This window comes from Oreochromis niloticus, linkage group LG11 (genome assembly GCF_001858045.2).
Source record: "Oreochromis niloticus isolate F11D_XX linkage group LG11, O_niloticus_UMD_NMBU, whole genome shotgun sequence".
NCBI lineage: Eukaryota > Metazoa > Chordata > Actinopteri > Cichliformes > Cichlidae > Oreochromis > Oreochromis niloticus.
Genome location: NC_031976.2, coordinates 31,697,527 through 31,830,846, shown reverse-complemented (window position 1 = coordinate 31,830,846; position 133,320 = coordinate 31,697,527). Strand labels below are relative to the sequence as shown.

The window sequence follows — 133,320 nt, the reverse complement described above, 5'->3', positions numbered from 1 at the left end:
ATTCGCACTCACATTCACCTATGGGCAATTTGGTTTATCCAATTAACCTATCCCCACAAGCTGCATGTCTTTGGACTGTGGGAGGAAGCCGGAGTACACGGAGAGAACCCACACAAACACGGGGAGAACATGCAAACTCCACACAGAAAGACCCCAACCTGATGGTGGAATTGAACTCAGGACCTTCTTGCTGTGTGGCAACAGTGCTAACCATCGTGCCACCGTGCTGTCTTATCTAATTAGGCTCAGCTGTATCTCCCTCCTGTGTGCCATTTCCTTGTTATCTTGTGTGTATAGTTAGTGTGTGGTTATCTCTGTTTTTCGTCGGAGCATCTGTGTATCATTCTGTGTACCTGGTCATCCTGTTGGTCATCCTGTTCATCTTCCCCAGTGTCTCTCCAGCTACATTTTCATGTTTCAGATAGTTTAGTTTTATGTTTCTACTTTCATGTTTAGCTGTCCCCAGTTTAGGTTTTTGTTAGGGGGTTTGTGTTAATTGTTTCAGCAACAATAAAGGCTCAATCTCAGTTTGAAACACTTTCTCCTGCACGATTGTCTGCGCCTGGGTCCACACCTCTCAATGTCCACCAAACCGTGACATTAATAGGCTGCTGAGGGCATAAAAAATCTCATGTCCAGTACATGTTTTTGTAAAAATTAAGGAACTACTGTATATAGATAGTGACTACATATCTTGAACTGAACAAAGTATTTGAAAGAGCTCATGCCACTAATGGATTTCAATGTGACTTTAGTCGATTGATCAAAAATTGGATCAAAACAAATGAATTCACCAACATCCACATTATCTAAATATGCTATTAGATCACAAAACATTCATGTTGGTATATTAGTAATTTCATATTTCTTTTTTTTTTTTGGTAGTTGGAAATGTCTCTTTTATGTTCACTAATGTTAATCACATCTACTCTGTTTGTCTGTAGGTTGTTTTTTGTTTGTTTGGTCTTTTAAGTTTGTTAGTATATTACAGTGTAGAGTCCAAAACAAACTTCCTTACTGGTAAAAAGGAGGTAGAGGAAAATATATCTTATCTTTCTCTAGTGCCGGTCTCTTTCTCTGCCAACAGGATAAGTGCTTCCACGTGAGGTAAAAACAGGTCAACCTACAATAAAATCTTTTGGTTTCATTTTTTAATGCATAAAGGCAGGTTGTATATTTTTTTTCTGCTATAAAACATTAAAATAAGGTAGGTCAGATGGCCAAAAGGTTATTTTATTATCTTACAAGCTCTGGTTGACTTATCTTGTGTCAGTTTAGTGCATGCTGAGAGGATGTTTAGCAACAACAGAAGTGCCAATCACAAGCAATGCTGGAGATAACCACTGCAAAAAGCACATGCTTTTCACCAGCTAGTGCATATGGCTTAAAGTAAGATTGCCTTTATTGACAGTGCAGGAAACTTCTATTACTGTTGTGTTTCTTGCACATGAGCACCTTTAGATTGGTTGCACATTAAGCATTTTTAAAGTTTTAAAACTCATGCGCTTGCTGCTAGACCTATTCTTGAACAGTTTTTTTCCCCAATCTTCCAATGATGTAAAGCTGCTCCACCTCCTGGTCTTTCAGGGATTGAGGCACAAACTATCTGGAAAGAGTTTTGTATTGGTTCACGAAAAGATCTGCATCTATTGTCCCGCTGTTCAACAAAAGTTCAGACATCAAACAGAGAAGCACAATGTAACCACAGGATGGCACTTCTCACTTACAGATGTTCAAATTTGTTTTTTACTTTTAAAGGTTTTGAATTACATTTACTCAATAGACAAATATATTCATACAGTGTGGGCCAATGTGCAAGTAAACACCAAGATATAGCAGTAAAATTAGATAGCAGTAACATTTAGACACAGCTTTTGGTTTGGGTACTAATGTGGCTCTTTAGATCTTGTTGTGAACAGAAACAATTACAGTTATCAAATGGCACTGTCATTGTAGAGGCTCAGATAAAATGCTGCATATTGGGTAACAAACCAAACAAAGTAGCTCCTGCATCATGAGCAGCTTGCCACCTGAGATATTTGTTCTCCATATTCATATTCCTTGCACACCAGTTTCATTATATCTGCCAGAATAGCTGAAGGCAGTTACTCATAAGCTATTCAGTTTGATTATCATGACATAAACATAGCAAGTTGAAATAAACGAGAAAAAGTAGGTTAATTGGTAATTATAAATTGTCTGTAGGTGTGAGTGTGAAGGGTTTTCCTTTGATTCAATGTGGACCTGCACTCTTGCCCTGTGACAGCTTAGATAGCCTCCAGCTTCCCCAAGACCCTAAAACTGATAAGTGGTTACGAAAATGGATTGTATGGATAGACTTATATTGTTCATTATATGCTAAATTACAAAAAAAAAATTACTGCAACAGAAAATAATGACCCCATTCCTTCAATAAAGCTTTTTCTCACAGTGTGATCCTATGTAGGCCAATATAGAAGGCACTTTTAACAATTCAATGCAACAAAGATAACAAAGTACAAGATGCAGTCTAGAATATCATATAATTAGCAGCTAATCCAATGTGTTAAATTTAATTTTTTTTTGTCTATATATTGCTTTTTTTCTCTATATAAATTACATGAATAACAAGTGGCTTATTCTAGACTCCGTAGTAAAATACTGTGATCAGAGACATTGCAAAATTTGTGATCTTTCAGGTTCTGGGCTTCCCAATAATTGACCCAAAGTCATTAAATTCTTTAGTGTCCTAGATATTTGTTTATTTTTTAGTGCAACCTAAAAAAAATATACAGTGTAATTTATATTATTTAAATGAATGTTGATAAAGTCAACAAATTGCACTAGCTGTATCATTGTTTATAATCTTATTGTCAGACCCATTTTCAAATTGCCTTTTCAATCCAATTTTTTGTCTATAAATCCCATACGTGTAAAAAGACAGAGGATCTAAACACCTAACACAGCAGCACATTGTCACCACAGGATGGCACTATCTTCACTGTCACGCATCATATATTTTGACTAGACAATATAGCTCACCAGCAGATTCCATAATAATAGCTGAGTTATTTTGCTCTACTATAATAATGCACAGTATTTTCCTGTTCATAGTCTAACTTTGGCTTTCAGAAAGTCCCATTTACATTCAACTGCCAACCAACTATGTTCATACAAGAACAGAAATCTGTCCAAGTAACTGATGAGTGTTTTGCGGGTACTTATAAAAATTAGGGCTACCTTTTTTTATATCTTTAAAAGAACAGGACAAACTTTCACACCTTACATAGGGGTAGCTGTAGCTCATGAGAAAGAGCTGGTCATCTACTGAGCAGAAGGTTTGTGGTTCCCCCAGTGTGCATGCCAAATATCCTTGGGCAAGATACTACTCCCAAGTTGCTTTCCAATGCATCCATCAGAGTATGAATGCATGTGAATGTTAGATAGAATGCACTTAAAGCCTAGAAGAAAGTGTTTGTGTGAATGGGTGTGAATGCAACATGTTGTATAAAGCGCTTTGAGTACTCTGGAAGAGTAGAAAGGAGCTATATAAGAATCAGTCCATAGTTACACTGGTTGTTTTTTATATAAACAATCACACTAAAACCTTACCATGTATTCTGATGATTGTTATTGTTTGTTATTGTTTTTGAGATGTTAACATGTTTTTTGTTTCCATCCAACCACCTTCTTCTGCTTATCCAGGGCCAGCAGCTCAAGCAGAGAAGCCCAGACCTCCTTCTCCCCAGCCACTTCCTCCAACTTGTCCGGGGGAACACCAAGGCATTCCCAGGCCACCCGAGAGATATAATCTCTCCAGTGTGTCCTGGGTCTGCCCCGGGTCCTCCTCCTGGTGGGACATGCCCGGAACACCTCACCTAGGAGGTGCCCAGGAGGCATCCTTGTCAGATGCCCGAACCACCTCAGCTGGCTCCTTTAGATGTGAAGGAGCAGCAGCTCTACTCTGAGCCCCACCCTATCTCTAAGGGAGAGGCCAGCCACCCTTCGGAGGAAGCTCATTTCCACTGCTTGTATCTGTGATCTCATTCTTTCGGTCACTACCCACAGCTCGTGACCATAGGTGAGGGTAGGGACGTAGATCGATCGGTAAATTGAGCACTTTGCTTTTACACTCAGCTCTCTCTTCACTACAATGGACTGGTACAGTGTCCACTATCCATCTATCAATCTCCCACTCTCTTCTCCCGTCACTCGTGAACAAGACCCCGAGATACTTAAACTCCTCCACTTGGGGCAAAAACTCGTCCCTGACCCGGAGTGGGCAATTCACCCTTTTCCGGCTGAGGACCATGGCCTCAGATTTGGAGGTGCTGATTCTCATTCCCACCGCTTCACACTCAGCTGTGAATCATTCCAGAGCGAGCTGGAGGCCGTCACCTGATGAAGCCAGCAGAACCAGTTTGTTTGTTCATTTGTTTTTGTTAGTAATATAAGCTTTACATCTAATCCAGGACAGAGCCATACACTTTCAATTCAATTCAATTTTATTTATACAGCGCCAAATCACAACAGCAGTCGTCTGAAGGCGCTTTATATTGTAAGGTAGACCCTACAATAATACATACAGAGAAAAAAATCAACAATCATATGACCCCCTATGAGCAAGCACTTTGGCGACAGTGGGAAGGAAAAACTCCCTTTTAACAGGAAGAAACCTCCGGCAGAACCAGGCTCAGGGAGGGGCGGGGCCATCTGCTGCGACCAGCTGGGGTAAGAGAAGGAAAACAGGATAAAGACATGCTGTGGAAGAGATACAGAGATTAATAACAAGTGTGATTCAGCAGAGAGGTCTATTAACACGTTTAGTGAGAAAGGTGACTGAAAAGGAAAAACTCAATGCATCAAGGGAATCCCCCAGCAGTCTACACCCATTGCAGCATAACTAAGGGAGGATTCATGGTCACCTGGTCCAGCCCTAACTATATGCTTTAGCAAAAATAGAATAGAATAGAATAGAATAGAATAGAATAGAATTCAACTTTATTGTCATTGCACATGTCACAAGTACAAGGCAACGAAATGCAGTTTGCATCCACCCAGAAGTGCTTTAGCTATGAAATAGATATATTACAAAATATATAAAAGGAATATAAAAGGAATCTTAAAAGTAGAGATAGTGTCTGTCTCCCGAATCCAAACAGGAAGTTGGTTCCACAGAAGAGGTCCTTGAAAACTGAAGGCTCTCCCTCCCATTCTACTTTTAAATACTCTAGGAACAACAAGTAAGCCTGCAGTGCGAGAGCGAAGTGCTCTAATGCGGTGATATGGTACTACAAGGTCAAGATAAGATGGGGCCTGATTATTTAAGACCTTGTATGTGAGGAGCAGGATTTTGAATTCAATTCTGGATTTAACAGGAAGCCAATGAAGGGAAGCCAATACAGGAGAAATATGCTCTCTCTTTCTGGTCCCTTTCTAGTCCCTTTCACCTCACACAGAGTCAGGTATTCATGTCTTCCAGGGACGACTGTTAACATAGTGACCATCCATTTCATGTCTCCCATTACTCTGGAATCCTTGAACTCAGTGTTGGGAAGGTTACTTTTAAAATGTATTCCACTACAGATTACAGAACACATTCCCCAAAATGTAGTTTGTAACTTATTCTGTTGAGTTACTCAATGTGAGTTGCTTGTTTCTTGTGTGACTGCAGAATGCCTCTCACAGATGTTGTTACGATTCCCATCTATGGCATTATAAGCGATGCCAAATTCATAGAGCGAAGACTGTGTGGTTTTTCCTTGAAGCGCAAGATTTTCTCCTGCAAAACCACGAATGTATAAAAATAATTACACCTGGATGTTTGCCAGTAAAATGTTTCAATTCCATTTTATTTATAGAAAAGCAATTGACAGCAGCAGCTGCTTTACGGTTCTTCAGATTGTAAGGTAAAAACCATGATAAAGAGAAAACTTCAACAATTAGATGATCCACAATTAGCATCCATTTAGTCCCATGCCAGGTGAAGAGCAGATGGAGGAGGTGGTCATTCGTTTTGTGGTGGGCCCACCAGCTGGAACGGCTGGAGGCAGCAATGACACTGGTGGAGGACCATTTAACAGCGTGACCGGCAACACCATGGGGACAGCAAACGATGGTGAGCCGACCTGTCCCACCTGAGGAGACGACTCATGACCACTGATGGGTTGGTGGAGCGGTTGAGTAAGAATTTAAAATCCATTCATTCACTGGGATTAACACAATTGGGATCACTGATTAGAGCCTCTTTTGTTTCCAGTATAGGAGGTTCCCCAGGCCTCCACTGGATTTCTTCCCTGTGAATTAAGCTCCTTTTCCATTAGTGCCTCCTCGGATTGACTCGCCACAGATCGCCTCGACTCGACTTTGACTGGTTTTTCATTACAATCTGGTACTGCGTGGCTGTCATAGCAACGCGTGGCAGGTGGACGTTGAAGCAAAAATATACCTACTGCTCGGTCTGTGGCTTTCGTTAGACTCAGGGAACACAGCCTTGTTTTTTGTAGTCATTTCCTTCATTGCTGAGTTTCAAAAATGGCGGTTTTAATTTTTCTGAATGAGATGCTCTCATTACTCCTTGAGTGACGCTACTGACCAGCCAATCGGTGACATGCAGTCTGATGACATCGCATTTTAGTACCTAATGGATCGCTTGGAACCCTGGGCGAGCAGGTACTAAAAAAGTACCTGGTACCAGGTACCATGACCTAATGGAAAACACTGAAAACTGTGGCGAACCATGCCGAGTCAATATGAGTAGGTACTAATGGAAAAGAGTCTTTAATGTCCCCCATTTATTTTGTAAAGTTTTCATTCACTATGTAATGCTATTCAGACACACATGGAATGTTTTTTTGAGTAAATTTAATTATTTACAAATAAATCTTTAAAGCAAAGGTTACACATTACAATTATCAGTTCAGAATTAATATACAGCCGAAACATTTTGACAATAAAATATGCATAAATATAAAAATATTGTATTTGTACAAGTATTGATTTTCACAAATCAAGTCTTAGTAATATTGTTTTTCCTCCAGCACAATTTATTCTAATAAATTACACTTTTGTTGCGATTTTGTTTTTTGTTTATTTGTTTTTGCATGTCCCTTTGAATTTGGGAAAACATTTTTGAGTTATTGTGTATCTAAAACTGTAAGAGAAACCTTGCACAGTTATTCTTCACAAGCTTTACAGCTAATCGAGGACCGAGCCATACACTTCCACCTCACACAGAGTCAGGTATTCATGTCTTCCAGGGATGACTATGTTAACATAGCGGCCATCCATCCCCATCCCATCACTTGCGTTACAGTGGAACTCTTGAATGGAACCTCCTGGGATGCTTGAGATCACAGCACACCTGGCAGAAGAAGCAGAGATTATTTGGTTAACCCAAGACGTTTAAGAGGGCGTTTCACATTGGATTCTTCACTTGGCAGTGTAGAGCTGCAAGATGTGACAACCCCGAAGGTGATATTGGGCAAATTAAGTCAGATAAGGTTCTTGCTTTCTATGAGTGGAATCACAGAAATTTTTGTTCATGCTCATTTTCTGTTTGGATTTTGGTATTTTCCTTTAAGAGGACTAATATTCTTTACCTCGTTTATTTGGACTCCCACATTAACCTGAACATGGTTCACATTTATGATTTGTATTTTATCAACACACTGCTGTACAATAAATTTGCTATCATCAGTTTTGGAAGATGCAAATGTCTCTAGTTCCAGTTTGTAATCAGTTCAATTTCTATTAAAGTTGCAGTTTTTAGTGTGCATTGTACCTGGGATTAAAGTTGCCATTGTTGTAAAGAGAATCTCCAATGCGGATCTCGGCTCCATTTAGTCTTTCTGGGAGAGAATCTATTACATTCAATACCTTAACAGAAAAAACTTTATGGGTTTTGCGCAGATCGAGTCGCCACCACGGACTGAAGTCTTGTTTTGTATGAGTGCATGATGCCCCACCCCATATGCTGTTTTTATTTCCATCTATGGCATTATAGGCAATACCAGTTGTATAGAGTGATGACTGTGAGGCTTTTCCTTGAAGTGCAAGATTTTCTCCTGCAAAAGAACAAATTCATGAAAAAATATTAAACATTGATGTCTTGTCAATAATTACGATTAGGTATCAAGAAATGCATTGCGTTTAATTAAATTTTTCAATTCAGTTTTATTTACCTTAAAATGCTTTTTATTATAAGGTAAAACTCTAAAATATCTGAGATAAAACCCCAACAATCAGGTGATCCAGCATAAGAAAGCACTTGTCAACAGTGGGAAGGAAGAACTCTCTCTTTGTACAAAGAGACTCTGCACAGAACCAGGCTCAGGGAGGTCATTCCATCTGCCTTCACTGGTTACACCTACCAGCCACCAAGGAGGCATCCAAGTCAGATGCCAAACCACCTTAACTGACTCCTTTTGATGTGGAGGAGTAGCGACTTTACGTTTAGCCCCTCTCAAATGAGCTCCACACTGTATAACTAAGGCTGACCCCAGGTACCCCACAGAGGAAGCTCAATTCCACTCTTCATATCTTCAGTGTGATTGTTCTGGTCACTACCCAAAGCTCGTGGCCATGGCTGAGGGTTTGGGCATATATTTACCAGTAAATCTAGAGCCTTCCTTTCAAGCTCATCTATGTTTTCATTAGAATCAAAGATTGCAGCGTTCACTTTATTGCTAGAGCCACGCCACTTCTCCAATAACTGGACAGTAGTGAAAATATATGCTCTGACTTCTGATAATATTCCCTAATGGAATAATTTTTCTGTGAGCGAAAAACTTGTTGTTTACGTGACCAGATTAGGATTTGTCAGATAACTATAATTTTCAACACATTTCTCTTCATGTCAGTGTTGTATTCTAGAAATGAGAAGTTACTTTTGTAAAATGTTTTGATCAGAGTTACCAAATGCAGTAACGTCCAACAACATACGAGTACAGAGATGAGTCCGCTCCCAGAGACAATAAAGAGATCATTAGTAACCTTTGCTAGTCCTGTTTCTATGCTTTTGAATTATGAATCCTATTTTTTCTTTTTAGGCTGGACAAGAAAGTTGGATCAAGTAAAGGCTTCTGAATTAATGATTTAAATACTTCCACCTTAAAAGCCTTTAGCTTCTTAAAAAAAGATGAACTGATCATATTTAAAATCAAAGTATTGATTAATGATAAAGAGTTCTTTATAGGAATGTGGGCTAACAGATGTATTGATAGTGTCACTGAAGGCCTTACTGAAGTTAGTTCATAGAAATCAATAGGAAATAGTGCTGTCAGCGTTAATCTCGTTTATACAATACAATAGTATTTCTTTTTTTTGTTTTAATTTAAATTAAAAAAATTCATGAAGCAAACTCTTTGTCATCATGGTTACAGTGATGAACAGTAATGATAATAAATATCTATTATTAAACTGCTTTAATATCAGCTTGAAAGTTTGGATACCAGAGTTTGGCGATAGAGCTGCATACCGTGCAGCTCATGTAGTAGTTCACATTCTCACCAGTTGGAGCGTGATATCCGTAGACTTCCACTTCACAGAGTGCGAGGATCCTTTGTGAACCAGGAAGACTCAAAGTTACATAACGCCCCTCCACACGACCAGCGAAATTCACAGTGTAGGATTTGCCTGCACCAACTTCTGAAATTTTTCCAACCCTAACAAAAAGTGTGTGAGAAAATACAAGTTACCATGGCAGCAAATATCAGAACATTTGATAGTCAGCGTGATCATTTTCAATTAGTGGAATTTGCTGACAAAATTTACAAAAACTGTAACCTGATATTCTCTATTTTAATATATAATAGGATGATTTAATATAGGAATCTATTATAGGGAGTGCCAATAAAAAGAATATGGGCAGCTAACAATGTCAGTCCTACAGCAACCTCTCCTGTTGCCGTTCAGGAAAAACAGAAAGAAACAAACACTGCAAAGGTAAAAATGAGTAAAATGCCAAATCACAACATTGTTGCTAATTCCTTATTGCTCTATATTTACTAACTTTGGGTTTATTAAGCCATCATTATTCAAAGAGTTGCCTATGTGGATCTCCAGCCCATTGAGCCTTTCATGACAGCAGTCTCCTCTGTTGGTGATGGTGAGGGAAGTGACAATGTAGGGCTCGAGCAAGTCCACTCTCCACCAGGGGTCGGTCTGTTGATTGGTGTGCGAACATGATCCATGGCGAAGGTCAGAATCACGGTTTCCATCAATTGCAGCGTAGGCAGCCGACAATACCTCATTGATACGGGTTGACTGGGTTGCTTTGCCACGCAGGGCCACATTTTCTGGAAATAGCAGAATGCAAATGAAAGATATCATGGAAGGACATGCATTCAAGCAAGCAGCTGAAAATGAGCAGCCATTCAAATGTACCTCATTTAGTCACTTCCTCATGTAGTTAGCTTGATAACTCTGTTTACAGTAATACAGTGACTGTAGTATATGAACATATTTGGATAGGCATATTTGGTAGAGCTGCACAATTATCAGCAAACACAACTGGTTAGTTTGCTTAGTCAGCAAAGACTACCTATGATTCAAAATGATTACATAAGATGCTGAATTTGGTGAGCCAAAAGAATGGTTCGAAAGAATGTTCTTACTGTAGAAACTGAAAAACTGACTCCTTAATGTGTTTTTTGGAAGGTTTTTTTTGACATCCACATCTCACGTAAGACAATGATGTTGCTTAAATGTCTCATTTAATAATTTGCATACTTGTGGTAAAGGAAAAATGTTTTTTCTTACTTACATGAAACATTCAGCTCTAAACTCTAGAAACTGCAGTGACTGCAAATAACTAAGCATATTATACTTTGTTAAGTTTCTGTTACTTCACTCTCTATCTCTACCTGGTGATAAACACGTTGCCTCTTATTATTACACTTCTTTTTTTTTACACATAACTACTTTTCCTTACAAAAAAAGAGTCCATATACATCCAGATCATACTTACGATAGGTGCGTGCTGAGGACATCCCCAGGAGAAGGAGCAAAACCAGTGCTGAAATGTGTTTCATTGTTCCTACTGTTCACACTGAGAAAATAGAAACTTACATATTTTTTAAAGCCTAAACTAAACTTAAACAAAAATAAAACGCATTTATTTAAAGTAAAAACAAAGAGTGACCCTCTTAACCCCCTTAGAGGATATTATACGTCTTTAAATGAAAACTACATACCTTATAATCAGACGCAGATGAGGAGCTGCTGTTAAGGATTGTTACTTATATTCACATCCAACCAGGGCACATGAGCTTTGTTTTTCAATAAGCCACCGAGGACTTTGTCCTTTTCCTTATAGAGATAAGGCTCATTTCAGCTACCAAACAAGATAGGGTATTGGCAGTTCCTGATGTTTTGGAAAAATGCATTGGTAAATGTATCTCTAAGGTTTATGGTACCATGCGTACTAAAACGTAAAAAGGAAAAATGATGTAAAAATAGAAAAAGTGGCAAGATTAATAAAAACAAGAACAAAACATTTCACAAAGACTTTAGAAAAAGTAAAATGGGTTTCATATACTCAAGCCTATCTCAAGTGGGTTAAATCGTAAAGTCAATCTGACCCCAACCTTAGTAATAAACTGACTCGCTTCTGGTATATTCAGTTTTCAACAAATATAAGCAAAATATGAAAATTTATGCTGAATATGCCACACTATTGCACTATTGTAATTTATTCTCATTTATAGGGCCGTGCTAATATTCTTGAAGCAAAAAAAGAGCTCCTGTTCCACTCCCTGTGCTTCGTGTACAGCTTTTTCTGTTGAATATAAAGGATTTTGCTCACTAATCTACCAGATATTTATCAGCTGGGGTTTGAAATTCCTAGTACTGGTATCATAAAGTGCCGTTATCAGCTCAGCTTGGATTTAAACAGTACACCCCTTTTACTGGGCACATGCCACATTTTTTATCTCTTGTGCTTGATTAAACTTGTGATGGGTTTTAACAAACTACTTTTTTTTTTAAATTAGTGGATTTAATTAGACTAACAGAAAGAGAGAAATGTAGAATGTAGTGCAATTTTACTGTTCAACCAAAAACAAATAAAGTAAATCAATAAAAAATAAAATAACCATTTCACCACTTTTTGGAAACACTTTCTTAACTTTTAGATGATATGTTAATGTACTTTATTTACAAGAAGTAAACCTATGTGAAGACAGCTTTATTCTCTTATTCTTGAACAGACATAGATAGATAGTTGCTGAAATCTACATGTTATTGAGGTTTTATTTACATCACGGTGTAGTCATGTAAACTTGCTCCACCTCCTGGCTCTGTACAGACACAGGCACAAACTAAGCTGAAAAGAGTCTTGTATTACCTGACAAAAAGTAATCTCTCTTGTTTGTGCAAGAGGTTAAATCTGACCAAAGCTGGTAGGCAAAAAAAGTGTCACCACAAGATGGCGCCATCCTGACTGCTGCTCGCAAACAGTCAAGTTTGTCTGTCAAATTACATGAAAATAGTTCATTTATACTGCACCAGTATAGACAATAGCTTTGAAAAGTAAGAGTGCTAATTTAGTACATATAACCCCCCCTCCAAAAAAGTAAGACTGAACTCTCATATAAGTCTCATATTATGTTTGAGTAGTTAAAGCAGGGAAAAAAATCTGTAAGCAACACCAAAAAAATTATGTGAATTAGTTTACATACAACTTTCTGTTTTGTTACTATAATGTGGCTACTTGGATCTTGCTGGCAAAAACACATTCACTGGATTATAAAAGTTCATACGAAGATTCAAATCTATATGTTGCAGGAAAAAGTATCAAACCACATGAGAACAACGGACAAGAGTAATATAATAATAATGATGATAATCAAATGAATGAATAAATTTTAGACTTTAATCTTAGATTTTTTTAAACAGTTTTTTTTCCTCTTAGTTTTGTGAATTTATAACCATAAAGAGTACAAGATTTTTCTTTAAAAATGTACTATTTTAATTTACGTTTTTTGAAATTTTTGACTTGAATTTTGGAAATTGATATTTTGTACTCCGCCAAATAACTTATAATGGCTATTATTAAGTTATTATATCAACCCGGTCCCCCCTTTTTTTTATTTTACATACCATGGCCCCAATACGCCGTCTTACTTTTAACACAAACTACCTAAAAAAAAACAGGAATAACCTTCTCAGGTGCCTACATATCCCATGGACCATCTGATATTCAGGCTCGCGAGACTTCAAAATGCTCAACACGTTTGCGGCTGCGCAATGTCATTCGAAAACTTGCACGCTGAGGGACGCCGTGGAGGAGAAAGACAACGCAGCGAACAAAACACACAATGGCGACGGCGGCGACAACGGCAGGCGGAACGGGCTCGGGCGGACCGACCACTGGCCCCGTCGGTGGTTTAACCGCAGTGGGACGAAAGAAAGATGGTGGTCCGTCTGCGAAATTTTGGGAAAGTTCAGACACGATATCCCAGCTGGAGACTGTGCGACTCTGGATCGGAAAGCACTACAAGAAGGTAAGCTAGCTGCCCGCTCCTCCATTGATTTCTATGAAGGCCCGCGTCTCGCTAGCACAAAGGGGCGCTCATGTTTTAGTTAGCTGCAGCCACCCAGAGCTAAGTAGAGTTAAGTTTTAAGAGTGCTTCTATATAATTTTGTTTGGGAGTTCACCGTCAGTATACTGCCCATTGTCCTAGACCGATAGAGTTATCAGTTCTTGTTTATCAAATAGCTATAGTTAGCTCGCTAACTGCCCATTCAATGTTGCTACTAATATGACGCTCAGGGGGGAAATGTTTACAAACGAGCGACACATAGCCGCGTATAATTTTTTAACCCGTATGTAATAACTTTCTCATTAAAAAGAAATAATAATAAACCAAACTTTCTTATTAGTTTTTCAAAAGGCCCGAGATGCTAACCTGTATGTAAGTCACGGGACATACCATGCAGAACTTATAATATTAGCTAAATAAACCCCAGCCTCCTTTTTATGCCATCTTAAAAGGTACTTTACTTAGAAGATAATTATCTACTTCACTGCGTGCTGTTTGCAGGCCCAGTCCTGTTCCATGCTGTCAGTGTGTTTAGTTTTGTCAACACAGCAGCATAGCACACCGTGCAGGTTGCACTTGCCTACTGAATTAGCCAAACAAAGAATGCTCCTCTTGTCACATCAGGCTCTCATTCAAAACCACTGACACGTTGTGCCCGCTCAAGTTATAGCAGAAACATTATTCAAATGAAATGGCATAGATAAGGGCTTGTGAGTACAGCGTTTACACGCAGATGTATATTACAATATTTAATATATAAACTTGGCTTTTTTTAAGCATATGCACTGTTCAATAAATTTGCCTTTAAGAATAATAAATACATCCTTTTGTTGTTTTTTGTTGTTGTTGTTGTTGTTTTTGCAAAGATATTTATGTGAGTTATTTGAGGCCATATAGCAGTGGAAGGTCTTCCAGCTTTAAATGTACTTTGTTGCTGTTGACTGTGATCTTTCTGGTCAGTGTTTAGTTGTTGTGTTGCATTAATTTTGCATAGACTAAATCTAAAATAAGCCATTGAAACCTTGTGTCATTATTTGGTGATGCAATAGTATATAAATGGGATTCACTAACATTGTCTCTTGGATTACATTGATTTTGCACTGGCTAAACCTTAAAGGATAAAGTCATGACTTGATTTTTAAATTTTTTTGGTCAAGATTGATTCTCTGGAGCAAAAAGATCAGGAAATAAATACCATCCAACTATCCCTCTTGTCCTGCTGGAAACAGGACTTGGATTTCAGGGACGGCAGTCTAAGCAGAAACCTGTTCCCATGCAAGGCAAAAGATATAACAAGTTTAAACAAAAATCATTAGTCTGTTGACTCTCTAGAGCTGCAACTAACAATTATTTTGATAGTCGACTAATCTGCCTAATTATTTCAGTAACTCTTATCTCTGCTTCCTGTAGCCAAACCTCCTGTTCTAGGCTGTAGTACCTCATCTGCTCAAGTCTGCCCACCTGTGAATATCACCCTGTTGTTTTGTCCCCCAGCAAATTAAAATAATGATCCAAGAAACGTTTGAATTTCAAAATAATCAAATGTTTTTTAACATTACTCAATAGTTTTTATATGATTTGGTTCATGAATTCACGATTGGACATGCTCTGGAGAGAGGCTTGCTCTTATCTTTGTGATGATGTTCCCAGCTGCTGATAACCATGCTAATGATGCTCTCCGTCATGACTTAAGCCATCTGAGATGTGCATGAGCCTCTTTACAGGACTAACTTATCTATACCCCACTGCTTAATAATAGTATAGCAAAACAAAACAGAATTGGAGCTCTAGTAAACAACTCTCGTGGCTGCTCATATCATGGTAACAGACTTCTTTTTATTATTTTCTTTTATTACTTAACACATCACAGTAACATAACTTGTGTCGTGTTGTGTTGTATGCAATGTCGTTGTGGGACAGTTTTCCAATTTCATTGTACTATGTATGACTGTGCAATGACAATAAAGAGTTATCTTATTATCAAATGAAGAAGCCCATTCTCAGACTTTTGAGCATTTCTTTGGAATTAATTCATTTAAAAAAAAAAAAATCTAAACCCTTGTAGGTTGTATTTTTCTGTCTTTTGGCCACCTTGATTTGCTTAAAAAAAAAAAAAAAAAAAAGACTGCTAGATGAGATGGGAATCTGTGCCATTGCTATCATGTTACTGATAACTTTTTTCTGTGCCTACTTCCAGTACGTCCAGAATGACTCCCCCTCCAGTAAATCCCTGGCAGGTCTCGTGGTCCAGCTGCTGCATTTCCAGGAAGACGCATTTGGGCGAAGAGTCAACAATCCTGCTCTTACAAAGCTACCTGTAAGCATACAAACATTACATTCTACGAAAATCACCATCACAGTTTAATCCCAAATGGTAAAATGTTCTGTTCTTATGGTTCCTCTCATATCTTCAGGCCAAGTGTTTCCTGGATTTCAAGGCAGGAGGTGCTCTCTGTCACATTCTGGGATCTGTCTACAAGTTTAAGAGTGAGCAAGGCTGGTAAGTTAACTTATGTAACTTAATATGAGCAGATGGGTCTGACATTGATCATTAACTTAAACCCTCCTTTTGAAGTCATTGGTCTTAGAAATATAATTTGAACTATCTCAGTTGTGCATTTTGAAGATAAGCAAAAATCTTAATGGTCTTGTATTTTAGGATGTTGGTTTATGGAGTTAAAAACAAAAAAAAAAAACATTTGCATCAGTTGATGCAAATGGTGTGTAAAAGCCAATACACATAATTTAAGTTATATTTCAGTGTATACTTGGTGATTCTACTACCTTGAATGACTTTATTTGTCCCCCAAGTTGAATATCTGAGCAGTCCATGGATGGCGTAGGTCATAGAAGTTGCACCTAAAGTCATAATAAATGCAGAGTTATTATTTGAATATTTATGTGGCTTTGTGTCATTCTCAGGCGAAGATTTGACCTACAGAATCCCTCCCGGATGGACAGGAACGTGGAAATGTTCTTAAATGTTGAAAAGAACCTGGTCCAGGTACAAGACAAAGTCCTTATGCTCGAGTTACTCCTTATGTTTAATAAATATAAGGTGTGATGTGATGAGGCGACACGTAAAAACTGCAATGAAGTCTGCTGAAGCGAGTGATTTGCATAGTCTTATTTTTTACAAATGTTGGGATTTATCCTGTGCTTGAAGATGTTCTTTGGATTCAAAGTTCTCTCCCAGTTTTATTGGTCAGATGAACTTGTTTAGTTGTTTCAAAGTGCTTATGTTTGATTAACAAACATAAGAACTTTGTTAATCAAAGTGCAGTCTTTAATAAAATTCAATTAGGCTTCGTATATTCTAGTTATGAAGTTCAGATATTGCAGTTGTGTTTAACTGGCATTCACATTTTCAAAATGCATACAGGGTGTTTATTGTTAAAGCTAGTGCAAGTTTCATAATTAAACGACAGTAACTCCAAGTCTTTTAACATTTTAAATGAATACGTTCAGATTCCATTTAGCCAGTGTGCAGGTAGCAGATTTGTAACTGTGTGCAGTTGTATGGAAATGAGGTAAGGGTGTGTTTTTTGTGTTGTCAAGTGTCCCTTAAAACTTCTACTGTAATCACTGCATTGAGAGACGAGTCAGTTTACTTTTCTTCAAGCTTTGTTATAAAGCAACTTTTTGCGTGACTCTAACTTAAACCTTCTTCATGTGTAGAATAACTGCTTGACTCGACCCACTGTTTACCTGTCGCCAGACATCGAGCAGAAACAGGCTAGTAAGCTCAAAGACATCATCAAAAGACACCAGGTGAGCACAGGAATGAAATGATTTCCAGAGTAGTAAAATTCTCGTGGGAAGCTCTGGTGTAGCACCCTTTTAAGCTGTTCATTTTGTTTTTCTCTGTTCTCTTCAGGGCTCCATTACTGATGACAAATCGAAGGCCACCCATATTATTTACCCATCACTATCCCAGCAAGAAGAAGGTCTGTTAGTTATCTCTGTAATTTACTGACTTAATTCTTAGTCAAGTAATGTTAACCACATATCTCCTTTCTTTCATTATCCTTCTGACCTAAAACCAACTTATTACTGCAGTTAAATAATGAAAGATTTTTAAAGTGACGTAAAATATAGTAAAGTGATAAAATACTGCTTGGTAATCTTATCACTTTTTTTTTTTTTTTGCTTATAAAATTGTAAATAATTGTGAATAATTAGAAAAATCCTGAATATTGGTATATGGTATATGTTTTGCAGAGGAGTGGCTGCGTCCTGTCATGAGGAAAGACAAGCAGGTGCTGGTCCATTGGGGTCTCTACCCAGACAGGTGAGCAGAGTGAGGCATTAAGCAGCTCACAAACAGATCTGTGCTTCAGCTGGTGGATGTAAATTATTTCCTTCTAATATTTGGGCATTTCAGGAAAATGTTGGAATTATATTAAAGAAAAGAAATAGTCACTCAAATCATCCTGAGAGAGAGATTTCTGTTCATGACTTCATGAAGTTACTGATAACTGTTTTTATTTTGTTAGCTACGACACCTGGGTGTCAGCCAGTGAGCTAGACGGTGACCCAGAGGACCCACCCAGCACTGACAGACCTTGGAAGGTGAGATGTCTTTAACCAATAGGTGTTGTTTTGATACTGAAAGACTTTTTTTGTGTCATTAGAGTTTCCAGTTTTGGCTTTTGTTACCTATGTGGTTATAAATTGTCCCAAGAATATAAATGGGTCACTATTGTATGCATCTGACATGTGTTTCTACCTGCATACCAAGCAAAGTTTTATTGTATTTATTTATTTATTTTTAAATGTAAAGTGAAGCGGCTTTCCCACCTCAGCTAACCAATTTCCTTGTTTTTGCACATTTATGTATTTCTGTCTTTTCTACTGTTCTCTAGTGTCTTCTACTGAGAAATAATGGAAAATTAGGCCAGCAGAGTAAATTGATGAGTTGATTCTACTTTATCTCCTTCCTTACTCTGATAAGGTCCATGCCAAGTGGGTTTTAGACACCGATGCCTTCAATGAGTGGATGAATGAGGAAGACTACGAAGTGGATGAGAACAAGAAGCCAGTCAGCTTCCGCCAGAGGATTTTCCCCAAAGAGGAAGAGGTATGTGTTTTTGCTGTGTGTGTGTGTGTGTGTCTCAGTGTCAGTGATCCAAACTTCAAATCCAAGAGAATCATGTGTGTGAAGGCAGGTTTTCCAGCCACGTTTCATCAGTACAGTGTGACGGCACAGGTCCTGCCATTGTTGTTAAAGGGCAGCAACCTGATCATTGTTACAAGTGACTTGTGTTGAAATTGGCTCTTTTGTAGAGGTATCAATCTAAAATTGGTCTTCAAATCTGTATTGTATGTAAGCCTGGCAATGGAAATTATTTGACTGAGACTAGGTGTGGATGGTGGTGTGAATTTGAATGTTTTTACTGTTAGTCTGTCCCGTTGCATGTTGCTTTGCTGTATGGATTGTGCACCTCACTCTTCTTCGTTCACAACTGGCTTCAGTCTGCATGCTGCCCATCCTTTCCAAGCCTTTCCTCACACTTTGTCTATTTCTAATGAGTTTCAGGGTTCCTGTTCATGTTAGGTAAATGAACTCCAAAAGCTATGATGCCAGAGACATTGAGTTTTCTTTTACACTGTTTTGGCCTTTTCACGGATCCCTCATGATCACTCATGTGAACATTAAGCAAACTGGCCACACAGATGTTTAAGTGCTCCAGTTTCCCATTAATTGTAGCTCTTTGGGTTACCCTTACGTTCTACTCTTGACCTCTGTCATACAGGGACTCACATAAAACATTGAGTGAACTGCATCTATGAGGTTAGTAAGCACATGCTTCCCTAGGCTTTTCAAAAAAAATAGTTTTTATATGAATTAGCTTTTTATTTATCCTCAACCCCAGAGTATGCCTGGAAGTAAACAGAAAAAAGACTGCTAAGAATGGCCATTGTAGTAAGTGCACTCAGGACAGCCTGCCAGCTGACCTAATCATCAGGAACTTCTATGCTGGCTAGCATATTCATCCTTGTTTACATGTGTGAAGCTGTAGATGAAGTTTTCACTAGAGTGTGAGTTTTGGCTGAATAGGCGGGCACTCACATGAAGCTTTTACTTAATGCATGAAAAGCTGACTGGTCAGGCTTAGTCTTTTCTACTAGTTGTTATAATTTGGTGGATGAAGCACCATCTGCAAGATAGAAATACTTATGAAAGCTCAAAATTCATTGACAACTGGATGAATTGTTTTGTAGGACTTGCATAAATCTCCAGAATGCAGTCATAGAGTTAACATCATCTATAGAGCCACAGCTAACACATTAAAAGCTTTTCATTTTATCTAATCTGGAGCCTTTTTTTGTTACTTTTTTATTAAATTTGAAAAGGGGAAAAAAAGAATCAAATACTGACAACTGGACAAAAAGAAGTTTGTCTGCTGCTGAAGAGAAATTCCTCAGATCCTGAAATGAGGGTCAGTGTGAAAGAGTGTCTGTTTGGAGAGGACAGTATACAGGAACCCTGGTTGTCTCCTCCACCTCCACGGCATCCCCACCCCACCCCACTCCACCCCTCCTGCCGTCGTTCTCCCACCGCTTCCCCTCCTTGTGTGTGCAACCGTTCCATCCTCTCATTCTGCCGCTCTTTCTCTCATCCTCCATCCCTCGCTCCCTGCGCTGCTCGGGGTTTGTCTGATCAGTCTTCCCGTACACCTGATCGCAAGGAGCGCAAGGCCAACTCTGCGGGAAAGAAGAGGAGGCGCTCACCCTCTCCGCCGAGCACTCCAGCCGAGTCCCGTAAGAAGGGAGGCAAGAAGGGGTAAGGATGCTTCTCTTTGTTTTTGTTTTTATTGGTAGTGTAAAATGGAGCAAGTACTGAGTAAACGCAGATTTGTGCAAGTGGTCTCCTAAAACTTCAGATTTGTCTCTAAAGGAAAAAACTTGGTGGTCCAATACATTTTTTCAAAAGACAAGAGGCCTAAATGTGACTGTGTCTCAGGAACAGGAGATGTATCATTAATTTTGTTTAAGCAGATCTTAATAAACTTTATGCTGTAAAAATTAAATATTCCAAGGCTTGGGGACTAATTGTATTTGGATATTTATACACACTGATTGTGCTAGGGAGCATTTATGGTAGCAGGACTGTGTATGTGTGATTGAGCCAATGTAGACTATAGTTTAATGAATGAACATGTCACTTTGTACAGCAGTGAGACTGATGTGAGTAGAATTAGGACGACAATGAAGCCCTGTGGTGCAGTATAATAAGATATCAGTTATTTATCCTGGTGTTTGATTTTTGTCATGTTTTAACAGTTAGAGAAAAGCAAATAAATCATTTCTCTCTCTCAGGAACCCGGGACCTCACTGGAAACGACGGGGCCACAGAGGAGAAGAGGAGGACACTGAAGAGGACATGACAAAAGACATGGACGATTCCTCAGCTGGTGCTAGCATGGAGGAGGGCAGTATCTCCAAGAATGGTATGTGCTGAAAATAGGGGCTAAGCTTGGCTGCATTTGTGTTTGTGTTGCAAACTACCATCTGTACGTAAGATACTTTTCCTGTGTATTAAAGCATTAATTTGGATTATCATTAGATTCATTAAATACACTTGTTCATTAAATGTTTTAGCCCTCTAAAATGAATTTAATTATTCTGTCTTAGCTGTCATAGAAAACATCAGACAGTTATTATGAAATGCCTAACTAATTGAATTTAAATTTAGGTGGTTACATGGACACAAAAACTGCTTGCATAGACCAAATAATTTTTACCACAGTAGGCATCCTAACTTGGCCATCAATACTTTGATATTTGTTAAATGTAGTTAAACATCACAGAATAGTCATATTAAAGAAATTTTACCTAAGCAGATAAAAAGGGTATTTAATATTCAGTTACAAATGTAAAGTTTTGCTCTAACATGTATAGCAAAGTACGCATAACTAAAATGACTTTACTGTCTTTACATTTAATTGATCCTCAATTGAGTCGTATTTAGATTTTATCTATAATTGTAACAAATCATATTTTAAATAGTTTTAAATGGTATTTGTCTGCAGTTGCCAGTAAGATCAGAGACAGAAATTAGGATATTTAAATGGTTCCTGTCATAAGTGCCCTCTTCAGTCTTGTTGTTATGTGTTGCAATGTTCAGCTAGAGCTTTATAAGCAGTGAAAAACCTGCACTGTGATTTTTGTCCTGTTTCTCTCTTTGTAAGGTTTGTCCTTTTCTAAACGGAGACAAATTTTATTTCATTCAATTTTAAATTCATTTTTTTGTGATTTTTCTCTATGTGGCTGCTGTGCACTGAATGATTATGTTATGATGACAGGAAAATCCCCTCAGCACCAGGGGGAAAAAAACATTCCCAGAGACGCACATAGTTTTCAAGTCAGAAAGTAGAAAAACAGCCTGAGGATGCTTCTTTTTCATGATCTGTATTCTGCTTAAAGATTCCCTTTAAAACCAACACACACAATTCTGTCTATAATGCTCTTTTTAGACCAAGTCCCATTCGTTATGTCCCACTTTTGTCCCAAAGAAATCTCCTTCTCTTCCTCCAGCACACAGACACACACACTCAGTCTATTTTAGTCTCCCCTTTTGCAAACCAGAAAGCTCGTTATTGCCTTCATGCTCATGGCTGAATTAGACCGTCTTTGAATAATTTTTCTTAAATATTTTAATTTTTCCCCTCTTCTGTACTTCACTTTGTTCACTTTTTTCTTTTATTCCATGCACAGCAAATTCAAAGAAAGACAGCGAGAATACACCGGTCAAAGGGGGGAATGTGGCCGACTTAGGTATGTATTTATAAATGAACTTGTATCCTTGTGTAGGAATTATATGAGTGAGATTAGCATCTTTTGTATGTGAGCATAAGCTGTCCCGCAGATTAAAAGCAAACCTGAGTTGAGATGTTTATTTTTTTTTTCTCCAGATGACATGGAAGATGAATCTGTGATGTCTGGTGGAAAGGTAAGACCACTGATGCCTATCTTTATCTCTCCACGTGTAGTTAGGAAGGACAGCATTACTGTGTTCTCCTGGGAGTGATATGTAATATAAACAGTGTATTTTGATTCAGTTAAACTAAATCTAATTGGAATATGAGGAAATGGTACGATTAAAATATCACTATAGTTATTATTCGAAGAACTAAAAACTAGCGTGCACCTGCTGTTTTTCTTCATTCTTTATACAGGCTTTGTTTTTTTTAAATAAATGTTTGTGAGCAAAGCCACTTTAATTCCAAAGTAGGGCTGTCTCATGAATTGTAATTACGCAGCACGATGACTTTTTTCAGACTGCTGTTACGTGACCTGTCTGCTTATCCTTCTGCAGGATGATGAGGAACAAGGCAAAAGTGAAATAAACCGACTGGATGCCAATGAGGACAATGTGACTGAACAGACGCATCACATCGTTATCCCCAGCTATGCTGCTTGGTTTGACTACAACAGGTAAGTGTTGTGAATCTGAAACTTAAGCTACATTACACAAATAACTTAGTTAATAAGTTATAACTAAGTTTTCAAAAGCTTATGTGGAGTGGAGATGATAGGAGGCTTTTTATTTTGGAGAGATAGTGAGGTGTTGCTGTTTTATTTTAGGAATAACATTGTTTCTTCCTACTTTGATATCTATCAATATTTTATCCTTTCCTTTCTTGTTAGCATCCATGAGATCGAGAGACGAGCCTTGCCAGAGTTCTTCAATGGAAAGAACAAGTCCAAAACTCCAGAAATGTGAGTACACACACACACACACACACACACACACACACACACACACACACACACACACACACACACACACACACAAACTCATCAGTCCCACATTTATAAAAATGCAGCTTTCATGTAATAAGTTTCCTATCATTCTAACACACTGCAACATTTCCAACACAGATACCTGGCCTATCGCAACTTCATGATCGACACGTATCGGCTGAATCCTCAGGAGTACCTCACTTCCACCTCCTGCCGCAGGAACCTGACTGGGGATGTTTGCGCCATCATGAGGTTCGACAGATCCACATGTTCTTAACTTTTCTGGGGTTTTTTGTTTTTTGTTTTTTTTGTGTTACATATTAATTTGGTTGGATTAATGGACAGTGGGTAACTCAATAAAAAATATTTATGAATATTAAAAACTTACCCTAAATGAATTGAATTGTTCTAATGGTAAAGCTGACCAAGCCACAACAAAGTTAGTCACTGTATTATGCAAGTTAACACCTACTGGGAGGCCTTCAGCCAAACACAGTCCTGAAGAAATGCCATGCATTTGACTGGTACCCTTGTAGGTACCACAAATGCTTTAAAGAGAAGATGATAAGTAGCTTTGCATTTTTTAAATTATTTTTTTAATTTAATTATTCCCCCTCCAGGGTACATGCATTCTTGGAGCAGTGGGGTTTGGTGAACTACCAGGTCGATGCAGAGTCTCGTCCATTGCCGATGGGCCCCCCTCCCACTCCTCATTTTACTGTGCTGGCTGACACACCCTCTGGCCTCATGCCTCTTAACCACAGACCCCAACCGGTAAGGACAACTTAAAGAGGGATGGAAGAAGTAGGTTTGAATCCACTCGTGTGGGCAAGGATTGTGTTATTTAAGGATAAATAGATTGATTCCAAAAAAAGAAATTTTTGAGTAATGACTATCACTCCAGAGCCGCTTTTAATAACATCCCTGAACGTTATCGCTAAACACCTAAAATAGTTTTTCTGGGGGGGGGGGTTGTTGTTTGTTATGGATCAAGTTCCTGAAGAATTTGGCCTTTTTGCTAGCAATTCACTTTAAAAGGGAAGCATGGCATCTGTGATTTGATTGATTGTTTGTTTTTTTCTGGCCAACACACTAACCTCAAAGGGTGTTTAATTTTGATCAAGATGTTAAAAAAAAAACGAACTGAAATAGTTGCAAAAAAATTCTCATTGAAATTATAATAATAAAATTCACAGTTGTGTTGTTTTCTCTGGATTCCCTCCATTATACCCTTGTACCATTTCATTGATGAGCTTCATTGCACGTCTCAGATGGTCCCATTGCAAAAAAAATACATCTTCATAAAGATGGTTTGCTAATGTGTGGGCATTTTATTTTTTCCAGATTCCTCCTCCACAGCCAATGCCCAATTTTGCAGACAAAGGCAAAGACAAGCCCATCGACCTGCAGAACTTTAGCCTTCGTTCTGACCTCTACAACAAGAAAAGCATCAAGGTTGGAACTTGTTCAACTTCCTAATGTGTTTTTCATGTTTAAAGTTCTAACAGTCTCTCTGAGCTGGTGTGTTAGAATTTAAAAACAAAGAAATGTCTATTGTGGACTTTGATTCCTCAGGGTAAAGCAGGCAGCACCACCAGAGAATGGACTGAGCAGGAGACTCTGCTGCTGCTGGAGGTGAGTCTTAAAGTACAGAAGATAGGAGTGTCCTGTTTTAACCTCCTTGGACCTGCCGTCCACATATGTGGACATCACATTTTTGGTTATTTTGACCAAAATACTCAATTTTGCTCTACATGGGCCTGATATCCACTTACAAGGACATTATACTGCTACTGTTCTATCAAAATTTTAAATGAATATCCTCATTTGTGGCTCTTATTTTTCTTAAAAACAAAAATAAGGTGGTAAAAAAAAAAAATCTGGAAATTCTTTGTTTTTACATTCATTGGGCCCCAATGTGACCAAATATCAAAGAGAAATTAAAAATGCATGTCGTGGAAGAGTTCGGGTCTTAGGAGGTTAAATAAGAAAAACTTTAGATGTTTTGCTGCTGATCACCAAGCTCAGCCTGTTCTTATGACCTGATTTTAAAAAAAGCACCATTTTTTTCTTGTCATTATATTTCTTTGTGTTTTTGTCTGTAACAAAAAAGAAGGTGGAGATAAACTCTTTATGCTTCGTGGAATTATAACTCTTGCTTTATTAAATGTTCTCTGGCTTTCTTTTTAAAATAAGACTTGTATCGTCACTCCTCTCACCTATGTCTAGGCCCTGGAGATGTATAAAGATGACTGGAACAAAGTTTCAGAGCATGTTGGTTCACGCACCCAAGATGAGTGCATCCTGCACTTCCTGCGATTGCCCATTGAAGATCCATACCTGGAGAGTACGGAGGCCACACTTGGTCCTCTTGCCTATCAGCCCATACCTTTCAGCCAGTCTGGGAACCCAGTCATGAGCACAGTAGCCTTCCTGGCATCTGTTGTGGATCCTAGAGTGGCATCTGCTGCAGCCAAGGCAGCACTAGGTGAGAGCTGGTGGGAAAAAGCCATAAACTGCAGGCTCTTAGTCTATAAGATATTTTAATGAGCTTCTGTATTTTAATTGCTAAATAGTTAGAAACAGAAACATTTACAACAAATATCAGTGCAGCACTTTCTTGACTTCAGAGGAGATACTAGGAATTTATCTGTATATTCAGTTTCAGTATCTTAAACAACATCATGCAGCCACAAATATACATAGGTTGGGTTTTGAATGGTTCTGATTTTTTAACGTTAAAGAGGAAATGTCTGCCTTTTGGTTACACATGTTACTTTTGTGTAACTAAAAGTGACCTGTTACACAAGTTAGCAGCTCTTATTAATATTAGTTAGTAATATTTTTCCTGGTCTTGTGCCAGTTACACTAAAAAGGAAAAGACCAGTAGAAGATAAATGTAACCACTGAATTGCTCAGATAACGTAACATGAGATTTAGTTGAGACAATAGACAAACATTGGCCACTGTAATTAATGAATATCAAATGATTTGATTGTTGTCAGCTAAGCTAGAATATGAGGCGATACTGATGTGTGGCTTTTATTTTTCTTTTTAAGTGGGAAGAATAAGAGGGGAAAATAGCTATGTACAGTTAAAAAAAAAAAATAGTTTAGCTCTGTGAGTAATTAACACTGTTACGAGAACACCAAGTGATTAATAAAATCACACACAATAGTGAAAGCAGCTCCAAAAACGGTCTGTGTATATGTGACTACTTTGTTTATTCACTTTATAATGACACAAGCTGCACAGTCCAGCTGGCATGCTTGGGAATACAATACTAGCTTCATGTCTGAGCACACCATGAACTAATGAATTGTCATATTACTATCAATGAGTCTGAAAGTAAAAAAACATCCGCTCTTTGTTTGCAGAGGAGTTCTCTCGCGTGCGCGAAGAGGTGCCAGCTGAGTTGGTGGAGGCTCACGTGAAGAAGGTGCAGGAGGCGGCCAGAACTACTGGGAAGGTGGATCCTGCCTTCGGCTTGGAGAGCAGCGGCATTGCTGGAACTGCCCCCGAGGAGCCAGAAAAGACTGGTGAGTGTCATTTGTACAGATAGTAATGAAAGATAGGCTGATGCCTCCAAGCCAACCTGGAAAGTCTTTAACATATTTATAGACATGTTAGAAGGTGTAATACCTCAAGCATTTCCTGTTGGGGAAAGGCAGGTATCATCTAAAATAATCGTCTGTCTTTGCTGAGGTTTGGTAGTTTTGTGACCAGCTCCAACATAATGGTGTTATTCAGAAATGAGGGATGTCCACTCTAAATTGCTGCTCTGTGCATATGTCCAGGCTAACGGATGTTTCTCATCATGTCATCATATTTGGGCTTGTATTTAAATTTTGCTACACATCAGTCCTTTTACCAGCAGGCTACTGAGGAGTAAAGACGTATTGTGAAATGTTGTGGTGTTTCTGTGTATATTGCTGTGGTAACCAGTGTATTAAAGCTGCGGTTGCAGATGGGGCAGCGCAGTGGGAGGAGGTGAAGGAGAAAACTGGGTCACCACACTCAAGCATGTTCTCACCGCTTTCTCTCTCTCTGCGCTGTCTTGAAAATTACCCACACCACCCCTGCACACAAACAAACACACACACACACAATACTTATCACGTGTTTAGGATTAATGCTCTCTTGAGCTACAGTTGTAATCAATAAGTTTAAATGTGTTCCATGCCTCCTTTAGCCTAAAGCACTCAACTGGCACAAAATCAATATTCAAACTCTTAACATACGCTCAAGTGCACCCGTGACATGGTTTAACACTCAGCCACACGCATGTATTCACCCGGTCACGTGTGGGTGTACACACAACACTTGTCATTTCCTGTGGGCCTATTCATTTAAAGTGCTTTCAACCTTAATACCTGCATGTCAGACGCTGCTTTTTGATGGTGTTTATATATCTTGGTGATATATCTTTGTTTGACTATTCAGCTACAGTCATATCACAAATGTTGGTAATATCCATGTAAATTTAGAATGTATTTAAAATAATCTCTGACCCTCTTTGTTAGTTTTATCTGTCTGACAGATGCTGATTTTTCAGTCTTCCTGTCAATTACAGAAACCACAGAGCCGGAAAAGATGGAAACAGACTCCGACTCCCAGCAGGCCGACAAGGTGAGACCACCTTTCATGCATCTTCAGATGTTCACGGTCTCATAGGAAAACTCTTTTTTTTTTTTTTTAAACATCTATTTATGAATGGATATTATAATAAATCCCCTACTAATTAAAAGGTCAGACTGATTAATAAATCAGATTAAAACATCCAACTTAGGCCATGCACATACCTGAATTCATTCATGGTTTAGGTTTTTCATTGAAAGTACACAATATAACCAGACTTGTAACATAACGGGAGGGGTGACAAGCGTTGGTAATGGAGATGCAACATAATCCCATCCAATGGTGAGGTAGATTATTTTGATCAAAACTATGGTTTGGATTATACCTCAGGTTCTATTAAGAGTGTATGAACTGCAAAATATTGCGAAATTTCTTACTACCGGCCAGATCAGTTCATCATGTTTTGCTCAAGAGTAAAAAAAACGAAACAAAAACAAAGACTAACTCCATTATTCTGATGTAATTACAAGATTACAGCTTCAGATAGTCTGGCATGTTGTGACAGGTTCATGAGTATTCCCGTGCAGACAGATGACCTGATCCATGCTTCATGTTAGGTTTGATAGTTGTCACTTATTACATTGATAGCCACTTCACTTATTTTTTGCACGATTTTGAACTTTCCAATTCATTTACTTTTAGCCCTTGTCTCGTGCTTTAAAAAGGGGTGAATGTAATGACACTAGTGGCTGTTGACTTATTCATTATCATACATTAGTGATTGGGGGGAAGAAAGTTAACAGGGTCGAGATTTGATCCACTATTGAGTGTACTCCCAGGCTTTTGTAGATGAATGTCCTTTATTCAACAATTTTAAGCAGCTAGCTACATTGAACCACACTTATTTCTCAAATCTAATGGCAAATCTTAAATTCAGACTTGCAGTACAGTTGTTTTCTTTTTTTCTTTTTCTTCTGTGGTGGCACGCCTACCATTTTTGGTTTTCCTCGACCTTCAGGGTGAGTTGAAGGATGAGGCTGAGAAGCCGAGCGAGTCTGCCGAGAAGAGCGACAAGACAGAAGCAACGGAAAAGGTGAAAAAAGAGGGAGTGGAGGCATCAGAGCGTGAAGAAGAGAATGAAGAGGGAGGGGAGGCTAAGACCGCTCAAGCAGGTAACAGTTTATGCCAAAGTGAAACTAAAGCTCTGTTTCACAGGCATGTAACTTTGTCTTTAAATTGCAATTTAAAGGGTCTAATTCTGGTTGATTATTCTGATGATTTGATCATGTATTTAATGTTTTATTGTTTAATTGATAGACATTAGTCTGTAATATCATATTATGTTTTTCAGCAGACAGTCTTTAAAAAGTCGACAAAAAGTGCTTGACCTTTTCTTTTTCTATTTTTTTTTCTTTTTAAAAAAAAAGAAATGTAGAAAAAAATTTCTTTTTTAAAACTGACAAAGTTTTTACTTTTTTTTTTTTCTTTTTCATCAGACAAAGACAAAGAGGAGTCTATGGAGACATCATCTTCAGACCAGGAGAAGGAGAAGGAGGAGAAAACCCCTACAGAGGAGGGAGAGGACAAGAGCAAGAAGCTGGAACATGATATCGGCGAAGGAAACATTGCCACTGCGGCCGCTGCTGCCTTGGCATCTGCTGCCACAAAGGCCAAGGTGAGACTGCAGGACTGCTGACTCTGCAACAACAAATGCATGGAACAACTTCAGCTTTTCTCAAATGACACTGTGTTGCTGCTGTAATTTTGTGTACCTGTTGTTCTGAGGGAATCCTGTACTTTTTCCTTAGTAAGTGTTAAAGTAGTAAAATGCTGGAAATGGTTATTTAGCATTGATTAGATATTGACCATCAGCCCATTGCCTTCCTTTTAGCATTTGGCAGCAGTGGAGGAGAGGAAGATCAAGTCCTTGGTGGCTCTGCTGGTCGAGACCCAGATGAAGAAACTGGAGATCAAGTTGAGGCACTTTGAGGAACTTGAGACCATCATGGACCGTGAGAAAGAGGCTGTAAGTCAGGAATACTTCAATACAATGTTGTATTCTGTTGGCCAGCAGAACCCTTCACTTTCAGTTAATGCAGGCACTCAAATCCTCTAATGCTCATTAAAGGCTTATAACTGTGGTTATCAGTAATGAAGGTGAGCTGTTAACAGAAGTTCATCCGGCACTTTAAAGCTACGCCTACTCACTAAAGTGGAAAATTAGCTGTTTGAAAGGTCTATAATATTAAAATATTAATGCAACTAATAAGTTTTTTTAAAAAGAATTTAAGTCAAAGGAGAATGTTTTTAGGTACTTTTAGCTGCTTCCGTATTTCCCAAGAGGTCACCACAGCGGACGGCTCTGCATGCTTGGTTTGGCACAGATTTCATGCCAGATGCCCTTCCTGACACAGCCATCCCATTAATCTGGGACTGGCATGAAAAGTAGACTAGCCTGTGACCCTCGTGTGGTTATTATACTACATTGTGGATACAGATACCTGGAGACCCAACAGCAGAGTACTCATTTTGAAGTCTGCTACCCGAGGCTCATGCATTGTAATGTAAATTCTCTGCAGACAAGTCCGAGCAGTGGCAAAAAACAGGCAACCACATGGACGTCACTCAGACCCAAATGGACTCACAGATACACACAATAATCAAGGTTTAAGGCATTGTTTGTGTCTCCTCCCAGCCTTGAACTGGGGATCTTTTGTGTGTGGCAAATGTTTCAACCACTACACCACAGAGCCAAGAACGTTTTCATTCTCACCACCGTGAAAATCTCTGGCACATAATGCTACACAATTAGCTCATACAGCATGACTGCATCGTTAAGGTTTCACCTAATAGGTTTTGCATGTGTGCAAATGGTTTACTGTAGCAGTCTGAAAAGATAAATATTTGGATGGCGTTTTAAAATTAACCAAATATTTGTACGTTTCCTTAAACACCATTTCAACTTGCCATCAACAGGTTTATTTGGGATGGGTATATTTCACTTTTATGTGACTTTCACAGCAGATTCACTTAAGAGTCTGTTATAAAGGTCTTACATTTAACTTGTTCATACTTCCAGACACCCTATCTTAGCCTGTGAAATATTTTTTATAAAAATAACAACACTTTTCACAAGATATTGAGATAAAGTTGAATGTTTGATTTAAACTCCCAAATTTAAAGCAGAACAGACATTTTTAATTGGGACAATTGTCAATATTTTAGGAGGCTATAAGGTGGAACATGACTGCAGCACTACACCACTGCCATATAATTAATTAGGTAAATATACAAATATCCTTACTTGTTAGAAGTCTTTATTAGACTGTTTAAAAAAAATTTAAATAATTGTAAAACACTTTAAAATGAAAAAGAAAGATAACTTCTTCATTTGTATTTGGATTAAGCACATCCTTGTCCGGAAAAGACTGCGTTACAAAGTTTTGCTTCTTTGGTTGCTATATTGCCACGAGTAACTAGTAAATATTTAATTCATCAACAGATATTGGCCAGTCAACAAGTTTGTCCCCACTTGGCCCAAGTCTTCCATAGAGATTGAAAAAGAGACGCAGCATTAATTCTCTGTGAGGAGAACATTTTTTCAAAAGCAAAGCTGTTGTTCAGTGAGGCAAGTGAAAGTGTTACCTGCCCCGACAGAGCAAATGAATGACTCTCAGCTCTTGTTTGTGTGTGTTCTGTCCCTGCACAATCCCTGGAGACGCTAGTGAGAGTGTAAAACTGTGTTTTCACAGTAGCAGCATTGGCAGTGTAGCCCAGTTTCACAGCTGTAAACAGTGCATGAAAAGGAGTCTGATTAAAGAGGCTTTCTGAACACTGGAATGAAACCAACCCACTCCTGCTGCTGTTCCTAACATAAACTGTAAAACACTGGGACTCTAAAACAAAGAAACACAAGGCTTTATTTAGAGCTGTATGTGCTATGCAGAAGGAACTGAACAGACCTGCCCCTCTCTTATTCTGATTTTTGTCATGAAGCTAGTTTATTTCTTTTTAGCTTCATAAACTTTCTTTTTGACTTTGGCTGTAGTTCTTTATTTTTATACCCATGTTTTGAAATACCCACCTGATGATAATGTGGGTCCAGCCTCATCAGTATAAGGAATGTGTGGTGAGTGCAGCGGCCTATGTAGTTATTGTAGGACTCTGCTCATTCATTTCAGCATAGCTGCACACATGCTAGCTTGTCCACCTGCTGCAGGTTCAGTCTGGAAGAAGAATTATTGCTGCCAGACTAGAGAAGTTCTGGAAAGGCCGCCGATTGATATCGGGAACGGCCAAAACAGCGACCTGTTTAGTTGGACAAAATGGAAATGAGCACGAGCTCTTCAGCTCTCAAATGCATACACAGTTTTTAAAGATTTAAAAAAAAAAAAAACATTTTTAAAAGTAGTTGTAAAATATACCTTTTGTGGCCTGTAACAAGAAAGCCTGTATGTGTAAAAACTGTTTTTTGTCAGTGTCCACTTTTTTGGCGCAAAGCAGACTTTATCAGGATATAAAGCAATGAAAACGAAACTTTATGTACTGCAATACCTGCCAGTTGTTGTTGGTATTTGGTATTATAAATGTCTTAAAATCATCTTTCCTCATGGTTCCTGCATTTCTGTGCAGTTGGAGCTTCAGAGGCAGCAGCTGCTAACCGAGCGTCAGGCGTTCCACATGGAGCAACTCAAATACGCCGAAATGAAGGCGAGGCAGCAGATGGAGCAGCAAGCGGCAGCCGCGGCTGCTGCTGCTGCTGCAGCTGCCCAGGCCCAAGGACAGGGACAGGGACAGGGGCCTGGGGCTGGACCACACTCTGGGCCCCCTCCACCAGGCATGCACCCAGGAGGACCCACACCACATCACGGAGGACCTCCTCCCCACCATGGAGCACCTCCACCACACCATGGAGGGCCCCCACCCGGCGCTGCAATGCACCCTGGCTACCCCCCAATGGGTCACCACCCAATGGCCCCTCACCACCCAGGCCAGACAGGTAAAGGGAAAGGAAAACTACACTGGTGTTCAAAGTGATACAGAGATTAAGGTGCTTTGAAACGGGGAAAGAATGTCAGCAGCTTTACCAGGTTATGACTTTGTTTGTTTGCCATATCAAATATTGATAGCTCAGTAGCTACTCTCTGCTGCCTTTAGTGGGTTGTCTTCATATATGCCCACAGTTATACTAGCAGCTATGTTTTGTAATCTTAGATCTTGGCCACTTGTTAGCTAGCTTGGTAGTAACTACTAACTTGCTTAACAATTTTAATCTTTTTTTCTTTTCTTTTTTTTTAAATTGATGCGTTAATCTACCTAAAAGAACAGCTACATGAATTACTTTATTAAAGTCCCACTAATTTGGACTGGTTTTAACCCTTGGTGATTATTTGCTGTTGGGAACTGCAGGAAAATGTGGACATATAATTGGCTCATTACATTAGACTTCAGCAAAATAACATATCAAAGTGTTCTCAGAGGGTAAGGACAGAACATTGCCTGTTTTTCCTCTACAAAATCATGTTGGTTGTTGTTTGAAGCATCTCATGTATGTTTTGTTAAGTCTCCCTTATGTCCATCTGATCTCCGTGTGTCTGATTTCTCTTATTTGTACTTTCAATGCTGCAGGACCAATGGGACCAGGTCAGCCAATGCCTGGACGTTTGATGTCTGGCCCTCCTACTGCTGGGCCTCCTCCCGGTGGCATGCCTCCCATGATGCCCCCACGCCACCCTGGAGCGCCCAACGGCATGTGTAAGTATAAATAGTCACCCTCTCATTATGTTTGTTGTTTTTGAATATATATAAGCAAACTCAAGGTGGTTTATTTCTGTTGATTTGTGAAAATTTAATTCACCAAAACCAATACACGCTAAATTATGGCCTTGTTTCTAGAATCCTGTATTTACGCAACAAACAACCTAAGAAACAAAATCTTTCTGGGAAATCAAATAATGCTTTGACCCAGAGCCGACAGCTGGTATTTACTTTGAATGTCAGCTGCAGCTAAACATTTGGATCATTGCTGCTTATTAGCATCACAGCACGCACAGACCCTGTGGTTTGCATTGATTTCTCTGACCTTGTAAAGCAGCCAATCAGCATCTGAAATTAAGCACCAGTGTAATGATGTGTATTTAAGTTTTTGGCAGCTGCTGTTTGTGTTTCCACGTGTACTAAATCTGAAATTTGAACTCTAAGGATGGAGTTACTTAATCGTTTTTTTTTGTTTTGCATTATATTAAAGAGACTTCTCAGCATTTACATTCCTCAAGAGAAACAAAATTTGTTAGATTTATTGCAGATGACATATTATAGAGATACCATTAATTCTTAGACTATTAACTTTTAAGCTATGTTTGCACTTTTTGATGCCTAACCTGTAATATTTTTAAAAGGAGGAGGAGAAAAATACAATTTTCTTCATCCCTAAGGATGTCATTTATGTTGCCCATCATCATAAGTTATAGGTTACCAGAAGTCAATGCAGGCTTTAATTTAAAGCCTGCTGTAAAATACAATCCTAGTTCTTCAACAAAATAAGACCACTGCTGTGCGTTAAGTCTAATACTTGCCCTTTAGCTAGGCTAAGCATGGTAGACTGTTGTGATGAAATTAAACCTTTTTGTCTTTAAGCATACAGACTGTTTTTGATGTATTTTGCCTCATCGTCCAGTAGAGGGAGCTCTTAAAGTCAGTTATCAGCTTTACAAATTGCATCCACAATTAACCTGTGATTAATAAATTGTACTGGAGGAGGATGGTAGCCAATTGAACCATTGTAAAAGCTTTAAGAATTTCAGGTTCTGTGAAAAGCTCTTCACATCCAAACTTATCGCTTTGTGAAGCAGTGTTGTAATATTTTCTTGAATATGACAGAAGAGAGACAGTGCAGCTACAACTGCACAGAGAAATGCAAACGATGAAAGCCAGACTCAAGGGTTAAATACCATGTAGAACTTGTTGATTACACATGACTGGTATTGAAAAACCAGGATTACAGTTACCTTCATATTCATTTATATATTAGTTCAGATTTGTTTAAACTTTAGCTTGCTTCCTTTATGCTCTAAAACCAGAATTTTCCCTCTTTCTTAGATCCTGGTCCACCACCTGCACAGCCTGATGCGATCCCTCCTGCTCCTGTAGGTCCTCCAGCACCTCCGAGTGGGCGAGTGGCTGACAACTAAGAGCTACACACACACGTGCGAACACACAGGACATACACACACACACACACACACACACACACACACACACACACACACACACACACACACACACAAAAAAGCACACAAGCTTGAAGCTAACTCTCTTAACATCAACCCCTTTTTGATGGCCTTTGCTACTGGCTCGACATTTTTCACTCAGCACTCACATCTACTATAAACTTCATCACAGGATACACACACACACACAGGGTTCAAAAGCAGAGGTAACCCGACATTTCACACATACACCCATACATACAGACTTCCACTCAGGGCAGAGCGGCAAGGGTCGTCTAGTAATAAACACTGTTTTCTGCTCTGTTGGGCCAAACCAAGGATGTAGAGAATGACCCTGTGTACAGAAAACAAAACAAGGAGACAGAACAAATAATGGTTTAAAAAAACTGTCTCATCTCTTTTTCTTTTTTTTCCTCCTTTCTTTTTCCAGTGCTGTTTTAATTGCACTGGAACCCCCTTCCAGTCTCACAAAACACACGCCCTGCTTTTTGTCTGGTTCCTCTTTCTCCAAGACAAACACTAGGGGGAGCTAGCGAGACTAGAGGGCCGGTGTGACCTGTAGGGGTGGGTGGTGTGTGTGTGTGTGTGTGTGTGTATTGAAGCAAGCAGATTTTTCAGACATTAACATGAATAAAACACACACGGGGGACCCAGCCTGCCCTCACTCTTGTCTTGTCGAGTATCTACCTCTCGCTCCTCTTGAAATGATACACTGTAGTTCTGTGTGTGAGTGTGTGTCTGTGAATGTGTGTCAGACAGAGGGCTGGGTGATGGTCATTTGTGCCTTTTTTAATGTATGGAATCTGTTTTTCATTCACTTCTGCACTAGCTGATTTTGAGATATAAAGTCAAAACTGAACAAAGAGGCAGGCTGAGACTTAACTTTAGGTCTGCCTTTGTCTGATAAGGTGCATCCTCCTTGACCCCCCCAAAAATGGCAGCTGTAAATACTGTTAACAGTCTCTGAGTATAGGAGTGAGAGAGGATACCTGCTGAAAAGGTTTAAATTGTTCTTAGCTGTGCTTGAAATGTAAGAGTTCAACTAAAATTACTTCTTAAACTTTTTACTAGATTTCATTAGACTTTAAAATTCCATTTAAAAAAGACCAGAAATACCCAAGTGTCCCAAGTTCTCTTCTCAATACTTTGTGACCTCCTAGTCAGAGAAGTAAAACCTTTAAATTGTATGATTTTAACATTTAAAAGTTTTGCATACTAAAGACATTTGCAGTATTTAGCAAATATAAACTAAATTGGAAGCTAAATCTCATTCAGTGACGCACAAGTTGGGACTTGGTCCGGCCATGAAAGGAAGTACATCCACCTCCTTCCTCTGTCTGTCACACCACCTGCAGCACTGTAACGCACACACACAGACATGTAAGCTAAGCTGTGGCGAACACTGGAGGCTGCATGCACACACCGACTTGGCCAGACCCTGCCACAAAGCACTGGACAAACACACATGTAATCTCCTGCTGACCTTCACACAGCCTTTACAGAGAGGGAGACGCTGTGATGCGGCTGAAACATCACAACACGACGATGCTCTTCCTCAGCACGGTGGGCTTCTAGATGTTTTTAGGTGCTGATACTGTAGCGATTAAACCCCGCCCCCCTCTCTTATGCTCAGTTTCTTCACGCCTAGTGCTGCTTACCTCGCTAACCCCTCTTCCCCCTCCTCCCCTCTTTAGTGCACGTTTTGCATTAATTTCCAGCTACTGTAAAACTCTCCAGTATCCTCATTTCCGTGTATCAAACCATTACACAGAAAAATAATAAGTTACTAAGCAATCATAACTGTTTAGTCCTTAAACGCTCTGTCCTGTGATGTTACAGTAAATTAAACAAGGGGCGAAACCACTGAATACTTACGTGCAGATTTGGTATTTAAATATCAGCTACTCAAGCTGGATGCTTGTTTCCTTTATTGTTTTCTGTAATGGGAAATTTAAAGTAACCTCAGCTGAGAGAAAAACAGTTATTGCGTGTTAATTTTCAGTATCAGCTGAACAAAGTGTCTGAAAAAGTTGAAAAATCAAGTCCAGTAGCTATAAAAGGGGAAAAAAGGAACGTTATGAGCTTTTTGTTTTCATCTCTTCTCTGAATTAGGACTAGGATAGGACTGCATATTTCCAAAAAGCCAATGGCCCAACAGTTTCACCACAAGATCCATTTATTAGCTGCGGTTTGTCGCAGTATTCCCCACATTTTCCATTGCTCGGGTTTCCCTTTTCTGAGCTTTTTAAAGTATTTTCATGTCAGTAATCTTGGAAATTAAAATCGGAATTTTCTTCCTCGAAACGAGTCACTCTCAACATTTGGAAGTCCATTTTCTTCATGACGTAGTTGTTTTTGTCAGGTCATCAGCAAGTGCTTTCAACCATTAAAAACATTTTATGACACTTGCAAGTTAGCTTTAAATAAATTAAAATGTTTATTTTATTCCTGCTGCTCTAATCATCATTTCAACAATGGTCTGCATTCACCATCCTGCATCATTCTAAAGCTGACATACAAGTGAATAATAAATCCAATATGAGGATGTTTTAATGTGAAGTCTTAACCAGAACTACTACTCCTTCCCTGTTGCTAGCACTGTTAGTATCTCTGCTACCTCTTCCTCCTCCTCCATCTGCTAGCTACCTCTTCTAGAAATCTTCCTCTTGCTATCTGCTACCTCTCTGCGCACCCCTTTGCTACCTCTTGTTCCCCACCTCCTTCCTTTTTGTTTCTTCTTAATTTCTTTTAAAGTGATTTCTTTGTCCTGCCCACATGACTGCTGCATCACTGACTGTTGCCCTCTTCTCCCAGTGTGTTGGAAGAAGAAAGCACACAAACACACCGTACCATCCCTCGCTCACACTCTCGTTCAATGTGCCCTCCCATTCAACATTTTACCAGGCTTGTTATGTAATATCACTTAAATATGATGGGATTTCCTTTACATATATTATCTTTAATGGATACCTTTTTTTTGTGTTATTGGTAATGTATTTTCAAGGAGATGTTTTGTGTAGATGGAAGTTCTCTCTGTTCTTTGTAGCATTTGTTTCTCCCCCCCTTTTTTTTATTTTGTATGGGGTCTGTTGGTACTTGGACCTAGACACTGTCGAATAAACTGTGTTTTGTATGAAAATGTCTGTTTCTTCGTCTTTTCTCTTTAGACTAAAAACACAGTTGCTAAAATTGCAAAAGTTTTCATCTGAAACTGCACAAAAAGAAGAAGAATTTATAAAATAAGTACATTTTTATATTGCAGTTACAAGATTGTATTTTAAAAATTAATCACCTGAAACCCCAAGTCTTAACAATTAAGTAATTCTTAAAGTTAATTCGGAGTTTTTAAAAAATGGCTATTAGTAAATACTAAGTAATTTCCAAAAGAAAAAAAAAAAACAGAATACACGAGTTTATTGCTTCAAATTTGTAAGGGTTAATACTTCATGTGATCATGTTTTTTGTGAACTACAAGCTTCAAGAGGACAAACTGGATAATCTGTCCCGTGCTTTTGTGTCGGGATTAGGGACATTGCTCCAAAACATCTGCACATAATGCGTTCACAATGTGTAAATTACAGTTTTCAGTGACATCACAGGCTTAGCCGGCTTTTGTGGAAGAAAATTGGTGAAGTCTAAACATCTCTTTGAGACTTGAAATGAACAGTAGATTTTTTAACAAACTGCAAAATTGCATGGTGCTCCCGTTATAAATGCATCAACACTGGCCAAACAGAGCATCCACATGTGGTTGTCAATAAAAAAAAAAAAAAAAGTTAAATTAAATCACAATAAACCATTCCTTCAAGCACCTTACCAGTATGATTATTTTGTAATGCCATTACTTCTACAACAATGGTTATGATAGACACACAGTGCTCTCACATTATTATTACAATCAAATAATTTGAGCTTTTTCATTTCCTTTGGCATATTTCTTACATTTTTAATTTCTGAGGTTACATTTTTCATAACAAAGCTAAAACATTTGCATTTGTGTGGCGCACAAATAAAACTTCCATAAGTATTTTACATGTTGTTTAGGCGGCTTCAGAGAATAATTGTAGTATAGGAAAAGAAAAATGAATCAAGTTAACACAGAGGTACAGTAGTGTCCACAAATTCATAAGTTATTGCTTTATGATTTGGGCTGCAAAAGTTATATTTTATATATTCAGTGAAATAAAAAAGCCACAAACTCTTAGCATTTTTCCAGGTCTTGGAGGGACGCATGATAACTGGGTAGAAGAAGTCATTGGTGTGCTTGTTTTGCTGCCTTAGCTGCTTAGCTCTCTGCTTGTAGCGTCTGTGTATGAACAAACGAAGTGGAAAGCTAATCCCGGCCGGCCGGCACTGTAATCTGGCGAGAGGGGGGATTTCTGCATACAGCAGATTGACCATGTGTATGTTATTGAGAGGGTTGAGGGGCCAGAGGGTGATTACTCCCTGAGTGGGACTGGGAGAGGGGGGATGGGAAGTTTGATGAGAGAGCAATGGAACATCTTTCATCAAGCACTGTGAGCAACCTCTGGGATGAAGTCAGTGTGTTGGTGTGAAAAACTGCAGTTCTAATGGCCATCTGATTGTGGTCTCTATAGCTAATTTTCATCTTAAAAACAACTGTTTTTAAAAACTAGACTTTACTTTTTTTTTAAACCTTACACTAGTATTACCCCTTTGAGTGGCAGGTGGGACTATGCTTGCTGAAGTGATTCTGGAGAATTTTTAATGGAATTATCAAATAAATAATATGGTTGATGTGAGGTACAGACCGTCCTGGAGGACTGTATTTTTAAACTCGCTGGCAGAAGCTTTGACCACGTATGGCTCGAACACCCAAAACTGATTGACTCAAAGTTAAATTAATTCTTCAAAATGTGAAGAATTTAGATTTATGTGTGTAAGTCCATAAATCTAAGGGTGCCATCACAGCAATTATTTTGCAGAAGAGTTTTTTACATGGGATTTTTAAAGTGTAGCAATATTGCCTCTGAGAAGTAACCCAGCCAGGGGGGCAAGGGGTGCAAGCCAGTGTACTCCTTGTGCTTGTCCTGAGCCCCACGTAAAAGAAGAGGGTTGCATCTTCAAGGGCATCAAGTGTCAAATCTTTGCCAAATCAATCAATAAGATTTCTATTCCGGATTGACCAAGGTTAACAAGGACCGCCTTCTGATGGTGTTTACCAACAGGGCCAATTTCTGGTGCTATTTCTTGTTTTTGGAGGCAGCCAGAGAGGAGGAAAGACAGTAACGTAGGGACTTTTAATAATATATGGACATGACTGGTAAAAGGTGGGAGCGGGCTTTTAATTATGGACAGAAAAAAGGTAGAGGTATTGTGTTCCATGGATGTATTGAAGGAAGACATCCAGATGGTTGCTATGAGAGAAGATTATACTAGAGAGAGGGTGAAAAAAAACAGGCAAACAGCTGAACATTTTTATTGGTAAAGTTTGGCCTGAGGAGGATGACAATCTAACTGCCATATTGCTAACCTGCATCGCAGGAACCCTGACTGACTTTTGTCGAAGGAATGTGATAGTGAACAGTTCTTAATAGTATTTGTAGATACAACTTATAGCCAGTAGCCAGAATTCACTGTTTTCACTTTACATGAGCCAAACCTTCCTGGGAAGATCTGGACACCATGAAACCACAAAACAGCCTTCTTTTGTTGTTTTTAAGACAAATACAGGTATTATTTTATGATGTTGCTGCAGGCAGTGGTTAAAATCTGATGAAAAAGTAGACCCTCTGGTGGTCTGCAGAAATTCCACTTGAGGCCCCTTGATTAATTGCAGGTTGGACAGCAGTCATTACTCAGAGACTTCCCAGGAACACACCTGCTAAGTACTTAAACTGCAAGAGCATTAAAGTCTGGATGTTTTGCCTTCTTCATGGCATCTTGGAAGGACACCTCAGCAGGGCTTCTAACTTTGAGCTAAATTTAGCATACTAAATATTTAGCCTGGAGCATCAACATGCTTGGTTAGTTCAGCAAACTAATATAAAGTGCACATGAACATTTTTATCAGCATGTAGGTAATATATAAGAGCATAATGGAATATTAAGCTGAAGCTCTATTTAGAGTTAATGGTCATGATTAATTTTCCTTTGATTTAAAATGGGCAGCCATCCAGTACAAAGTCTGACTCTAAAACCTGCTGTCCTTGACTGGTTTCCACATCAGAAACCAGCCGAAAACAGGCCGGCTGCCCGCCAACAGGGATACAAAAACGGACCAATTTGCATATTGCTGATGCATACCAAAAATACCTGACAATGAGACAGAAAGAAGTGGTTGAAGGTTTTACACAAGGGCCTTTTAACTTGACACATGAGCTCAAACATTGGCCTTTTAGTGACAAGACCTTTTAGTATGCTGTCTGAGAAAATAGTGCTGACTTTACAAATATATTTTTGCATGCTCATCTCACTCTTAGCTTTCTCCTCCTTATTTATCAATATAAATGAGGTTAGCGCGTAGAGTTGCATGACTGCCATGAGTTTGTTGAGTACTTATTCAGAATCTGGCTGACTTCCTGTTTGCTTGCCACACACGAGTACGATTAAATAAAAATAATTTTTCCAGTTTTGTAGAATTTGAATATGTTGAAACGTATTTAACAAATTCTGATTTGTAAAATGGAGTCATTAATGATTTTTTTTTTAACTTTATTCACCATTTTAAAGCCACTTTTTGGCCTTGTGAACGTCATCTGATGGATATACAAGTATTACACAGTTCAGGACTGTTTCTTGGAGATTTGGCTGCAACAACAACTTGTTTTGTTGGCTATATTTTACATTATCCTCTTTCTTATAATCTCTTTGTGCTCGTCGCTCCAGCCAGTAGTCATAAATAGAACTTCAAAAGGACAAAAGAGCAAACTTGTACAATTCACAGTCACAAAAACAGCAACAATTGCTACTAAATAGCTAACAGTGAGCTTTGGAGGGTTAATACTACTTCATGGTATTGTTAGTATTATAAGATAAAAAGTGTTATAGTTGCAGTGACATGCTGAATTCAAGTATGCAGTTCGGTAGTGATAATGGAGATATTGGTGTTATATACCCTTAATGCGCTTTTTCACACAGGTCCACATGCTAAAAGCCACACTTACATCTTCCCACAGGTCATGTGAGTAGGAACATGTGATTCATGTGTTAATGTGTTCTCTCTCTGCAGGGTAAATGCCAGTCGTGTGCCCTGAGTGTACAAGCAGAGGGGAAGGTTCAGGATGAGGCTAAGAGGAGTCATCCCTGGACTGGTTATGACCTTTGAAAATTAGCAGTGTCAATCTCTGCTTGACTGGTGTTCTGACTAAAGTGAAACTGAGTGGCCTCAGAAGAGTTCTTCACTTCCTCAAAAATAGCCTTGTTGAAAACCCATTTTAACCCTTTTTAAATAAATACACCTTTAAAATGAAAAAGCCATTAGGAATTAGCAGCAGCAGTTGAAAAGGTGGCTTATGCCTCACTTATTTCTGCTTGGTTTGTTAAGTAAAGGACAAAAGAAATGGGAATATCACCAATATTTTCAGCTAAGGTGATAAAATTTGGTAGATCACACATTTCTCAAATAGAAACAAGGTAAGGGCTTGTACTGGTTTTTCACTTTTTTTGCTTTGACTTGGGAAAAGGCATCACATTTGCAGTTCATTCACACTGCACAGTAACTTTAAATGCTGTGTAAACATCCCATCGGTAAGGCTGTTTCTGGGTGTGACACTTTTGGTTACTGAGCTTCACCTTTGCTAATTTATTCAGCTTAATGTGGTGTTACAAATAGTGATATTCTTGTGGAGATCCCATTGCCACTCTGCAGAGAAAAATTATTTTTACACCGATTTTGTTGGCAAGCTCTTTCAAAAATGACCTCATGTGTGGCAGTGGATGCAGCGTTACAGCCAAAAATGTTTTGCACACTCACCCTCTCTGAGTGCGCTGCCAAAACATCCTCAACACAACGCAGTTTGTTCATTCAGCACCTCAGATTCCCATTTCATTAATTTTATTAAACCCAGCTGATGACTTGTCTCATTCACAGATGACTCTGTTACCACTCTGAATCGTGTCCTAAATGTGATCCTGCAGGTAGATGCCCTCAGGTCAGGGCCAGAAAAATTGCTTCTGGCAAAAGTAAATTTACCCTCTGAGGACCGGTGATAGTGATGCATCGAGTCGTAGTCCGGATATTTCTTTGTGAAGCAAAAAATGAGGAGTAAAGGTGAGAGCTGCTGCCAAGAGGGAATATGGGGACTGACAGATAAAATCCAGAGAGAAACAGCGAGAATGGCTGAGCTGCAAAGTGTAAAGCTCATCTGCAGTGGCAGAATGAGTACAGATGTGGGAGGCTGGGGGGAAGCACAAATGTTAATTATGAAACGTTTGGGGGAAAATGTGTGTTTATTGTATTTAATGTGCAGCGTGCATGAAAACACATCAGTGGCATTCAGTTAGGGCAAGCAAGGAAGCAGTGGCAGTCTAGTGAACTCTTACAAAAAAACCTATTCAACCCCATCAAAGAGAAAGTGATCTCTCTTCTTACAGCTCAGACAGCATTAGGCGAGAGCTTTGGTCCAATAAAATATCTCCTGTTGGCATCCATCCTGTAAATTACCTCCATTTTGTAGTCTCATCTTCTGGAAGAAGCCATTAGAATCTACAGCTTCTGTCATGTTCACCAGCATGTCCGCGTTCTGGTAACAAAATACTGAGCTTCTCAAGCTGAGAGGCCAGCAGCATTTACTGGTTGGTTGTTTGTTTATTCACATTGTGGGTTTGTCTGTGGTCTTTGACAGGAGGCTGACAGGTGCCCCAATGACTGCACAACAAGCTGTTTTTGGTTCTGCTTTCTTTGCTCTGTGGTGTCCAACTCTAGACCTCAAGGGCTGGTGTCCTGCAGGTTTTAAATGTGTCCTTGATCCAACACAGCTGATTCAAATGGCTAAATTACCTCCTCAACATGTCTTGAAGTTCTCCAGAGGCCTGGTAATGAACTAATCATTTGATTCAGGTGTGTTGACCCAGGGTGAGATCTAAAACCTGCAGGACACTGGCCCTCGAGGCCTGGAGTTGGACACCCCTGAGCTAAAGTCTGCACATTGTGCTCAAAGAGAGCTTGCATTGTTGAGTAAAGAAGCTCTCTTTGATTTATCATAGTTTACTTTTCATCCTAATAATCACCTTGGCAAACATGTGTGATGTACGGGAGTTATATGCAGTTTTTAATAACTTATTTAGCGCTTTATCAAGGAAAGCCTGAATGATAGAAAGAGGACTTCAGCCATGTTCATTTTAATTAAGCAGGCAAGTTGAGCAAGTGCAGGCTAACCAGCAGTTTCATATTAACATCTATGAGAAATCACTTGATTGGCTGAATGACTGAATAAGTTTAATCAGAAAAATAATGATGGCAATCCCAACTTCAGAAAAAACAGCAGTGGCATGATCGCTGTTTTCTCTCTGTCTCTCCTTTATCGTGTGTGTGAGTGCATGGGTTGGTTTTGGTTCAGAAGTGGGACTTTCTTCTGGTTCCCGCCTTCTGGCTCACACACCTGGAGGAGTCACACACCTGTTCCCGATGTCCTCGTTTGTGCTACCACTTAAAGTAGTGGCAGCCCTGCAGTCTTTGCTGGATTGTTGAGTTTTAACCAGTTAGTGGAATCTGGCTCCGTCACCACTGGGATTGTGCTGTTTGCCTCTGAGTGGGGACAAAAAAAAAAAAAAGTCTTACCTGCTGTTTCCTTGTCTACAGATTCAGTTGGCGGGACCTTTGCGGGAGAGCGGTGAGCTGTTTTGTGTTCTTGGGAGAGAATCTTTGGATCCGTGTGGATTTGTGGAATAACCCTGTTGTGTGGAAACCCAGGACGTTTGCTAGTGTTGATGTCCTGTTTGAACTGTTATTTACTGTAAATAAATAAACGCACTGAACTGTTTGAGTCCTGCTTGACTAGTGACCCTTGACAAACAGGCTACCCCAAAATGCAAAGTAGACATTTCTGATGTCTGTCTTTTTAGTGCTCCTTGCAAAACACTGGAGGACCTTTCAGCAGTGTAACAACTGATAAGACCCAAATGTGCAACTCCATTGATGAGATTAAGGTTCAAATTCTTTGTGATCAAAAAGGGGTTAGGACATAGGTAATCAATCCAACCACACAAATAGAGAAATACGAAGCAAGCAGAGGCAAAAACACTAGAAGACGGTCATGAGAGGAGTACTAAAAGTACACTGCAAACACATCTGGAAGGAAACTAAGGTACGCAAATCAAACCTTAAATACAGATGCAGGTTAGACACATTAAGGTGGAGCAGATAGCTGCGTAGAAGGGAGAAACAAAGCCAAAGGGTAGGCAGAAAATTCAAGTTGGCATGATTTCCATTTGCAGAATGGAGAGTGTTTTTGACAGAACTAAAAGAAATTGGTTGGCTGAAATACACGGATAAGAAATAGCCAGCACTAACACCTAAACAGAAGAACATAGGCTTACAGTCGTCTAAAGGAACTGTGGATTAAAGTGACATTGAATGATTAATCATGAGACGTTCCAATTAAAGATTTCAGGTTGCCTTTTTATGAAAGTCAGAGGCGCTGCAACAAAGTACTGACTGTGATCCAACGCTTTTTCTCTACTTGATCTGGAATTACCAAATTAGTTGCCTTTTTTTGTTTTGTTTTCTCTTTCTGCTTGCAAAGGCTATGGTTGATATTGCTATGTTTACGGCTAGGCCGTCGCCTGTCCATTAACCCTCTACTGCATAGCGTTGCCCTGAGGCAACAAACCACATTTTCATGCCTTACACTGGCCCTTCAAAGAAAAAACAAAAAAAACACTTTTTTTTTTCAAATAATGCTACCAGACACATCTCTTTCCAATAAAATGATGAGTTGAAGGTGGTGTGACTTTCATTTTGCGGGGGGGAGGACCCCTTTCTGCAAGCTGCACTACATGAGAGACATCTCCATTAGGAGGCAAGAAAAAGATCACTATTTTACATGTTTATAGTGAAATAAATGTATAATAAAAAATACTTGTATGTGCATGAATATGTTAAGAAGCATATTTGATTGTTTGTTCTACTTTTTAAAATTTATTTATACAGTAAAACTGTTAATTTTCATTCGTTGCCTCAAGGCAACACTGTGCAGTTAGCCCAATTTTTTTCAGGCAATATAATGCATTTGCATATGTGTGTACAGATGTGTTTGTGTGCATTTATATGATCATAGTATATGTTTTTTACTTTACAATCTACTCATAATTACAGGACATGGATGTAAATACCTTTTATGGAAGGAAACCAAGGGAATGTGCACTTTCTGTCCTCAGAAAGTGAGGACAGTGAGCTTTCAGGGAGTGACAGTGAAGTAGAGGAGTCGATCCCTAAATGAGGTTTGAGGGACACTTAGGAGCTCAGGGGTCAGGGGTCAGTTGGTAAAGTAACTGTGCCTGTGTGTGTGTTAGTGCCCACATAGCAAGCAGGTCTGGCCAGGATCTGGTATCAAGTCGGCACTGCTGGCTGACTTCTGGCATGATAAGACATATGTCATCCAGATGTGGGCCAGGCCTGGCATAGATGGCACTGTCTATGTGATGGCATGTCATATCTGGCTTGATTGTGGCTTGGTTTATGTGGCCCAGGCCTACAGAAAACAGGTCTGGCCCAGATCTAGCATCAAGCTGGCACTTCTGACTGACTGGTGTTTTGGCAGAGTGCATGTCAACCGGATGTGTGCCAGGTCTGGCAATGACGCCACTGTTTAGGCGATGGCATGCCATATCTCAGGTTGTAGAGCAGGTTACAAACTGATCGGAAGGTTAGTGATTAGGTTAGCCTGGCTCCTCCAGTCTGCATGTCAAGAGTGTGAATGTGTATGAATGTAGTTAGGAAGCACTCAGTTAAGCAAAAGTGGGTGAATGTGGCATGTTGTATAGAGCACTTTGAGTAATCTGGGAGAGTAGAAAAGCGCTATCAGTCCATTTGCTGTCTGAACAGAGTTTCGGCATGTTACTTTTGCACTGTTTTGCATGTTCTGGCACATGTTGTTATTGCATGGCTTGATTAAGGTACACATTAGGCTGACATTTGGGGCCAGAGCTCAAACCGTTCTGGGCCAGCATAGGGCCAGCAGTGTGTCTACAACTGGCCCGTGGCTGCACACCACCTACAGATGGCCCACATACCGCAATGAATGATGGCGCTTTGGTGGCTCAGATCAGGTTTGCCAGAGGTAATCCACACATGGGCCAGCACAAGACCACCAGTGTGTCTGAAACTGGCCTTGTGCTGGCCCATGTGTGGGCCACCTCTGGCAAACCAGGTCTGGGCCACCAAAGGGCCGTGATTCTTTGCGGTATGTGGGCCATGTGTAAGCACATTGTGTGGGCCAGATCCGGGCCATACCAATTTTGCTGTGTGGGTGTGGGGGTGTGTGTGTGTGTGTGTGTGTGTGTGTGGTCGTGTATTACTTATTGTTGTGGGGACACAAATTTCTTTACACACGCACATTGTGAGGTCTCGCCTACTTTATGGGGACAAATTGTAAGGTAAATCATCAATTTTAGGGTGAAGGCTTGAGTCAGGGTTAGGGTAAGGTTCAGGCAGGGACTTGTGATGGGTAGAGTCAGGATAAGTCTCCAGGAAATTAATGTAAGTTCATGTAATGTCCCCAAAAGTGATGGAAACACAACACGTGTGTGGGTGTGTGTGGGTGTCTGCGCGCGCGTGCGCGCGGTTAGGGTCAAATGTTGGATGTATTTTGGTGTTTTATTGTTCTGTGAAATGTTTACATTGTTTATTTGTTGATTATTTATTTGTTCATCCTCGTTGTACTAATACAACTTATTGTAGAATAACTTGGCATTTTACTACCCTTGTCGCACAGTGTTGCCTTGAGGCAACAAACCAATATCTTTTTTTGGGGGGGCAGGGTGTCAAATTTTATGATTGATATATTATTAGTGACCCTAAAGCTCCCCCAAAATAGGGAGAAATATTTTTTCCCCCAAAATTAAAAAGTCATGCAGTAGAGGGTTTTAATATTCATTATTTACATATATCATTAGCATTGGCATAGCATTGCTAAAAACAGAAAAGTATGAAATTTAAAAACAATCAGCTTCCCTTCCCTAACGCCACTCACTGAGCCTGGTTCTTCAGGAGATTTCTTCCTGTTTAAATGGAGTTTTTCCTTCCCACTGTCACCAAAGTGCTTGCTCATCTGATTGTTGGACTTTTCTCAGTATCATTGTAGGCTCTTTACTTTTTAATGCAAAGAGCATAGAGGCAACTGATGTTGTGATTTGGCACTACATAAATACAATTGAACTAAATCTCTTTCCTTGTCTCTCCCAGGAGTTGACCAATCATTTCCCTCATAACTGCCAAGCTGGCCCTTGGATCAGCTGATCAAGAAATAACGGTCAAGACCTCTCAAAGGAGCATCTAGCCTGTAAGTCTGATAACGGTTTAATATTATAAACTGAAGATGAATAACTGATATAACATGTTTACTTGTAACAGTAGAAAGCCTGCAGCTTGCATGCGTTTAACCCTGCTAATGTTTAAATTCAGGAAAGAATGAGCTAAATCACAAACAAATTTCCAGTTATTTAACTATTTTACTTTATTTAGGCTGATCTGTTACAGTCTGTTTAATGTTTTAGGTACGATTACACCGTAATTTGTGATGTTACAACTTCTAGGATAAGAGACACATCTAATAATTCTTTATCTGTATCCGCAGTTTACCAGTGTAATTTATTTTTTAGAATATTTTCAGTTTTGATCAGCAATTAGCTAAAATCATGAGGCATAACTTTTTGTACAGCTCAGTGTAAAATGTTTGGTTTTTTAGTTTTTTGGGGTTTTTTTTACATACAACAGTTTAGCAAGAAATATGGATGCAAACTCTTTCTGAATATAGTGTGCATGCTGTAGCAAAACCACAGAGATGAATAGCAAAATGAAATAGTGGGGGAAAAGTGTGAATGTGTTTACACTTCTACCAGAACTCTTGAAAATGATGGCTCAGTCATTTTATGTTCGAAGCTGTGCCTCATTCTCACCGCTGGACATATTTGGACAGACTTTATTGTAGGGAGACGGCAGATTAAACACAGTTTTCTGGTCTGACTTTGATTAACTTTTTTATTCTAACAAGCACATCTGTCTTTTAATGTCTAGAAAAGCTGCTGGTTTCTTTGCATGTTTGAAAACAACTGGCTGGTATACAGACCCAGGCATTAACTGCCTTGTGGGGACTCAAACTATCGAGAGCTGTTGGGGTTTTATGAGAGTCGTTGACCCACCCGGCCATGAGATGAAAAGACTGTAAACTGTAGGCAAATAACACAATATGCAATGATCATTTCTCTCTCACTCCCTTTGTTTCAAAATATCAATAGATCATTACTTACAAGTTTTGGATTAGTTTCAGTAGGAAAACATGGTTGTTTATTCTGTTAGACCTCTTTGTGTTATTATGGAAGGAACACACTAAATGAGCGTTAAACTCATCATCTAATGAGAACTTTGGGTTCCTCTGAAGTCATGAATATATTTATATGCAAACTGCAGAATAAGAAATGTTTGAGCTGACATTCACTATAATTATCTTCAGCTTGCAGAAACCATCTACAGACTGACCAAAATGGATGGATATGATAGGACTGAATAGTCTCAGCTGTTTGGCTACTGACTTTTGAGTGTTATAAAGTTCTGTTAGATGTAACATTTTGCCTCCTACTACTTAAGTAATAGAGTACAGGCTGAGTACTTTACATGAACTGTAAAAAAAAACTTTCTTTCTCCACTTCATAAACAGTGGAGTGCTGAGGATGTGCTGCACAGACGAGCAACATTCGTTTGCCAACACATATACACATCACTGCAAATGTGATCACAGAGAGAACTGGACACATTTTGTTTCTAGTTGTAGTCCAGTCATGTCTTTTTGTAGTATCCTCCAAGGTACTCTTTTTTTTTTTTTTAACAGTTCTTTCACACAAGAACTGCTAGTAATGTCTTGATGCATTCTCAATCATCCAGGAAAGTAAATCTCCAAAAGTTGAATCTGTTCATCTGGACGTAGCGTTTTGTGGGAGAAATGTTTCGTCACTCATCCAAGTGACTTCTTCAGTCTCAGCTGACTGCAGGTTTCCCCAAACCTTATAAACAGTACATTTGCATAATGACTGAAACCAGCCCACTGAAGGAACAATGGGCTGTGAGGTCAGTTCCTTAATCATAATTATGCAAATTCCCATGACCATTGATCAACAATCACTGACCAAAACCCACTGATCAAAGAACACTGATCAAAGTGGCCCTGCAGTCAGCTGAGACTGAAGAAGTCACTTGGATGAGTGACGAAACGTTTCTCCCACAAAACGCTACGTCCAGATGAACAGATTCAACTTTTGGAGAACTGCTAGTAATGTTTGAGTAATCAGGTCATGTCAGAGGTTGTCTCCGACCCATTCACACTGCTGAATGGGTCTGTCCTTGGACAGACTTTTTTAGGAGCTGGCAGATTAATCACTCTTTTCTGATCTGACTGTAATGAGCATTTATGTTCTCACGTGCACATCTGTCTTTCATTGCCTAGAAAAGTTTCTGGCTACTTCGTCTGTCAGAAAATGGCTGATGGGTTTAGATATTCAGACATTAACTCTTTTGAGGGGCTTCAGGTATCAAGAGTTGTTGAGGTCATATAAGACACCCAAGAGGTGAATGCTTTGCAACGCATGAATAAGGGTGTAGGTAGGTGTGAACTGTTGAAGCTTAGGTTGGGCTTTCAGACACAGCGACCCTGGACTTCTCGCAAAGCCTTACTTTTATGATGTTGCAGAGGAGGAAGGGAGAGGACAGCAATCAATCACAGAGGTGTGGTTTAAATGTGGGTGATCAAGGAGTCTGTTGCTACACAAAGGATTAGTGACAAAATCAAGACTGAAACACTCAAGGCACAAAACAAAAGGCTGATTAGTAAGGTCACATGTCGATTGTAACCTGTAGATAAACAGGATGTGCAGGTATTATTCAATCATGGACTCGTATGTTAAGTACCAGCAAGCTTTTTAAGAGTCACAGACATACTCACTCATTTTCATTTAACTCTGAGTGTGCAGGCTGGAGAAGCTTCTGCCTCTGGTCTTTAGGTTCATGGGGATATGGTTTTTGAAGGCATAAGACCAAATTTATTTTTCCCAGGAGTTTCTACCAGGTAAGAAATCACAATTATTTTTGAACTATGTACATCCACTAAAGAGATGTGTTAAATATACATTTATTTGTAAACTGGAGGGACATTTGGTGAAAGCATTGTATTTGAATGGATGTTAATTTCACCACATAATTATTTTCAGCATGCTTTTACCACATCTGCGCTAAGGTGAAAGTGTTTGCAATAATTTTGACAAAAAAGCTGGATAGTTTTCTTGGAGTAATATAATGATTTCAGTCTTCACAGCACAACTTTCAACTTCCGTATAAATATGAGTTTAGACACCAATTACCAAACAATGGCTTTATGACTATAACTTGGATTAATACAATACTGCTTTGTTTTCAGTGATTTAGTCTTTAAAGAAATTGTCCATCATGTTTGAATTTGCAGTCGTATTTGTCTTTAAAAGAGATTAAAGACTGTAGTCCTTCGACTACAATGGCAACTACAAGTAGTTCAAGGACTAAGGTTGAGTAGTTGAAGGACATAATGCAAAGCTTTCTTGAGTTGATTCTGTTTATCTGGATTCTGTTGAATTTGCAGTCATATTTGTCTTTAAAAGAGATTAAAGACTGTAGTCCTTCGATTACAGCCAGGTAAGGAAAGTTGAGTCTGTTCAGTGGGAGAAACATTTCTCCCACTGAACAGACCGCATGCATCAAGAGACTTTCTTGAGTAACTGGCCAAAAATAAACTTATTTGAGAGATGGCTTAAGTGAGTTCTGTGTATCTTCTTTGTGTTATTTTAGTCTGAATGGTAAAAGTGTTATTGTTTTTAACTTTTCAGGTGGAGCCTGCCTTCAAAAAGTTGAAGGTAGGGAGTTAGGCCAAAGGAACGTTAAACAGGTGTGGAACTGAGCATTCCAATAAGGTAACATGATGGTCGAGTGGCTATCACATCTGCCACCCGAAGTTTGGGTTATGGTGTTCAGCTACCTGAGCACACAGGAAAAGCACAGGGTACGCTGCTGCTGCAAAGTCCTCAAAAAGCTGATTGACCACCCATGCCTATGGCGGAATCACATGGTGGTCCTATCCAACTTTCCACGTTACACAGCTGGATTCTGGGACACACTAAAGTATCGCAGGGTGACCCGTGTTGTAGTGCAACGTTTGAGGCCCAAAGACTGGAAACACCTTGTGAAGTCTCTCCCACGGCTCACCACTATTGTCTGCATGGAGGGACAGCAGCATTACAAGAAGAAAAATGTGGACAACCTGCTTCATTTCCCCAACCTAAAGACTCTCGGGATACGAAACGCCACATGGAGCGAGCCGATGCTACAGCAGTGTCAGACTGGGCATCTAGCAGAGCGGCTGACTCACCTGAGTGTGTGTAACATCCAGCTTCCAAGCACTGCTGAGTTCGTAAACAGTGTGTCACGCTTGTTCAATCTGGAATATTTGCTGTTTCACCAGCAGGCTGAAGGAAAGCTGCAGGTGGTGGAACCGGTGCCATCTAAGGCCTTCCATAACTTGCTATTGAACCTAAAGAAGCTGAAACACTTATCCTGGGAGATACAAGAGAAGCCAGACGTGCCACTGCCCGATGACTACTTTTATCCCCCAGACCCAGAAGACCCAGGTAAGTCTAGTGTCTTTACAGCGTTTTATAACCCTGCATCAGAACCAGTATACAATTTTTTTTTCACCTGAAATATTAAAATAACATTCATCAATAGAAAATTGCACTTCACATGTGGGTTTACCTGCTAAATTACTCCCCAAACAACATTTACAGCTACTGTGTAACTAGATCAAATGTATTTTGTGACCCAGCAGGTCACAAAATACAGGTCACAAGTTAGACCTATCTAACTTGCATCATCAGTGATGTTACTGAGTACAGGGTGGATGATGCTGTTTATCATAGCTTTTTCCTAAAGGTGTCAACTTGCTAACAATTGCTGGATCACATGTGACATGAGGAAGCTGCTATGTTGCTGCAACTAATGAGGATCTTAATAAACTTAACTAAAGATGTCCTGTACTGATCACACGGTCTATTGTCCCCTACATTTATTACAATTTGACGACTGTAAAATTGCCAGATTGACTCTGCGCGCAGGTTTGCACACAGACACAAAGTCACCATTCAGAGTTTTACTTACTACCTAAGCCTGTAGTGGTGGGACAGTTGGATCAGCCACTGTGCCAAATTATTAGCAGAGAAGTAATGAAAGGTTTGACTAACTTGCTCCCATTATTTGGTCCTGTAGAAGCGTACGGTGGCCCAACACTGACCTCTCTGGAGTTGGTGAATTACCCAGAAACCATGCTGTCTGAGAATGCGCTGAGGGGACTGACCTCACTGAAGTCACTGACTGTTCACTATAGGTACCTAAAAATTGACGTCAAATGTCGTCTGCAGTCCTGGCTGAGTCATCTGCAAGAGCTAGAATCACTTGAAATCATTGGTAAGTGTCACCATTGTCATGTGCTTTTATTTCTTTTAGTTTAGTTTCGCAAATTTGACCTGATATACAAAATAAAGCAGTAGCACAGACTCGCCACGTAAGTCCTAGCAGCACTATTAATTGTACTAATTATTTTTAAAAAGCAGGTCTTAGTATACTTTTATTAGTATTGTAGTATACTTAGTAAACAAAGGACATACTTTCTCCAACAAAATACATCATCAGAAAACGAAGGGTGAAAACCTGTTTGCCCCATGTGTTGCCTTTTCCTTCTTCCCATTTGTAAAACTAAGAAGCAAATTTAAAATAGATACACAAAAGTTCAGGCTTCAGGTCAAAACTGCCTCCTGTAACTCTTCTGATTTCTGTCCGTCTAGGTGGGAATTCTCTTGCTCTCTATACAACCACTTTTCCACCCCATGTGACCAGGCTGGCGCTGAGAGTGATCATATCACTCAAGGATTTATGCTTCATGGCGAAGAAAGTCAAGAAACTTGAGCACCTCGACATGCATCAGAACCGCTTCTCTGGCAGTCTCTGCAAAAAGCTTCCCTCACTATTTCCTCAGCTCAAGACTCTCAGGATACGGTGAGATGGCAGATTTTAATTTTATATATAGTATTTATTGTTATTTTTATCGTACCAGCCATTGAAACCTGACACTTTTACCTAAAATAAACTGTTGACAAAATGGTAAAAGTTAGTCAGATGTCTCATGTCTAACCTGCAGTCAAGAATGCAAAGCAGTAAATCCTCTCACAATAAGAAAGTAGAATAATTAACTCACTTAAATAGAATTTAGAGAGAATTGCTCATTGAAATTGTTACAGATTAAATTTTAATGATTACCTTCATGCAGTACTGACTAACATAAATCAATTAAATAAAAAATAAATACAGATTCCAGGTCTAAGAAATGTGCCCTTATTTAACAGAGGCACTATGCTGTTCTTTTATGCCTGCAAACCTGCATAATTTAAACTATGTTGAAGCATTTCCTTAAATCCAACCCAAACATTTAATGTGCTGAAAAGAGTCACCTGATTTTTCTTTTTCTTTTCTGGGTTTCCAGTTACCCCAGCACCAGATCTTACTATCAGGAGTCTAAAACTATTTTCTGCTCTTTCTTCTGTAGATATTTCCATGAGGAACCAAAAAGAGACCTCCTGTTCCTCCGCAACCTAAAACACCTCGAGCAGCTGGAGCTGATCGTGGAGCGCTCGTGCATTCTCAAAAGTGAACGCAACGAGCACCCCTGGCCGAGTCCGTCTTCGCAGGAGCTGATCAGAGAGCTGCAGGAGCTGTCCGAGAACAGGATCAACATCATCACCACAATGCGACAAAGAAACCTTTTTCGAGAATGTGATTGTGTTTGGGAAGGGGAGTAAAGACACTGCGGTTAAGCCGCAGGTAGCCGAATGATAGACATTGACATTCAGACAACACTGTCATTTGAAGTCAACCAGACTCAGAGACACTGCAGAGATTTTTTTTTTCTTTTTCCCACAAAGTCTTATGTTTTCAAACTGTTTCAACATCTCACTCAGTATCTGAATTCTGACACGATCATACAATCATACACTCATGTCTATAACCCAGCGGCAGCCACAGCAGCACAACGCAGTGATGTGATGTTACAAAAATTGAGATTTGCACAACCGGCCGAAGCAACACCAATGCGCGTTAGTGGATGTGACATCAAGTTTGGCGCTGTGCAACAAGGGCTAAGCACTGAGCTAAAAAGCACCGTTAACAGGCAGGACCCTAAATGTGAGCAGTCTGAAAAGTCTTATGATGTATATTTCAAAGCCCACAACAACAACAACAACAACAACAACAAAGCCACATTACTGCAGAGGGGTTATTGAGCTGTCGGCCTAATCAAAAAGCTTTTTCTGGTGACTAATTTACATGAACTGTGTTGTAGATCTTTGTAGAAGATTTGAATCTTTGTAGATTTACATGAATTGTAGATCAAGGAAGGACTCAGTTTCCTTAAATTTATTATTTTTTTTGCGTTCAAGGTCATTTAAAGTAGTTTTCTTTTTTTCTTAAACAGGGAGAAATGATAGATCCATTGTTTGCATATTGATTTTGCTCCGGCTAATTTTTTTTTTTTAAACTGAAGTGACTGTCATTATAATCTATTTGTTTCTCCGGCACAAAGAAGGAAAGCAAATAACGAAAGTACAAAACAAACCCCAACCATTAGCATCAAAACTGAGTAGCAAGCAAACTGAACTGAAAAGGCAAGAAGCTGCTTCTTTGTAGCTCCACTGAAATGCTACAGATTGTTAATTAATGTTAATTCAGTGCTTAATTTTTGAATTTTTTTAGCCTTTGTTTTTTTTTCTAGTACAAGCCATTTTTTCTGAAGAATTGCAGTCTTTGATTGGATCCTCTCTTCTTCTTTTGCATGTATAAAATCAAGCATCTAGCCATGCCGCATCATTTTATTTGTCAAAGAATGGGTTGTTCTAAAGAGCCCACTGATATTAAGCATGGTACTGTAATGTGATGTCACTGCTATTTCCTCCCATCCTCACAGCTTCAGGTATGAAGCTCCTGAGAAATGTAAAAGTTTTTGTTTGGGGCAGCTTTTATATCTCCTCCCTGATGGTAAGAGTGAAAAAACTCAATGGGAACCACTGAAGGTGTCCTACATGATACTGGAAACTCGGTGGATGTAGTACTGTTTGATCATCTCCAGCATGGATGAGACAGTGATGGCAATGCTGTTCACACAAGCCTGCCCAGTTGTTGTATGAACGTAAAGTACTCTTAAAAAATAAAATAAAAAAATGTATTTTGTTCTTTAAATGTCAGACTTGAGTGAGTTGATGGTTGAAACAACACATGATTTGGTTCTCCTTTAAGTGGCCTCAACAATGAGAAGCATCAGATTCCTTAAACAGCCTTACATGCTTACATGCGGGTTTTAAAGATCAAATTACATGCAAAGATGTCTTAATTTACATATTTGTCAGACACGAGTATGAATTACACACACAGATGCAGTTATCTGACAAAAGTCTTTCTCATAAGTAAAATGTAGAAGGCTGTGCAGTGGTTTACTTAAATATGAAATGAGTGAGACAAAGCTTTAGACGACCAGAAGTCCAAAGTAACAAATACAAGTAAAAATACTTTGTTACTGGGCTTAAGTAGAATTTTCAGGTATTTATACTTGAGTATTTATTTTTTACTTTTACTCCCTAAATTTGGACACAAGTACCTACACTTTCTACTCCTTTATTTTGAAAACAGACTCGTTATTCTTTGTTTAAGAGTGGAGGTATGATTTCACATCACCGTGTGCCTTCAAATATCAAACCAATTTGACCCTAAACAGTAACATGTGAAAGATAATCCTATTAATGGGGCATTTTTGATTCAGAGTGTCTGTGGTGTTCCTATGAATTTTAGCTGATCATGCTTTGAATCAGTCACTGAATTCCAGTTTCATACCAACTTTATGCCATGTAATATAAAGACTGCATACATGGTACACTGTCAGTTTTGGATGGTATGAAGACAAATCATGAAACATTTCTTTACAGCTTGTTGAATTCAGTTGTGTAAATCCACAGTAAACCTCAGAGCTGTGCACAAAGAAAATGTAATATTGCTTAAAATATAAATTCTTGTGAAATTCTTCCCACTGGCTGAATCCCAGTTTAACTCCTGTCTCCACTCATTTTTCAGTTTAGATGTAGACGAAAAGACCACCTCTAGGCAGGCAACAGGCAACAGTAGGCAACATAAAATAGAGCTATTTTAAAAAAAATCCTACTTCTTTTTCCATATTCCATGCATAACTGACTGAAACAAGATTTCCCGTGTGCTCATATAATTTTATTACATTAATAGAGCACAAGGTTCACTCAAAATTGCTACTTTTTACTTTCTTTGAGTAAATTTCAGAGTCTGTACTGCTGATGACGACAGAAATTCGGTGTTGGCAATAATTACAAGCTGTAGGGATGGGAATCAAGAACTGGTTCCCAGTAGTTCAATTTCTTGTAATTGTTAGTTTGGCTCAAAATAATAATTTAATCATTAAAATATTTAGACCTGCTGTGGATGTGCTCAAACTCAACCACAGCTTTGTAGCCTTGTTCATTTATTTACACTGTTTATCAGCAGGGGGTGGCCTGAAAAGGAAATCAAACGGATGGATTTGACTTTTGGAGTGAGCAGTGGACCGTAACAAGACATAAAGAATTTTAAAGTTGTTTGCTTTTTTGTATATCAGCACAAAGGTAAATGTGACCATAAAAATTTGTTGTTTATATGAGCAACTTTAGGTCATGCTGTATTTTATGAATTACTGTTATTTTACATCACAGACACAGAGATTTTGACCCGGTGCTTGTAGTATTGTCAGTAGAAAGTACTGTAGGTAAGAGTTGGTCCATCAGGAACGCTTCAGTGCACTGCAGGGTTTTTTTTTCTGTTGCTTTGTCCATATTTCTTAAGTACATTGTTACATACATTTTAAATGCAATGTGGACACTCAGATGAGATGCTGGGGGGAGTATGTCTACTTATTAAGTGCTGTAAGCTGCAGTGCATAAGGCTTTTTCCTTATTAATATGCTGCAGTGTAGTGCCACTATTAAGTTGTTGTTCTTGGTCGCTACAGTTTCTTATTGGTGCTATCCACGTTTAGCACATCTTTCAACTGAGTTTACAAACTCATGACCCACCGAGTCTTGGATACCAAGTATTTTAGGGCTTCAGAAAAGAATCACAGTTGGCCAAAAAAGAGTTTGGTGTTGAAATTATTGTCAGGATCACAGCTTTCTCATAGCAAGTAATCAAAACCATGCTGTAACATTAAAAAAAAAGTCATTTAAAAAAACATTTTCTGTGTTTCAACAGTTTTGTGTGTATTCATCACTGCTGAAAACTGAGTGCATCCAGCCATGTGTATCCGTTTGTACACTCTCTAAATCCTGCACCAGCTGAAAGCGCCACAGGTCTTTGCCCTTTTGTTGGAGGAGACTGTTGCCATAGCAAAGGCTCAGTTGTTACAGTGCCTGTGGCAACAAGCAGTTTGCCTGGCAGGTCACCATGTGAGGCCACTGGCACCGCTCTGTGATGACTTTAAATGCCTTTCTCCAATAGTGCCCAACCAGCTGCACCAGTATATAGCTAAATTAAAATCCTATACTAGCTGCAAGTGTTTTGCAGTTAATTTTAGACAACTACAAAGCTGTGGTCACTACTAGCAGTAGGATGAGCATTTTTCATATGGCCGCTAGTGAGACTGTTTAGATGTTGATTCACAATTTAAGGCAACTCTTCAACAATAGTCAGTAGTAGTTAACAATAGCCTAACCTGAAACACTCCTATTGCCGGCTATGCGGACCAAGCTCTTGTAACGGTTGTATAAGGATCGAATAGCCGGTAGCAATGGGCCAGACACCCCATACTCTCGAAGCACCTCCCACAGGACACGCTGAGAGACATGGTCGAATGCCTTCTCCAAGTCCACAAAACACATGTAGACTGGTTGGGCAAACTCCCATGCACCCTCAACTATCCTTGAGAGGATAAAGAGCTCCACGACCAGGATGAAAACCACATTGTTCTTCCTGTATTCGAGGTTTGACTAATGGACGGACCCTCTTTTCCAGCACCCTGGCATAGACTTTCCCAGGGAGGCTGTGGAGTGTTATAGCTGGAACACACTCTCCAGTCCCCCTGCTTAAAAATGGGAACCCCCACCTCAGTCTGCCAATCCAGATGTAACGCCCCTGATCTCCACGCAACATTGTAGAGACGTGTCAACCAAGACAGCCCTACAACATCCAGAGCCTTCAGGAACTCAGGGTGGACCTCATCCACCCCAGGGGCCCTGCCACCAAGGAGTTGTTTAACTGCCTCAGTGACCTTGTCCCTGGAGATAGGCAAGACGTCCCCCTTGTCCCCAGACTCTGCTTCATCCACACAAGACGTGCCAGTGGGATTAAGGAGGTCCTGGAAGTATTCCTTCCACTGCCCGACAATATTTTTAGTTGAAGTCAGGGGTGCTCCACCTGCATTATACACAGTGCAGGTAGAGCACCACTTTCCCCTCCTGAGTTGTCTGACGGTTTGCCAGAATCTCTTCAAGGAAGTCCAAAAGTCTTTTTCCATGGCCTCTCCAAACTCCTCCCACACTCGAGTTTTCGTTTCAGTCGCTGCCTGTGCCTGTGGAACACAGTGCACTAAACATACACAGTGCACTGTGTATGTGCTCTCGTGTTGAGCAGCGTTCCGCTTGGCCTGTCGGTACCTATCAGCTGTCTCCGAAGTCCCACAGGCTAACCAAGCACGATAAGACTCCTTCTTCAGCCTAGTGGCTCCCTTCATCACCTTGCGACCGCAGCTCAGTGAAGTGGCTTTGGCAATGGAGGTGCAGGTCTGGTGATACGATTACAAAATTGATCATCAAATCACTGAATCGCTACCGTATCGCAGTGGAGGGGTTTGTGTGTCCCAGGGATCCAACGGGCTATGTTGTCTGGGGGCTTTTGCCCTCTGGTAGGGTCTCCCATGGCAAATTGGTCCTGGGTGAGGGACCAGACAAAGAGCAATTCAGAAGAGAGAAGAAGAGTAGAACATCAAGGGAACAGTTCACCCTGCCTGGGATAGGGTACCGGGGCCCCGCCCTGGAACTAGGCCTGGGGAGGGTGCCTGAGGGCCGGGCCTTAGTCCTTGAGGCCCGGCCGGGCACAGCCCGAAAAAGGGACATGGGCACATCATCCTGCAGGCCCACCACCTGCAGGAGGCGCCGTAGGAGTTGGGTGCATTGTGTGCCGGGCGGCAGCCATCAGCGGAGGCCCTGGCGGACTGATCCCCAGCTACCAAGGCTAGAGTACACTGACTAAATATATTGATAATGCAAACCACATAATTGTCTATTATTCATTTGGTCATGCTGTTTTCACAGCTGACATTTGACTGCTGTATCTGCATGCTTAAAAGGGCATAAATGTTGTGCCTGTGTGTGCACTGTGTATGTGCCAATAAGTGTCTGTGAGTATCATAAAAAATGGAGAAGGGTAAAGTAGGCCAGCTGTTCGCAGCACTACAGGAGCTGGTGGAGTGAAGGAGTGATACAAAGACTGCACCCTTCCCTTCCTCTCTTTCTCATCTTTTGTCTCCTCCCCCAAAGCCATTGTTTCACTATAGTCCTTTATCTGACTTTTACACAGATGTAGTCAGTGATGAGAACTGAAAACTGCAATGTTGTTTGAAAGCATGGCGTGATGGTGATGACTTGAGTCATGATTTAAACCACGATGTACAGATGAGGAATTATTCCTGTTAAATGAATGATTCAGTTCACTCTGCATTAATTTTATTGCTACAGTCATTGTAATGATTGAAATAGACCTGCAGCAGGTTAGGGTTATTAAGGACAGAAATGTCAGTGTACTAACAAGTAAAGTGAGCGTGTTGAGAAGACGGATATGGATGGAGTGCTTTAAGGAGGTGATGAATGAAGAAAATGAGGGAAAGTTAGTGAATTGGAAGGCGGTTGGCCTAGATAACATGCCTGTGGAGGTATGAAGATGTCAAGGAGAGAGGACAGTGATGTGCAGGGCTGTAGTAACCACAGAGGGATACATCTGAGGAGACATACCTTGAAGATATGGGGAAGAGTTGGGAAGCTAGGTTAAGAGGAGAGGTGATGGTCAGTAAGCAGCAGTATGGTTTCATGCAGAGACAGAGTCAATGTTTGAGAGTGATACTGGGGAAGTATAGCGAAGGTCAGAAGGAGCATCACTATGTCTTCTAGAGAAAGCCTATAATAGACTGTCAAGAGAGGAACTGCGGTACTGCAGGTGTGTGGTAGGAGTGACAGATGGGTTCAAGGTGGCCATGAGGGGTCAGCTCTGAAGCCCTTCTTATTTGGTGATGGACAGGTTAACAAATAAGGCCAGGCAGGAGTCTCTGTGGACTATGTTGTTTGCAACAACATATGTGAGAGTAGGGAGCAGGTGGACAAGAGTCTGGAGAGGTAATAGGTGTAGCAGTGAAGATGCAAAAAATTGAGGTAGTGAAGGTGGATGAGTTTCCATACCTTGGGTCAACCATCCAAAACAACAGACAGTGTTTACCAGAGGAAAGAAGAGAGTGCAGGCAGGGTGACGTGGGTGAAGATGAGCGTCGGAGTAATTTGTGACAGAAGGACAGAAGAATGAAAGCTGAGGTTTACGGATATGACAGTGGTGTACAGTGACTTTTACAGAAAGGCAAACAGAGATTCACTGGTTTCACTGAGTTGCACAGGGCTCTGTTTTGAGCACAATAACCTTTGCTCTATACATGCTTTCCTTAGGTAACGTCATTAAAAAACACAAAACCTAAATTTTTATTGTTCTGCAAACAGGTATAATCATCTGTGAAGCCAGATGATAAAGATCCGTTAAACTGGCATACAGGCCTGGGTGACCTATAATTTCCTACTTCTAAATTCAAACAAAACTGAAGTTAAGTTTTCATACTTGGCCCTTGAAGAAACATGGTGTCAAACCAGATACTTACTTGGATGGCATTACCCTGGTCTCCAGCAGCACTGTGAAGCCTCTTAGAGTCATTTATAATTCATTATTATTGGGTTGTTCTGTAAGTTCACTGAAAAGACTTCAGTTTGTCCAAAACACTGCAGTGAGAGTACTGATAGGGAAGGGAGAGATAATATTTCTCCCATATTTTGACTTGTCTTTATTGGCTTCCTTTAAAATCTAAATTTCAGCTTAAAATCTTTATACTCACCACAAAACATTGTATAACCAGGTCCCATCATATTGTAAAGACCTCATAGTATTATATTAGATATCATATTAGCACCTATCCTATCAGTAGAACACTTTGCTCTCAGACTGCAAGCTTTCTGAGAGTTTCCAAAAGTAGAATGGGAGACATAGCCTTCAGATGTCAGACCCGTCTCCTGTGGAACGAGCTCCCAGTTTACGGCTAGATCAGGTGACCCTGAAGCCTCTCTTAGTTAAGCTTCTGTAACTTCAGGCCTACTGTGGAACTTCCTGTGATCCACAGCATTTCTTCTTCCAACACTGACCTCGTTCAATTTTACAGAAAGGGGATTTTTGTACTCTAGACTCAATAAGAGTTTAAATTGCACATTAGATTTTGATTGGCTTTTGCCTAAGTTAACAGTTTAAATGAAGTTATATTACATACAGATGGCATGTCACTGACATTGTGACATCTGGAATGGGCCCCAGTCCTCTTGTGACTCAAACAAACAGCTGCATGGATTTTCTTATCATTTCTGCCTAATAGTGTTATAGTTCTTAGTGGGTCTTATTAACAAATGAAAACAAATCATTTAAACTGAGCTTTTGTTTGGTTGGTTCTTTTTCCTCTCTGCCACCTCTCTGTACTTTCTGGCGAGCATCTCGCTCTCACTCTGGAACTACTCGATCTGTGGTGACTGGCCCCACCAACCTGCCAAGTATTTGTTATGCTGTTTGCCATCTCTCTACATTCTTTTCTCTATCCTCGCTTTTCCCTAACCTTTAGTCAGAGCACATGGCTGTTCTCACTGAGCCTGGTTCTGCTGGAGGTTTCTTCCTGATAAATTGGTTGATATTTATGCCCAGTTGTCAAGTACTTGCTCACAGGAGATTGTTGGTTTCTCTATATAATTTTGTTAAGGTGAGTGAGATAAGTGTTTATATTTTATTAATTTGCAGTACGTAATTCAAATTTAACTGAAATGAATGAGTGTATGTGGCTACAAATGAAACAACAGCTGTTGGATGATCGTGACTCGGACAGAAGTGATGTACATCAAATTTTAATTTGCACAGAGCTTCCAAGTTCCTGTGTTCACCACAAATGTAACATCTTTTCACTGAGATAGATTTAGTTTTTTCAGATGTTGAGAGCATGTTGAAATGCTGGACATGAGTCAGGTGGATTTCCTGTAGAAGAAACCTGCTGTATTCTCTCCCTGTGAAGCAAATCCACTCAATACTGCACCTGAAGCCTGTACTATGAAGCAGGATTTGGGCTTATCTGGATAACTTCAGGGTTAACCCTGGGTTGTCGGTATTATGAAGGGAGTTCACTTCTTATTGGGGTCCATCACCATGGTAACTTGTCCTGCTGACCTAACGTGCTCCGAAGCAGGCTAAGTTCGAGATCAACAGGTATGAAATCACTGCCTACTGACAGTCAGTTCACAGGAAAACAGTGCCACCATTCCTGGAAGATGCCTCAGACCTCTGTGCAAAGATGACATTTAAAGATGACAACACCACACCTTTCATGTAATTTTCTTTATTGGATTTAATGTAAAACAGGAAACACAATTCCACTAACCTTCAAATCGACAAAAACTAAAGAATTGCTCCAAATACTGGTGGAAAACATGTTTACAACTGAAGGTTTTAAGAAACCATGCATTGCATTATCACCATCAGCTGCAGTTCATCTGAAAAACGGTCAAATGAGTCAGGGTCATGTCGAAGTGCTAAAACAGCTAACATGGGTTAGCTGCGTCCATAAACTATACAGCAACATCACACAGACAGCCTCTAATGAGTGCTAAGTGCTTATAAAACACATTTTCATTCACCAAAACTGGAGCACAAATTTCTTGGATGTTTTTTCCTCACAGCAAGCCTTAATATTTATCAGATAATCCTATGAAAATGCTCCAAAAGGCAACAAAACTATAAACATGCGTGAGAAGTGGAAATACTAAACGTCAGGTTGGAATTAGAAGGACTACAATTTCTCCCACATGGGGAGAGATGATCCAAGTTTTTTTGACAGGAATGATTTCAATATATTTTCACGAAGAATAAGTGAATGAAAATGTGAAGATGGGCGAGAACCGCCACCTGGAGATAGACATTGCTGCTGTAGCATACAAACAGGAAACAAAATGTTCTGTTCGTTTTTTGAACACAAGGCTATTCTGTCAGCCACGCTGTTCTGTTAAAAATAAAGTATCAAAAGATACAGCACACAACTAATTATTGTTAGGTTTCAAGTACTGTGTACTCATAACAATACGTGGTAAATTTGGGACTTTGTGAGATAAGCCTTTTTAAAATGTATCTATCTGGCTGAAGGTCTTTTGCGGTGTTCTGTTGGTGCAGCTCATTCCATAATGGGATGCTCTGTGGATATAGTGGAGGTGTGGGGAGAGAGAAGAGCTCTCTCTCTCTGTCTTCACTGAGGAAGAATGCCTCCCTCCCCCTGCATGAAACTGGCAGCACTGGACAGCTCCTTCAGTGACCGGATGCTCCACATACCGAGTTCAAAGGAGCAACGCTGCACGTCTTTTCCTCCTACTGCTGTCACATTGTTCAAACACTACTGTTCCCTAAACCCCCCTGAAATATGTACAGTATTTGTTTATGTTTTAATATGTACAAAAACAGTCACATTGTATCATTTGTGTTTTTAATGTGCAAAACTCATACAAGTTAAATCTGCAAGTATATCAAACACAGTAATTATTCCTCATCTTTGGGACCATGAATTATTTTTTTTAGGATATAGGCAAGAAAAAGAAAGAGCATCAACTCCAAAAGGACTGACTTGCAAAATCTGTAACAATAAGTCAGGAAACAGCAACTTATTTTCACATGTACACCAAGCAGCATTCTCATGGCTTCAAGACCAGATTCTGCTCTCATCACCCTTTGAGACTGGATATAATTTACGCTGCATGTATGGAGATATAGGTCATACAATAACCCCAGGTCTGCAATTACTCACAAGACTGCTGTGGCGTTTGTTTCAGGAAGCTCCAGTTGTTTGGAACACCACCAGTAAGCAGTTTGATTTATGGGTCACAACTACATCTACCTTGTGCAGATGCTGACTTAAACTGGCAGGGTATGTGTCCCCCCACAAGGCCCCAGCACAGTCTTTTTCATACGTGTCCTAAAATGATTTCTGTCTTTGTTATTATGGGCCAGAATTATGGACCAGCCAGTCATCCAAAAGTGTATATTTTCCTCTTTTATTTCAAAATTTTGAGGATGTTGTTCTTGGCTGGAACTTCTAGATAAGGAAATGACACTGCAGCAGGGAAATGTGAAAATCGTTGTTTGTTCAACTTTATTAGAAATGATTTTCATTATTCTGCTTGCACTGTGACAACAGAGCAAGTGGAGGATGGAGGAAAACAAGAGTGGGTGATGAAGACTGTAATGCTCAGGATGGCATATCATTTATTATTCCATCAGAGGTGCTGAGCCGGGGGGGTGAACGGGGGTGGGGGTGGAGGCTTCTTTTGTTTCAGGGGTTGAACGAGAGATTAAATGGGCCTAATCTGTGTGTTGATGAGCACCGTTTCCTGTTTAATAACACAGAAGCGCCCGGACTGTCATAACAACAGCACGTGACCCTGATACGTACACGATAGTATAAAGCATTGACCCTAAAACGGTGGAAAATGCCACACGTCCAGACAGAATTAGGCTGATGTTCATGTGTACTTCCCAATCTGTGTGCTTGTTTACAGTGAACATGAAGGTTATCCTGTTCTAACAGAAGACATCAGACCTTACTATCGATTCACATTTTGTTTGCTGCTGCCAAGAAACTGTTGGTGTTTCTGTGATACCAGTTCTTGTACATTTGAACACATTTAATCATGTAAACAAGTAGCCTGTTGACTAGAAATTCAACAACAATTTTAGCGATCAATTAAACTTTCATGAATAGCCGGGTTTCTGACCGATACAAAAGAGAATTTAAGTCACCACCATTTAATATTTTTAATTTAAATATTACATTTAAAAAATTAAATTATATTTTTAATCCTAATTTCATGAACATTCTCCTTTCACAGCAGATTTATGGCATTACGCTTTATGAACTTGCCATGTTTACTTGGGCAGCTTTATCTCAGTGTTTTTTCTACACACCGGTCTAGACTTAAATGATGCATACAATACACTGAGAACATTTTGAGTGCCCAGAGTAAGAATCCTCTTGTCTTATTGACTTTTTGTTCCTCGAGTGCTATCATGAGGTCGATCATTTGCTGTTTTGATTCAATTATCAAAACAACTCTTGGAAAGATTTCCATGAGATCTGGTGCCCAACAGTCAGCTGAAAGCCACGGCAAACCATGAAATAGTCACCAAACTCTGGTTTCTTGCTGTAGGGCTTTCTGTAGAATTTGTTCTATTTTGAGTGGTAATAGTGCTGTGTTGCAATTTCCTCAATGAAAAAAATTAAAGAAATAAGAAAAATGAAGCAGTACTCATCAGAGCAGTATAACACCTAATCCTTTTTGTTTCTTACTCTTACTTACCTTTCTATTAATTACTTCCTATTTAGATCTAAAAAAAAAAAAAAAAAAAAAAGAAGCTTAAAAGCTAAATTTCATCCCCAGTTCTACATATGACAGCTGTGCACTATAGCTGCTTTGCAATGACAGCATTCACTCTTGACCTGCTGATGCCATGTGTACCACAGGTGCTCGCCTACTTGACCTACATCTGCCAAAATGTGAATCTCTTCATTGTTGGTAATTTAAGGCTGTCTCTTCACAATGTAGAGAAAACAAAAATCTGTGAAATGTAACTCTTTAGTTTTCCTCCTTTGAGATTTGGTCCCGTTTAGGATTCATTCTAACTCAAACACTACATGTTCACCATAGGCCATAACTGATATTTTGCAAACATTATCCTGCTAAATTATAGACATGATACCCACGAAACACCAGCATGCTTAGACTGTTAGTGTGGAAATCTTGCTTTGCACACCTTAGTTCTCCTTTATTGCATCTTCCAAAATCATTAGTTTATAAAAATGATGAATTTCGGACCAATAATTCAGCCTGCCAACTGACAGCATTAATACAAACAGCTGAATGAGATGAAGAAAACACTGGTGAAAAGGCAAATAAACCAGTTTATTAGATTTGGGAGATTTTCCGCTTTGGTGAAAGATTTTTCTGAAATGCACCAGAAATGAATTTTCATACCAGATAGGGCAACTTTTGTTATTTCTTCTCTGTCCAGCATTGCTGTCAGTGGCATCACACAGTGGAATAGATAAACCAGTCGCCCAGAAAATCAGATGAAAGCTGAAATGAAGAGAAAGGTCAGCAGTGTGGATGCATTATTGTTGTGGTCATGAGTACACTGAAGCTTCTGTGGGTCATTGCAGGAGGGGGAAAGAGAGAGGGAGATGAAGAGTATTTTGGTTGAGGATAGGTCTTTGTTACATGCTGGATCTGTAATATTTTATATTATTTAAATCAAAGCCACCAAGTTGTCCTCGTGACCCACTTTTCACAATTCACTGCACACATTTTCTATTCTGCTAAACATTCAGTAAAAAATCCAAAAATCTGCCATTGCTGCTGCTTTCAAATGCACAGATGCACATAAGCAGCCAAGTAGAGTTACAAGAACACACACATATATGTATAAATATAAATACACATGCACACACAAGCACAAAACACCTCCTGTTGCCCAGCCTCACTCTCTTCCTTTATGCTGTTTTTGTGTGGAAGAATGCCCACGACCCCCACCACGATCATTACCCCCAAGGCCCTTGGGCATTCATCACCATGTGCATCCCCCTCTTTTCACCGCAGACCCCCCCATCCCTCCTCTAGGCCTACTCCCCCTCTTTTGTTTGATTCTCTGTGTCACACCATCAAACAAAGCTAGTTGTTTTGACTGCACTACACTTTTTTTAACATGATCTCAAACTACCTCATTCTCTCTGAGACATAAGCAGCGAACAAAGGAAAGTAAAGCTCCTTCGATAGTGACTGATCTCCTTCATCGGAAAAAAAGTGGCCAGAGTGAAGAGTGCACTCCTATTGAGATCCAGCATGATCAGATGAATAGCAAATGACCGCAACCTGTGGGAAAGGGTTGGAAGGAGGGTGGAGGTGATGAAAAGTTTAGAAAAAGGAAAATGGGAATGGAAGAGTGATGGATGAGGAAAACTTTGACTCTCGGAGAAGAAGTGAGAAGTCTTGGGATGCAGGTGGAAAATCGAAGAAAATGTTTATTGAAGGAAAAGGAGGCTTTGAATTATGCTGGATGATTAATCGGTGAAGAAGAGGAGGGAAACTTTCTTAAAGAATGAGAATAAAAGGTTTAGGAAGAATGGGAAAGGTTTTTGGAAAAATGAAGAATGAGATATATTCTGCAATAAATAAATGAATTAATGTATGTCTAATGAGTCAGAGGAAGAAGGACAAAAAACAAAGGCATTAAGAAGAGGGGGTGATGAAGAGAGGTGAATGAAACAGTATGGAAAGAATAAACCATCTTTAATCAACAATGGGAAGACAACATTCCATGTTGACCTTAAAAATGAGTGAAATGAGGTGGAAAATTTGGGAGAGGAAGAAAAGAGTCACCCAGAAAAGGATTCATGTGTTTCTAGAAAAAAGGGGAAAGGGCAAGTGTCTTAGGATGAGGAAGTAGAGAAAGAAGTTCAAAATGAATGGAGAAAGGAGGAGGGAATGTGTTTTCAAAGAGGATGGATTTAGAAAGAATAGGCACAAAGACAAGAAGTCTGAAGAAGAGGAAGCTGCCAGGATGAAAACATTTGAAAAAAAAAAAGCTTGAGGAAAGTGTAGCGCATCAGATTTATGTGGTCTGTGGGAGATTCAGCAGTACTGGGAATGGTTGGCGTGTTAGTGGGAGATGCTTAGGCAACAAAAGACCAGCATCAGGTGTAGTAGGCCTCTTTGCTCAGTGAAGGAGACTGATTCAGCACAGTCCTCCAAGCTAAATGTGTGCAGTAAATGTATCATCGGTTAGTGAGTTACTACAGCTGATTAGCTGATAACTTGGGGATGGATGCTTCCCCTAGACACTAATGTCAAAGCACTTTTTTAGAAATCATAAACTAAAACTGTAGCTCCCTGGGCTGTGTGAACTTCAATTTATGTCAAGCACAGATTATTATCCACTAGCGTTTTAACTGTTTTGTACTTTTAACATATATCTTGCTCTGTTCTGTTTGTATTTTAAGTTGGTTTTTTTTTTTGACTTAGTGAGGAGGAAAATAATGCAAGAGAAGATTATAAGGATGGCAGCAATAATGGACAAAAAGTAGAGGTTTAGGGTCTGGAAAGGGGGCGAAATGGAATATGAGGGAAGGGAAGGATGGAGACCTTTTTCTGCCAATTAAAAGAAGCTGAAGGAAGAATATTGTAGGAGATGTATGCATGGGGGAAGACAAAATGTTTCATGGATAAGCAAGGTGGATAAAAGGGCTTTGGTGATAGAAAAAGTAGGGGAAAGTTTTAGGAAACCGGAGGATGAGGGGAGTAGGAGTAGGGAGACTTCAAGGGAAAATGAACGAGGGAGGGAAGGGAGGAGGGATGAGGATGGGGGCGTAGGGAAGAAGAGGAGGGGGGCATCACCGGCCCTTTTTTCTCCTCCCCAGATGATGAGAAGGCTGCCGAGCGCACTGCACACCGCCGTGCGTTTGTTCCCTTCTCAGTCACAAAGTGCCCAAAGCACCAATCCGTTCCGAGCCAAGCCGAGCCACGGCGTGCGTCTACTCCCCCAAAAGTAACCCCCGCCTCCACCACCACCAACACCCCACCACCGCCGTCTCCGACCGCCGCTTTTTGGCGATGGAGCCGTAACCAGCCTCACTGCGTTGAACAAGCGAGTGAAAGAGCGGAGAAGATACGCGGAGACAGCTGAGACCAAGCGGCTATGGAGGAGAAGCGCGGGGAGGCTGGAGTCTAGACCGCACGCAAATCAGCAGCTCCACTTGTCCGGATTACTTTTTGCAACCTCCACCGAACTCTCTTGTTATTAACAGTATAACACAAAGGATTCTCTCTTCTTTCGTCTGACCATCAAAGCCTATCATTCTACAGCAAGGATGCAGGAGAAGCAAGCGATCTTTTGCACGGGATGCTGGAGACTAACGCTGCTGTCGTGCGTCCTGGCTCTGCACTTGATCCCGTTGTCTGTCCGCGGTAAGAAACTGCCCTTCACTGTCCAGTTTAATCACCTCAAAATGTTTTATTCCTTGATTTTTCTTTCTTTCTTTTTATTTTTTTTAATGTCTTGCTGCTGCAGCAAGTCCCCTCTGTGGATTCAGGGTACCTTAACACACTCCCACAGGGCAGCCAGAAAGGAGGTCAGTGAGGCTCTGATTGTAGGTTAGGCAACACTTCACACTCAATTGATATTAATAGACTACAGTTAGGTGCCATTATTAATAAGGTTTTATTGGTCATTTTCTAATCAATGCAATCTGAAATAAATCTGATTTCGGAGGATGCGTCGTCGAAAATGGGCTATATGTTAAATAAATATATACATTTTATTGACAGTAAAACAGCTGTCACCTGGACATCACGCTGTAGGGCTTCCTGTGCAATTTTGCGTGAATCTTTAAATTTTAGGAGAGAAAATGTCCTGATTAGGTCACCGAAAGCTCACCATTGAACACAGGTCCCAGTGGGGATGTTATAGAGGTGCTACGAGAAACAAAAATGGCATAAAACTGAATCAGGTCAGGATAAACGCACGAGTCGGCAATTTAAGTCCTCATGAATATATTATGGAGACACCAGAGGAGGCAACAACTGGGTCAATATAAACCCATGTGACACGGACACGGCGCAAGAGGGGGTGTTAAGACATAAGTTAAAATATTACCGTGAGTGTGTGGAAGGGCTTATATGGGGATGTCATAGGAGTATACGACTATATGTTCTCAGTGTTCAGTGTTGCAAGCACTGTAAGTCATTTTGCAGCAGGGGAGGGTTTAAAAACCGTTTAACTCGCTCCAGCATTAAAGGCATGCCGATGCACCGACACGGCGGCATTTTGGACGTCAATCACCGACAAATCAACTCAGTAAATCATCACTTTGAGCACTGCGATCACACATTAAGCAGCAGCAGGAACATTTTTGGGAGAATTTAGAGATTTGTGGCAGTGACAGCATCCAGTCGACGCAGTAAACCGGTTCCCTGGAGGCGCACTGGCACTACAGCGACACAAAGGCGAGGATTAGGGCCGGGGGGGACCTGATGAATAATTCATGAAGGGATCTGAACGGACATTCTGATACACAGAGAGGAAGGGGGAAAAAGCATTAAAAAAAGACAAGAAAGCTCTCTGCCTGTGTGTGTGTGTGTGTGTGTGTGTGTGTGTGTGTGTGTGTCTCTTTGTCTGAGATTCATTGCGCACGGCCGAGCTACATTACTGTCAGATTAATAATGCAGGAGCGTGCACGAGATGGAATCAGTCTGGCGTTATAATCTAATATAATCTGGCTGATTCCTTTCATAACGCTCGCTGAAATTCATGGAGTGTGATTGTGAGGTTAAAGCCATATATTTTCTTGTCCGCGTGTTTAATACTGAGCAAAATCCATAAATGTGTCTGGAAGCTTTCTACACATTCAGCAGCAGCCGAACAAAAATAATGATTTAACCCTCCGACCAAATTATGTCATTTCATTCAGCAGCCTTTGTTCCAGTTTCCCGCACTAATGTCATGGATGCAAGCAGGCTGTTTCTCCTGCTTTGTCACACTAAAGTGTGATGATGAAAACCATTTTTTAAAAGAATTTAAAAGTTTTTAAAACCTTACCAATGCAATGTAATGCACATTGATGATAGAGCTTTAGATTCATTTAAATGAATGTTTTTTTTAAACGTATTTATCCCAAGCAAAGTTATATGTGGGGATTAATAATGCTGCAAGGCCTTCTAGGAAGACTGGAACTATTTCTCCCTATAAGTTAAAAACATTCAACTACATGCATCTGTAAAATACTTCATTGTGGAAATTATTTGCAGGAACTATTTCTAATCTGGGTGCAGTAACTCAGTGGTGTCTTTGCTGTATGCACATTTTTCAGAATATTAAGCAGTTCCATTAAAGGTGTGTATTAATATTGCATCACGACTCCATCTTAAATCTTTTTGTCAATATTAATCACCAGTTATTGCAGTGGAATCATTAAAAAAATCTCCTCACAGCTACACTACCATCTGTTTTCGAGTATAGGGGCAGCACTGCTTTGAGCTAAACATGATCAACACATGTATTCTTTCCCACATTCACCATATTAGTTTAGCATCAGATGCTAATGAGCTAATGATTCAACCTCTTAAGTCCTCGAATGTCAGGAAGAAAATGCAATTCGTTCAGCAGCTGTTGTTCATCATCAGCTTTGTGGGTCAAGCTAAGAATTTTAGGGTAATAAAATACAGTTTGATCACCTTAAACTCAACTTGAGTACCAATAACTCATTTAGGGTTCTTTTGTCCACACTATAGCAGGCATTTGGTGTCAGCTCAACCTTAAGTGGATGGATAACAAAAAGAGGTCAGCTGATGTGGTGCAGACGACATAAAACAACCTTGGGCTAACAGTCCTTCCCCCTCCTCCTTCTCCATCCACACATACACGCACAGCATCATCAGCATCATCACATCTTCTCGCTTCACCGGTGAATAAGGAGGCAGCAGCTTGCCCCACATCTGTGACTGATGCTCAGACGACCAAGGCCAACTGTGCTGAGCTGATGACAACTGACCAGAAAACGGTCACTCATTTCCTGTCGTCTTTTTCTCCGGTGGCCATTTGCAATCCTCCTCCCTCTGTGTGTTTAACACTTTTATGCCGCCGTCTCTCCCGTCGTCCCATCCCCTATGAGCATTTCAGGTGGTTGATATGTGATGGATGGCATAACGGGGTCCAGCTCTTGTTTCTGTAATGAAACTCATGAATCTACGCAGCCTTTCCTCATCTTATGCTCTCCCTTCATCTCCCCCCTCCTCTCTCAGTGTCTCTTCTCTTCTGGCCTGCTGACACATATCTGCATGTTGACAGATTATCTTTGATGTGCACTGGGTTAATCTTCAAGCCAAATCCTCCCTCCATGACTCCACTAACCCAGTCCAGCCTCTTTATTGTAAAAAGCAAGCAACACAAAATTTACTCCATCTATGCTCTGGTTATTGGTGAACAATGGCTTTGCACTCGCTCATCCTCCACCTTTTGGTCTCCATGGAAACCACACACATCCACTGAACAGTGTGTTCATATCACGGCCATAATGTGCGATCGCGCTTTGAATTCCATTAAGTTCAAAATGTTGGTTGGATTTTTGGCTAATGCTTACATTTCTTGCCAAGTCTGGTGGTTCTCCGCCTACTGACCATGCATGCATGTGTGTGTCTGTGTCCAAAGCCACTCTCAATGGACGTAGTCTTTCATTACCAGCTCTAATTTGTAGATGTTATCATCATTTGTACTGTCTATTCATTATTTCTGGATAATGATTTCATACTCTGCGTAGTGTAGATTTCCAGTGGAGCCAATTTAGTATTGGCTTCAGAAACAATAGTGTCTAAACTCATATCTGAACAGCACATAGAAGCAGTCTTCATCTCTTTATGCCACCTTGCAGCTCATATACAGTTAGTTAGCCTTGCTGTTACATGTTCAGAGTTTGCATATGCACTCCAGGTTTTATAAGAAAGCACAGAAAGTGATGTGAATTTAAGTATTGCATCATATCTTCCATCTGAGCATGCGTGTGTCATGGACATGCAGAGCAGCCAGGATTAATGGCTGACGTTTCCAAAACGCTGCAGTTGTGTATAAAGAGCAGAGTTCAGGAAGCAATTAGCAGTCTTGTTAGTAAAGTGACAGAAAATGAAAGGACAGCAGTGATATCCATTTTGTCTTCCATGAATCAGAACAAGGAGTCTGTGATGCAACACTCTGAAGATGTTTTCTTTCTTAAAATTACTCATTTTCAACTTCTTCTTTCAGCTGATCCCTTTGTGAGGTAACCCGAGCAGATCATTTTCCTCTATTGTATATTTTATGCCCGATGCAGCCCTCCTCATTTATCCAGACTGAAGGAGTACCAGGGCTTGTGACTTCACTGTTGCTGCATTATTTCCTGTAATGCACTTAGTCGCTTTATTTTGATGCTTTAGCAAAAGTGACACAAAAAGCTTTAACATATTAAAAACATGGATTGCATATTGCATTGGATGTGATGCATATCATTAACAATACTAGATGGCTTTTAATGCTCTGTATGAGACTCATATCAGTTCATATAAAGGTCACATCCCTCTGCACACACTCATAAACTGGGCTGTACATTAGATCTAGTTATCTGGTATTCCAGTTTTTAATCCAAACATAACTGATGCTTGTTTATTAGATCAGCTCTCTGTCATTTTTGATGTGCTGCTCCCTCTTCCCCCTACAAAAACCACATCTCCATTTCCACCAATCACATTATATTAACTCCTCCACTGCTAGCTGTTTTTGTGGGGCCATCAAAGCCCCAGCTTCTTACTTATTTGCAACATAACCAAATGTTTGAAAAGTTTCAGTTGGATTTCAGGGCCAACTATAACACAGAGTTGACCCTGCTAAAAGTATTACGACGATCTGCTCCTGTCAGCTGATTTAAGGTGAGCTGAAATCAAAGCAACATCCCCTGGTAGTATGAAGCATACATGTCCCAGTGACCAACAGTGATGATATTCCATAGATCTGAATTTCAGTGGCTGACATGAGGGCACAGATGGATATTTGATTAAATGTGTATTCAGCACAAAGTGAATCTGCCCACAGTATACGATATAAGTCAAGCAGTAAGTCATGCAACTTTTATGTTAACTTTTGAAGCTGTGCACTTTTGTAGTATTTTAAAGGAACTGTTTTGCTACTTTTAGCATTTTTTCATTCTTACTTACTCTTTGGTGGTGTGTGAAAATAATACAAAGTTGCATCCCAGGTATAGGAAGTGTAATATGAATACAGTTATACATGTTATGACTTACGTATAAAGCATTATCATGTCATTGCATAAAGTTTATTTAGTATTATTATTATTTTTATGAATAGTCTTACAAAACAAATTTGACAAACAAGTTACAATAGCAGTTATTCTTTGTTAGCAGTGTTGAAGCTGAACCACTATAAAAAAGATTGAGCGTTTGTGCTCCAAACGTGGATCAGTGATGGCTATTATGTGCTTCATCCCAGATAAATCTGTTTGTTAGGAACCTATATGATCCTAATCTTACCTGAAATATCCTCACACCTGGATCTGCCCGCAAATCACCGCTAGCATACGCAGGTGGCCACGGGCTTGACCCGACCAGCTGCTGTCCAGGCTCTATTGGCATTGCTGTGTGTGTGCAGACAGACTGTGTGTGTGTGTAATTTGTCGAAAAGTAGCAATGCCCTGTGAAAAAGGACAAAAAGTCTAAAATGTGTGTTGTATGTTGTAGGCAAAGTTGTACCAGTTTGTTTATGGTTTCATCACGACACAAGCATAATTTGTTAAGTTAATAAAACTAAATGTCAGATTTTGCTAATTGAGGTCACAAGTGAATAATGTCCTTAAAAGCAGACACTGAGCCAAATGGAGCAGCAAGCTATGAAAATAGAACACAAAGTATGTTGAGTTATTTTATGTGAACTTCCACTGAGTGTTTTCATTATGCATAGTAAAGAAATTATAAATAGATTCAGAAACTGTTGTGTATCTCTGTAAGGGCAGTCAGTCCCATATTTCTAAAAGTTCTTGTGTTTATTTGAGAAAAGTTGTGGCTTTTTAAAAATTGAAGAACAGCAATGCTGCAAGAAAAACTCTTTAACATGAAGATAAATGCAGAGTGCGATACTAGAACTCTTATTGAATGTAATCACATTTATTCACTGATGGTAGTTGTGTGGATGCCAGGCATTTTTTGCAATATTTTTTGCCCATTTCTGCCATATTATCAGTGGCGTCACTGATTTTCCTTGCCGGGATGACCTGTGTTTTAGCTCAGTGAGATGAGCATCCGTTCTCAGACTGGGAGGCCCGGGTTCAAATCCCGCTTATGGCAACATTTCTTTCAGTTAACAGTTAAACTTTTTTAACTCTTTTCAACACAAATGTCAGCTTTTTCACCCCCTTTCAGCAAAATTTTCAGTTTTTTCACCACTTTTCAGCACAAATCCCAGCTTTTTCAGCTGTTTTCAGCAAAAACCTCTTTTCAGCAGAATTCTGAAAAGAGTTCTGCAGAACTCTTTTCAGAATTCTGCAGAAATTCTGCTGATTGAACTCTTTTCAGCAGAATTTTCAGAATTTTCACCTCTTATCAGCACAAATCTCAGCTGTTTTCAGAAAAAACCTCTTTTGAGCAGAAATTCTGCTGATTCACCTCTGTTCTCCAGAATTGTCATCCTTTTCACCTCTTATCAGCACAATTCTCAGCAGCTTCTGCTCATTTCAGCAGAATTGTCAGTCTCTCCACCTCTTCTTTCGGAGAATGAGTTTGGCTCAGTGAGATGAGTAGCCGCATTGAGACCAGGAGGGTCAGGTTCAAATCCTGCTAAGGGCAACATTTTTTTTTCACCACTTTTCAGCAAAAGTTCTCCGTCTTTACCCCTTTTCAGTAGAATTTTTTGCTTTTCACCACTTCTAAGCAAAAATCTCTCCTTCTTCACATGTTTTCAGCAGAATTTTCAGTTTCTTCACCACCATACAACTTTTTGCACCTTTTCAGCTTTTTCAGCTTTTCAGCAGACAGCTTCAGCGTTAAGGCATCCACACAGCATTTTCGCAGGAAATGCAAATTTTTCTAGTTTAAATGGTTTCACTGGTTGGAGTGTGATTGAACGTGCACATTTACTGCATCAGTTCCACACATTTGGTGCGATGATTAGTGTGAATGCTTGTAAAAGCATTCACAGTATTGTTCTTCTAATCTTTATTATTATTATTATATATTCCGTACGTTTTTGTGCATCTAACTCCTTCAAAACCGTTCAACTTAGAAAAACCATTCAAACACCGTTAGATTCCTCTTCTTTTGGACATGACTGCTTCTACTTTTCTCATTTATAACATTTATATTTTTAAAATTATTCAACTTTTTTCAACAAAAATTTCCCATGTATTTCAATGGGGAGACCCTTCAAATTCTCCTTCAACTTAGTCCTCTTAAAACTGTATCTACTTTCATATACATTGACGTAGAGCCACCATTCAAACTTTAAAACGAAGACAAGACATTCAACTATTCAACTTGTATTTATCTTTTCAATATCTATTATACTTTTTCTTCAGTTCCAGTTTAAGTTTCATGATGTTTTTTCAGCCGTTTCAGAGTTTATAATGGGTGTGTATGGGACGGAATGTTGGGGCTAGAGTGAGACAGCTCAACTGCTAGAGTGAGAGGAGCAAAAAAATTCATCTTAAAATATTTTTTAAAACTGCTGCTGTGTCCACGGTGTTTGGTCTACAGGTATGATTTTACCCTCAAAACGTAGCCATCGCTGTCCTCTTTCATCCAATGTGTTTACTATTGTACTAGGTGTTATGGTTCTTTCATAAATGTCACCCATGCACAGCCTCCTCCCTCCAACTCCTCCATAGACTCTAATGTTAAAATGGCTCAGAAGGTTCGTTTGAAAACCAGAAGTACAGGCTGTCTTTACACTGTCACCACGTCCATATAATAAACTCCACAAGCATGAAAACTGAGAATTAGGTAGACTGGACATTGCTGTCGCTCACGGTGAAAGAATTTTGTCAATAGGACCTGTACTTTTCATTTGGGAGCGATTTGTTTCGACCTGACTTTTCTGTTCATTTTAAGCAGCAAAAGTGAGGTGCATGTCTGTGCGCGTGTGTATGGAGCCAGTGGGTGCAGTCACTATAGCAACCAGGCTCACACCTGCCTGCCTGCCTAACGAGCTCTCTCTCACTCTGCCAAGATTCATCTTAAACACTTCTCTTTCAACTGCTGCTGTGTCCACAGTGTTTGCTCTACAGCCATCATTTTACCCTCAAAACGAAGCCATCGTTGTTCTCTTTCCAACAGCATGTCTTTCAAAGCTCAGAGATGTAAACCTTTAAAAGTGTGTGGATCCAAGTGGAGGGATTACACTTTAGTCATTCAGTGATTCAAAGAATATGAACTTTTAATATTCATTCAGATGTTTTCTGACTCTAAATTTTCTGTTCTCATTTCTTAGGTTTTCCAAATTTTAATTTAAAAACTTTTCAGCTATTTTCCAACTTCTTTTGTGTGAACATCAGCTTTCAAAAGTTCTGCACTTTTGTTTTCAGGTTAAAAACTCTGTATTTTCCAGCTCATTCAACATTTTTATTTTTAACTTAAAATTCAGCAATTAATTCATTTCAGTGCATACATTCAGATTCAAGCATTCACACTGCAGTTTCTTCAGAAAATGCACTTTCTAGTTTAATTTGTTCTTGTAGACAAAATCACCAAAGTGACAGCGGAGTTATTTTTGCCTTACTTATTAAGACGCCCAGTCTCAGTGCTGTCGCATTTAAATAAACCACCCACCTCTGCACTTGGAACAGCTGTTCCTCAGTGTCGCTCATATTATTGTTTCAAACAAGAGCTCAGAAAGTGAGTCCACAAGTGCAGCAGAATTAACAGAGTCCACCTACACTCTCCGTTCCTTGTTCCACAACCTGTGAATTACAGCCCACATCTGACATTTCTCCTTCCAGGCCGGTGGTGTTCATTGACGTCTGTTTTTTGCGTGTAATGTTTATTTGTATCAGTACAAGTACAGTATGTAATGTAAATTAATGCAATAGTCACCTGCATTCATAGCTAAAACACTGCACTGTTTGAAGTACCAAACATAGGTTGGGTTTACAAAGAGGAACATGGGAAAAATATTCTTACATAGCTTTGAAGCTTTAAAAATTGCCACAGAATAATGAGAAGAATTAAACTGATATGCTTTGATATGGTGAAACTGGTAATCTTGCAACAGATAAAAACTGCAAAAACTCACCTGTGTCATAAGTGTCCCTCTATCTTCATTTTTTTCCCCTTTATGTCGTCATCCTTGTGCCCAGGTGTTTTTGCTGCAGCTCTGACTCACAGGTGTGATTGTTGTCAGTGACCGTCCTCGGCAGCGATCCTCCACAGTTTTTTTCTTTTCTTTTCTTTTTTGACTAAAGAGAGTCATGAAAATCCTTGACAAAGTTTCATGAGCAGTTTGACAGTCACGGGGTGCCTCTGTCCTTTCTCCCCCCTCAAAGACAAAATGATACAGGATGTGCGCTTTTTTTTCTTTGCAGTGCTGAGTTGGCGCTCTCAAACTCTGCATACCCTTGAACATTAATTTACATGTTTCTGTCTTTATGCAGGTTGTGTGTGCGTGAGGCGAAAGGTGAAAAATGTATGAAAGATGAATCAGATCTTTTTTCGCTTGTGTGTAGGCTTGCACCTGTCTCTTTGTGTTACCAGTACTACAGAGTAGCAGCTTTCTACTGTCTATCTCTCTTAAAATGTATTTGTTTTTAATGTGTTATGTAGGTGCTAGACTGTCTGTCTGAGAGCGTGTCCTTGGTGATGCGAGTCACTGAGTTCATGCTCGTGCACCAGCTCTCCTCTCCTTGGCTGGCTGTGCGCGTTCCCGCCTCTACTGCAGGCTGTCATATTAACATTCAGTCCGCCCATCACACACCACTGTGAGCGTATACACAGACACACACACACCTGTCATGGCTACCAACCAGGTTCAGGAAAAGACATAATTATACAGCTGGGTTTATTTAGTTTACATAATGTTTTTTTTTCCTATTGTGTGATGTTTGCTTCACAGTTTACAGTCAAATTTGCATGACAGAGTAAACTCTAGTATCACAAAAGGCAGGCAGGCAATTAGTCTTTATCACCGATCAAGTACATTAAGTGATAGGACATTGAATTAATTGTTTAATCAGAGTTAATCTTAACAAAACTAATTTCAGGCTTTGGGAAATTGTCATGGTAACATGACAAAAACATTTTAAATCCAGTATTTCTGACACTAATGAGCACGGAATCTGCAGCACCAGAGTCTTATATTAGGTATGGGTCCTAATAGCAGTAACTGCTGATCTGTGTACATCATGCATGCAGCAGCATTCTGGTTCATGCAAAATAAACAGGTTTGCCTTTTGTAATAACTATGAGGGGAGTAGGCTGGGGTGGATGGATGGGTCAAAACATCAGTTTTTTGATGTTTATTCATCATCTTCTGCAAGCTGGTAAACCCAGATCCAATTTAACTCCTAAAGTTATATATTTAAATATTTCCCAAGCTTTTCAAAACAGACTATCTAGCATTTGCATGGAGTTCTTGCTATGATTGACTACGTGTTTGGACTATTGAAAGATGTTTATTGTTATCCCATTATTTTAAAAATACAAAAGTCATACCATCTATGTCCACTGTGAACGCGCATCTTTAAACAGAGACGATGGCCTACGACACCAACTGTCTGCCATCTATAATCCAGTTTTGAGATCCCTTCCCAGACACCTTAACGCCCACTCACATCCTGGGCCTTTTTAACTCATGAAAAAACATGATAGGGTGGGGCTAGGTTTCACAATAAGTTGACCCGAAACCTTGGCTGATTGCGACCTACACCCGTTTTCACACCTTGGCTCATGTGATTAGGTAGAGGATGAGTAAGGGGTCCATTGTCCCTCTTGGGGGGACACTCCCATAGGACTAAAGTCTGGGACTCTCCACCATTTGACCTTACAACTGAAGAAGCTTCTCGGATGAGACGTGAAACTTCTTCAAGCAACTTAAACAAGTCCAGACACTTTTCTTTCCAGGCTCCTTAGACTACGATGACCTGGGTGACTGAGAACCTTCACAGACAAAAGTCATACCTTTGATGACTTTTGTTTAAATATAAGAACTTTCCATCAAGACACATTTTATTGACACATAAACAAACTTAACCAGATCATTGTCATTTAAAAAAAACACTTCAGTTTTTGAAATATATGTAAGGGTTTTGAAAGGTAGAGACAAAGGACAAAAGATAAGAAAAATTCCTGTTTGTGTCATTTTAATGGCAGCTACAATCTGAGTAAGTTGACTTTGAGTTAGTTAATGTCAGAACAGTTTGAATCATTTTCTTGTCTCTTTTGTCAGTACCAATGATTTTGTGTGATCTTTGCTTAATTCACACTTTTTTAATAGCAGAAGAGCATGATGCTATATGTTGAACACAATGCTATTTGCTATTTGACCTGAAATTTCTACAAGCTTTGAAAAAATTGTCCTTTTAGAGAAGCGTTCTGGTCATTCTCTCTCTCTTTTAAACTATGAGATACAAAACATAATACTTGACCCCAATTTATAAGAAACTTGTTGGGTGTGGGCAAGTGAGACAGTCCGAGTGAGCTGGTTGTAGTGGGAGCTAAAGTTGATCTGGCTGCAATCTTTATAATGACATTTTTTGTAGTCTCCATGGGGAAGCGGAGGGCGTGTTGCTTCAAGTGTTTGACCATTTTTCAATACTAGTGACAGAAACAAGGTCCACATACAACATCTAGCTACTCCTTGTACAATGGTAACAAATTACTAGCAGACTGAAATCATCTACTCATTGCTCAAGGCACCTAAATGCAGCTGCCTAAAATGATGCAGCAGATAAGCTTGTTATACTGAGTTCCCGCTCACCATTTACAAATTAATACCAAAAGATTTGGCATTCAAATTTCAGATGAGGGTGTTGAGTGCGCTGTTGCACTCTCATAAACCCATATTTTTTGCAGCAGAGGAGGAAAACAAACTGTGTAACTTTAGATGCAATATGCACATATGCAGTGTGCATGCACTTGTACAAAATTGCAGCTGTCACTGAAATGAAAAGAGGTGGAGGAAAAGCTCATGTGTGAGCAAATGTGCACAAACCCCTGAGATCAACCTTCACAGACAAATGTTGTATTATTTGGTGCGCATGTGTGTGTGTTTGTCCATGAGCGTGTTAGTGTATGTTTTATGTGTATGTATGCCGTACTTGTTGGGTTTGGAGCACCACATCAACCCTAGAGAGGCTGAGACTGTATCCATGGCAACACATCCTTCCTCCATCCCACCACCTGTAGAATCAGAAATGAAAGGATTTATACGACGGAAGGGAAAAAAGGCAGCGTCAGACTGGAAAAGAGAAATCAGAGTGTGAAAAGAGAGAGAAAATTAAGAGATGGTGATAGAGAGGAAGAATTGCACGAATGAAAGGGAAAGTGAAAGAGGAAGGGATGACATGATGAGTAATATTTATGATGTAAGATGTGGGGAGGTTAGGAGCATGTAAGGAGATGGCAGGTCAGAGAGAATAGGAAGGGAAATGGATGAGTGAAAAATAAGAGAGAGTGAAGAAAAACAGTTGCAGAGTGCAGAACGCTGCTTTATGTCGATATTAATGAGCAGCACGAGTAAAGATAAAGAGGCCCTGTGTCCCATTCGTTAGAACGAGTGTGGGAATGGGATAAGAGATGAGGAATGTGTCTGTGGCTCTCATGTGGTTCAGGTATTTGAAGCTGGGATCAATGAGAATGAGTTAAAGAGGCTCTCAGTCACTCTGTTTCATCACCATTCACTGGGCTTCACTGGTCTCTTCTGTGGTCGCTTCTGTGCCAGCACCTATATAAACCTTCACAAAATCATCTCGTTTGTGTGAATAACATCCAGTCACTACTAGAAAATACCAAAGTCCTGTTTTTTGTCTTTTAATGCAATAAGTTCTATTTGCGGAAGTCAAATAAAGGGCCATAAACAGACAACAGATGATCCAACGGACTGCTTGAAGATCCAGAAAAAATTAAATAGATATTCACTTTTTAGTCACACAACTATTAGTCAGTCATAGCTACTTTAACAGAGTCCAGGAATGGGAATATGGAGTACTAATACCCTCATTTGAGAGACAGTGCTCTTCCCACTAGCACCATGTGACGCACATGTAATTATTCACCTTTAGTACACTTTAAAGAGATGCTGATCTTTTCAGGATTTCTCTTTTTCAATACAATTTGCATGATTTGTGCACTTTTTGCAGGGATCCTCCCCTCGTAGATATTTTTTATCTGCCCACCACATCTAACCCAACTCCACAGCACTTTATAAACTGATAAATAAATTAACACTGCCTCCAATTTTCCTTTTCTTTTTTCTTGGCAGAGCAAGTGATTACAGATAATCTGTTACATGCTTTCAAATTTTAAGGTTATACTGTAATGTAGACAGACCAAAACACCATCATGGGCAGTTTAGCACCACAGTGTTTAAACGGAAGCTTACAAGCCTTTCAATGTCATCTGTCCACTGTCCAACCTTTCCCCTTCAAAGTCCAGTCTGGGTCACCAAAGTGACTGGCGGACCCTAACTGTCACTATCAATCAACTTCTTCTTTACAGTCTGTCAAAGCCAGTCGGAGTCCCCTAGGTCTGTGGGTGGTTTAGTGGCTTCCTCTCTCCAAATTGATCTGGGTTAAACAAAGGGCGAAGCCTGAGGGTCGGCAGCTCGCCAGCACAGGCTAACAGCACTTGGCCTTGAGGCGCCATCACCCCCTAACAATCAGTCTGATGCGCACACACACACTAAAGCCAAACTCTCTCTTCTCATTATGACCATCCACACCCTTCACTGGAGGAGCTGGAAGCCACCCCAATTACCAGTGGGCTGTGCTGGCAGAGAGACAGCACAGACACATACACACTCAAATTCACAACTATAAACAGATTCACAGACATGCAGCGTGAGGCGTCGTCTTGCGTAATGCTGTTTAATTGTCTCATTTGAAGTGGGAGGGAAACAAACAAAGGCTCTTTTATTTTGGTGGTTTCTCATTTGGGCCTCAACTGGTGTGTCTCAGACCCTGACTGAGTCCAAAATCCTGTACTGATGCTCTCTGACTGAGCCTTGCAGCTTAGGTTAACCAGTTTTGTGGCATTACTCGAGTATAAGGCCGTTCAGTTAAGTTCTTCTTTTTAATGCAAACCCTACTGTATTATAGAGTAAACTATTTTGAGCAGGGGCAAAAGGTTGGACTTTTGAAAACTAACTTCCAAAACAGTCTCTGCTAAAATGCAAAAAAAAAAAAAAAAAAAAAAAATCCCCATGTTACCAGCTCATGAACTCATGAATCCCACTTTTGATTTAAAAATAGGATGCCACAATTTTCAGCTTAATACCAAAGTTCAAATGTCAGCCACATTTTAGAGGTGTGATTCACAGATGAATGGATACTGTAAAACAGCAGACCTTTTGTAAAAGCCAGAGGTCTCGGGTTTATTTTGAACATTTTGATTGCAGCAGAAACGATCTCATATTCCAATTTAGTATCTGCTCTAAACCTTTGACGATCTCTATGATGTACCCTGCTCGGCTGATTTGTGGGTGAATTTATTTCTTTTGCGTACTTTGAAAACTTTCCATTTATTCGTGGTGAGGTTGAACATTTCTTAATCCTAGAAAGTACAGGGTGCAAAGCCACACCATCAAAAGGTCCAAGCAACAAATGGTGAGTTTTGAATGTGCAATAAAAGGACTGAAGATCTTACAAGTGATATGATTAAAAGCAGTAGAACATCTATTAAACTGACTGTGTGATGAGACTGTTCGTGGCTGCTTTGAAGTGTTATGGAAATTCTGTTTTTAGTTTTTGTTTTGTTGGAGGTTGAGCTTCTACAGTCTACTTATTTCGGTGGACTTATTTTTTCAACCATTTTTAAAACTTCACCAATGATTGAGATGCAATGTTGCTGTTCATCGGTGAATCATAATGAGACCTGACTCAGCATCATTCGTTTTTAATGACACATACACAGACTGGGTTATCGCAGCCCACAGGTAAACAGCTCTGTACAGCATTCACATAAACTTTGGTCCTTTTGTTCTTAAGTTTCCTCTTATGTTCTGAAGGTATGAACATAAACAATGAAACGCTTATGTATGAGTCTTAGACAAGGCAATAAGTCATAGCCTGATTATATCATTTATTAATTTCCTGTTGTGGATATCGTGCACATTAACAATACTAAAGTATTTCAGGTGACTTATACCACCATTGAATAGCAAATATTTATTCTGTATAAATTGTGAATTTTCTACATTACCTGCAGCACATTAGAATAACTGTGGGATAAACATGCCGTGTGCCGATGTGATGCAGAACTTACTTTCTCGGGCTGTCACAGATGCAGCTCCTTAACCAGCTGTCTGTCAAACGGTTCCTCCTCGTTAATCCAATTAAGCTAATGAGCCATTGAAAGGGAGACAATTGGACTTAACTGGAGCCTGGTCCACAGATGCACAGTGAGGATTCTGGCACATTGACACCACTGTGGTCTCAAACAGCAGACCGCATGAGTTCTGTCTGCAGAAGTTAATGTATATAAACAAGTTTGAGTGCGCTAACTTGTAGATTAGCCTTCTGTACTCAGCATCTAGCAGTTGGAATGTGGGCTCAAAGTTATCTTTCATATGTAGAGGAACACGTCTTCAAGTAGTTTTAAAGCAACTACAGTTTTAAAGCAGCAGCTCTACTCTTCTTTTGAGCATTTTTTCATTGGTGATACAGTATAAGAAACTTTGTAGCTGTGCCTTACTCATTTTAATTACTGTAGGCGGGTTGCACAACATTTCATATGTAGAGATGTAAGAAAAAATATACTGAATAATGCAGAGTCAGTCAGTAAAGTGCATCAACTGTCAGTAAAGCGAGTGCACATCCACATTGCGCTGTAGAGATGCAAACTGCTGGTGAAACGTTCACTGTGCAGAGTAGAGAAAAGGCTTTAAGTTAGAGGTTTGGCTCTTGTAGAGTCGCTTAGTGGATATCAGCATACTGGCTACACGAGATCTGTGTAAAGTTACCCCAAAAGATTGTGAGGAGAGCTGATTTAAACATCTACTTTGTGTAAAGAACTGAAAATATAAGAAAAACTGTCATATAAAAAAATGTTAACTAACCTAACTCATTTCTTTTTTTGAATCCTAAAATTCAGACTTATACTGTGTCTCATTGTGCTTGTAACAGTGACGGAAAAAGATCTATTCTATTCTATTCTACTAAAAGCCGTCAAATGACAAGCTCCAAAAAATTTTGATATTTTTATCCAAAATGAAACTGGCACGACGCCACCCTCAGCTTCAGTAATTTTTGTGCTCCACCCATCCTCAATTTTTATCCAGAATGAGGCATTTCTGGCTCATAAACAGCTGCCAAGAATGAAGCAATGTTAAGATCCAGTTTCCGTAATGTCCTGTCATTACTCATATCTCACAACAGAATTATGTCAGCGCTGTTTTACATCCCGTATGGTAACAAAGTGACAAGTCATTAGAGATGTTTGTCCTAAAGGCTCGGTCATGCCTGTCACGGCTCCTTGCAATTACTGTCGGTGAAAGCCTACGACAAATCAACCCTGCTAATTCAACATGTTTGTGGAGACCTGAATACTTTGGTTGTGTACTTATGATACTGCAAAGCATTGACAGTACAGTTGAATACAGCTGAATATTAAATGTGGAACTAGAAACTAAGGTGTACGTATTCTCCCAAAAACATGTCACACCCTGGATCTGATCTGATCATAGTAGTTCAACCTCTTGGAGACTTAATGCACTTTTGTGTAAGTTGAATGGTACCAATTGCAGATGCTGTCAAGCATGCACACACCAACGGTCTTTAAGCACTGCCTGTTGAACCAGAAGCATACTGTAATATTATCCAGCAGAAACAGAGTTAGATTTAAGGTGACTGACAGCTGACAGTACAGAGTGGATAGGAGATCTTTGCAGTGTACTTTTTCCCCCTTGGCTACTGACAGACATAGTGAGAGTAAAGCTCCAAGAGTATTTCATAGACCATGAAAGTATCTTCCTCTCTCTCTCTTTGTCACTCTTACTTTGGCTTTTTCACCATCTCACTCCATCCCTCACACTGTCACCTCCTCCCTCAGTTTTTCTTTCAGCTTTTTTCCCCCCGCTCTGTCACTGTGTTACTTCTCTTCTTCCCTTGTCATCATCTCTCACCATCACCCTGCTGTCATTATCTTCGGTTGTGCTGTAGCCATTACTGTCTGCTTCTCAGCCTGTACGGTTTGTATTCATCAGGTTTGTTGCAGCAGCAAAAGGAGGAGCTGGTTATGTCGAATACTGACTGTCTGTCTCAGATATTGTGCTTATGTGGACAAGCTGTCATGCGGTGAGTCTATTCCCATCAGGTGTGTGTTGACAAAGAGCACGAGATATGGGAAGCAAACGAAAGGCAGTATTTTTATGCACGCATCTTAAATCCTAATTTCCTAGTGAGCATCAAATATTAGGTGTGTAACATGTTTTTGTAGTTACTGTGAAGCCCATTTCTTTAATGTGTGTGAGGGAGCAATAGAGAGATTGTGGTTTTGGCATATTATCCCCTGGCTGCTCAGCTGATGTGTTAAACAGCAGTACATTGAGCGACTGCTGGAGGGATTAGCCCCAGAATGACCGCAGCTTCAAAGATGCAGCTCGATGTTGCAGCGCCAGAAAAGAATCCTTGAATAAACTGAAGGCTTCCACCTGTCAAATACCTTGCAGCTGATTTTACAACCTACTGCCTAACGATGACAGGACCGCTTGGAAGGAGCCTTACACACGTGTGTTTATTTGGATTAGTTTGTTTTAGTGCAGTGTATTGCGTCTTTGAACATACTGTGTGATCTTGTTTACTATACAGTGAATATGATTGTGAGTCTGAGGGAGTATCTGCAGGTTTTCACGATCCCAGAAGCATGATAAGACCGCACACTGAACTTACATACAACAGGCCCCAATCTCATGATATTGCAGCTTTAACCTTGAAGTGACATAGCCGGGTGAATTATGGCCCTATACTGATGTGTGCTGATGTGATATTTTTAATTATAAATCACAAATTTGCCAGTCTATCTACAGTTTTCATATTTTTTTTATTTGTTTATTTATTTATCACATTCAAGGCTCATTATTTGTAATTTCATGGTAATTTGTCAATAATTAAACATGTCATTTGGACAGTTACAATTCTCAGATATTTTAATCTTTTTCTCTACCAAAATATTCAGAAGCCAGATGTTTCTTTTGCCTCTTGAAGCACTGAAGCAGATTTTTCAGGTTTTCAGGTCGTTTTTCTGCAGTTGTAAAGTGACGCCATTATTAGATTGCAGCTTCTGACTATCTAAGGGCGTGTGTTTGCTTTGGTCAGACATCTCGTCATAGTCATAAAATTTTGGTGGCAATGAGATTTAACGAACTTCTCGCTGTGTAAGTGGAGATAACACCGAGTGTTCAGGAAAATTTAGAGATTAAAATGCCCACAGCCTCACCATCTGAGATTAACAGCAGTCAGCAAAGATCCTCGCAGATATCCTCACATATGCTTTTTGGAGGAGGCTGTTAGCCAAAGCTCCTTACAGGACCACCAGTGCATTTATTCACTGTGTGGGGATCATGCTGAAAATAAGACCCTCAACTTTGGTGACTTGAATTAGTGCATGTCCAAAACAGGTTACATAAATGTGATGTCAGTCCTTTTTACGAGTGCAGATAATAAATGGTGAATATTGCAGCCAGACTCAATATTAATATTAAACTCCAGGCTGATATGATCTTTTCTTATAAAGCAGATATGATCTCTCTTCAGATAAATATGTCAAGCAGAAGACCTTTTTAATATCTTGTGCTTATTAAAAACTCATTGTGCATAATGTTTTCTTTTCTATTGGAGCTGACTAGGCCTTGGTCTCTGATACAGTAGTCAGTTAATTAGGAAATCTTATCGTCTTAACATGGAAAAATATTTTTGACTGGAACCATTACTATTGCATTTGAGCAGAAAGTTGGATCTAGGAAAATGTAATAAACTAGAGTACTAAATAAAACCATTGCTGTAACAAATTTAGTCTGAGTCACAGCCTGATATGACTTGTGTCTCTGCCAAAAGAGACTGAAGAGCCATTTTATTTATTTATCATTATTCATTTATCTTTTTTCCTCAGAATAAAACCACCACCTGCCTAAAAGAAACAGTTTTCCAGTGTAAATTTCTATTAAAACACTTTCATTATCAATTAGTGGCTTATAGCAAAACTAGCAGGAGATATAGTAGCAGAGACGTTAGTGGAAAAAATTCCACTATTTACCAACTGACGGCTGAGCGTGTCAGTCGGTAAGAGTCATGTCGAGAACGTTACTTCTATGTTTGAGGTCAGTTGGGAGGTTCTCTGTGATTGGTTTACTGGAAAGAACTGGCACATACTCATTCTGAAAACGATGTGCAATGTTTCGTTATGATTTACAGCATAAATGGCATGTTACACCAAAACTGAGTGCAACACTCATTTGCTAGTGTGTCAAAAGTGTATATATGACGTGTATATAAACCCTGGTGTATAAAAAAAGAGTAAGCTGTCATTGGTGCGAGGAAACATAACAAGCAAAGCGTGTTTTGCTGCGTTTCGTCAGGGCTGAATGATCTCATGGATGTCCAGTAGGTAATTACTTGCTGTAGCATGACATGGATAGTGTCGGTTTGCATAGAGGGTAAAAGCATTTTTTTTTTCAGTCAGTGGAACAGTAATTGTATAGCATCCAATACTGGCTGCAAAGGTTTTTATATGCTGGAATAGATCTGGAGGTTTCCCGGTAAGCCCATCTGTGTTGGAGGAAAATGTCCATCTTTATCTAGAAGATTGTATCTGACTGACTGTCTGGAGGTTGTCGCTGACGTTCCTACAGCAGGTTAACAAGCTGTGAGTGTCATTGTAGGCACAGATGTTCTGCTGAATTATAACAAATAGTATCGCAGCGATCGCTCTCGATGATCAGTCACTGTCATTGTTACAAATTTAGGTTACAGTTTTCTTACAGCTGTCGAGACATTGTCTTGTCTGAGTCTCCCCGAGATCATCACCTCCCCCCTGCAGGGCACCCCCAAATCCCTTCCCCTCTCTAGTCCTGTAATCCCTAATCCCAGCTCCTCACCATTCAGAGACATTAGTGAATTATTCTTTTAATCCAAAGAGGGAGCGGCAGCAAAGCAGCTTTCTGCATGACTCAACAAGCCACCCTCGGATGAAGTAATCGACCAAAGGATAAGGATACAGCCAATCATGCCTCGTTTTAATTTGTTTCACTGGCCAGCCTCCTTGAGCCCACTCTGTTCGTTCTGTAATGGCAAATGAGCTCAGCGTGTGAAGTCACTGTGTGGATCACTGGTTTGTGAAACTGAAATTCTCTGGAAAGCGCAAACAGCACCAGCTGAATCATTATTGAATGTGTATGTAGTTAAATAACAACAGATGTTGCATTTCCTTCAGTTTTTCTTGTTACGTTGCCAATATTTGTGTTTTCAGTTGATCAGTTGATTTTCACTTTTTAGTTCCCATGATCTGATTTTAGGCCTCTTCCTGGTGATACGCAGAGTACATTGGTGTTAGATACCCATAAATAAGCATTCACTTTGTGCTGCTTTGCTTACAGGGCCAGGTCACATACAAAAAGATGGTGATGTTTTCACTGATCTGCCCCCAACCCCTGTTTCAGTCCCTTGATGGTTTAATATTTCATAGTAATAGCTCTGATGTCACGGCTTATTTGGGATCAGCATTTTTCTTCTATTTCTGGATGCACACAATTTTTTTTTTTTATAGCTAAGGCTGTTTCACAAGCATGGCAGGTCATAAAGGGGAGCTTTATTTAAGGCAACGTTACTGCATGAGGTGAAAAAGATAGTTTCCTCCTTTCGGTGTTGATTTGGCTTCTCAGGACAGTTCATCTCATAAAGGTTATTTAACTACCTTAAAAGCTTTCTGATTGTCAGATGTAAAAACTCTCTAAGCAGGTATGCTGCATATAACATATAACATGGTGGTCATTAAACCCATTGTTACATTGGAATTTAGAGGAACTAGACTGGTAATAGGAGTTTGTTTTAACCCGTCTTAGAGGACAGCTTTCTCTGATGTTGATACACAGTGAGAGACTCGTTGGTCCAGATGATAACAAAAGAAATTTTAAAACTGCAGTTTTAGCTTTAAATTAATCATCTGTGGTAACTGCAGCCGGATTAACCTGTTGGGGGTCCATGAGCACAAATTTCCTGTTGGGCCTCTTTTGTTATAATTTAATTAAGGACCACTTAGTGTAGGAATACATGTAGAGCACAGAGCCTTATAATGAGCTAATGTAAATGGGGTTATTTGCTGAAGTTGTGACAAAGTGGTTCAAATATTTGTGAATTAAATCATCCAAAAATCCAAACATGCTCAGAGGGTTTGGGGCTTTTGGGATCCTCAGGGGATTGAGGTTATCATCACCTTTTAGTCAGCAGTACAAACATATCCAAAAAAGGAATATCATCATAGTTTTATAACTGTTTTTTCAAGTGTATTTTATGGAATTTCTCAATCACTGTTAATAATGCAGTCACTCAGCGTCAGTATCACACAGTTTAGGGCCTACAAGTCAAAACAGCTGTGTTTCATAGAAATAGGTTAATTGGAGGGTTAAAAGGTTTTTAATGATGCAAATTTGTCTCTTTTCGGGAGTGAGATTGTTTTCACCTCATTAAACTCTATGTTTTCATTCAAGCGGTACTGAAGCATGACTCTGCTCACAGTTTCACAAAAAATTCATGCATAATGGTAAACCCCAGTGTTTACAATTATATCACCTTCATGGCTTGAATATTCATAATGCAGAGTGATATTTATGTAAGGCAGTGTTTCCCATGGGCCACTTTTCAAATGCTTACAGAGTCGATTGACAGCTTTGGCTGCAGTTCACATAGAGGCCGCTATAGATCTAGTAATGAGTGAATAAGAGTTAAAGGGGGCTAAATGGCTAAATTGCTTACACCTGCTTTTGACAGAAGAATTGTATCTTATTTTAGTTTTTGCAGTGTTGATCATATGATTAAACTGAAATGAAATAATACAGATGTTCATTTGTTTTTTCTTGCAGTGAAGTGGATTTTGCTGAGAGAAAAGGCTGCACTCTGCTAATGTGGAATTATGACTTATTAACTTGAAGGCACCTTTTTTTCAAATGATGACTACAAGAGATGCTATTGGTAGTTGAATCACACCAGAAACTTAAGCTGTGCAAGAGAAGCAACTTAGGTGGTCAAAAATGACGTCTGTCAGATGGCTTCTGATCAAATAATGCGTGAAATTAAAATGCTAAATACCAGAAAGTGGCTTGTAGTGCTGTCACCAAATGCTACTTAGCAAAAACTTTTTTACAACATTTTAAACCCATAAAAAAATTAATAAACTCAACCACATTCCTTGTCTCTGAACTGAAAACTAAAATGATTAGAATTTTCTTTATTTAGATCATCGATTTTACACTTTTGGGCCCATTCACTCTGGATGATTTTGCAAGGGCCGTCTTCCAGAGAGTTCAGAAAGTGGGAATTCTTTGCTATTCCAAAATTCCCTTCTGTTTAGTTTACACATCTTTCTGTGTCTTTGCAGGAAACGCTGTTGGGATCAATGTCACTGAGCCGGATAGTGCGTCCAATGTCACCTCCCTGCTTAACGAAGAGGAAGGGCCAATCAAAGTCAACAAAATTGTTGCTGTGGTAACTGGAATAAATAGCCCAGCCACCCCTGATCCAGTCAGCACCGTGACCCCAAGGGCCGGCCGTATCCCCCGTGGCGGCGAGGAGGAGGAGCAGAGTAGTGGCATGTTTGATGAAACGGTGGTTTCCACAGTAGAGGATGTCAGTGTTGCTACTCCACCACAGCTCAGCCCCGACTCAGCTGAGACGGAGCATCTGTTGCCTAGCAACCCACGCAAACAGGGAGTTGACGAGGGCAAGGAGGAGGAGGATGATGAAGAGGAGCGTCAGCCACACACTGACCCACCTTGGATCCATGCCAAGGACACAGCTGTGTTCGACCTGGACCACCTTTTCACCACAACCGCTCCCCCACCCCCAGCCGCCACTAACCCCTCTAGCCCTGATGTCCTCCACGTGGACTTCTTTGACCCCTCTTCTCGTGGGCGCAACCTAGACCTCGCCCCCGCCTCACCTTCATCACTGGCCCATGAGCTGCAAGGTGGCGACACAACCTCCTGGGCAATGCCAGATACTTACGACTACCTTACGCCCTATGATGACGGTGTGTCCCCCACTGCTGATGAGTACACCTACAGCACCACAACTGATGCTTATGACACCGATGAAGATCTCCGACTTGCTGCTGGGTCTCCTGCTCGTTCCAAGCCACAGCTTCCCGGGTCTGGCTCATTCTTCCCTGGGGGGTCATTTCCTGGTGCGCGAGCTCCAGTACCAAAAGACCCTGTGGTAGCCCCTCCAGCGGCCTTACCAAATGGATGCCGTGTGGGCTACCAGATGATAAATGGAAGTTGCCGCTCGCAGTGTGACATGTTGCCCAACTATTGCTTCAATGGAGGACAGTGTTATCAGCTGGATGGCGTGGAGGTTTTCTGCAGGTATGACACATGATGATCACTCAGTCACACCAGCATATACAAACACTATATGAAACAAGACCAAACCACTCAGCAGGTCCTGTTAGTGTCCTCTAACCTGCATCAAAAATATCAGCCACCTATTACAAGTGTAGCTGTGTGAGGCTTTAACGGGTTAACTCATTTGCGGCTGTGTTAAAAATAAACAAATAAAAGTGTTATCTGATAGGCTGAATGGAACTTCTGCAAACTTCTGATATAGTTTTCTGCTTTTTGGTTAGAAACATGTGGAAAAGATCAGAAACAAAATAAAAAACTGTGCATTTTAAGAGTGTTTTATGAGGGAATGGCCCCCCATTCGCCAGACTTCATGCCTGAGATTTGGTTTCTCTTTGTGAGAGCTGGACTTCACACAGACTCTAATAAACAGACTTTTATGAACACACATGCATAAAGTTGAAGGCAAAGTTTTGTAAACACATACAAAGACTCACTCAGATGCATATAATGAACAGTAAATTAGATGCTATCTTAACTTTAGGATCTCATATTGAGGACCAGTTCTGTGTCATTACATTACGACTAGCCTCTCAGGCATCAGCTACACGCTGCATTAATAACTTTCCTCGGGACTCAGTCCAATGGGCTTGCTGTGGAGGGGAATCTAGGTGGAGGTCAAAAGTCAAACGGATTAAGTGCATCGTTTATGAAAATTTAATGTAAGCCACGGAGCATTTTCAGGTCAATGTGAGCACTGAACGTCAACTATCAGAGAGCATCTGTGGATCAAAACATTGCCTTGTAGTCCTGTCTACATTCAGATGAGGACAAAATCATTTCACCTTTAGAATGACTGAGTTTTGAACGGTAAGATTCATTCCAGCCCCGGCTTTGTGCACCAAACTAAGGGTTTGCTTTTCAGAAAACAAAACTGACTTTTGAAAAACACACACAGCTGTTCACAGCCCTCACTCCAGCTTTGAAAGGCTTTCTAGAATCCTCAAAGACTCTCAGTTAACATGTTGATTAAAACAAAAACATAAGGTAAGCCTTTGGTGTTTGTGCTGTTATGCACAGCTCCGGAGGCTGGAGAAATTGGAGTGACAATGATATAGATCACACAGCTGTCAACTATGAGACCACATCATGTCCCTTGTGGGAGTTTTGGTTTAGTTTTGTTTTCACTTTAGCTTTCATAGTTTGGTCAGAATCAGGCACTAAAACTATTTGGTTATGATTAAGAAAATAAATTGTGGTTTGTTTTAGAGAAGGCAAGTTCACAAAAATGCATTAAAACTTGACACTGGACTGAGATCAGCTGATATGCAACACTGCAGCTGTGGTATGCTTGGGTTTATACAACTCAACAAAGGCGTTACCACAACCCAATCGCTGCTATTATTATATTATTTATAGTGCAGCTTAACATTAATATACTTTTATCATACAATTAATCATACTGAATTATTTACATAAATGCAAGCTTATGGTAAGCTTGCATTTATGTAACTTGCAACATTACCGCAGCACAGTCAATGCAGCTCAAGATTAATATACTTAATTATTAATATGCTATATTAATCATGCATTATCAAATTCTCTGTGCTTACACCTACTCTGCACTGAGTATTTTCTTTCATCATGCAATAATTGTAATCATTTCTTGTGCAGTTTTTGTTGCTCTTGCTTGCTTTAATCTGACTGTACATTTAATATTTGATGAGCTAACTGCTGACACAACAACTCGAACACCTCATTAACTTAATGTGTGTATTTTATTCTGACATTTTAAACTTATTACCATGGGCACTAAAGTTTCTTCACTATATTTAAAGGATATACTATTTGTTACAGTCTTCATAACCATGACTGTTTCTTGATGCAGCTCAGCCACTAATCTGCATCAGACTTCTCAGTTTTGAATTCTTTGATGCCTCATTCACTCAAAGGTCAGCGTTGTCAAGGCAGCTTGCAAAAGGTTAATTGTATGAACTTTCAAAATCTGTGTGTCCATAGCTGAAGTTTAATGATTTCATCACAAAATCTTGCATTTCTCTCTTCTGCGATATATTAAAAAAACAAATAAACAAACAAACAGAGATTCTGCGATTTGTAAGCAGCTACTAACTAAAACAGTTAAAAGGAAAACAACTACACCAAAAACAATAATCTACCACACAAAAATCAACCACAGCACACTGATGATCTCTGATGGTGGCTCATCTGTGATTTTACACACATTTTCCCTTAATTATGTAAATAATCAACCAATCGGTGAGGAGCTACTTCCAGTTACTGAACAGCTGCATGGATTAACATGCAAATTTATGCACAATGGTGATCAGCCCCACCACTGGAACTCAAAATATTGCTCTCATTCACATACACCAAACACACTCACAAAACTCTGTCTGCACTCCAACAAAAATGTAACATTGTGAATGAAAAGCCCAGATTTACCTGCATTAAAGTAACAAGGTCAGTGATTTATCCCCTCAGCTTACTTTATCTTAGTGGACCACATCACATCTCATCAATGTGGGACTGACTGTCTTTTATCCCATTTGGTCATGACTTCGTTCTTCGCTGTTGTTTACCTCACTTTCCTGAAATACTAAAGAATTTTATTCTTCGGTTTCACTGATTGTTCAGTTGAGAAAATGTACTGCAGAAGTGGTGTTGTATAAGTAAAGAAGAGACGATTTAATGTCTGGTTTGAATGATGTTGAATCAAAGTTTACTTAACAGAACAAAGCCCATCCCAAGTATTCAAATTTCAAATATTTTTATATATTTTTTATTACTGGGGATGATTCAGGAATCAATCAAGTAGTCAGTATGTGGTTGATGTAAATTCACATTTAGATGTGGTATTATGAGCTTGACGAGTAAGTCACTGATAAATGTCACTTAGCTGTCTCTCTGGTATGGTTGCTAATAATGGATTGGATTTATATAGCGCTTTTCAAGGCACCCAAAGCACTTTACAATGCCATTATTCATTCACGCTCACATTCATACACTGGTGGAGGCAAGCTACGGTTGTAGCCACAGCTGCCCTGGGGCAGATTGACAGAGGCGAGGCTGCCATATCGCGCCATCGGCCCCTCTGGCCAACACCAGTAGGCGGTAGGGTAAAGTGTCTTGCCCAAGGACACAACGACCAGGACAGAAAGGCCAGGACAGAAAGGCCGGGGATCGAACCGGCGACCTAAGTAGACAATTAACTTTATAAAGTGATCTCACCGTACTCAGTACTTAAAGGTCATTGTTGCTTTTATGTAATGATGCTAATTCACATTTATAGTCCACCAAATTTGATCTCGATATGAAAAAATGGGGTGAATACATATTTCTTTTCTACAATCACGGGTGTTTCTACAAGGATACGTTCCACACATGTGCACTAGAGAACACGATGGCAACCTCCTGACAGCAACAGGAAGTGATGCCCTGTTTTGTGATTGTCAATGTACAAACAACAGGACATAAGTATTATACACACAACAAGCATCCAGTTTACTTTTTAGGCACATACGACTCGCGTGTGGCCTCAGATTTTGGGCTGCACTTAGACGTCTATACAGTGGTCCATACGAAACTTCACAGGCATGTTGAAATATATGTCACACAGATGCTCAAGGACACTCAGGCATAGAAACCATGAGTTGGATCACATGCTTTACTTCAGCTTGATCAGTTCTAAAACTTGCAGGAAATTATTTGCAAAATATGCAGTTTTCAGTGCTAATGTGCTTAACCTACTTAAAAAAACTATTATTATATATATTCGCAGACATCATGCAAACATCATGCAAACAAGTGTCAATTTGGCTCTCAGAGAATTAAAACATAGACTTAATCTCAAGTATTTTACCTGCTTTTAGTATAGTAATTTCCGAATCAATAAAACCTAAAACCCTTTAAAAAAAAAGCCATTAGGGACCGAGCAGGACTCTGAAATAATCATCTCTGTTGCATGAAATCAACAGATTACAAATATCATTGACTGAATGGGAAATGGAGCAAAGCTCACTCAGCGATGCTGAAAAACTCTTGCTAAGCGGACAGTGTGATCCAGATATTTAGGGTAGATTTGGGGCTTCAGTCAGCAGATAGTAGCACTGATGAACCTCCTGAGAGTGAGTCAGACGAGGGCTGAGAGATACTGAGAGGCGTTTGACTGCTGGGCAAAAGCTCAATGTGGGTCAATAGAGCGCTGGCACAGATGAGGACCAATATGTTCCTCTGTGTGTGTGTCTGATTTGCGTGTATGTGTCTAATTGTGAGTATGTGTGTGTGGTGTACATTTCTGTGCATGTGTGTTGGAGTCTGCAGCTGGATGGAGCCAATTCAATTACAGGGGGATGAATGTTTGGACCTTTGGCCCTCTGCAGTAAAACTCACGACCCTTTGAAGTGTGTTTTACTGACCTCAGACCTGCCCATCATATCTCTTTTACAGATAGAATTACATACCTGCAGAGGTGCAAAGCTTTCCATTTTCATTATCAGTGCTTGTAGGTATGGGCTGCACTGCAGTGGTTAGCATTGTTTACTTCTTTAAACAAGAAAATCAGCTGTTCAAATGCACCAATCCACCATCCCTTTCTGTGTGGTGTTTGCACATTCTCCCCGTGTCTGCGTAGGTTGTTTCTTTCTCTATTCTACACTGGCTGTAGGTTAGGATGTGACTATGAATGGTTGCTTGGTAACCTCTACCCAACTAGTGACCCTGACCTGTATAAACAGTTTAGAATATGGATGATTGCTATTGAACAGTTTCTAAATTTATACTTTTTATTAATATTTAGCAAATAATAATAAGTCAAACTATACATTTTCACTGAATGAAACACAGACAGAACAGCTACTGCTGGTAGAATGACTTTAAATGGGCACTCTATTGATTTTACTCGTTAAAAGCGACGTCACAGCATTTGAAAACTGTTGGCTGCAGCCAGATATGCTGATGCACTGTTTCACAGCACTATTGCCTAATAACCAAGACGCCCCCCAGTTTTGATCTTGTTCCTTATCTCAGGTTAGTTTTCTGCTTTTACAGCAAAGTGCTGTGGGCCTAAATTGCTGCATGCCAAATAATGCAATAATGTGTGGCACACACTAATAAATGACTGAATCATTTTTACTTTTGTGTGGTCATGGAGGTAATTTCACATATTACTCAACACAAAATTTGAACAGCATGTAACAGCTGATGTCCCAGGTGGTTTTCAACAATGGGAATTAAATAAACATTAACGACTTGTTTGTAATGAAAGCAGTGTTTCTAATAAAATATGTGTAATTCAGAATAGCTGGGCCTTCAGTGAAGTTCCATGACTGGGACTTATAGGATGCAATAGTTTGATCAATACCATTGACTAAAAGTTGATATATTTTAGTTTTTTCTGCTTAGAATATCCCTTTTTTTGCTGTATATTTGTACTTCAGAGTCAAGGTCAATGTAAGGATGTAAATATATATATAACGTGTTAAATACTGAAAATTGGAGATGTTTCATTAACAACAAAAACGGCACCAGATGGAAGTTCCTGAGAAGTTTCAGCTCCACTGCAGACTGAGCTGTCTTGGACACACACTCACACTCGCCTGTCTGTACCAAGCTGAGCCACCACATGTCAGAGCTGTCATTTTCTTTTCAACTAAAATCACATTTTTATTGGTCAAATTCACTCAGTTTAAGCAAATTAGATCTTTACGTGGCCTTCAGTTTGCACATACATTTGTGACTGCTTTCATTTTGTGAGATTTTAACTCTAAACCTCAGTCATTATAAACATACTGCAATGTGATATCTTGTTTTTTAAGCTATCTGAGGCATCTCCGGTGCTGGCTTCCCTTGTCCTCCTGACTGATGGGATCTGACAGCATTAGTGCCATAAATTGCCTTGTCCTCTGGAGCTGCAGGACTGAAAGGACCATATTCGGAGAAACAGATGAGAAATCTGAGGGAGTGAAGAGCGAGGGTATGCATCAGGGAAAGAGAAAGAGACGAGAGGGGAGAGTGTTTATGTTCTGCTTGTGGTAGGAAAAGCAGATTAATGGAAGGAGAAAGAAAGTGACATGCAAAGGAAATCAAAAGAGTGATCAGGGGAAAACAGAGCGAGAAACTATCGGCATGAAATAAAAAGAAGACAGATATAAAGGGAGAAGTGGACAGAGAAAACGAGAGGAGATGGAGGGGAAACTGACTGAGAGAATGAGTCAGAACCTTATAATGTTTGCCAGTATGGAAACGACTTGGGCGAGCCAGGTCGAGTTTACTAGTGTATGTGTGTCTGTGTGTGCGTCTTGCAGCTTGATGTAATTAAGTGAGGTTTTGAGCACCAACAGCAGTTTGCATTCATTTAAGATTTCATGATCAGATCATGGAAACACACAAAATACCTACTTAGATGCACACAAACACTCAAATGCTCTCACACACTGGATTATGGGTGCATGAGGGATCACCTCAGAGTCATAGAGCGTGGGGGTCATGGAAGCAGCTCAGAGGTCAAACACACAGGAGATTTACAGCTGAGGAGAAGGCCAGGGAAAAAAGACACGCACGCATTAACAGACACAGTTTGTTTTTGCCAAAAATCTTGTCTGACATAATGAATCGCTGGCTGCACACACGCATACATATTCACAAATTTGTTTTTGGCCGGGTTTGTCTAGCTGCAGGTTAGCTATGTTTCGATTATTAGCTTCTGTGTACACACAAATGCAAACAGACAGATACACACACACACACACACACACACACACACACACACACACACACAAAAACAGAAAACAAATCCAATGCAGGTTTTATTAATCTATTAATCATTGTTCAGAGTCCATCATATCTCTCTGTCTCTGTTTTGGTTTCTGCATGCTCTTATTTTGAAAGAATTGTAAAAAAAATAATAATAATTAAATAGTCTCTTCTGCATTTTTCCCCCTTTCCACAAAATTCAACCAGATGCTCAAAAAGACGATTGAATTGCAAAAGAAGTTGTGATTTAAGAATATAATCACAACACTTTACTACAATTGATAAAATGAAGTAAAAATGGGAAAGAAGTAAAGATGTGATTGCACACCTGCTGTTTTTCTTTTGTTTTTGTTTTGTTTGTTTTTTTTAGCAAAAATCCAATAAAATCAAATCCATCTGCAATCCTATAAACCTAAAAAAAAAAAAAAAAAAAAACACTGAGAAAGTCCAGTTAGAGAGTTTAGTAGCCTGAATCAGCTGTGAGATGAATCAAATTTAGTGCAGGTTTCATATGTTTATATCCCCACAAAATAGGTTTTGCTTAGAATCTTGGAGCCACAGTGCTCAATGTAACTCAGCTAGTATGGTTAATGCTTCATCTTAGACTCTTTAAGACTGAACATAAGGTGGGTTGGATTCAGCTGCCAAAAGTTCAAACTATCTATTTTTTATTCTCAGCTATACTAACAACACTAGCTGCACTGAAATGGTCAAGTTCAGCAGAAATAAATGCTGGGTCCGATCTCCTCTCTACATTAGTGGTTGTAAGTGGATTTTGTTATCTGTTCACCAACATTTCATTTTTTTCATTTCATTATTTAATTGCATTAAGATAAATCCATTTGTCAGCCAGTTTGGGAAACCCAGAGCATCGTTTGATCTAATTTACTGTATTCCTCTCAGGGTCACAAACACAGGAGCTTTCAATGCACACATCCCCCACATAATTCCTATAGTTAGTGTGACACGGGACACATCTGCAAATCTGTAATTGGTTTGCAGTTTATAGTGTTGCGTGGGTGCTCTCCAGGGATACAGGGGTTTTATGTAAATAGGTCTTGGTTACAATCATATCTGCAGCTCTGTGCTGAGCGACTCATTTGCAGCATTAAGCAGCCTCAGTTTATTTATAATAGCAGGAAGCTGAGCACTTACAGTCAAACAACTCTGCAGAAACGATATGTAAATGTGACAAGCAAACTGAATGTGCTTAATTAGGTATTTATATTTAGATGTTCCAAGCAGGCAAGGAAATGCACCAATATATGTGCGTCCTTTTCTAGCTTTACCATAAAACTGGAGCAACTTTGTCCAGCACAATGCCTCTAAGCAACACTGTTTCTGAAATTTTTTAAGCCGAATGTAACACATTGATCATGTTGTGACATTTCAAATCCCGTTCTGTTTTCAGATCAAGGATTTACCTTCTCTGGATGATTAAATGGTCCAGTTTTTAACCCTCTGTGGCTGCTAATGAGGCTATAATGGTTTCATCTGCATAATGGAAGCCGATGTGGTGATATTTTATTTAAGCTGGTTTGTTTTGAACATCATCTGTTCTGTACTGCAGATGATGTGATGCCTCAGGGAACTCTAAGTGGATGGCTGATGAAAGACAAAAAGCATCTGACCTGAAATAATACAACAATGCACGTTAATAAACCAAAGTGGCCGGGATTACAAAAACAGTGTCTCTTTGTTTGTATCTCTTTTATTTTTTGAGTTGTTGCAGGGAGCTCCCTTCTTAATAATCAGTTTTATTTTTCATTGTCTCCCATCTGATTATCATGTGTCTCATGTGCTTTATCAACAGCAGAAAAGCCAGTAAGTGGTGAAAGGTGTAAACGCTTACAGCTGCATGGTGTGCACAACAGTTTATTGAAACTGTGTAAAGTTGGGCTAAATAACCTACTCTGTTTTTTTAATCAGAAACTGGTGCTCAGGTGGAGAGAAAGCACAAGATATAAAGACATTTATGAGTCAAATAAGTCTTTGTTACTGTTACAAGAACAAAACATAGAAAATATCCAAACTTAAGACTGACTCTAAGATTTTACTGATTCTGTCATTGCATTTGTGTATGAAAAGCTCGATAAAGCTTATCCCATTGTGCCAAGATCACAAAGAGTTTCCATAAACTGCAGTTGTCGAGACATTGTTCATGTTCTAGGACTGTGGTGGGGAAGTTAGAAGCTAGGTAAGCCTCAACAAAGGTTTTAGCACCATAATTTAGTCACCACACACCAAGTATTAACTGTCTAAATGAAAACTTATCTGTCCCACTTTATAACACTTAGTATGTTTATATTTGTGGATAGATTTAATCTGAAATGGGACTTTATGTGTCATTCAGTACCCTCAGGGACGTGTTTGATTGATTTTAGATTAACTCTACAGCCTGACAACTTTCAAACAACTTTCTTCAGACAGATGAATGAGAATAGAATAGAATAGAATAGAATAGAATAGAATAGAATAGAATAGAATAGCCTTTGTGTCTAGTATTTAAAAAACTGTGCAAGTTAACTAAGAAGTGGTTGTATTTGGAAATCAAAGCAACTCCACACAAATTCTTGATTGGACTGAGGTGTTTCTGACTACAAAGAAAGCAGTCCCGTACGTACAGAGAGTAAAGTCTTTGAGTGCGCTGGTGAAATCAAAGCTGTTTTTTATTTACCCTACTTGATTCTAGCCATTCAAACATATTTTCCTTGGTAAAACAAAACCAAGAAGCCGTGAACTTTTACTCTCCGTCTTCATTAAATTTCTAACCTGATGAGATTAATCTCTGCATCCACGGTGTTTCCTCGCTCTTTCCGTCAATGTTATAAAAGCAGCTCCAGTTTTATAATCCTGTCCTCTGTCTGAACCTTCCTAGAGCCCTTAGCAAAATGAGAATGTTTGTTTTTATTCAATAACAGAAACTAAAAGTTTTGTTTCAGAGCCATTATCAAAGCTTATGTTTTATAGTTTTCAGACACAGTGTGCCATGCCCTCTCCTGTCCTCTGTTGGCCTTTAATCCTGACGTTCACCTCTTTCTGAATGACTCAGTTTTTCCCTTCATACTCATTCTGGAGTTATTGCATCAGAAAATGTGTTTTGCTTCAAGGAAAACAATGTTTGAAAAAAGTACAGTTTTCATGCAAATCTGGGACTTATACTAAAATATTCAGGAAACACCCAGCTTTGCTCTCTCTTGTCACTCCAGATCCAGCTCTTTGAGACATGTTTGGTTGTTTCTCCCTCTAACCTTCCAAAGACCCTGATAAAATATGCATCTCCCCTTTGCTTGTTCTCTCCTTACTCTGCAAAATAATCACTTTCCCTTAAGGAGGGTATTAAACAACAAAAACAGAAGAAAGCACGGGATACCAACTGCTAAAAATTGAATATGCTCATCATAGGTCTTCATGGGTCTACCTGGTTTTAAGGTGAGCAAGTTAGGCTATATTGCTTGGGAGCTGTATGCCAATTTGTCCAAAATCTGAGTTGCAGTATCTGCTTTTGGCTCCAATCCATCGATCTTAAATTGCTCTTGCACAGTCCTACCCTAACTTTTTTCTCATTACCCCCCTCATATCCTTCGTTCTCACCCTCCATTACTCCTTATCAAAGCTAGCAGGGGGTCCTATTAGCCATTCTGCACTGTTGTCATCCTCTGCAAGTTAAATAAAAACTCTGTCTGCCTCACTCAGCACAGCAGGCCAGCCTAATCAGGTAAATATTGAGAGGATTTGTTAGCTCTTTGTAATGTGGCTCAGGATGCCCTAAGTCTAACTCTGATATATTACTGCCAGCCTACAATGTAGCTTTAAATGTGGCTGTGGTGAGCCGCGGCAAGGGAGATAATGATGGGTTAGGGAGGGAAAAAAACTCTGCTGTGGGACACAAAGGGAAGGGCTGTGGGATATGTGGGAAGTTTTATAGAAGGAAGGACTGGGAATAAGGGAGGCTGTCTGTCATATCTCAGCCAAAGTGGAGTCGGGTGCTTTTGATGGAGATTTAACAGTAAAAGTTTTTTCTTCCCTGATCAAGGGTCTTTTCCAGTTTGATTTCTCCTCTTTGCAGATGCTGGGGATGTGAGACTTTTGGAGGAGGAAATTCAATCTTAAAGATTATCTTCGAAATTCAGCCAAGAGCTATTTCCTCCTGTGTCAGCCTGTTAAGCTGTGTTCCAACAATCTTAATGGAGGAAGCCGGAGTCATTCTTGCTGTCAACACATCTCACAAAAACAATGGAATTAGCTGTTAGTTCAGCTTTCAGTCATTTCTTTTTTACTTCTCTACCTTCTTTCTCAATTAAAAACTAATTGATTCCAACTGCAATCAAACTTTAAAACAGGCTTTTATCCAGTACTTAATAATTACTTGTGATGCTTTGAAGTATTGATGGCATGAATTTTCCCACAAACATCTCAGTTGGTCCTTTTCATGGTTCCTAACCCAACAGTAACAAAAATGACACCAGCTGACTGCAGGATTTCATGATTTTCTGTATTGGCTTGATTGGCAAAGACCTTCCTCTGTCAGAGTAAGTCATTCAGATACTTTACACACTGGATATAAGAGAAATTTTGCTATTTGCTTAGTTCTTCTGTTTCACGATCAGAATTTGAACTAAAATCTCCTTAAAGTTCCTGGAGGATATCTGGTGTCACAGAGTCATTATTTACACCACAGAGTGAGCCCCGTTCTCAATCCCAGGTCATCAAATACTGACGTCTCTGAGATGGACACAGGCACTGGTGCCTAAATCAAGGCTCTCTTCAACAGCATGTCTCTGTCTCTTTCCCCTCAACCCCAACTAGCCCGCCCCTCCCTGAGCCTCGCTGGTACTGTTGAAGGTTTCTTCCTGTTAAAAAGGACTTTTTCTTTCCCACTTTTACCAAAATCTTGGTTCTACATAAATACAATTGAACTGAACTGAATTGAAAGATGAGTTGTAGCAACAATGAAATAAGTGTCCTAGTCCCAGGCTTGGTCATTATTAAAGGATATCATTAATAATAATATTGCTCTCCTTCTTCCTTTATCATTATTGTTAATGTGTCATATTAAGTCTCATGTCCTTAAAGGATTGATTGGTGCCTAAAACCGAGCAAAAAGTGAACCTAAACCTCAAAGGAGGGACAGCAACTGCAGCCCCTTGGTTGATGAACTTTTTTCAAGCGTAATTATTAATTAGTGGTATTCAGTATCAGCACAGCCAGTGCATCAAAGCACCGATGCCAAAGGACACCTTGCTTGTATCCTTGTCCTAGCAGCTTCTGACACAACGTGTAAAGTATTCGATGGGCTACAATGGGAATGTGTTGGCAGGACAGTGAGAGCATAACAACAAGTGTTAGCATGGTAACACACTAAATTAAAATGATTGATTATTGATGAATTTGGCTCAGTTGGAGTTTTGGAGACAAGCTGAGCTGTAAATTTAAATTCTGTTCTCTCATTTTGATGTTGATGAACTTTTGTGTATTACACGAACAAGATAGATCAGACTTTGGATACACACACATTACAGATAAGGTCATTGCTGGCTTTAGTTTTGCTAATTCTTTTACAACTATAACAAGATTACGATATTCAACTTGGACTGCTGTGTTCAATCCTAACGTCAAAAAAAGAGTGAAAAAAAATACAGTTGCACAAACTGAAAGGAAAGACATAATTCAGCTGGAGGCACTTGACAAAGTGCAGGAGGAGGAGGAGGAGGAAGGAGAGACAAGAGAGATGAGGGTGGAGATGAAGGGAGAGAAAGAGAGCCACTGAACAAGAAAAGAAACCTTTAGGAAGACAAGCAGCAGGAGTGAAGAAGTGTGTGTGGGGGGGGGGGGGGGGGGGGGGGAGTGAGGGAGGGAATGGGAGAAAATAAACGGGGAACTGGCCACTAACACAGAATGGTGTCCCTCTGGACCACTCAGCACAGATGTATGTGTCTGATGGCATGTCAGCCTCACGTCTGCTCTGTTTGCCGCTCAGCTGGGTTGCCATGGTGACTAGCACATCCTTGCTCGCCTTCTTCCTTTATGCATCCATCCCTTTCTCCCCCACCTACACCCTCCCTCTATCCATCTTACATAAACCTCTTACTTGTATGAATGCAGAAACACTCTGAGAGTGAATGCAGTGAAGTCTACATTTTAAAAAAAGTGATATTGGGCTTCATCGCTTCTCTTTCTTACATATATGCCCAAACTCAAAATGTCTCCTGGCATGTTGCCAGTGTTTCCTTCAGCTGGCAAAATAAAAGCATCAAGGATTCAGGAAGGATACAGGAAGTGAGCCAGTGAAAGAAGCCTGTTTAACATGTATGGAGCTCAGTCAGAGGGTATGAGCACCACCAGCACCTTTAATCACTTTTACGGTCCTCCGTTTGTGTAGATCTGCAGATCTATGGATACAATACGTGACACAGAGAGTAGGGGAGATGCAATGAATTCATTTATTATTGTGAGAGTCACCCACGTTGGTGATGTGCTGACACCAGCTCCCTTAGTTATACACTCAGTGTGTATAACTTACAGCATTATACACAGTGTGTTTTTGTGCTCAGTGACAACATTTCTCTTCCCAGGTGACCCGAGGTTACTCAGCCTGTAAGACTTTGTTTTTTTAACCACAACACTGAAACCTGTTTTGAAGTACATGAAAAACATTCAGATTCATTTAAATTAAATGCATTTGGTGCAAAAGATTAGGTGTATTTTTTTTTTTTCATTTTTATGCATTTATTTGATACATTAGTTTCTAGTTTCTAAGTCATGGAACTTGTTTTTTTGTTTAGGGGTCATCAGGTTTTGCTACTTGTTAATAATCAGCTTTTTAGTTGCCTCTCTTCATAAAAAGAATTTACATTACATTTCTTTGCAAATTGAAAGATAAGACTGAAGTCAGCACTTTGTCACCATTACAGAAGGTGAATGATGTAAAAGATGATTCTAAATGTAATATATATTAATTTGATGAAAATTTGTGTCTATGTACCATACACACAGCGTATACCGTTTCTCTAAACAACCGTGCTAATGTGCTGTGACGTCCCCCTGATTTCCAAAACTGGCCACCACACGAGTATTAATTAAGGTTACAACATGGCCTTTTCTGAATATAGAGTCCCGGGAAGGTTTAAAATGATTAATGCAATCATATGTACCCAAATCAGAGCTGCAATTAGCTCAGCTTAGCATAACAACTGGAAACATTCAATCTAATCTACTGTTCAAATATCAGAAATACACCTAATCAACATATGTAGAGTCATTCATTTTTAAGTTTAGATCACAGATTGTCAAGGTTTGGATGGATCAGTACCATTTTAGGACTGCTTAATAAAAATTCACACATCAGACAAATTAAATTTCTCGATGATGACCATTCTTTATTCTGGGATGTACTTTTATAAGCATGAGATGGGTAGAATGTCTTTGTACATACTGTGAGTTTAGACAAAGCCAGGGTAGCTAAGCTAAATACCTCACAATTCTAGCTCTGTGACACACACACACACACACACACACACACACACACACACACACACACACATTAGTTCTATTGATCTCCACATTTAGCTGTTGGCAGGAAAACAAATGGGTGAAATTAATCTAGAAGTCACTGAGCATAGTTGGGATAATAAGCAAAAGTCCTTTAAGGCAAAAATGAACCTCACTTTTTGCACTTGTGGCAGTGAGGTAGTGCCTCTCTGCAGCATCACAGTCCTCATTAAGTGGTGAAATAGTCATTGCCATTTCACACGCCAAACAGTCAGTAGACAAAGCCATCTGCCCCTGTCGTTTATGTCCCCGGGCGGACACCGTACTCCGCCAAATGGCTATGAAGGGAGTCTGGGACTTGGATGGCAGCTGTGTGTGTTTTTGTGTGTGTGTGTGCACACAATATACATCCACACATGGTTGCCCATATGTTTTGTGTTACATGTTCTAAACGCTAATATCTTTTCTGACTGTGAATGCGTGTGTTTTTGTTTGACAGCGAGCGTGTTTATAAAAAAATCACCTCAGGCTGTTTTTCCTTTTTCACTTTCTATTTTCAGACACACATAGTGATGACTTTGTATATTTTTCAATAAAGCGTTCACAAACCTGCCGGCGACAAACGCTCTTCTAGTAGATGGCTTTACGCTGAAGGTTTATATAACACGCATCATGTTGTGGAACATTTGGAGGACTTTTGGCAGCATGTAAAGAGCCTCCTGAATTCCCACATCTCTCTGTTTCTGATTAAAGATAATCAGAAGCAGAGAGGAAATCCTGAACTTTAATGAAGAGACTTTGAGTACGGAGGCATTCACAGCATGTGTGTTCATTAAATAATTCTTAAAAGCCAAATGTATAACTTGTAACTGGCTAAAACGTGAAACTGTCAGGCACACAAAACTCGCAGAAATTAATAAGATGTGATTTTAACTCACTGATCTCTTTTTTCCTTCCCTTTCTGTTCACATTTCATTTCACATTCTTCACTGTTCATCGTCTCTCTTTTATTACTCACAACTTTTCTCTGTCATATCTTTTTGTTCTGCTCTGTTTCCTCCCTTTGTCCCCCATTTTTCTCTCTATATGTAATTCCACCTGACTCCATTTCTCTCTCAACCTGTCCTCTGAAACCTCTTTGTCTGCCTCAGATGTAACGTCCAGGATTACATCTGGCACAAGGGTGCCCGTTGCGAGTCGGTGGTTACTGAGTTCCAGGTGATGTGTCTGGCCGTGGGCGCCTCGGCTCTGGTGGTCCTGCTGCTCTTCATGATCATCGTGTGCTTCGCCAAGAAGCTCCACGTGCTCAAGACAGAGAATAAGAAGTTGCGTAAGCGCAGGTGAGGAGACGACAAAAGTCTGAAAAAAAGTTGGGGGGTTTTTTACCCTTATTTGGTTTGTGCCTCAAAATAACAGCATCTAAAGATTAGTACAGCTGATGTGTGTATGGTAAACGAGACAGTGAGAGCATTTTGGGGGCCAAAATGGGTAGGGCGCACTGGTCTCTTACAAACCAGTAAATAATTATGATCATAAACAATGACAAAAACAAAAGCATTTTGTTTTAACTAGAGCAGGACATTTTGAATGAACATTCAAACCATGATCATCCTATATAAAAATATTCACTGAGTAGCAGTAACTCATTAGTTTAGATTCTCATAAATACTTTTCTAAAAGTGTTTCATTGTATATTTGGGAATGGGTGACTTGCCTCTTGCTAAAGTAACATTTGGAGTCACTTTTTGCTTTAGAAGTGTTGCTAGGCAGACACAACCAAGTCCTTTGATATGCAAAGCTCACCTTGTACTGTTGTTCACTTTAAAAATATATATTTTTGCCCTTCTAACTCTTCAGTACTGATAACGAATAATCCAAAATCTCAAAACCTTCCTTTTATTTAGAAAAACTGGAAGTTGTTTATCTTCCCATTTTTATTAAATACTGGATCTTCATCCAGCTCAAAAAGAAAGGATCTAGTTGTTTAGTCTATCTTCACTCTGTCTGGCAATACCACCAGCCTCTGCGTGTTAGATATATTTTTGGTAATGCAAACAAGAGCTTCCAGAGAACAAAACAAAAGATGGTTTAAGTCCACTGAGTAGGGAAATTCTGAAGAAGAAATAAACAGATGAAACCCCCTCTGTCATGTATACTGCAAACTCCACACTCAACATTCAGTTACTTCATTTTTTGAACTTTGAAAGATCAATCAAATAAAACTAAAAACTGGGGCCTTCGGGCAATATGATGCAGCAGATTTATTATCAGCTACTCGGCAGTCACTGTGTCTCAGCTGCAGTACATTACTCCCTCCATCGATGACTCAACCAGAAAAGAGTTTCTTGGCTGGCACTGCCGTTGGGCCGAAGTGCCACCCTGGCTTGTGTTTTGTGTGAAACGACAGAGAGCGGCTGATGCAGAGAGAGAGCACAGGAGAAAATAAGTTTGGTAGATGGAATCTAAAAAGATCTGTTTGAAATGTCTGAGCTTGCAAGGTCCTTGGACCAGCACGCCTGAGCAAGTGATGAAATCAGAGGTGTACAATAAGAAAAAGGAAAAAGTACTTTAGAGTTTGTAACCACAGCAGGATTGTTTTTGGAAGTTTGGCTGTGAAACATGTTGATCGACAGGAGGCAAAGACTGATAATAATACTAAGAACCAAGAACAGCAGAATTTCAAAGAGTATGATAAGCACCTCCCTTTGAGGGATCCTGCCTCCTATTTAGAGAGCACTTATCTACAACAACAATCTCCGATTAATTTGAGAGACCCAAACCCAAACTTGATTTTATTTGAGAAAGAATTTCTATTTTTTGTAAAAGGTGATGAAAGGGAGCTGAAATCACAGAGAGTGAAGATTTTGTAAAATGTCAGAGGCTCGTAGCAGAATTACAGAAAATATTAGAAACATGAAAAAAGAAAGGCAGGTGGAGTAAACAATAGCATGAGTCTTCCTCTCTCAGAGACAGGGCTGCAGAAAATGCTTGTGTGTTATTTTTTTTACAGCAATTACTTCTCACATCTCACAGCAGGGTTTTCAGGAAAGAATGACTCAGAACATTTGAAGCAAAAGAGATTCAGTGCTGGGCTCAAGGACGAAAGAGTGAAACTGCAGCTTTTCTGCAGCAGTACAGCGACTGCATAACCACAACCACGACATGCAGAGATGTTTCGCTGGGTGATTATTTGGGCTTGTTTTGCAGCCAGTCACTGAATTGATCACGACCTCCTCTGTATATGAAAGTATTGTAGAGATGGGACATCATCTGATAGCTAAAGCTAGTCAGAAACTGGGTCATGCAACAGGGCAATGATCTTAAGCACAACTGAAGATCTACAACAGAATAGTGAAAAGGTGAATTTTAAAAAATCTAAATGAGCTAAAGCAACAACTTAAAGAAGAGTGGACTAAAATATCTCTACAGCAATGTGAGAAACTGACAAATCACACAGTAATTGATTATTTTTGATTTATTGGTGCTTAGAGTGGGTCTAGAATCACAGGGTGTACTGGACAGGAAATCAGGTCAGCACAGTGTCATGTGAAAACATTCTTTTTCACATGAGTGTACCTGTGTAAGTCATGTTATGACACCTTCTATTCAATTCAAGCCACATTTGTGATTAATATGTTGTACTTTACAAAAGGAGTGCTAAGCTTGTGAACTTTGTTTGTATGTAAAAAACAGACCGCAGAGTCTGCCTTTTCTTATTTTCTGTCTTACTATTACAGAGGTGAAATGGCCACATTAAACATGGCCCAAAATTTCAAGTAATGAGTTCAGCATATGCACTAATGAACTAATCCCTATGAGCCAAAAGCTCGGGCACCAGAATGTTTTAAACACCCAGTTTCACACAGATTTCTTTCAACTGTCTGATGTCAAAGACAGAGCGTGAGCTTCATATGGATAGGGGGATGAACTAAAACCACTTGTTTCATACAGACGGGCTGGACAAAGGCCCAGTGTAAGATATATAAGGATTATTTTGAACTGAGAGTCATGCAAAGCAAGGAGAATACAAATATAAAGGCAAAAATTAGCTTAAATATTGCAGCAACTGATTTTTTATTTGTGTTTAATTCATGTATTTTTAACACGTGTCAAAATTTTTGACAACAGTGGAAATAAATGAATGATGTCCTTTTTCCATAGACTTAAACCTTTGAGGTTAATAGGATGCTTGGTTATAGAGTCAAAAATTGAGGTTAGTCTGAATCCAGTTTCTAGGACCGAGAATAGTTTAACAGAATAAATAAAGTGAAGATAAGAAAGAAAAAACAGGTATAAAAGTAGGAGGAGAAGGGAAAAGCCAACAAAGAAAAGGCAAAGAGACGAGGACACTCTGAAGGAATGCAGGAGGAAGCCAGCGGTGGGAGGGGCAGCATGGAGAGCTGATGGCGAGCAGCCGGCTGAAAAACTGATGACAAGATAGATGCGGCAGACAGTGCGAAGAAGAAAAGCAGGAAAGGTTTTGTTCTGGTTTTGGAGCATCGCAAGTGTTTTTGATGCATGAAGCATATTTGATGTGAAGGATTCTCCACCACCACTGTGGTTGAATGGTTTCATGTGGTTCAGATTTTTGAAAATGTTTTCAGCCTAATGTTTTATGATTAATTGACCTGCCTCATTTTTGAACTGCTTTGAAATTTTTTGGAAAAAAATAACTGTTTTAGTTTCTCACAGCACACGGGGATGTGCCGAGCATTTTGCAGCCATGAAATCTTGAAATCCTGGAGAACGATTAGCATTTCTTTTTCAGTCAGTCACTGAAGTAATTACTCTGCACTGCAGCTTTAATTACATTGATGTAACTAGAGTGTATAGAGAGCTCTTAAAGAGTTCAGATGTAAAGTTTTGCAGATTGAACCAATCTGAAGAGCTGTATACATATATGTACACATGTTGCAAAGAATTAACTAAAAGATTCTCTAATATAGGAACTTCTTGGGCCTCTAAAACCCATGTTAACTGCGTTAAGCTGGTATAATGTTACAAATACCTCAAAAAACATTCATCGGAATAAAACATAAATTTTCTGACACAATATCAAAAGAAGATCAAATTCTACCTCTGTGCTAAGATGTCCTGTAAGTGTCTTGTGATGCAAAGCATACAATTTCCAATTTTTCTTGAAGAAATGTATATTTTCTACAATAAGAGCCAGTTTTTAACTGAAAGAAAAACATGAGATTTAGATAAGATTATTTTTTTATTGCAAAGATTGCAAAGAAAAAGGAAATCATGATTTCATCTAACTGAATTTCTAGCGCTTCTGCCAGATATTCTACACATTGTTAGTCGTGTTCAGGACAATTTATGGACTCAACGAGGGACCTTGTTCTGTAACCATGGGACACACTTGTAAAAATGCACAACGTGAAAAAAGGCTGATTCTTTGATATACAGGACAGTGAAGGAGAAAAAGAGAGTGACAGACAGATTGCAGGGCTGGACTGAATACAAGAAGAGTGGGTGGGGGTTGCTTCGGCATTGCTTTGCCAGTCCTGGCGTTTTAGTGATGATCTCCCTAGCAACAGAGCCGTCGTGGATGAGAAGCATCACGGATGCAAATGTGAACCCAAGGACTGACTCCTCATCACCAGATCCCACGCTACAGTGTTTATTTTTAGCTCCACTGAGAAGGTTATCTTCCTGCTAGTCATGGTAGAGGAGATTATGGACGATGAGGATGATGGTGAGAAGGAAAAGTGGTGCAGTCAGTAGCAGCTGTAATGCTAGTGAGCAGAAATTAAAAAAAGGGGGGGAAAGGGTGATGTCAGTGGTACTCTGGATCCAGCTGAAAGTAGGGCAGTCTGAACAGGCAGAGGGGAGGGAGGCTGGGAGAAACAGGCGGAGGCGGGGTTGACCTACATACAGCTGTGCGACCTGAGGGGTGTGAGCGGTAGGGTGCAGCATGAAAGAGACAACAGAGCCTCATCAAGTGGTCAGCAAAAGAAATCGAAGAGGAGCAAGAAAGAAGAAAGAAGCAAGAGAGCATAAACGAGAAAAGGAGGCGAAGGGCGACATTTTAGAGGAGTAGAAAGGAGGGCAGCATGAAACAGGCAGAGGGACTGTTGCAGGAAAGAGAAAGTGAAAGAGGAATAAAAGAGGGCGGATACAGAGAAAAAATCTCAACATGACACAGAGGAGAGAGTGTGTGCTTCTCACAAGCCTCATGAATACATGAGACTCCCACACTCCCCCATCTGCTGTGGGTAATTGCAGTGTTTCTCTGCCGCAGTCGAGATCAGACCCAACATCCTGGTTGAAGATGGAGCAGGGGAAAAAAAATGAGAGAACGGGAGGGAGGAGGAAGAGATTGATGAAGTGTTATGAAGCATTTTCAAATTCCTCAGGGAATTTCATCTGTCTGAACAGTAATAAGCTTTTTTCTATCTCGACTATTTAAATGATCAAATTATAGGCGTTACCTATCTGGAAACAAGCTGAATACCAGTTTGTTCATGTAATGCTGTTTATACTAACTGAAGCTGCTCATTGTCATTAATGACAAATGCTGGACTGAGATTAAACATAGGATCCTAAATCGATTATTACATAGTTATTATTCACCCTCACCCCCCAAAAAACAAACTTGGTTTCACTTTTATGAAATATTATGTTTAAGTTTATAAATGCTACTTTGTTAGAATTAAACATCAGTAGATGCTATAACAGTAACAACTAGACAAATTCAGTCAAAATGACAGCACCAGTATAGAGTTAGATTGACCTGTCCATCCACCCAGACCTTCTTCAAGACAAATAATCTGGATATTATCTCAAAATCCAGAACGACTGTTTCAACCTTGGTCTGTCTGACTTATCATAAGCAATATACTCCTTACACTTACTTGTCTGATAGATTCAAGTTATGTATTTTACTGCTCAGACTACATATGCATATTTTTATTATGTTCTGCTGTGATGATTTATTATATTTAATTCTTTGATATTAATTACCAGCTTTACCAGTATGTTCATTTAGTGACCTGTACTTGTCACTGCCAGTTTCCAATAATCATAAATGAACCAAGCATATGGGATATAATAGGGCTCATTATTATGAAGGAGATATTAAGGAAAGGCTGTTTAGGCAGGTAGAAAAAGTCATGATTCCTGTAGCTGCTATATGGCCAATCGTGAAGTTTTTCATTTGTGAATCTGCACAAAACACCAAGTATGTAAATATATATTTTTAATTTTATGTGCAGCGTTTTTAACAGCCATTGGCAGAAAGAGAACAGAGTGAACGGTCCAAAGCTGGTGATGCACTTCAGTGTCTCCCCCTCTCTTGTCATTACCTTGTTTTTCCTGTTCTGTGGTTCATCAAATATAAATCTCAGGAATGCGGATCAGAGAAGCAGTAGTGTTTTTTGTGTGTGTCTGTGTAGTAAGTAGATCACAGCCTTTTATTTAACTATAGATATGAAAGGGATTTAAAATGTTAAGAAGCTCAGGGTAAAGGTTAATATGTGCGTGGGACAAATGACAGCTGAGAAGACACAAATCTATGAAACTGCGCTACTGTCTGCTTTGACCTCTGAGACACACATCTCTTTGAGTTAAGTTGAAGTGGAAGAAAATAGAAAGGGAATTCCTCTTTGCTGCCTCTCTCCTGAGATAAAAGAAAAGTCAGAGTGTATCTGTGTCTGTTTCACAGCAGTACACCTCGTTTTCAGGAGACAGATTAGATGGTGAATGACAGAAGCGCCGTAGCTAAAGCCATACTGCATATGTCGTCAGTGCTCCATTGTGTGTGCTTAGTAATCTAACATACAGTAAAAAGATGTTTCTTTATGGCGTAAGATGGAAAAAAGAAACACTTTGCAGGAATTTTCAATACCTGTTTCTTATCATCAGAGGAGAAAAGGAAATCTGAGCTATACACAGATGAAGTTGGGTTGGATGGATGGGTCAACAAAATACTAGATTTTAGCCACAATTTATTTACTCTTTCATTTTTTTAAAGGGCAGTTTGTTTTTTGTTTTGTTTTGTTTTCTTGATTTTTAATTTTTGTGCAATTCCGTACACATCCCTGGTTCCATCCTCGGAGGAGATTCAAATCCCTTTGGGATTGAGTCAGGAAGGGCATTGGGTGTAAATAATCTGCGAAATCAAACATGCGGAGCTACCTGCTGTGGCAGCCCCTTGTGAATAGGGGAGCAGCCAGAAGTAGTTAACTGCTTTTTATTGTAACAGTGACAAAAATAGTCTTAAAATGCTAATAAATAAAAATAATAATCAATCAAGCCAATAAAAATGTAGTAAAACAGTTAAAAATCTAACATCAGAGCATTAAAATTTTAGGACCTGGTGCAGATTTTGCATGCCTTTTGCTGAAGGTAGCTGATATACAGCTGCTTCTTTAGGAGAATAATGATTTTTTCTCCATACCGAAAGCCATGTTCTGATCAGGGAAGTGATGTGTGAAAGCAGGTAATTTCACCCCATTAGTGTCTGATTAAATAAAAGATTGTTACATCAGTGCTCGCATTTCTAATTCCTTTCTGAAAACTGCTGATTGAAAACAGCAGGTTTAATTTTGCAGGGTTTTGAACAATGTTGAAGGTGGACAGTCCAGACTTTTCGCCACCTGTAACCACCAGATATTTTTACAGTCCAAGACTTGATATAGGTTCATATTGTGGCGGGGGATGTGTATAATTAATTTGTGTGGTACAGATTTTTATTTTCCTAGATTTTAGGAGGCATTACCACAGATCAGTTGCATCAGTCGTGTCAACTGAGTTGAGAAAAAGCAAATCTACATAAAACTATGTTTTTAACTTGTTTGGATTTTTCCCTCTTTTAAACAATCATTGGTCAAATGTGAGTCAAGGTGAAGCCTCTTGACTGATGCAGGTATCCTTTTATTCTCAGTTCGTTGCATCACAGATAAAATGTTTGTGTCTGATTTTTTCTGACAAGCAGAAGTCCTAATCTTTTGCTGTCTGACTAATGCTGCTTTCTTGCTTTTTCTCTCCCCTCCTATCTTTTTCGTCAACAATGTAATCTTTCCCTAAATTTGTCATTTTCTTCACTTTTTCCTCCACTGATACCTCGGTATTTTCTCCTTTGATCCCATTTTGTTTTACCATCTCTCCATTTGTCTTCTTTTTCTTCTGTTGCTCAAATGTCACCTAATGCCCATTTCTTTTTCACATCATTGCGGCATCTCTTTTTTTTACTTGCTGGATCCTCAAATTGCCAACTTACATTTCCAAACCTGGCCCTGCAATTTTCCTACCGTTACTCTCTTTACTGTCATTCTTTCTTTCCTCATCTTCGGTCTTTTCCAACCTTCTTTTTTTTTTGTCCTCCCAATTTCACATCTTTTCACTTTCATCTTTGACCTCGCTGCTGTGCTCTGTATTTTATTCTTTCCTTCTCTGAATTTCTCAACATCTTTATTTTTTTCCATCTTTCTTCTCCTAATTGTTTCCTTCTTTTTTCTCATCATCCTATCCATCCCATCCTCTGATGCCCAGCAGTAAGTACCGGCCTTCATCGGAGCAGCACAATGATAATTTCTCGCTGTCCACCATCGCTGAGGGCTCCCACCCAAATGTAAGGAAACTGTGCGACACCCCTCCTAACGTCCCTCATGCCCGTGCATTGGCTTACTATGATAACATTATCTGTCAGGTAACGTGGTTCTCGCCTCTATCTCTCACCCCTTTTTCTGCATCTCCCCCAAATCCTGCCCGGGCCCTCGACTCTCCTCCAAATGCATGGGCATGAGTATTCTCCAATACTCCGAGGTGTGAAATGCTAAAGGAGGGGGGATGGGAGTGGTCATAGTACAATAAAGATTGGTGGGAGTTTTCTAAAATAATGGAGGAAATCTAAATCCAATAATAGCGAGTGGACATTCATGCACTCTCATAATTTCTACCCTCACATTCATAGGATTTTATCTAAGAACAAATTTAATCCATTAATCAGAATATCCCATGAATTAATTTAAGTTAAATTTTAGCCTGTTTATCACAAATAAATCATACTCTTTTTTTTTCTACAGGTTTTCCTGTTTTGATTTTTTGTCTTTGTAATAACTCAAATTCTTATTTTAATGAACCAAGATGAAAACTCACATAAGATTAGAAGCTATTTTGTGTCATCTGCAAGTTGAATTTCATCCGATATTTAAATTTCAATTCCTGGAAGAACAAGAAAAATGCATTAAATCTCTCAATTCTTCCATTTTAAAATTTAAATTTAACACGACTTCAAGTTAAAGAGCATAAACATGTGAAAATATGCTGTTCTGTACTATATATAGTACTCACGACAATGAAGTCATGTCCTGACTTATATTTGTAATAACTGCACAGATAGTCAAGGACCTTTAGCAACTGTAGATCTGCACACTGCATTTTCAATTGTCATTTTAACACAATGAGAAAAGCTAATTTTATTGGAACTTGAAGAATACACCTTTTTGAAACACCTCCTGTCGTGGATCATCGTGTCTACAGTGTGTTTACAATGTGAAACAAGTTTCTCATTAACCAACACAAAGCTTGCACGTCATACAAATGCTGTTCTCAAAATCACTGACAAATTGTAAGCTACAAATATGTGGAATTAGATGTCTGCTGTTAGGTTATGGACTGTAATGAATCATAGAAATAAATACCCGAGGGGTAACTGAGCCCTTGCAGCCTGTTACCACGGCAACACAACTCTTGTAAAGGCTTATAGTTTGATTCTGTTTATTGATTTAGTTTCTTGGTGTAGTGCTTATTTATCCTATTGCAACATAGCATAGTTCAAGTACAATGAAAACTTGAAATAGTGAGGATGGCTGGAAATAACCCATAATTTCTTATCTTAGGCAAAGCCTAAAACAGTTCCCTAATTTATTTTTTGCTGAGTAGTGTCCACAAAACACTGATTTGTTTTGGAAAAAACAAACACAGCATAATCAGCTATGTGGTTGAATCACAGCACCAAGGTTAGAAGTGAATTTCTTCCTGAAACCATGTAGTCTGAATGTTTATGGACTGTCTTCATTATGCAGCTGCAAACTGAGCCACCTCCCTGATTACTATAAGAAAAAAACAAAAAACTCCCCACTGTGACCCCTCCCTATCCCATCTCTTTCTGATCACCTCTTGCATCAGGATGTCATGGCATGCCTGCTCTGTCGCTAATATGCGCCACCCAGTGGCCATATCAGCCACCGCAGCTTTGCTTTGCTGCTAAGAAATCTGTACTTTTAACAAAATGTCTGCTTGACTTGTTTATCCTGAAAGTGGGCGGGGAAATGGGAGGGTTTTCTGGATTTCTGGGGGAGGAGAAAATGGGGAAAGGATTCCCAGAACCAGGTAAGCTTTTAGCGGATATTTGCGGACATGGTTGGGGTTATCAGGATAAACATCTGAGATGCAACGTCTCGCTGCTGCCTGGAGGAGGCAGCAGAGATTCGACAGGTGCCTCACTAACTGAAGCATGGGTAGCTTGTAGAGCTAACGCTAACGTTGTAGCAGCATGGGTAGTTGTAGTGCTACAACTGGTACAGAGTTTGTTTTGTTTCAGATTTTAAACCTTTTGAAAATGTGGTACCACCCTCTAACAACTTCGTAGGTTTTTTCGGGGTTTTTTGTTTTGTTTTGTTTTGTTTTTTACTTTATGATTCTCATTACTATTATGCAACAGCATAGACAAGCATTCTTTAGATGGAAAACTATCACACCCATTCATTGTAACCACACCTAAATACCATTTACCATTTAAAACTCTGAAATATCTAAAAACTCAAAACAGTAAAAAAAAAAAAAAAAAGTTAAAATCCATCATCGTATTCTAACATAATCTCTTAGCTCTCCTTCCTAACTCAGGACAACCCATCACACCCTGCAAATGACCTCTCATCCATTGGGTTGAATAGTATTTGTAAACTGTTTACACATTTAAAGCTAAAAGGCGAGATCTACACATAATTATGACGATTCATATCACTGATTTATAGTTAGTTGGTGAAAATGAACCAAGAAATGCAGGAATTTGCCATAGAAGACAGTGAAGAAAGAAACCACAGGCTAGCAAACATGGAAATGGCTTTTGGGCTGTTGTGCAAATATTTTCCATCACATTATTTGGTGAGGAGGATAATATTTATTTACAAGAATATACCTTTAAGTAATAAGTCACCCAGCAACGTCAGGCTTCAAATATTTATCCTGCAGGTCTATTAATTTATACTTTTATTCTGAATTAAGATTTCCAATCTTTTGAATGAACATTTAATTAAAAAAAATGCTAGTGCTATTGAGAGGAAGTGTGTCCAAAGGTACAAGAAATAAATGTGAATATATAAAATAAGAAAAATATTCCAAGTGATTATTAAATCATTGACTTATGTAACTGATTTCCTTCTCTAGTATCATCTTACAGTATCTCAAAGTTTCCAACTACTATTCAACCCAGATTAATTTTGCAACAGGTTTTCCAACCACATACAAAACAGACCTTTCCATATGAACTTCCCCAAACCAAAAACCACACCAACTCCGCAGTTTTCCCCAAATAAAACCCAAATAATCCTCTAATAAAGCAAATACCCTCAATTCCTTTCCAAACTAACAGCGCAGTGTCTGTGCTATGAAGGCTGAGACCTGAACAGAACTATCCAAAACTGTACCTACTTTGGTGATACAGAATTACAACCTGGCAGCACTAGCATCTGTAGCCAGCTGGGAATATCAGCTGACATCCGAGAGGAAGTCTAGTTACTCCTACTATTGGTCTCTGTCTCCAGTGCTCCATCTCTCTCTCTGTTTTATCTGTCTCTATCTCTTCCTGTCTGCCTCCTTCGCCTCTCTTGCCACTTAATCTCTCTGTATCACCTCTGATCTGCCGTGCTTCTCGCTACTTCTCTTTCTTTCTTTCTGCTTCACCCTCCCTCTTTCTCTGTCCGTCCTTATCTGTCTTTCTGAGGATGCCTTGTATGGTTTTTGAGGAGTATAACCCTTTGCCCCATCCCCCTCCCCTCAGAAAACCATGAGCAGATACACCTGGGAGTGTAAGACCAAAGAGGAGTCCGACTGTGAGGTAAGATCGAATCCCAAATGTTAGATAGTCCCGATCCCCTCTTCCGCCTTCCCAAACAGCTCTTTCATTGTTACTGTGGCCCTGTCAATCACCCTTTTCAACTATCAGTGAATCAATCTGAGCCTTTCCCACCCACAAAATCAATAAAAGCCAAAATAAAAAGGGATAGTAAAGTCAGAAAAACATGCTATGTTAGAACAGAACACACTTACAACTAAAATTAACAAAGACAGCCAATATTTGATGTTGACCTGACAAATTTACATTTGGTAAACTTTGGGCTCCATTTAATATTCATAAGGATTAAAAGTATGGCTTTATATAATACCCTTATTTGTCCAGCCTTCATGGACTTCAGGTGTTTGTTTTGGTTTCGGTTTTTAAGTAATGTTAAAATGTGTAAGCCAAAAGGATGCAAAACATAACTTATTTGGTAGCATTAAACTGAAGTTTTTTTTTAAAGGGCAAAAAAAAAGCATTTAATTTTGACTTGTATAGGTAATTACTTTTGCTGCTCCCTTATTTCCCGAGAGGTCACCACAGTGGACAGATCAGATTGGTTAGATTTTACACCAGATGCCCTTCCTGATGCAAACCTCCCATTTATCCAGGCTTGAGCCTGGCACTAGGACTCAAGGGTCACACTAACTCGTAAAGGCCCTGTGCGTGTAAGGCACATTTAGATATATATATTATATCTGATATTACATAAATATTAAATATATAATTTTTGAATATAAGTGGCTCTACACTAATATTCTACATCAAGATTTGAAAAAAAAATCCTAGCTAGCTTGTGAAAATGGAGTAATGTCTTCTTGGAATGCAAAGTTTAATTTATTTTCAGTTTTTAAGACAGAAAAAAGGAGCATCTGTTAGACATGCCGGCTTTAATCTGACTATTCTTTTGTTAATCTGTCACTTATGAAATTTTATGAAACTGAGATACTAAAGTAGCGCTTTAACCCTTTATAAGTATTTTTTGTAACACATAGCGTTTAGAGTGGTTACATTTTTTTAATGTACAAATGAAAAACAAATTGCAGATGCTTTAAGCAATCTGATATAATTTAATTAATTATCAGGTGTTTCCTGGAGCTCATGGTTTACCCAGAGTTTTTCTAGAATAGCTAAATCCCTCTAGGTCTGTTTATCACCGTGCAATAAAAGAGAGAGTACTGTGAAATTAGAATTGAATTGAAAATCTATGGAAACCAGTAAAGAACAACGTAAACAAAAGAAGATCAGTTAACACAATGCAACCAACAGCCAAAAGAATAGTTCCTCCGGCGATAGAGTAAAGATGCAACTCCTAGAAGTTAAAAAATCCAGTCTAACAAAGGCACAAAAACAGCATCGCTGCTGCCACAAGGAGCTGCTGACCTTCTGAGGTCCTTGTCACATGTCCAGACAGCCGCTGTACCACCTCCATAACACACACAGGCGCACATGCTGAGGCTTTAATGGAAGAAGAAATACCATTCAGAAAAAGACAAATCTACAGAGAAATTGAACCCCCTCACACAATGCCATTTCTGCACAATAACACAAAAAACACTCAAAGTTTCCCGGCAGTAATAGAACGCTTTGTGTTTCATTCACCGTGGTAGATTGAACCCACTTGTCCCTAATCTTCCCTTCACAGCAATTCAGCAGAGTCCAGCCACACAGTTTTCTCTGCAGCAAACCCCGAAATGAAATTGTTTTCTGTCAATACTAAACAAATTCCACACAGAAAATGAGTTGACCAGGCAGAGCTGGCTGTAATTTCTAAGAGGATTTCATTTCCATCGACTGAATTGGCTCTTAGACTGACTTATCATAACAGAATTAACCTGAAGTGCAAAGGCTGCAGGTTTGCTGTGTAAATCTGCATTAAAAAAATACTAAATACTCTCTTTAAAAATGATTTCATTCTTATGATCCTTTGTGCAGAATATAATTCATATGGTTCTGAAAATTCTGCGATCAAAATTTAACCTCGATAATAAAGTAGATAGTTGAAAACTTCTGACTTTAAATTTGACTTCTCTGTAGGTCTTTGTGACAGCCATGAACTTTTGTTTCTATGGTTCATGTGAGTGTCCAAAGTTTTCGTAAAAGAACGCAGCTTTAGAATCACTTAAATAAATAAATAATAAAAAGGAAAGTGTGAGTGTGCATACAGGTACTTGAGCAGACTTCTTAACCATTTGCAGTAATAAAATCCAAAGAAATTGTTGACCCAAAGTCATATTTAGTGACTTGTTTCAATAGGGGAATTCACACCACTTTAGCATAGGCCTTTAAAAGACATAAGACTATCTGTTTGCCCCTCCCAGAGCCTGCTCCTGCAGGTTTCGTCCTGTTAAAAGGGTGTTTTTTCCTTCCCACTGTCACCAAGTGCTTGCTCATAGGGAGTCATCTCATTGTTGGGGGTTCTTTACCTTACAATATAAAGCACCTTAAGGCAACTGTTGTTGTGATTTGGCTCTATGTAAATGAAATTGAATTGAACTGAAAAAATGCATACAATGCAGCATATGATTAAAACTCAAAATATTCAGATCCAAGTCAGGATGTTGAAGTGATGCTTGCCATGCTATTCCTTTTTGGATTAGTCACACAGTCACAGCTGCATTGTGCACTGTCCCGACTGCCTGCCTCACCCTGAGCCTCCCCCCAACTCTGCACAGAGTCCTTATATAGACACATATCCACTCAGAGGCAAACATCAGTCAGTAAACTCAAACAACTATGTATACACATGCGTGGTGGCATGCCTTTTAATACAAGCAGGCAAATATTAGCAGGCTCACACACATACAAATATTTTAATATGATGTGTGTTCATGCATAATGCTAATGCTAAAACACACAAAGGTGTATTGACTCTTAAACACTGTTAATCAACTGCAGAGAAAAAACTGAAGAAAATATTGATACATAAATACGACACCATCAAAATGTTTTGTAGCTAAAACACTAAATCCTTAAATTCAGGTCTCTGACAAGATCCAAAACATATTTACTCTTTTACTTAACAAAAACCCTCTATGTTTATTATTTGAACATTTCTGACTTTGGCACCCATAAATAGCACTTTAGCAATAATATAAGCTACCGAGAAAGGTCATGCAAGTGTGGAGAGGCTTAGGATTTATCATTTAATAATGACCAAAGAGTATTTATGTCAGGTTAGGTAGGGGTGGAGAGAGGACGCAAATACAGGACTCTTAATGGTGATGTAAACCCAGAAACACAAAGTTCAAATGTGAAACCAAAATAGAAGTCCAAAAAACAGAAACACAAGGACTAGTGAAACACATGGAGGGGACATAGGGAGGCTTTATAGACATATACATGAGAGGCATTGAAGATTTGGCACAGACTTAAACTTAGAACCGAGACATGAAAACTGACACTAAACAGTATGACAGAGACAGAGGAACACAAACGCAGAGAAATAAGAATCACCAAAGCAAAAAAAGAAATCCAACAAACCCAACATATACAACAGGAACCAACGCAAATACATTACAAAACCATAAACGTTCATTTTGTTTAGAATTAAGTGAAATTCATCCTAACTAGTACAGGGATATCACCACCTAATTTAGCAACAACAGCAAAAAAGATCACAGACTTCTCTAAGTTTTATTATATTAAAATTACAGTGATTGCAAATGAATCTTAAGAGCAATATTCATTTATTTCCCAAAGCTTTCATGCAATTTGCAGGACCATTAAACTAAATTGGAATCCAGTACACGAGAGAAGGACGTCAGGAACTGTCCATGTGCCTCTATCATCATCATCATCATCATCAAAGCCCTGTTTTTCTCTGTTCCCACTCTCCCAAAATGAAACCCACTCAAAAGTCCTGATGACTCTGTGACTGCTGCCCACTCAATGCCCACACCCCTCTCCACCCATGCACTAAAACATTGAAATCCAACAAACACAAACATTTTACAGTTTCACGCTGACGGGAGGAAAGAGGGCCCCTATCCCGTAACCATGGAAGTGACGTATCCACACGTCTTGCCTGAAGTTACTATCTAGGCCAGCGGCCATCGGGTAAATGCTCTCACTGCTCTTCCTTTCTAAAAAGTGCCATTGAATTTAAACACAAACGTTCAATTAGGGGGTTTGTGAATGGCACAGGCCCCAGGGTCTGGAATTTGATGTGTGCGTGTGCACGTGTTTGAATGAATGTGTCTATCTGGACATACTCTGTTTGTGCTTGCCTGTATGGGTGCGCCCTTGCGGTTGTGAGTGTGACAGAGAGGCTCAGACTGACGCCCCAGGATGCCTCAGCTCAGCAGGGTCGATGATGCCATGCAAAATTAATGGAAGCTAAGAGGCTGGAAAACTGAGCTAAAATAGACTCTGGAATCAATTTTTCCCCTATGACCTTAATTAAATTCAGATGAATTAAACTGAAACCTCTAAAACACAACAGTTTTTTCCCCCGGTGGGTATGTATGACGGTGGTACCCACAGATAATCAAACAGGGTGGACAGTTTTGTTCATTTTCTTGTGTTTTGGGACACTAAATGGTCATGGTGGAGGTGAAGCAGGAAGACATTGGGTGCGCTGCATGAGCGGTCATCACTGTCCATGGGGTGTATTGTAAGGGTTTTGCATGTGGGTGTGCATGTGCTTCCTGGGTTGCCTGAAGGGGTAAGGAGGGCGGGTGGATGGTGTTGCTCATGCAGCTCACCTCAGTGTCGTCTCAACCAAACACAACATACCAGCCAAGCACGATAAACAGCAGAGCTTTTAAACCACTGAAATGGCTGCTACTAAAATTATTTTTTCTTTCAATACCTTCTGTTTTTCCTGATGGTATTTTTCACCATTCTGACAGCTTTTAAAGGCTTATACGTGTGTTTTTTTGCAAAATTTAAAGCTTTTACTACAAATCCAAAGTCAAACCAAGTCGCCAGCATTTTTCTGTAATCACTTTTTGTTTATAGCACACTCTAATGACAATAGGTGCAAACTGATTATCATAGATTATTGCACTTGTTAATTGTAAGTCTTTCCAATATAAAACTTTTAGTTGTAAAGATTTTCAGAAATACTAGAAATTACAATCTTTTTATTACATGCTTACATTATGACAGCATTCGAGTGTCATTTAAACTAGTGACTAAATGGATGCTCTTCTGGATGCTCACCATAATATTGCAATTTTCAAATCTAGCTGACCTTTTAAGTCCTTAGCCACACAGGCCTAGAGAAAAGCCAGTGTAATTGAAACATGGCAACCCCTGCTATTCAGAGGCTGCGAGGGAAAATGCGTGTTCCCCAGTTGGCAACTGGTTGCTGGAGGTTGCTGGCTGGTTGCTCACAAATAGCGTGCTGGATCAAAAACCTTACAGTTGCTTTGATTGCACCAACATGTTTCAAAAGTTGGCTGCAACTTTAAAAAACAACTTTTACTTGAAGGTAAACATTTTCTTTTTCTCTGTTTTCTGCGTTGCACTTTCTCAGCTCTGCAAGTAGTTGAGTGTGTGCAGACATCTTTAAGACGTCTTACCTGCAAACTAGAGCTAACTATGGCAATCTGCTAGCAACCAAGGAAATCTCAAGGAGGCTGTTGGTGCAGTACTGTATATCTCTTTATGACCAATTTCACTGTCAGCAACTACTCATCAACTTGCAAGGAATATGCATTTTTCTCTAGCAACCTGTAGTTGCCAGGGAGTCCCTGACTTGTCTTTAGACCTGCATAACTGAGACTGTTGCAACCGATTTCCCAGCAACTGCCAGCAACCATTCAGCAGTCGGGAAATACACAGTTTTCCCTAGTAACTGGTGATTGCCAGAGTGTCGAGGACCGGTTTCTTTGTGACTGGTCCCAAAACCTGCTTGAATATATACTCATCACAGCAAAACTTGTGTTGGTTTCATGGCAGATAGGTTTTCCTGTCACAAGGGGGATATGGTTCTTGCTACTTAAAACTTAACAATTGTCGCTTTATGTTTCCAGTAACCTGTGGCAGGTAAATCGAATTCAGCCATCATTATTTCGCAATTCTGCTCTTTTTGGGTCATGCCAAATGTCTGCTAAGAAGTACTGACTCACTCAAGATGACACAAGATTTAGCTGTAAGATTCTGTTTCAGTGCACGAAATTAAAGAAAAATGAATGAATGCCCATATTGAGCACTTCACTTGCATTTTATTTTTAAACATGGATAAAATACATATTAAACCTTAAACGCTTATACATGGTCACACAGAGCTCCCACACACATAAATTCAAGTGAACTTTTTGTTCCATTCAGGGTGCCGATCTGGCACAATAGAGCCCCCCACACACATTCACACGTACATTGATATATGCACAAAGCATCTGTCAGCTTCCCATGCTCTACACACAAGAAAGGGCATTTGGCCTTCTACACTTGTGAAAACTTAAAATTACATAATGCATTTTCATTTATATTTTGCTGTTTTGAGTATATCCTTATTTCACCTCTCACGCCTGTGCTCTTCTGTCCACGCACTGATAAATGTCAGTTTACAGTTAACAATTAAGTGCAGACAAAAAAATAAAAAAAATAAAAAAAAAAAATTAAAAAATAAATAACTATCTTTACTTTTATGTATTATTTGATGTAGTACTGATTGTATTATTTTTGGAACTCATTAGATCCAAATTTAAAAGCAAAAGAAAAAGGTAAACACAGCAGCAGTGTGGTCCTTTAAAGCACCACAGTAGAACATGAGAATTTGTTTCCATGCATGAAATTAAAGACAAATTAAAACTTACCAAAAATGTGTTGAGCCAAAGCTCATTTTTGTTTTCTTTAAGTTTGTAGCTAGAATAGGAATGTTAGTGTTGGATGATTCGGTAAAATAAATATTTAGGTTCAGTGCCAGTGCTGATGTCTCAGAATCTGTGTGCTTGGGATGGATCATGAATTAATTTTTCTGAAAAATACACTATGGTGAGTGTGTCTCACTGAAAAACTCTTGAAAAATGCTTGGTCAACATTATGGAAAATTTGGGTTTTAATAATGTAAACTGCTGAATAGTGACTGGATGTGGCCATATATCGATTCGCCACTCCAACCTCCACATCTTTTATTTGCCTTGCTACATAAAGTACAAAATATTTCCTAAACTGGCACTGAATGCTGGCATTGGGCATAAATTGTTAATACAGAATTACTTAATGTGGAACGACTGGTAATCTGTTTGCTGAAGAATCCTTGTGATAAAGGAAATCCACTTTTTTCTTTTGCAGAAAGTTTAAATGAACTCAGAAGCAGTTCTGGACCAATAAGCAGGGTTTCAAAGTTGTAATTAAAAATCAGATTGATGACCGATTGATTTCTTTGGTTCTAACTGTAATTTATTCCCCCACTCCTCCTCCTCCACCCCTTCTTGGGTAGGATGATCCTAATTCCCAGAACAAGCTGGAGGACCCGGTGAAGGCCCCGCCCAAGGAGGATGACTCCCTCAACATCCACAACTCTCTGACCCCCAAACATGAGAACCACAAGGTCCTGGGCGAGGAGAACTCCTCGGAGGTAAACTCACTGCAGAACAACATGATGTGAAACAAAACAACCCCAGCAACCCATCAATACAACATCGAAAAACGACAAGGTGCGCCGGCAATGGGTGCCCGCAAACCCCTCCCTGCTCGCTGTCCATCCACTGCCGTGTGCACCTAAGTGGTCCAACCAACCAACCAATCAGCCAGCCAGCCTGCCAGCCAGCCAATATACCAGCCAACCAACACAGTCTGTACCCGTTTCCAACACGGCAACACTGCCACAAAGCGACCCCAAGTCGTCGCAAAAATCATACACGACCATCGCCGCCGTCACTGCCCCAGGTGAAAGTAACCCCACCCCCACCAATTGCACCCTGCCGCCGCCCTGCAACACCCCCTTACATCCAGCCACACCCCTGTTTCGCAGCCCCTTGTTGCCCCCTTGTTGCTGTCACTCTACTGTCCCTTATCTTTCTTACCTGCACACACACACACACACATACACACATAAGAAACATACACCCACTGTGAAAACATGACAACATAACCACACTTATATGTATACACACACACACACACACATAGACACACCCTCCCCCTGCCTGCATTGGTGTATTTTGTAAAAAGAAAGAAATCATACAGAAGTTTAAAACGTACGTAAAACGTCAATGTAAAAAAAAAAAGTTAAGATAAAGCTACTGAGAGGTTTTGATGTTTGTCTGACTAATCCAGTGAGTATGTATAAATATTGGAGAAAAAATGCTTGGATTGATTTAAAAGAAACAACACAATGTGTCTTGGTTTTCATTGATGTGATTTCTAATCCTTTGATGTACTTGTTTTTTTGTTTTTTTTTGTACTTTTTTGGGATTTCGAACAGAGAATAAACAAACAAGATTCAGACAGTTGTTGAAATAAACCTTTTTAACATGACCTCTTTGGATCCTGTGTTTTACCTCAGTGTCGCCTCCCCCTTTTCTTACCTCTGAATTCCAACGCTCTGTGCATGGCTTTGAACGCATCTTCTTCAGTCCTTGTCATAAATGTACTTCCTTGGTTACGGAGTCAGGTTGGGGAGTCTGATCCGCTTCACTACAATTAATAGTTATTTTCAAAAAGCACAGATTATGTCTAATATTGATATTTAGTATCACATATAAGCCTAAGTGGCTGTTAGATGCTGATATATGTTTCACAAGAAATCACAGCTCCACCTATTAGCTTTCACACACATCCCATGGCCTTAAACTGTAGATTGAGGTGTCTCAATCATCCTGGTTTAAGTGGTATGCCTTGACTATAACTGCAAACTTAGGTAAACGTTAAACCTCTCTGTAGCGACTGAAACAGTCTTATTTGCTGTAGGCAAAGAGGACGACCTTTGTTCCTGTACGGGTCATTATGATTTTCTAACCTTAGTGTAAAATTTCAAAAACAAACAAACGAAGAATTTTTAAAAATGTGGCTGAAAATTAGCCATTAGTGATTTCTGTAATTTAACAAAAGTTAGCAGAAAGCTCTTTAAGGTAGGATGGACGTTAGGGTGGGAACAAAACACCGGGATTTGAATGATAAATTCTAGGACTATACACACCAGTCAATCCTGATGTATGATGTGTGTAATCTAGTTTATTCCAGACAAATACAGGGTGGGCCATTTATATGGATACACCGTAATAAAATGGAAATGGTTGGTGATATTAAAGTCCTGTTTGTGGCACATTAGTATATGTGAAGGGGCAAACTCCTCAAGATGGGTGGTGACCATGGTGGCCATTTAGAAGTCGGCCATCTTGGATACAACTTTTGTTTTTTTCAATAGGAAGAGGGCCATGTGACACATCAAACTTATTGGTAATGTCACAAGAAAAACAATGGTGTGCTTGGTTTCAACGTAACTTTATTCTTTCATGAGTTATTTACAAGTTTCTGACCACTTATAAAATGCATTCAATGTGCTGCCCATTGTGTTGGATTGTCAATGCAACCCTCTTCTCCCACTCTTCACACACTGATAGCAACACTGCAGGAGAAATGCCAGCACAGGCATCCAGTATCCGTAGTTTCAGGTGCTGCACATCTCGTATCTTCACACCATAGACAATTGCCTTCAGATGACCCCAAAGATAAAAGTCTAAGGGGGTCAGATCGGGAGACCTTGGGGGCCATTCAACTGGCCCACGACGACCAATCCACTTTCCAGGAAACTGTTCATCTAGGAATGCTCGGACCTGGCACCCATAATGTGGTGGTGCACCATCTTGCTGGGAAAACTCAGGGAACGTGCCAGCTTCAGTGCATAAAGAGGGAAACACATCATCATGTAGCAATTTCAAATATCCAGTGGCCTTAAGGTTTCCATTGATGAAACCATCACTTTTGTTGTTCCAACAGTCTTGGAGGGATCCATCCACTGTGGGTTAGTGTCAGACCAATAGCGGTGGTTTTGTTTGTTAACTTCACCATTCACATAAAAGTTTGCCTCATCACTGAACAAAATCTTCTGCATGAACTGAGGGTCCTGTTCCAATTTTTGTTTTGCCCATTCTGCAAATTCTGTGCGCCGATCTGGGTCATCCTCGTTGAGATGCTGCAGTAGCTGGAGTTTGTAAGGGTGCCATTTGTGAGTAGCTAATATCCGCCGAAAGGATGTTCGACTAATGCCACTCTCCAGTGACATGCGGCGGGTGCTACACTGTGGGCTCTTGCTGAATGAAGCTAGGACAGCCACTGATGTTTCTTCATTAGTGACAGTTTTCTTGCGTCCACATTTTGGCAAATCCAACATTGAACCAGTTTCACGAAACTTAGCAAGCAGTTTGCTAACTGTAGCATGGGAGATGGGTGGTCTCGTAGAGTGTCTTGCATTGAAATCTGCTGCAATGACCCGGTTACTGCGTTCACCAGATATCAGCACAAGTTCGATCCGCTCCTCACGTGTTAAACTCTTCGACATGTCAATGGCTGTGAACAAAGAGGAACTTGTAAATAACTCATGAAAGAATAAAGTTACGTTGAAACCAAGCACACCATTGTTTTTCTTGTGACATTACCAATAAGTTTGATGTGTCACATGGCCCTCTTCCTATTGAAAAAACAAAAGTTGTATCCAAGATGGCCGACTTCTAAATGGCCACCATGGTCACCACCCATCTTGAGGAGTTTGCCCCCTCACATATACTAATGTGCCACAAACAGGACTTTAATATCACCAACCATTCCCATTTTATTACGGTGTATCCATATAAATGGCCCACCCTGTATATTACAAATAAAATTAGAGTTGTAGATGAAATGGAAGTTGGAAGAAAAGGTGGGTTAATTGTTCCATACTGGTTAATAAAATTAAAATAAATTGTGTTTTTTGATGATGTAGGAACTTTCAACATGTAAGATTTTGACCTTAACGAAAACATTTGATGCAAAAATTGCTTATTTTTTATTACAAAGATAGATGAATGAAAATAAAACATCAGAGATTTGACGATGTTACTGGCATTTTAGTCTACTGTTACAAAAATTGCCCTCACAGCACATAAATCATGACAACAAACACCAGAAACCAGTCTGCTGCTTTTGCATGTTTCCTGCCTCCAGAGACGCTTCCCTGTTTCCAGCTGGACACACACACCATGCAGACATGCTCACGCTTGTGAATAAATAACACTTCGGGATGAAAACCCCCCACATCTGCTGCATTCACATTTACCGTAAAATCTGCTGTAGACAAAAAACAGTGCAATACAAAGGAAATTTTTACAATAGCTTTTGGTTGACAAAATATTTTTATTTTTTATTTTTCAGACAGTTATTAAAATTAATCCCTGAATGTTTACACAGAATTCCGATGTTTCAGCTCTACTTCAGTAAATCTTGTATTTTTTTCAGATGTCCCCACATATTCACAGGTACACTTGCATATGTACAGAGCATCCGTCTAGTCACTAACATATGAGCAAACACTGTCCAACCCTTGCTGATCACATCTGGTTTCAAAACATGAAAATGGCACTGGCTTCACAATGTAGTTCCAAGAACCACTGGGTTACCCAAGGCTGCGATCATATTTTATACAAAGCCTCCTACAGGCTGGTACACCTCCAGTCCACCCATAAAAAGACAACATGCATCATTTAAAATTGGCCACAGCCCTTCCAGGTTTCTCTTTATGTGAGCATGTGCCACTTTCAGCACTCCAGCTATGTGACAACTGCTTCCTCTAAGTCTTATTCTTACCATTTGCAATTGACCACCTGCAATTATACGTGTGCAGAGAGTAAACCTTCTGTGTCAGACTGACATGATCTTCATGATCCTGCAGTGTCCACACCTAAAGGTGGTGCATCAGGAACAAGCCCTTGTTATTCTCACCAGTTGTTGCACACCTTAAATTAATCCCTCAGAGTCAGCACAAACAACCTGAACTAGGCTCACTTTTTTGGCCGAACCAAAACATCTGTCACTGGTCACA

At 39.6% G+C, this 133,320-nt stretch overlaps 4 protein-coding genes across 17 annotated transcripts; 3 read left to right on the top strand and 1 right to left on the bottom strand.

Moving 5' to 3' along the window:
* Positions 1-6,932: 6,932 nt before the first annotated feature.
* On the bottom strand, positions 6,933-11,307 carry LOC106098593 (fucolectin-1). The gene is made up of 6 exons (XM_019364517.2): positions 11,175-11,307; positions 10,949-11,029; positions 9,992-10,277; positions 9,490-9,644; positions 7,763-8,045; positions 6,933-7,342 (listed from the first exon to the last, which is right to left on the bottom strand). Exons 2-6 carry the CDS (start codon positions 11,010-11,012, stop codon positions 7,177-7,179), a joined length of 954 nt encoding a protein of 317 aa, XP_019220062.1. The 5' UTR covers positions 11,013-11,029; positions 11,175-11,307; the 3' UTR covers positions 6,933-7,176.
* A 1,913-nt stretch (positions 11,308-13,220) lies between these two features.
* smarcc1a (SWI/SNF related BAF chromatin remodeling complex subunit C1a) lies at positions 13,221-38,219 on the top strand. 2 transcript variants are annotated; one of them, XM_013274432.3, is made up of 28 exons: positions 13,221-13,484; positions 15,721-15,840; positions 15,938-16,023; positions 16,446-16,527; positions 17,202-17,294; positions 17,401-17,470; positions 17,745-17,814; positions 18,020-18,095; positions 18,478-18,603; positions 20,216-20,310; positions 20,847-20,977; positions 22,245-22,304; positions 22,442-22,479; positions 22,846-22,964; positions 23,178-23,249; positions 23,412-23,525; positions 23,894-24,047; positions 24,618-24,728; positions 24,849-24,908; positions 25,503-25,761; positions 26,651-26,812; positions 27,847-27,902; positions 28,870-29,023; positions 29,348-29,526; positions 29,743-29,877; positions 32,484-32,850; positions 33,480-33,605; positions 34,950-38,219. In XM_013274432.3, exons 1-28 carry the CDS (start codon positions 13,299-13,301, stop codon positions 35,039-35,041), a joined length of 3,393 nt encoding a protein of 1,130 aa, XP_013129886.1. In that variant the 5' UTR covers positions 13,221-13,298; the 3' UTR covers positions 35,042-38,219. The 2 variants fall into 2 exon arrangements, with proteins under 2 accessions (XP_013129886.1, XP_003450345.1); XM_003450297.5 differs by having other exon boundaries at positions 20,192-20,310.
* Positions 38,220-42,291: 4,072 nt separating this feature from the next.
* Positions 42,292-56,472, top strand: LOC106098594 (uncharacterized). Of its 5 annotated transcripts, none has more exons than XM_019364219.2 (7): positions 42,292-43,313; positions 44,844-44,874; positions 48,447-48,543; positions 52,109-52,906; positions 53,541-53,738; positions 54,116-54,326; positions 54,874-56,472. In XM_019364219.2, exons 4-7 carry the CDS (start codon positions 52,198-52,200, stop codon positions 55,124-55,126), a joined length of 1,371 nt encoding a protein of 456 aa, XP_019219764.1. In that variant the 5' UTR covers positions 42,292-43,313; positions 44,844-44,874; positions 48,447-48,543; positions 52,109-52,197; the 3' UTR covers positions 55,127-56,472. The 5 variants fall into 5 exon arrangements, with proteins under 5 accessions (XP_019219764.1, XP_019219767.1, XP_019219765.1 ...); XM_019364222.2 differs by lacking the exon at positions 42,292-43,313 and having other exon boundaries at positions 44,428-44,874; positions 52,109-52,653; positions 52,744-52,906; XM_019364220.2 differs by lacking the exon at positions 42,292-43,313 and having other exon boundaries at positions 44,428-44,874; positions 52,109-52,653; positions 52,741-52,906.
* A 13,675-nt stretch (positions 56,473-70,147) lies between these two features.
* Positions 70,148-129,782, top strand: cspg5a (chondroitin sulfate proteoglycan 5a). 9 transcript variants are annotated; one of them, XM_005455142.3, is made up of 7 exons: positions 70,148-70,701; positions 93,058-94,042; positions 109,432-109,620; positions 117,782-117,860; positions 121,293-121,349; positions 125,307-125,408; positions 128,743-128,874. In XM_005455142.3, the coding sequence occupies exons 1-6, from the start codon at positions 70,605-70,607 to the stop codon at positions 125,391-125,393; spliced, it is 1,494 nt and encodes a 497-aa protein (XP_005455199.1). In that variant the 5' UTR covers positions 70,148-70,604; the 3' UTR covers positions 125,394-125,408; positions 128,743-128,874. The 9 variants fall into 9 exon arrangements, with proteins under 9 accessions (XP_005455199.1, XP_005455196.1, XP_019220078.1 ...); XM_005455139.3 differs by lacking the exon at positions 125,307-125,408 and having other exon boundaries at positions 128,743-129,782; XM_019364533.2 differs by lacking the exon at positions 125,307-125,408 and having other exon boundaries at positions 70,149-70,701; positions 117,785-117,860; positions 128,743-129,782.
* The last annotated feature ends 3,538 nt before the right edge of the window (positions 129,783-133,320 follow it).

What these genes read in the sequence shown, in the direction of transcription:
- LOC106098593 (XM_019364517.2), bottom strand. Translation starts at nt 11,012, where the DNA reads ATGAAACACATTTCAGCACTGGTTTTGCTCCTTCTCCTGGGGATGTCC. An exon ending in CGGATATCACGCTCCAACTG is followed by an intron (nt 8,046 to 9,489) that starts GTGAGAATGTGA and finishes GTTCTTTTGCAG; the next exon opens with GAGAAAATCTTGCACTTCAA. An exon ending in AATGGCAACTTTAATCCCAG is followed by an intron (nt 7,343 to 7,762) that starts GTACAATGCACA and finishes TTCTTCTGCCAG; the next exon opens with GTGTGCTGTGATCTCAAGCA.
- smarcc1a (XM_003450297.5), top strand. Translation starts at nt 13,299, where the DNA reads ATGGCGACGGCGGCGACAACGGCAGGCGGAACGGGCTCGGGCGGACCG. An exon ending in GATGTTTGCGCCATCATGAG is followed by an intron (nt 23,526 to 23,893) that starts GTTCGACAGATC and finishes TTCCCCCTCCAG; the next exon opens with GGTACATGCATTCTTGGAGC. An exon ending in TGGACCGTGAGAAAGAGGCT is followed by an intron (nt 29,878 to 32,483) that starts GTAAGTCAGGAA and finishes ATTTCTGTGCAG; the next exon opens with TTGGAGCTTCAGAGGCAGCA.
- LOC106098594 (XM_019364219.2), top strand. Translation starts at nt 52,198, where the DNA reads ATGATGGTCGAGTGGCTATCACATCTGCCACCCGAAGTTTGGGTTATG. An exon ending in CCCAGACCCAGAAGACCCAG is followed by an intron (nt 52,907 to 53,540) that starts GTAAGTCTAGTG and finishes TTGGTCCTGTAG; the next exon opens with AAGCGTACGGTGGCCCAACA. An exon ending in CTCAAGACTCTCAGGATACG is followed by an intron (nt 54,327 to 54,873) that starts GTGAGATGGCAG and finishes TTTCTTCTGTAG; the next exon opens with ATATTTCCATGAGGAACCAA.
- cspg5a (XM_005455137.3), top strand. Translation starts at nt 70,605, where the DNA reads ATGCAGGAGAAGCAAGCGATCTTTTGCACGGGATGCTGGAGACTAACG. An exon ending in GATCCCGTTGTCTGTCCGCG is followed by an intron (nt 70,702 to 93,057) that starts GTAAGAAACTGC and finishes GTGTCTTTGCAG; the next exon opens with GAAACGCTGTTGGGATCAAT. An exon ending in ATGATAACATTATCTGTCAG is followed by an intron (nt 117,939 to 128,742) that starts GTAACGTGGTTC and finishes CTTCTTGGGTAG; the next exon opens with GATGATCCTAATTCCCAGAA.